Consider the following 144,179-nt stretch of genomic DNA (forward strand, 5'->3'; position numbering starts at 1 on the left):
TGCTTTTAGGTCAGCAAAATTATAAACTTTCTATTAGTGCCATTAGTTTTAGAAAAATTATAAATTTCTGTTAGTGCCATTAGTTTTCAAATTTGAATCGTTAAAATTTGAATTCTTTGAAATTTGTATTACGAGGAGCGAACCGGGATTAATGGTATTACGAGGGCCGAACCATAAGACATTAAAGCATTTGAAATGAATTCTGAAGAAGTTGAAAGTTTGCATGGTATCATAATTTCACCCACATAGCATGTGCATGTACAATACAGATAATGGTATCATACTCGTCTGTTACAAAGTTGGCATGGTATCATCATAATAGTTGCAGGAGAAAGCCTTCACTTTTTCTTCGCTTGTGTCATTTGCTTATTGCGCCGTAACCATGGATAATCTTCATCGTTTATCAGGATGCTGGGGTCAGCCTTTACTTTGAAGGGAGGAATTTCATGAAACTTTTCATAATCTTCAGACATGTCTGTCTTGCCCTCCACTCCCACGATGTCCCTTTTTCCTGAAAGAACTATGTGGCGCTTTGGCTCATCGTATGATGTATTCGCTTCCTTATCTTTTCTTTTTCTCGGTCTGGTAGACATGTCCTTCACATAGATAACCTATGCCACATCATTGACTAGGACGAACGGTTCGTCAGTGTACCCAAGATTTTTAAGATCCACTGTTGTCATTCCATACTGCGGGTCTACCTGTACCCCGCCTCCTGACAGATTGACCCATTTGCACTTAAACAAAGGGACCTTAAAATCATGTCTGTAGTCAAGTTCCCATATGTCCACTATGTAACCATAATATGTGTCCTTTCCCCTCTCGGTTGTTGCGTCAAAGCGGACACCGCTGTTTTGGTTGGTGCTCTTTTGATCTTTGTCAATCGTATAAAATGTATTCCCATTTATCTCTTATCCTTTCCAAATCATAACAGTCGAAGATGGTCCCTTGGACAACAAGTATATCTCATCACAAACAGTCTTGTCACCTCTGAGACGTATTTCCAACCAACTGCTGAAAGTCCTGATGTGTTCACATGTAATCCAGTCGTCGCACTGCTCCGGGTGTTTGGAGCGCAGACTGTTCTTGTGTTCATCGACATACGAGGTCACCAAGGTAGAGTTCTGTAGAACTGTGTAGTGTGCTTGAGACCAAGAATATCCGTCCCTGCATATTATTGAGTCCCTTCCAAGCGTGCCTTTTCCAGTCAGTCTCCCCTCATACCGCGATTTAGGGAGACCTATCTTCTTAAGGCCAGGAATGAAGTCAACACAAAACCCGATGACATCCTCTTTTTGATGGCCCATGGAGATGCTTCCTTCTGGCCTAGCACGGTTACGGACATATTTCTTTAGGACTCCCACGAACCTCTCAAAGGGGAACATATTGTGTAGAAATACGGGCCCCAGAATGACAATCTCGTCGACTAGATGAACTAGGACATGCGTCATGATATTGAAGAAGGATGGTGGGAACACCAACTCAAAACTGACAAGACATTGTGCCACATCACTCCTTAGCCTTGGTACGATTTCTGGATCGATCACCTTCTGAGAGATTGCATTGAGGAATGCACATAGCTTCACAATGGCTAATCGGACGTTTTCCGGTAGAAGCCCCCTCAATGCAACCGGAAGCAGTTGCGTCATAATCACGTGGCAGTTATGCGCCGGGACCCTTTACAAAGATTACGTGTAAATCATTGACCATAGAAAGTACGTGATCACCGGTACACATGGCGGGCTTCTTCCGGTGATCTGCCTCGCCTTTGAAATGCTTGCCTTTCTTTCGACATTGATGGTTGGTCGGAAGAAATCAACGATGGCCCAGGTACACATTCTTCCTGCAGCTTCCCAGGTATATACTATCGGTGTCAAGTAAACAGTGCGTGCATCCGTGGTATCCCTTGTTTGTCTGTCCTGAAAGGTTACTGAGAGCGGGCCAATCGTTGATGGTCACGAACAGCAACGCCTTTAGGTCAAATTCTTCATGTTTGTGCTCATCCCACGTACGTACACCGTTTCCATTCCACAGCTATAAAAGTTCTTCAACTAATGGCCTTAGGTACACATCAATGTCGTTGCCGGGTTGCTTAGGGCCTTGGATGAGAACTGGCATCATAATGAACTTCCGCTTCATGCACATCCAAGGAGGAAGGTTATACATACATAGAGTCATGGGCCAGGTGCTGTGATTGCTGCTCTGCTCCCCGAAAGGATTAATGCCATCCGCGCTTAAAGCAAACCATACGTTCCTTGGGTCACTTGCAAACTCATCCCAGTACTTTCTCTCGATTTTTCTCCACTGCGACCCGTCATCGGGTCCTCTCAACTTCCCGTCTTTCTTACGGTCCTCACTGTGCCATCGCATCGACTTGGCATGCTCTCCGTTTCTGAATAGACGTTTCAACCGTGGTATTATAGGAGCATACCACATCACCTTCGCAGGAACCCTCTTCCTGGGGGGCTCGCCATCAACATCACCAGGGTCATCTCGTCTGATCTTATACCGTAATGCACTGCATACCGGGCATGCGTTCAGATCCTTGTACGCACCGCGGTAGAGGATGCAGTCATTAGGGCATGCATGTATCTTCTACACCTCCAATCCTAGAGGGCATACGACCTTCTTTGTTGCGTATGTACTGTCAGGCAATTCGTTATCCTTTGGAAGCTTCTTCATCAATATTTTCAGTAGTTTCTCAAATCCTTTGTCAAGCACAGCATTCTCTGCCTTCCACTATAGCAATGCCAGTACGGTACCGAGCTTTGTGTTACCATCTTCGCAATTGGGGTACAACCCTTTTTTGTGATCCTCTAACATGTGATCGAACTTCAGCTTCTCCTTTTGACTTTCGCATTGCGTCCTTGCATCGACAATGACCCGGCAGAGATCATCATCATCGGGCACATCATATGGTTCCTCTTGATCTTCAGCAGCTTCGCCCGTTGCAGCATCATTGTGCACATCGTCTGGTTCCTCTTGATGTTCAGTAGCATCACCGTATTCAGGGGGTACATAGTTGTCATCGTACTCTTCTTCTTCGCCATCTTCCATCATAACCCCTATTTCTCCGTGCCTCGTCCAAACATTATAGTGTGGCATGAAACCCGTGTAAAGCAGGTGGGTGTGAAGGATTTTCCGGTCAGAGTAAGACTTCGTATTCCCACATATAGGGCATGGACAACACATAAAATCATTCTGCTTGTTTGCATCAGCCACTTCGAGAAAATCATGCACACCCTTAATGTACTCGGAGGTGTGTTCTTTCACGGTACATCCATTGCCGGTTCATCTGCGTGCATTATATATAATTAAGTGTGTCAAAAATCATTACAGAACATCATGAATAGATAATTAAGTGACCAAATTAATAGAAGTTCATCATCACATTAAAACCAAAGTACATACATAGTTCTCATCTAACAACATAAAGCTCTGCAGAGTATCTAAATTAATTAAACCATACATTGAAACTATGTAAAATATTTCAATGCGAAAACAAATGCGATCATAATCGCAACCAAGGTAACAACTGATCCAACGGCATAATGATACCAAGCCTCGGTATGAATGGCATGTTTTCTAATCTTTCTAATCTTCAAGCGTATTACATCCATCTTGATCTTGTGATCATCGACGACATCCGCAACATGCAACTCCAATATCATCTTCTCCTCCTCAATTTTTATTATTTTTCCTTCAAGAAATTGTTTTCTTCTTCAACTAAATTTAATCTCTCGACAATAGGGTCGGTTGGAATTTCCGGTTCAACAACCTCCTAGATAAATAAAATCTATGTCACGTTGGTTGGCATAATTTTCATAAACAATAAATGAACTAATAGTTATGAAAAGATAATATATACCACATCCGAATCATAGACAGGATAAGGGCCGACGGGGGCGGATACCAAAACCATCGCACTATATAAAATGCAATAATAAAAGTAAGAAAATTATACAAGTATCTATTTAAACATACAAGTAACAATTAGGCTCACCAAGGTGGTGCCGGCGATGAGATCGGCGCGGGCGATCGACAGCGGTGAAGACGGGGACGAGATGTGACAGACCGCTAAACCTAGACAAATATTGAAAATGGAGCTTGGAGGTCGAGCTTGGAGAGGAGAAAGCTTAACTAGTGTGGCTCGGACATTCCATTGAACACCTCGTGTGCATAGGAGGTGAGCTAGAGCACCACAAAGCTCTCCCCTCGCCGGCCAGGAAAAACAGAGCAGTGGGAGTGCTCTGCTCGCAGGCGAGGGATATATATAGGCAACTCATTGGTCCCGGTTCGTGGCACGAACCGGGACTAAAGGGCAGCCTTTGGTCCTGGTTCAAGCCACCAACCGGGACCAATGGTGGTGGGATAGGAGCGAGGCCCATTGGTCCTGGTTCGTCCCACCAACCGGTACCAAAAGGCCCAGATGAACCGGGACCAATGGCCCACGTGGCCCAGCCGGCCCCCGGGGCTCACGAACCGGGTCCAATGCCTCCATCGGTCCCGGTTCTGGACTGAACCAGGACTAATGGGCTGACCCAGCCTGGACCATTGTCCCCTTTTCTACTAGTGAACTAGGAGGGAACCCGAGGAGCTTTACACAAATGGCAGCTTTTCATGATTGTTTCTCCGACTGCGGGCTAGCTGACTTGGGTTTCTCAGGATACCCATATACCTGGGACAATAAACATGATGATGAGAACAACATTCAGTGTCGGCTGGATAGGGCTACATGCAATAACGGTTTCTTGGCTCTATTCCCAAAGACCACCGTGGAACATGTCTTAACGGAGGAGTCTAACCATGTAGTGTTGGTTATTCGTGCTATGGAGACAGCTCCAGCCACAACAAGTAGGGGGATACGGCCCTTCAAGTTTGAAGAAATGTGGATCAAGCACAATGGCTATGATGAGATGGTGCAGAATGCTTGGGTAGGAGATGGTGGCCGAGGAACCAATATTGTGGCTGTCTGTGAGAAACTCCAGGGTGTTTCGAGGGACTTGCAGCAATGGGTCCAGCGCGTTTTTGGACCAGTGAGAAGGCAGATTTAGAAACTAAAGGAGCAGCTAAAGGATGTGAAGGAAAGGGCGCTTGGCACTGACCAAACTGCCGAACTCAGAGAAATAGAGGATCGGTTACGAGTTGTTTATGAGCGGGAGGAGATTATGTACAAGCATCGATCCAGAGTAGGATGGCTCAAAGAGGGTGACCAAAACACACAATATTTTCATAATCGAGCAAATCACCGCAAGAGGAAAAACACAGTTCGGGCCCTGAGGAGAGAGGATGGGTCCAAGTGCAGTAGAAATGATGAGATGAGTGAGATGGCTACAACTTTCTATCAGAAATTATTCACATCGGAGGGGTCCACCCATGCAGATAACATCCTCCAACTTTTTTAGGGCATGATATCTGACGGTATGAACGAGATGCTCACGGTTGCAACATCGGAGAGGGAAATAGAGACAACTCTATTCCAAATTGGCCCGACGAAAGCTCCTGGCCCTGATGGACTTCCGACGCTATTTTATCAACGCCACTGGGCGCTGGTTCGGGAGGACGTCTGCACTGCGGTGCGGGACTTCCTTCAGGGGGTGGCGACGCCAGATGCTTTTAATGTTACGATAATTGTCATGATCCCCAAAGTACTCACTAGAGTTATTAACACAATTCTATCCAATCAGCTTATGCAATGTGTTGTACAAGATTGCTGCTGAGGTTCTAGCAAATAGATTGAAGGTGATCCTGCCAGTGCTTATCTCAGAAGAACATTGTGCATTTGTGCCGGGGAGATTGATCACCGACAATTTCCTTGAGGCTTATGAGTGTGTACATGCGATCAGGACAAGGAAGTGTAAAAACCCTTTATGCGATGTCAAGCTCGATATGATGAAGGCATATGATAGGGTGGAGTGGATTTTTCTCGAGCAAGTGTTGAGGAAGCTTGGTTTCGCGTAGAACTGGATAGCTATGGTTATGAGGTGCGTGACTTCTACACGGTTTGCTGTCAAGCTGAATGGGCGAGTTTCTCGGAGTTTTTTTGCCTTCTAGGGGTCTACGGCAGGGCAATCCGCTTTCCCCATATCTCTTTTTGTTTTGTGTTGAAGGTTACTTCGCACTTCTGAAGGATGCACAGCTAGAGAATAAGATCAAAGGGGTGTCATTTGGGAGCATTGTCCCCCATGTAACACACCTGCTTTTTGCTGATGACAGTACAAGTCTTCTAGAAGGAACTCAAACAACTTTAAAAACTCTGAGGGATATATTGGCATACTATGAGATGGCCTCGGGCCAGAAAGTAAACCTTCAGAAATCATCTATTTTCTTTGGGAAATGGTGCAAATTAAGGACTGTATAATCGCATCTAATCCCTGCCCTCACAGCAATTTGGGATTTTGGCCGTCCGTTTTATTGATGTGAACGTTTTTGGCCGTCGGATTTCTGTGTACAGACATCTCTTCCGCGCTGGCCCAGCTGTCCTATAGGGCTGCTACTCCAGAAGAAATTTCCGTGCACTCTGGTTAACTGGGCCGTGCCCAGCCCAATTAGCTCATCCCCGCAAAAAGCCCGCCCCATCGGTAGCAAATCCTGCCGAAGAAAAAAATTAGCGACAGAGAGGCTGGACCGGGTTGGTCGCTGTGATTTCCAGAGATTGGTCACTGCGATCTGAAGGGGATTCGATGCGAGAGGAGGGCGGTACGCATGAACCGCGCGAGAGATCGAGAAGGGGAAGGGGATGGCTCGGTCGCTCGGAGGGAGGACCATGACTCTTCGTCATCGATCGGGCGCTGCTCCGCTGCGATTTGAAGACACAATAAAGCTTCAGTTTCTCTGCACACAATGATGGTGAGTAATGTGCCCATCCTTTCCGCTGCCTCTTGGCACAGTTAGGTGTATATAAGTTTCGTCCCCTGCCATTCTTCACTCACCCTTTCCACCCTGGAAGCATAACATCCTTCAGCATGATGCTTGGCTAGGTTTCCCTATATTTCTTTTCAGTTCATGTACGAATGTATGGCTCATTCTTCCACCAAGCAATTACATTGTCCTAATTTCGTCTCATTCCAAAAAATACATAAATGTGTTGTTCATGCTTGATGTGGTCGACTGATTTGGGCAGATCATGGAGACTGTACTAACAATTTTTCTACTTCAGCAGCTCATGATCTTTTATAGCATTTGGACAGGTAACCCACCTTTGTGGAAATATATCTGCATCTTAAAGTTGCATGTTAACATGAGGCTATCCAATTCTGATTTACTCCCTTCTCAACAGAAAGAAGTAAAAGAATTCAGTGAGTTGGTTTTCAGGCCAATTTGTTTTTATCAGATCTGAACCAATCCTCTGGGCATGTCACCGTGCTTGCACGCGTAGCTCTTGTATGGGATTTCTACAAGGAGAATGAATTTACGCATCTTGACATCGTCTTTGTTGATGAACATGCCTACTAAATACTTATTACATGTATCCTCTCTTACATAATGTATTGTCCCTGTGTTTAATACTGATCTTCTATATAGGGAAACGAGATGTGTGTCAAGATGCATGTGATGCATGCAGAAATATTTGGGGAAAACTAAAGAAGGGCAATGTTTTCCTCATCAAGAACTTCTTTGTGAAATCAGCAAAGAACATGTATAAGTCTGTGGAAGGCAGTTCTATGAAAATAACTCTATGGTCAAAAGTTTAGGCGTAGCGTGATGTACCTATCAATTATCCTGACTATGCATATTCACTCGCAAATTTTATACCTCTACCCTCTGGTTGGAAAGACATACTCCTTTATAGGCAAGGAAATTCTACTTTTGTGCATGCATAATTATTCCTTTCCTTCCTCCACTTTGCTGCTTTACTATCAGTAATTTCAGATCTCTTGAAGGTTGACTGCCTGCTCGAGCCCAGGATTTTGACGAGAGGAACCTCGAGATGACAGATATTGAGTAACCTTTCTCATCTAAATTTTTAGAGAATATCTATTAGCTTCTAACTATCATAAGAGTTACCAGACTAACTATTATCCGTTGAACTATCATTATAGTCGCTGAATCGCTATATGTAGTGCAACGATATGATGCAGTCTCACATTGCCGAGTCATTACCATGATTGTTGGCAGTTAATTACTACACCTAAAAGTAACTATATTTGTGACCTCTGTACTTTTGCAATGACAGGCGAACACTTGGACTGACGACACTGATAGCACCAACAGAACTGATAATACGTTGATCTGTTGTGCAATTGATCACGTACTTATTACAGAAGTATAGTCATCTCTCAAGTTATAAAAGTACCTTATATGTTTCTTCAATGCATGACTATTTTTCTCGATTTTTCTGGGCAAAAAATACCACTGGCTTCCAGCCAACAGACACCGGATGATCCAAATGCACCTGTCACAAATGCTTCCAGTAGCACAAACAAGAAAAACGCAAAAAGTTAAGTAGCCACATTGTACTTTGACTCCCTTTGCAAGGTTATATTTTTCAACGTACATATATAATAATAGCTATCTTCACAATTTACAGGGTTGCAGCTGACACAAGTAAGACTGTTGCTTCAAAAAATAAATTGTACCTTCCCTGAACAAAGATTGGCTCATTAACTTCGGAAGCTAATAAATAAATGGAGATGTTTTGCGTGTGACCAACCTTTCTGGACGTTTTACTTATTATGTTGTCTTCGTGCGACAGCTATCACCCAGTTTGATAGACTTTGTGCTTGTTAGTTTCGGCTTATCTGTGCTGTGTTTCCCGAGAACCATTGCTCCTATCTGAACTGAACTATCCAAGACTTGGATCTCTACAAATCACCCTTATTATCCTCCTAAGCGATGTTTCTGGTCTTTACTACATTATGATCCTACTTCTCTATTTCCATTACTGTCGTAAATCTGGACCCTATTTCTAGAGATGTCCAATTATTCTACTGCTTTCTTATCCATGTATATACATGTGTTTCCTTTTAAGTTATTGAGACAATTGCCCTATTATCGGCCCTTTTTCTTTGTATGGGTGAGCAGCTGCTACCTCTTTTCATCATAAATGTCCCTTGTATTATACTTTTGCATTGTGCGCATCCTGTGTTTTCCCCTTCTGTATTTTCATGTTTGACATGCTACAAAAATAATACCACCAATAGTACTAATGGGAATACTTTCTTGAATCTGTCACAAGGTCATGTTGATAGCTCTGTAGGTTTATATTGCACATGTATTATCCCATTCAGGTTGATTATTCCCTGCTCAGGCTCATTTTGTTTCATAAAGAAAACCATGTTGAAGTGACTTTAGTAGTTGTCTGTAAGAGCAAAGCTGAATATGAAGCTCACTTGGTGCTCGGTACATAGTAGGTTTTTTTTTGGGTTTCTTTTCTTGCACTAAGATCAATGCTGGAATGTAATTCACTATGCAACCGACTTTAACACTTAAACTCTTCCTAGACTTGTGTGTGTGCGCACACACAATCTTGTAACTCATTTCGGTTACACAAAAAGTTTTTTAGTGGAAAAGGGATCCCACGCAGCTCCATTTTATTAGTAGAAGGAAGCCACAGTGAAGTTTTATGATGCATGCGGAGGAAACCAGCTGAAAGCACTGTCTCGGCAACAAAAGGGAAAATAGTCTGAAACTGAAAAATAACTACAAACTAAGGCAACATAAAGACACAGTCTGAATGCGCTACAGTTATCAAGCTCACTCCATTCTAATGTTCTACCAAAATTTGTAAGCCTTTCTTCGTTCTAAAAACCTTTGTAAAGTTGTATCATACAACATTCCAAATAGACGGGCGCATCAACGCGCACCATCAACGATCTAGTATGAGGATAAGGTGGGACTCAAGCAAGCTATTGGGATCAACTCTGAGGCGTTGAGTGAACGGTACCTTGGGCTTCCAACACTGGTTGGCAAAAGAGGGCACGTTCAAATACATTAGGGAAAGCTCGACTAGCAAAGTCTCGGGATGGAAGGGTCAAGGACTCTCTAATGTGGCAAGAGAGGTCCTGGTTAAATCGGTGCTTCAGTCTACTCCAACATACACCATGAGTTGTTTTCAACTCACAAAGAAGATGTGCGGGAACCTGAAATTGATCTCTTCGAAATTCTAGTGGGGTGCAGCGAATGGTGAGAGGAAAGTACACTAGATATCATGGGATAAAGTGTGCTATGCCAAGAGGGAAGGGGTATGGGCTTTCGTGACCTAGAGGCTTTTAACCAAGCTTTGCTGGCTAAACAAGCCTAGACGATTTTGCAGACCCCTTCCTCCTTATGCGCCCGGGTGCTTAAAGCACGTTACTTCCCAGAGGGGTCCATCTTGTCAGCCATGTTCCCAAGTGGGGGCTCCTTCACCTTCCGAAGCATATTATATGGTAGGGACTTGTTGCGAGAAGGGCTTGTTTGGAGGATTGGTGATGGCACTTCTATCAACGTGCACCACGACAACTGGATTTCGAGGCAAGGAAGTCTTAAGCCACTAGGATAGACCTATATCCAGGGCATCACAAAGGTGGCTGATCTGCCTGTTGCACAAGGAGATCAATGGGGCGAACAAAAGGTACATGAAATGTTCACACCTGACGACGCATGCGATATCAAACAGATTGTTGTTGGAGTACCGGACACGACCGACTACCTAGCTTGGAATTTCACCAAGAACGGGCCGTTTACGGTCAAATCTGCATACCACCTGTGAATGAGCATCAATGGTGCTAAATCCGGACAGCCGGGATCATCATCATCAATCCAGAAGCACCGTACATGGCTAGCGCTGTGGGGCACGAATTCTACGAGCAAAGCGATAATTCACACGTGGCGGTTAATGCACAATGGGCTTGCTGTAGGGGCTGAACTGCACCAGAGAAGGATCAAGGGAGGGGTGTTTTGTGCCGTGTGCGGTAGGGAGGAGACCATTTTCCATTGCTTTTGGGGCTGGCCCCACACCAAATTTTTTGGCAGCTGATGCGAGAAGATATGGATACCCCTATTATCACACTGCCGGAGATGGATGATTCCTTCACCGCTATTTTAGCATGGACGCAACAATGGATAGCTGTGGCGAGTGATGATGAACGAGAGATGATGACCCAGGCACTGTATGGACTATGGTTGGCGCAAAACGAGGCGAGAGATGGGAAGCGAGTCACGGAGGCAAGATTAGTGGCGGAGAGGGTGGTCGCTCACATGAAGGAGTGGAAGGAGGTGCATCGTATACCTTCCACATATGGAGTCCCGAAGGTGGTTAGGTGTGGAAGCCACCTGACACAGGATGGATAAAAGCCAATGTTGATGAAGCTACAACAAAGACAGGTAATAATGGGGGTGGAGGCGTGGTCCTACGGGATCACGATGGTGCATACAAAGGAGGGCCGACGACATTTCTCCCAGGCATCTCTGCTCCTCAACTACTAGAAGTGATGGTCAATAGGCAGGCGGTGCGATTTGCAATCCAGCAAGGTTTTTAGAGGATGCACCTCGAGTTGGATAGCAAGGAGGTGGTGGCAATGATCAATGCAGAAAGCAAGAACCTCTCTGCCATCGGGCCGCTAGTGGAGGAAGTGAAGGCACTCCTTCGGTCTACACAGGAGCACAAAGTGAGCTGGGTGAGAAGAACTGCTAATGGTGCAGCACGTCGACTTGTAAAAGAGGGGATTAGCATTGAGATGAATAACGTGTGGCTTAATGAGCCACTAGATTCTATTCTGCAGATTGTTGCAGCTAAGATTCCGGGTTTTGTTTAATTTTCTTTGCTTCCAGTTTTGCAGCCGAGACTGGTTTTAGGTTTTGTGAACTTGTGGACCTGTTTTTTTATCTTTTGAATAAATGCTTTACCCCTCAAAAAAAGCAATGAGCACCGGAGCAAAATCAGGGCCAAGAAACAGAGCAATCAACTAGCAGAGCAGATCTCTGTATAGCCAAAATTCGCACAATTTATGTACTATGAAAAAATTAAGCCCAACCATTCACTCCTGGAACCAGGCCTAGCTCGTTTCTCCCCCTTTTTTGGCATGTTTATAGTTTAGCCCGAAATGGATTGCTTCCAGCTGGCCCAAGGTGGCAAGAAGTTGGGCTTCACCGTCCCAGTTAGGCTGCCAGCTCACCCAGGCGCTGGGGAGAAGCTGCCTCGCTCGGTCGCTCTAGAACAGTTTGCTGCACTCCACATGAAGTGAGAAGTCAGGTTAGAAGCTGGATATGAGAAGTTTTTGAGAAGCTAGCAAGTCTCCGAACAGGCCCTTAGGGTGTGTTTGGTAGAGTGCATGAGGGCAAAAGTTTCCAATCCGACCCAATTTTGCTTGTTTGGTAGGGTGCATGGGCTCACCTGGGCAATGCCCAACTGGTGCAAAAAAGGTCTCTCAGCCATGCCCATCTCATGCACCCTGCATGGAGGCAGCCATGCTGGCCCCGACACTCGTCCCCACCCATCAGACCACGTCCACATATGTCTAAATTTTCAAAAAATGTTCATAATTTCAAATTTTGTTTAAATTTTCAAAAAAAATCAAATTTTTTAAATTTGTTTAAATTTTAAAAAAAGTCCAGAATTTCAATTTTTTTTGAAAATGTTCAGAATTCGAATTGTTTTAAATTTTGAAAAAAATAGAATGTCAAAATTTGATTAAATTTTTCGAAAATTTCAGGATTTCAAATTTGTTTAAATTTTTGAAAATGTTTAGAATTTTAAATTATTTAAATTTTTAAAAATGTGAAGAATTTGAAATTTTGCTAAAATTTTAAAAAATAGTTTTTTTAAATTTTTTAAAATATGTTCAGAATTTCAATTTTTTTAATTTTAAAAAACAAGTAAAATTTTGTTTAAATTTTTAAAAACTTCATATTTTCAAAATATGTTTAAATTTTTGTTCACGTTTTTTCAAATTTGTTCACCATTCAAAAAAAATATTCGGAATTTTTCAGCTTGTCTAAACACATGTAGGTTGCCAAACAAAGTCTCAGCTCAGCATGTCTCGACGCATACACCGCTGCCAAACAACAACAAACGCATGGACTCAGCATGTATCAGAGGAGAAACAACTAGGCTAGGGCCATGCATGTCTACAGACCCTTAGTCACATGAAACACACACAGTTACTCACTACAGTACTACACATTCTCTAAAACTAATGGTGGCCTCTCCTGCTTCTCATACAATAAGGAAAGGTTTGCCCGTGGATGGTTGCCATGCACTCTGGCTTTGCCGTGGGAAGAAATGCGATGTATTCCAAACTTTGAAGGAGCACAATAAAGGTTCATACATGTTCCAAACTTCAAACTCAACCCCCGAAACAAAGTTACAACACACGTAATCTACTCAATGTGAGAAGGTGCGCCACAACATCTGTCATCGATGGTCTTTGATCCACATCAAGGCTAAGACATTCCATGGTGGTTCCTGCCATAGTGTCAAAAAGTTGCAAATTTCCTGCTCCTGCAATTTCCTAATCAAACAACTTGGTTGCTTTCTTCCCTTCTTTGTGGGACTCGAGAAAACTCGACACTAAGTTGTTATTGTCAAAATGAGTGGCCTTCTTCCTGCTAATGACCTCTAAGATGACAACTCCAAAACTATAGACACCACTTTTATCAGTCAAGAGGCATGTTTGTAGGTATACTGGATCCATATAACTCATGTCACCAATTACGTTGGCAGTGTGTTCCTTGTCTACTGCAATCAACCTCGATATGCCGAAGTCTAAGATCTTCGGCACAAAGTTGTCATCCAAGAGTATGTTTGCTGGTTTAACATCACCGTGCAGGATTGTGGTATGGGCTTGTGAATGCATATAAGCTAGACCATGTGCCGATTCTGAGACAATGGTTAGACGCACATCCAAGTTGAGAGGCTCCCTTAACTCGTGAAGAATGTCATGCATGCTTCCTTTGGAAATGAACTCGTACACTAGCAGGGGGTTGCCCACTTCTAGGAAACAACCAATGAGCCTAACGATGTTCTTGTGGATGACTTGAGACTGGATGATGACTTCATCTGAAAATTGCTTGTTCTCGTGCACATTACGACCAATCGGTTTCTTTACTGCGAAAAGTACATTATCAAGAACCCCCTTATAAACTTCACCAAAGCCACCTTTTCTAATTAAATTCCTGCTCTTTAAAATTGGCTTGAGCTCCTCCACTTTGAAAATCTTAATGACTTTAGCCTTCTCCAAGGTAAGACCACCATTTTTCTCATATAACTCCCTCGTCTTCTGCTTCTCTTTTTGAATAATAATGACGAACGCCACAAATGCACTACTAGGGAAAACCTTATACGCAGCATCTTAGCAGTAGCGCTGGACAAAATAGGGCGCTACTGCTACTTAGTAGTAGCGTGTTTAAATAGACCGCGCTACTGCTACTACTTTTGATTCTTCAATGTGATCGAGGCCATGAGCTATATATAATAAAGATTAGTGTTGAGTCAAGGGCTTGGCTATCTTACTATGATCTTGAGGGAATAAAAGAAAAAGAAAGAATAGAAAGAAATAAAGAGATCATATTGATATTATGGAGAGTAATGACTTCACATATAAAGAGTATGATCAATAAAAGTTTTTAAGAGTTGACAAACATAGTTTTGGTCATAATTGCAATTAATAGGAAGTAATAAAGAAAGAGATTCACATATAAATATACTATCTTGGACATCTTTTATGATTGTGATCACTCATTAAAATATGACATGCTAAAGAGTTGATGTTGGACAAGGAAGACAACGTAATGGGTTATGTTTTCTTATATCCGAAATAAAGTATATTGTCATGGATCATTCAAACATGTTGAGCTTGCCTTTCCCCCTCATGCTAGCCAAAAACTCCTTGCACCAAGTAGAGATACTACTTGTGCTTCGAAATATCCTTAAACCTGGTTTTGCCATGAGAGTCCACCATACCTACCTATGGATTGAGTAAGATCCTTCAAGTAAGTTGTCATTGTTGTATGCAATAAAAATTGCTCTCTAAATATGTATGACTTATTAGTGTGGAGAAAATAAGCTTTATATGATCTTGTGATATGGAAGCAATAAAAGCGACGGACTGCAATAAAGGTCCATATCACAAGTGGCAATATAAAGTGACGTTCTTTTGCATTAAGATTTCGTGCATCCAACCATAAAAGCACATGACAACCTCTGCTTCCCTCTGCGAAGGGCCTATCTTTTATTTTTGTCTTATACATTATGCAAGAGTCATGGTGATCTTCACCTTTTCTTTTTATATTTTATCCTTTGGCAAGAACCTTGTGTCGGAAAGATCCTGCTATATATATATCCAATTGGATGTAAGTTAGCATAAACTATTATTGTTGACATTACCTTTGAGGTAAAAGGTTGGGAGGCAACACTATAAGCCTCTATCTTTCTCTGTGTCCGATTAAAACTCCATACCCATAAGTATTGCGTGAGTGTTAGCAATTGTGAAAGACTAAATGATAGTTGAGTATGTGGACTTGCTGAAAAGCTCTTATATTGACTCTTTGTGATGTTATGATAAATTGCAATTGCTTCAATGACCGAGATTATAGTTGTTAGTTTTCAATGAAGTTTCTGATTCATACTTGACATTGTGGATAGATTATTACTTGAGCATAAGAAATCATATGACAATATATATATATATATGTTGTTGTTATAAGAATGATCATGATGCCCTCATGTTTGTATTTTATTTTATCGACACCTCTATCTCTAAACATGTGGACATATTTTTGATTTCGGCTTCCGCTTGAGGATAAGCGAGGTCTAAGCTTGGGGGAGTTGATACGTCCATTTTGCATCATGCTTTGATATTGATATTATTGCATTATGGGTTGTTATTACACGTTTTGTCACAATACTTATGCCTATTCTCTCTTATTTTACAAGGTTTACACGAAGAGGGAGAATGCCGGCAGCTGGAATTTTGGGCTGGAAAAGGAGCAAATATTAGAGACCTGTTCTGCACAACTCCAAAAGTCTTGAAACTCCACGGAAGTTATTTTTGGAATTAATAAAAAATATTGAGCGAAGAAAATACCAGAGGGGGGCCACCCACCGTCCACCAGGGTGGGGGTGCGCCCTACCCCCTAGGTGCGCCCCCTGCCTCGTGGGCCACCTGGCAGGCCTCCGGTGCCCATATTTGGCTATATGAAGTATTTCACCCTGGAAAAAATCATAAGCATGCTTTCGGGACGAGACACCGCCGCCACGAGGCGGAACCTTGGCGGAACCAATCTAGGGCTCCGGCATAGCTGTTCTGCTGGGGAAACATCCCTCTAGGAGGGGGAAATCATCACCATCGTCATCACCATCGATCCTCTCATCGGGAGGGGGTCAATCTCCATCAACATCTTCACCAGCACCATGTCCTCTCAAACCCTAGTTCATCTCTTGTATCCAATCTTTGTCCAAAACCTCAGATTGGTACCTGTGGGTTGCTAGTAGTGTAGATTACTCCTTGTAGTTGATGCTAGTTAGTTTATTCGGTGGAAGATCACATGTTCAGATCCTATATGCATATTAATACCCCTCTGATTATGAACATGAATATGATTTGTGAGTAGTTGCATTTTTTCTTGAGGACATGGGAGAAGTCTTGCTATAAGTAGTCATGTGAATTTGGTATTCGTTCGATATTTTGATGAGATGTATGTTGTCTTTCCTCTAGTGGTGTTATGTGAATGTCGACTACATGACACTTCACCATTGTTTGGGCCTAGAGGAAGGCATTGGGAAGTAATAAGTAGATGATGGGTTGCTAGAGTGACAAAAGCTTAAACCCTACTTTATGAGTTGCTTCGTAAGGGGCTGATTTGGATCCATATGTTTCATGCTATGGTTAGGTTTACGTTAATACTTCTTTTGTAGTTGCGGATGCTTGCAATAGGGGTTAATCATAAGTGGGATGCTTGTCCAAGAAAGGGCAGTACCCAAGCACCGGTCCACCCACATGTCAAATTATCAAAGCAACGAACGCGAATCATATGAGCGTGATAAAAACTAGCTTGACGATAATTCCCATGTGTCCTCATGAGCACTTTTCTCTTTATAAGAATTCGTCCAGGCTTGTCATTTGCTACAAAAAGGATTGTGCCACCTTGCTGCACCTTATTTACTTTTATCACTTGTTACGCATTACAAATTACCTTAACACAAAACTATCTATTACCGATAATTTCAGTGCTTGCAGAGAATACCTTACTGAAAATCGCTTGTCATTTCCTTCTGCTCCTCGTTGGGTTCGACACTCTTACTTCTCGAAAGGACTATGATAGATCCCCTACACATGTGGGTCATCAGAGACCTCAGCCGCCACTCTGTGTCCCCACCAAGAAAACTCTTCGGATCCCCTGTCAGATCCCATCTAGGGGTCAACACCAACACCCACCTCGGCCTTAGATTCGGGGCGGGTCTCATCGTCCGAAGACGGGAACATAAGCCCCGCCGGACTTGTTGCCCTTACGAAACTTCCTACCGAAGACCGAGATGCAGGCTTAGACTTGGCCCTGGGCAACCATTCCGAACTGCCGAGGTCTGCACTTAGCAGGTCTGATCTGGTGCTCCATGCCGATCACAGCCCGGCAGACCCGCAGTTTCCGGTCCCACTCCCGCTCTTAGATGAAGTGTTGGGTTTGATGCAATCTCTCGCCATCACGGAGGCTTTACCTCTGAACTGTACCCAGCTCAGACTGGGGGCTGAGAGAGGGGAATTTTGCGCCCCACCCACTGCTACGTCTTGAGCTTGCATTGGTTTTCCTTGAAGAGGAAAGGGTGATGCAGCAATAGTAGCGTAAGTATTTCCCTCAGTTTTTGAGAACCAAGGTATCAATCCAGTAGGAAGCTCCTCAAAAGTCCCACGCACCTACACAAACAAACAAAGAACTCGCAACCACCTCGATAAAGGGGTGTCAATCCCTTCACGGCCACTTGCGAAAGTGAGATCTGATAGAGATAATATGATAAGGTAAATATATTTTTGGTATTTTATGATATAGATTGGAAAGCTTATATGATAAAGGATAGACCGGGGGCCATAGGTTTCACTAGAGGCTTCTCTCAAGATAGCATAAGTATTACGGTGGGTGAACAAATTACTGTCGAGAAATTGATAGAAAATCGAATAATTATGAGATTATCTAGGCATGATCATGTATATAGGCATCACGTCCGTGACAAGTAGACCGACTCCTGCCCGCATCTACTACTATTACTCCACACATCAATCGCTATCCAGCATGCATCTAGAGTATTAAGTTCATAAGAATAGAGTAATGCTTTAAGAAAGATGACATGATGTAGAGGGATAAACTCATGCAATATGATATAAACCTCATCTTTTTATCCTCGATGGCAACAATACAATACGTGCCTTGCTGCCCCTGCTGTCACTGGGAAAGGACACCGCAAGATTGAACCCAAAGCTAAGCACTTCTCCCACGCCAAGAAAGATCAATCTAGTAGGCCAAACCAAACCGATAATTTGAAGAGACTTGCAAAGATAACTCAATCATACATAAAAGAATTCAGAGGAGATTCAAATATTTCTGATAGATAAACTTGATCATAAACCCAAAATTCATCGGATCTCGACAAACACACCGCAAAAAGAGTTACATCGAATAGATCTCCACAAGAGATGGGGAGAACATGGTATTGAGATCCAAAAAGAGAGAAGAAGCCATCTAGCTAATAACTATTGACCCGAAGGTCAATGGTAAACTACTCACAACTCATCGGAAGGGCTATGGTGTTGATGTAGAAGCCCTCCGTGGTCGATTCCCCCTCCGGCGGAGCGCCGACGAAGGCTCCAAGATGGGATCTCGCAGATACAGAAGGTTACAGTGGCGGAAATATTTCTTCGGTGGCTCCCTGGATGTTTTCGAGGTACATGGTAATATATAGGAGGAAGAAGTATGTCGGTGGCCGCCCGAGGGGCCCACGAGATAGGGGGACGTGCCCTGTAGGGGTGGGCCCACCCTCCACCCTTGTGGCCGCCTCGGCTGCTTCTTGGCTTGCACTCCAAGTCCTTTGGATCACGTTTGTTCCAAAAGTCATGCTCCCAAAGGTTTCATTCCGTTTGGACTCCGTTTGATATTCCTTTTCTTCGAAATACTGAAATAGGCAAAAAAACAGCAATACGGGTTGGGCCTCCGGTTAGTAGGTTAGTCCCAAAAATGATATAAATGTGTAAAATAAAGCCCATAAACATCCAAAACAGGTAATATAATAGCATGGAACAATCAAAAATTATAGATACATTTGAGACGTATCACCCACCACCCACTTGATAGGCACTCGCAAGGACTTGACCGACATGCTAGATTATGCGTCTGAAGACATCAACGGCATGGATGACGATGCCGACGCTGAACCAAGCCAAGTCCCACCCATCATGGGACGTTGGACGGCCACCTCAACCTACGATGTGTACATGGTGGACACCCCAAAGAATGACGAGGAGAACCCGAGCCCGGACGAGGACAACCCCGTTGATAAACCACCAAAGCATCGATGTGAGCGGCGCCGCTCACGATCGCGTCGGGCAAAGTATAGTAATACCAGCACCAGAGACAACGAGACTCTGGATGGTGCCGAAGATCCAGAATACCCTATCGATCCCACATCCGAACATGACGAGCGGGAAGAGGGTGAACATAGTCCCGAACGCGCTGACAACGAAGATGAGGAGGACAACAACTATATGCCAGAATCTAAAGAGGAGGCCAGCCTTAGTGACGAGGACTTCATTGTCCCAGAGGAACCCCTCGACAAAGAACGCTTTAAGCGACAACTAATTGCTACAACCCGGAGCCTGAAGAGGAAGCAGCAACAGGTCAAATAAGAGCAAGACACGCTGAATGAAAGGTGGACTAAGGTCCTGGCCGCTGAGGAATACGGCCAAGAGTGACCTGTCAAAAGTTACCCTAGGCGCAAGCTACTGCCTCAATTTGATGACGAGGTCCTTGAACCAATACCGTCGAAATACAATCAGGCAGATCAACCAGACCAACGACCACATGGATGGGATAGAGCGTCATATCAAGCCGAACACCAACCCGCACCCTCTCGCCGAAGAGGCGGGAAGACTGCAGCCGCGGGATATACATGTGACTTGCAATGTGACCTAGCCAATAAAGCTTGTCAAACCAGGTCGATCTACCAATCAAGGGGCCGCGCCCTGATACGTCTCCAACGTATCTATAATTTTTTATTGTTCCATGCTATTATATTACCTGTTTTGGATGTCTATGGGCTTTATTTTACACAATTATATCATTTTTGGGACGAACCTACTAACCGGAGGCCCAACCCGTATTGCTGTTTTTTTGCCTATTTCAGTATTTCGAAGAAAAGGAATATCAAACGGAGTCCAAACGGAATGAAACCCTCGGGAGCGTGATTTTTGGAACGAACATGATCCAGAGGACTTGGAGTGCAAGTCAAGAAGCAGCCGAGGCAGCCACGAGGGTGGGCGGCGCGCCCACCCCTACAGGGCGCGCCCCCTGTCTCGTGGGCCCCTTGGGCAGCCACCGATGTACTTCTTCCTCCTACATAAGCCTACATACCCCAAAAACATCCAGGGAGCCACCGAAGAAATATTTCCACCACTGTAACCTTCTGTATCCGTGAGATCCCATCTTGGAGCCGTCGCCGGCGTTCTGCCGGAGGGGGAATCCACCATGGAGGGCTTCTACATCAACACCGTAGCCCCTTCGATGAGTTGTGAGTAGTTTACCACATACCTTCGGATCGATAGTTATTATCTAGTTGGCTTCTTCTCTCTTTTTGGATCTCAATACAATGTTCTCCCCCTCTCTTGTGGAGATCTATTCGATGTAATCTCTTTTTGCGGTGTGTTTGTCGAGATCCGATGAATTGCAGGTTTATGATCAAGTTTATCTATGAATAATATTTGAATCTTCTCTGAATTCTTTTATGTATGATTGAGTTATCTTTGCAAGTCTCTTCGAATTATCGGTTTGGTTTGGCCTACTAGATTGATCTGTCTTGCCATGGGAGAAGTGCTTAGCTTTGGGTGCAATCTTGCGGTGTTCTTACCCAGTGACAGAAAGGGTTGCAAGACACGTATTGTATTGTTGCCATCGAGGATAAAAAGATGGGGTTTATATCATATTGCTTGAGTTTATCCCTCTACATCATGTCATCTTTATTAATGTGTTACTCTGTTCTTATGAACTTAATACTCTAGATGCATGTTGGATAGCGGTCGATGTGTGGAGTAATAGTAGTAGATGCAGGCAGGAGTCGGTCTACTTGTCACGTACGTGATGCCTATATACATGATCATGCCTAGATAGTCTCATAATTATTCGCTTTTCTATCAATTGCTCGAGAGTAATTTGTTCACTCACCGTAATACTTATGCTATCTTGAGAGAAGCCACTAGTGAAACCTATGGCCCCCGGGTCTATCTTTTATCATATAAGTTTCCAATCTACTTTTATTTGCATCTTCATTTTCTGCATCTATATTATAAAATACCAAAAATATATTTATATTATCATATTATCTCTATCAGATGTCACTTTCACAAGTGGCCGTGAAGGGATTGAGAACCCCTTTATCGCGTTGGTTGCGAGTTCTTTGTTTGTTTGTGTAGTTTCGTGGGACTTGTGAGGAGCCTCCTACTGGATTCATACCTTGGTTCACAAAAACTGAGGGAAATACTTACGCGACTGTGCTATATCACCCTTTCCTCTTCAAGGAAAACCAATGCAAGCTCAAGACGTAGCATGCCCTGGTGCGAGGTAATGGCTACGAAGCCCGGCGCGACGACCGTTACTAGGCTCGGGATTCGAACAGAACTCAGATGTCAGCCGATCTCTGCCACGACATTGCGCGATATAGAGGGGCCGCACACCCCCTATGCTTCACTGACGAGGTCATGGAACATTAGTTTCCGAAAGGGTTTAAACCCGTAAACATCGAATAGTACGATGGAACGACGGATCCGGCCGTCTGGATTGATGATTTTCTTCTCCACATTCACATGGCTCGAGGAGATGATTTCCTTGACATTAAATAGCTCCCTCTAAATCTGAAAGGACCAGCACGGCACTGGCTAAACAGCCTCCCAGAAAACTCTATTTGTACCTGGGAAGACTTGGAAGATGCTTTTAGGGCTAACTTCCAGGGCACCTTGAAGGAAATATGCCCTAGAGGCAATAATAAAGTTATTATTTATTTCCTTATTTCATGATAAATGTTTATTATTCATGCTAGAATTGTATTAACCGGAAACATAATACATGTGTGAATACATAGACAAACATAGTGTCACTAGTATGCCTCTACTTGACTAGCTCGTTAATCAAAGATGGTTAAGTTTCCTAACTATCGTGGATTTGTCACGGCAGATGTCCTAGCGAAAGGACTTAGTCGTGGAGCCATCGCTACGAGTTTACTTGAAGGGGTTAAAGCAGACACAAAGACACGAGGATTTTATACTAGTTCGGCCCCTTCGATGAAGGTAAAAGCCTACGTCTAGTTGTGATGGAATTGATATGATCTCGATGGCTAGGGAGCAAACAAGCTTCGCCTAGGCTCGAGTTGTGGTTGTCTGTCTTGAACCGCCATCGGGTCGTCCCCTTATATACACGGGTGACACCCGTCGGTCCATAGAGTCCTAACCGGTTCATACTCGTATTCCGGTTGGTATCTCTCTATTCCTTACTTACAATACAAGTCATACATCAGGCCGGTTTACGGCTACATGTTCTAACCGACTACAGGCCTTGGGCCTTCATCTGTTTACGCCACTAATGAAGTTAACCCGGCCCAAGTAGGCCGGTTTACGCCTAGTGGTAATATCCCCAACATTAGGCCCCAGATTGATTTGAACTGGTTCATGTCAATCCTTCACACCATCTTGCGTCTTGGATATCTTTTGTTAATTGGAAAATCTCCATGTTGTCATCATTTTTGGTTGCTATAAACCGGCATGACGTCATCAGTTTTGGTTACTATAAACCGGCATGACATCATTATGAAATTCATAACTCCCTCTTAATGACAGCTTCTGGATTCGCGCGTTTGACCTAGCTCGGTTGCCTTATAAATAAGACCGAAGGGTCATTTCCTTTCTCTTCCCCTTCGTCCCTTCTTCTTCTTCTTCCTCGCGTCGCCGGCTTTGGAGCTCCGCCACCACCGTCGACCTCTGCCTCGTCTCGGGCCGCTGCATCAACCTGAACGTACCAGAGTGTTGCGGCGTCTTTCCGCATCTTCTCCGTTCCCGGTAAGTCCTCTCTCCTTCTTAACCTAGATATGTTCTTAGGGTTCCATGTTCTTGCTATGTTCATTGCGCGTTCATAGCTGTTCTCTGACCTTGAATGCATCTGTGAACTCTTGCTGTGCTTAGTAGCGATCCCTTTAGCATCCGCCTGCTATTTCTCATCCAAGCGCATAGATCTCCCGCACATATTCGCTCAATGGTTCACTTCTGTTTCCGCCTTAGTCTTCGAAATATTTCCTGTTTTTGTGAGCTTGCTGTAGATCCACGGCTGTAACACAATTTTGTGAAATTTGTTTCTGCATAACTAGTTATCCATAGTTTCAACTGCTTCCGATGCTTAGGCCAGGCGGTTTAACTTCACCATAGAGAAAAAATTGCTAAACCGGTATATATGTCATTAGTCCCCTGGTTGAACCGCCAGAATCCATCTGATGCCGCGTTGTAGAAGACCGGTTTATGGGTACTGCCTCCGGTTTACCGTATTTAGATCAACACCTTTTTATCCGGCATGTCCTTGAACCAGATCACCTATTTCTTGTAGATCTCGTCATGGCCAAACAAGTGTACGAGTGCAACTGGGTTCCCTCCCGTGTCACAGAAGCACAGCTGGACGATCTAGTCCTGATCGGCACTTTGGATAGCAAAGATACGATTCACTGGAGGGTTCCTGGAGATGAATGTCCTCCCATGCCCCAGGAAGGAGAGGTCGTGGTCTTCGCAGATCACATGGCCCGGGGCTTCAAACCGCCCGGCTCTAAATTTTATCGGGATGTGTTAGCCAACTTTCAACTCCGTCCACAGGATACTGGCCCCAACTCCGTCACCAATCTATGTCACTTTCAAGTACTTTCTGAGGCATACCTTCAAGAGGAGCCTTCAGTCGAGTTATTTAGAGATCTCTTTCATCTAAACCGCCGTACTGAATTCACCGACGGCCCTAATACCGAACTGGGCGGTATGGCCATTCAGAAGAGGAAGGAAATCACCTATCCAAACGTCAAACTCCATACTCACCCCAAGGAGTGGAACGCAACTTGGTTTTATTGCAAGGATACCTCCCCTGACAATGAAAATCCCTTGCCTGGCTTCCGTCCGGAACGGCTCAGCAACACTCACCCTTTTCCACAAAGGCTAAGCGCCAAGGAGAGAATTAAATATGCCCCTCAACTGTCCAAGCTCCGGGCCTTCATGGCAAATGGTTTAACAGGAATAGACCTTGCACGCTGCTGGATATCATGGAGCATTCTGCCTCTAAGCCGGCGCCCTGGTTTGATGTGCGAATACACTGGCAGTGTCGATGACCCACTCCGACATATCAAAATCCAGGTCTCTGACGACGAAGTCACAGAATCTGTAAAGAAGATGTTGAATGAACCGGAGCACCTCTGTGCTCAAACCGGCCTGCTTCCTTACTGCACCACCAACGAACCGCCAGCGGTAAGATTTTTCTTGCTTTATTATTGAACCTGTTACTGCTTTATCTGTCTGACCTTTAATTATTGTTGATCCAGAGTGATAATCCATTTTGGAGCAAGAAGCTTTCACAAGATAAAACGGAGAAGGCAGGGCGGCCAACCCGGCCCAAGACCAAGGCTATCAAGAAACCAGCTCGTAAAAGAAAGACCACCGCTTCATCTGACCCAGCCATTGATGATGATGTGGGTAATCCGGATCTTGAGGTAGAACTTGATTCACTTGGTTTACTTTTTACCCGCCTTATTGATGATGATGCTTGTCAGGATGATGCTGAGGCCAACAATGCGGGCTTCATTGAGGTAACTATTCTCTCTTCTGATTCAGAAATCTTGCCTTTGCCAAAATCTCGCCGGACAAACCGAAAAGTTAAATTTTCTCATCCTCTTGCTTATTTGGATCCCAACTTTCTTATGAAGACCCAGCAACACGAAGCTCGCCGCACAACCCGGCATAGCGGCCAGGTAGTTACTTCTGCCGGTTTACCGAACAGTCCGGTTCGAAAACGCCGCTCCGAGGTCTCCGACCTTTTTATTGAATTAATCCTAAAGCGGGTTTCTTCCGTCAACCTCTTAATCCATCCGACTCCGATTACCAGGTCACTTCTCATTCATCGTCTGGTGAATCGTCGGCCACCCAGCTACCACCTTTGAAAACAGTTGCTGGGTAAGTTAAACCGAACATATGCTTCCAGTATACTGCGCAATGGCTTACGCTTTTCCTTGACTTTTTATTCTTCTTTCAGGGCTAAACCGAAACCAAGCAAGAAAGCCCGCCTGGATAGAGCGGCTGAAGAAGATGTGGCCCCAGAACATGACCAAGCACCGGATCATGAAGTGTTTACTTGTGAAGATATCCCCAATGATCCTCCTCTGCAAGACGACGTTATCCCTGAAGAAGGTCTTATTCATACTCCAGCCTCTGCTGATCCGCCTGCCAGCTCTGTCCAGATTGAGAAATCCCACACTCCTGCTTACAAACCGGCCGCGCCAATCCAAACCGGCGAGTCAAAAGATGATGATGTTGTGATTACCGGCGTAGGCCGCTCTGAACCCGGGAATCCTGTCACCCTTACCAGGCATACCATCAAAGAGGATTCTTCCCCTTTGAACAAAGGAAAATGGGATGTTGAATTAGAGACATACGCCGCTCTGAATGCTTAAGATCTTCACTCTGGCTATTTAAACCGGCTTTACACTAGCCGTGACTGTGAAGCTGGCCTGGTCAAAATGATGAGGGATAAATTTGAGGTAAATTCCTTCTCTCCTTTCTGCCATTGCATTCATCCTTGTAGCCCCCAAGGGCCGGTTTGTGACCTTGGTCAAACCGGGACTTGATCCTGAACATTTTTGAAATTCGTCGGCATAACCCTCAAGGGCCGGTCTAACTTAGCATAAGTAAACCGGGGCTCAAAAATAAAAAGCTGTCCTTAGAACATAACTTGATCAAATAGCTATTAGCTCCCAAGTGCCAAGTTGAATACTTGTATTGAGCTTGGGACTTTGTAATCTAGCAATATACAAAAAATTGAAGGTGCATTAGCCCCCAAGTATCAGGCATATAACTTTGTTATGTGGTTGATACTTCCATTTCTTGGATCACCTGTGCAAAGCTTAAAATGCCATCTGAATGCAGGCTGAGGTGAAAATCAAGGAGGACCAAATTGCTGATTTGCAGGAGGCCCTGAAGACCCAATAGGCTGAAACAGATAAGGCCAAGCAAGAATTAACCAGCGCTTTGAGCACTGCTGAACGGCTGAAAGAAGGCTTCAAGAAAGAGCGGGCTGACTGGGCCACTGAGAAGGCCGGTTTAACCAAAAGAGCGGAAAATGCTGAAGCGGCCCTTAAACCGGTGGTGGATGAACTGACGGCCGTACAGCGGCAAATACACTCCATGACTGCTGCAATCTTTGGTAAGCTCCTTGTAATTTCTGTGATAAATTTGAATCTGCTGTATCGTAAATCCGGTTTGAGACCATTCCAATCTTGTTGTAGGCACACGTATTTGGCATTTAGGAAATGATGTGCGGAAGAAATTAGAAGCTGCCTACACCTTGGTGGAACAATTGTATACCGGAGCCCAACGGATCATCACCACAGCTTCTCACAACAACCCGACGCCCTCTTTAATCCAGGACACTCTTAGCAAGTTGTCAATGCTTCCAGCCCGGATTGAGGAGCTGAAAAAATCCGTTGCCCGAACCAGAGCCATCAATGCCTTAATCCGGGCAAAGGCATGGGTGCCCGACTTTGATCCTGTGGAAGCAGCTCAAGGCTATCCCAGTCTGAAAGAAGATGGCTCTGAATTCAACGAAGAAGATTTAAGGGCCATAAACCGTGCAGTGCGCCCTCTGGCTTGCCAGCTAGCTGAAGAGGCAGATTTGATGCATTATCAAGCGCAATATAATAATCAAAACAAGCGAGTGCCTGCCCCAACTGTTGAAGCGGAGAATCTGATTCCTCCAATCCGTAAGCACACTTACGCCCCTGATATTGAACCATCTTCCCTGATCCATGAAGAGGCTGTTTTCCAAGCTTTAATGGGAATCGACTGGACCACTATTGATTTCCAGCCAATGGGTAGAGACGAGGAAGCTGAATCGGCGGAGGATGAGGAGCAGGCTTGAACCGGAAGCCGGTTTGAAGAGCTATTTGCAACATCCTTCCACAAAAACAATGATTTTGTTTGAGCACCATGCTGCCTTGTAATAGGATAGTTAAAACTTCTGCCTGGAATATGCCTTCGTGCATAAGTACTGAAGCTTTTGCTTGAAAAACTTTAATTCATATTTCCTGCAATCAGAAAAATTTGAACTTCGGTGGCGGTTATACCGTCAGCCGGATTATGATCTTGATATGTGTATCAGTAATATAACAAATAGATGATACATAAATACCTGCCATGTTTGAGCATAAAGCTGGCTTTAGCCAAGCCTGAAGCGGTGGTTTTATAAACCATTACCGTCAAAAAGGGAGAAAGTAGCTCCCGTACAAACCGTACTGACTTAATACGAGCCCCCTGGTTACTCCATGATGTTAACAGGGAAAAGGTAAACCAGGCAGACTCCTCCGGATTTAAAGGAGGATCAAAAATCATTGGCTGAACCGGAAAAAATATGCTTGTTGACATAAAAGAAATCCAACAAAAGCAAAGAACGAACAAACCATGGAAACAACATGGAAGCAAAGGCAATGATAAAAACCATTTGCAAAACTATGCTATACTGAGCTGTTCAGATGGTATTACCATGGTCGGACAGGATCAAGGCCCCCAATAGGAGTGACAATGATTCAAGTTAGCCAGGTCCCCAAATGACTCGTGGCATATATACCAGATCAAGAGGCGTGACAATGGTTCGGGTTTGACCATGCCCCCAAGTGATTTTGTGGCCTTAGGCCGACCAAGAGGCGTGACTGGTTCAGACTTGACCATGTCCCCAAATGATCTCGTGGCCGCCTATCAAAGGGTGTTCGTTGGTTCGGATATGACCAAGGCCCCCAGTGATATATAAAAAACAAATGTCAAGGGGTAAACCGGAGGTCGCTTTAAACAGAACCACTCCGTGTAACCTCGCATGATGAGAAAGACAGAGACCCCACTTTAGCTGAGGCTCCGGTTTGATATATCAAAGATAATATATACATTGTCATGATATGTACATAGATAGAGCCGATGGCTCAAGTATAGTAAGGCCGAAGATGAGCTATATTCCACGGCCTGTTGGTCTCCTCCTCTGATGTACGTGAGTCTTGATGCCCTCGAATATCAATCAGATAGTACGACCCGTTGTGCAAATTCTTGCTGACCACGAAAGGTCCCTCCCAAGGTGGGGATACCTTGTGCATATCCGTTTGATCTTGGATGAGTCGAAGCACCAAATCTCCTTCTTGAAAAGTTCTGGTTCTAACCCGGCGACTGTGATAGCGACGAAGATCTTGCTGGTAAATCGCCGAACGGGCAGCCGCTATATCACGCTCCTCGTCCAATAGGTCCAAAGCGTCTTGCCGTGCTGTCTCATTGTCTGCTTCAACATAAGCTGCCACACGAGGCAAATCGTGTCGGATGTCACTAGGGAGAACTGCCTCTGCTCCATAGACCATGAAAATTGCGTGTATCCTGTGGACCGGTTTGGCGTAGTATTGATACTCCATAATACAGATGGTAGCTCTTCAACCCAACATCCTGGTGTTCTTTGCAATGGGACCATAAGCCGGGGTTTGATGCCTCGCAAGATTTCCTGATTAGCTCGTTCTGCCTGTCCATTGGACTGGGGGTGTGCCACTGACGACACGTCAAGTCGGATGTGCTCACGTTCACAGAACTCCTTCATAGCGCCCTTGGATAAATTGGTACCATTGTCAGTAATGATACTGTGTGGAAAACCAAACCGGAAAATCACCTTCTTGATGAACTGCACCGCTGTTGCTGCATCACACTTGCTGACAGGCTCCGCTTCAACCCACTTGGTAAATTTGTCAACTGCCACCAAAAGGTGGGTTTTCTTATCCTTAGATCTTTTAAAAGGCCCAACCATATCCAGCCCCCAAGTTGCAAACGGCCATGTTATTGGGATCATTCTCAATTCTTGAGCTGGCACATGAGCACGCCTTGAAAATTTCTGACATCCATCACACCGTTTAACCAAGTCCTCCGCGTCAGCATGCACTGTCAACCAGTAGAACCCGTGACGAAACGCCTTTGCCACCAGAGACTTTGAACCGGCGTGGTGTCCACAATCCCCTTCATGGATTTCTCTTAAGATTTCACAGCCTTCCTCAGGAGAAACACAACGTTGAAACGCCCCTGATACACTGCAATGATGTAATTCACCATTGACAATCGTCATAGACTTGGATCGCCGGACTATCTGCCTGGCCAGAATCTCATCCTCTGGTAACTCCCCCCGGTTCATGTACGCAAGATAAGGAACTGTCCAATCCGGAATAACATGCAGGGCTGCCACCAATTGAGCCTCCGGATCAGGGATAGCCAAATCCACCTCACCTGGGAGCTTGACTGACGGGTTGTGCAACACGTCCAAAAAGACGTTAGGCGGGACCGGTTTACGCTGAGAGCCCAACCGGCTTAAAGCATCCGCCGCTTCATTCTTCCGACGGTCCACATGATCCACTTGATAACCCTTGAAATAACCTGCAATATTATCCACTTCCCGACGATATGCAGCCATGAGCGGGTCCTTAGAATCCCAAGTGCCAGACACCTGTTGAGCCACTAGGTCCGAGTCACCAAAGCACTTAACCCGGCTTCAATTCATCTCTTTAGCCATCCGGAGACCATGGAGCAAGGCTTTGTACTCAGCTGCATTATTAGTACAAGGGAACATTAAGCGGAGAACATAACAAAACTTATCACCTCGTGGGGAAGTTAATACGACTCCAGCCCCCGAGCCTTCCAATTGCCTGGATCCGTCAAAATGAATAGTCCAATATGTGTGATCCGGCTTCTCCTCTGGTGCTTGTAACTCCGTCCAGTCATTGATGAAATCAACAAGTGCTTGAGACTTCACTGCCGTCCGAGGCACGTACTTCAGTCCGTGTGGCCCAAGCTCTATAGCCCACTTGGCAATCCGGCCAGTCGCCTCCCGATTCTGTATAATATCACCCAAGGGAGCGGAACTGACCACTGTGATGGGGTGCCCTTGAAAATACTGCTTCAACTTCCAACTGGCCATAAAAACACCATAGACCAGCTTCTGCCAATGCGGATACCTTTGCTTGGATTCAATAAGCACCTCGCTGATATAATAAACCGGCTGCTGAACCGGATATTCCTTGCCTGCCTCTTTGCGTTCCACCACAATAGCCACGCTAACTGCCCGAGCATTGGCCGCTACGTATAATAATAGTGGCTCCTTGTCGACCGGAGCTGCAAGAACAGGCGGATTGGCTAACTGCCGCTTCAGGTCCTCAAATGCCTCATCAGCAGCCGGACTCCAGACGAAATTGTCTGTCTTCCTCAGCATTTGGTACAAAGGGATAGCCTTCTCCCCGAGGCGGCTGATAAACCGGCTTAGCGCAGCGATTCGGCCCGCCAAACGCTGAACATCGTTGATACACTTCGGTTTAGCTAGGGATGTAATAGCCGTAATCTTCTCCGGATTAGCCTCAATTCCTCTGTTAGACACCAGGAAACCCAGTAACTTGCCTGCCGGAACACCAAAAACACACTTGGCCGGATTAAGCATCATCTTGTAAGCTCGCAAGTTGCCAAAGGTCTCCTTCAAATCATCCACCAGCGTCTCCTTCTGTCTTGATTTTACTACAATATCATCCACATAGGCGTGCACATTGCGGCCGATCTGCTCATGCAGGCAATTCTGTACACACCGTTGATAGGTGGCTTGGGCACTCTTGAGCCCGAAGGGCATAGATACATAGCAGAAGGCTCCAAAGGGAGTAATAAATGCTGTTTTCTCCTGGTCTTTAACCGCCATCTTGATCTGATGATATCCAGAGTATGCATCCAAAAAACTCAAACGCTCACAACCCGCCGTGGCATCAATGATCTGGTCAATACGGGGGAGGGCAAAAGGATCTGCCGGACAGGCTTTGTTAAGATCTGTGTAATCCACACACATACGCCAAGTGCCGTTTTTCTTAAGAACCAGCACCGGATTAGCAAGCCACTCTGGATGGAACACCTCAATAATAAAACCAGCTGCTAAAAGCCTGGCCACTTCCTCTCCAATGGCTTTGCGTCTTTTTTCGTTAAACCGGCGGAGGAACTGTTTCACCGGTTTATACTTAGGATCCACATTAAGAGTGTGCTCAGCGAGTTCCCTCGGTACACCTGGCATGTCAGACGGCTTCCATGCAAAAATGTCCCGATTCTCACGGATGAACTCGATGAGCGCACTTTCCTATTTGGGATCCAGGTTGGCGCTGATAGTGAACTGCTTGGACGAATCGCCGGGCACGAAGTCAACAAGCTTGGTCTCAGCTGCCGATTTGAACTTCAGATCTGAATCATGCTCTATAGTTGGCTTCTTTAAAGGGGTCATATCCGCCGGATCAACATTGTCCTTATAATACTTCAACTCCTCCGTGGCACAGACTGACTCTGCATAAGCCGCATCACCTTCCTCACATTCCAAAGCGACCCTACGGCTCCCATGAACCGTTATGGTCCCCTTGTAACCCGGCATCTTGAGCTGCATGTAGATATAACAAGGCCGCGCCATGAACTTGGCGTAAGCCGGCCGGCCAAACAAGGCATGATACGGGCTCCGGATCTTCACCACCTCAAATGTTAGTTTTTCCGACCGGGAGTCGTGCTCGTCCCCAAAGGCCACATCCAGGGCTTTCTTACCAACAGGATATGCAGATTTGCCAGGCACCACACCATGGAACACCGTATTCGACGGTCTGAGATCTTTGTCTGTTAAACCCATGCAGCGAAATGTCTCATAGTACAATATGTTAATACTGCTTCCTCCATCCATGAGTACCTTGGTGAATTTATAACCCCCCACCTGAGGGTCTACCACTAATGCTAGCTGGCCCGGATTATCAATCCGGGGCGGGTGATCCTCTCTGCTCCACACGATAGGCTGCTCCGACCAGCGCAAGTAATGTGGTAAGGCTGGTTCAACAGAATTCACCGCTCGCCTGTGGAGCTTTCGGTCGCGTTTATCCAAACTAGTTGTGGAAACATGATATTGCCCATTGCTCAACTGCTTTGGCTGGCTCTGATAACTTGACTGCTGCTGCTGCTGCTGGCCGTTCTGATTATTCTGGCTATTGTGACCGCCCTGATTGAAACCTGAACCGGAAGCTCCATCGTGACCCGGACCGTGTAAACCGGATCCTGAACCGCCACCTGACCCATGGTCATACCGGAAGGCATTAGAGTTTTTAAACTCCTGCATGATATAACAATCTTTCCAAAGATGGTTAGCCGGCGCCTCCTTCGTCCCGTGCTTCGGGCAAGGCTGATTCAACAAATAGTTCAAACGGCTTGCGTTAGGATTGGGAGACCCATTACGATTTGCCGCTTTACCTCTGTGCCGCTGCCCCCTGTCCTGTGCATTAGTATTGGCCACAAAGTCCACGCCGCCATCCACTTTGCGCTTGCCTCCGTTTCCATGACCCGCTAGTTTGTACTGCTGCTGTTTGGAGTTGCTGTTCTTCTTTCCCTTCCCTGCTTCATCATCATTAGGCTCGGGATCCTTGGTATTGTCCGAATCGGCATACTTCACTAAAGTGGCCATGAGGGTTCCCATGTCATTACAGAACCGCTTCATGCGTCCCAACTTCAATTTTAGAGGCTCAAACCGGTAGTTGCCCTCCAGAGTTAAGATCGCAGAGTCGGCATTAATCCTGTCAGACGAGTGCAAAATTTACGAAACGCGGCGCACCCAACGGGTCGTTGATTCTCCTTCCTCCTGGACACAAGCCGCCAGATCTACTATGGACTTGGGCTGCTTACAGGTATCCTTAAAATTCTGTATAAACCGGGCCCGCAACTGGGCCCATGAGCTGATAGAATTGGGTGGTAGGCTCTTTAACCAAGTACGAGCCGTGCCCTCAAGCATCATGGTGAAGTATTTTGCACATGCGGCCTCATCCACGTCCAGCATTTCCATGGCCATCTCATAACTCTCTACCCATGCTTCAGGGGGTAAATCAGCGGTGTAATTCGGCACCTTGCGTGGACCCTTGAAATCTTTGGGCAGGCGCACATTACGTAAAGCTGGGATTAAGCAAGGCACTCCCAAAGCGGATGTGATTCCTGGTCCGGCAAAGGTTGTAGAACGAACCGGCGTAAGTTGGCCCGCATTATCCTGTGCTGCTAACTCGGCCTCCCTTTGTGCCCGGGCCCGGTCCACCACATCCCGACCATCGCCAACACCACCTGCCGGGTCATTACCACAGGCCGCTTCACGGCCTCACGCATTGCTTGATATGGCCGGTTCATCCATGCGCCTGCTATAGCTCCGGCTCGGACGGGGCGTAGAATGAATCCGATCACGGCTGTATGAGTATGCCTCCTGCTGAATCAGCGCAGTCCGGAGAAGCTCCTTAACCCGGCGCGTCTCTATCGCTTGCGGAGAATCCCCTTCGACTGGGATGGCCTCTAACCGTGCAGCGGCCGCAACAAGGTTGTCCATAGGATTCGAATAATGACCCGGGGGCGTCTGGACCGGCGGAGGAACCGCAATGTTTTGGTGAGGAGGTTCCATCAGGCGAGGTTGGACCGTCGCCCCTGGCCCTGGTGCCTCAATCCGGTTTGTCTACGGGTACTGCGGCGGATTACTGGGTCCAGCTTCTGGAGTGTGAAAGAGATTTCGGGGGTCAAACCCTAACGGCAGGCGTGATCTGTGCTTCCGCTTCAAAACCTCCTGTGATGCGTTCTGGTCAAGCATGAGTTTATAGGCCTGGGCATCCAAAGCGGCCCGCTCTGCAGCCATCCGGTCTTTTTCTGCTGCCAGATCCGCTTTGGCTTGCACGATCTGCTCTCTCACCTTCGCAATTTCTGCATTATGGGCCTCCTGATCCGCCGGATTGTCCTCTGCCATAAGCGCGGCTAGTGCATCAAACAGCTCAGATAGAACTTGAACCGGCGGGTGCATAAGGCCTCCTGACCCTGCTGCTGCTGCCGCTACTGATCCGGAGAGCATTGCTGCGGCGGTCGAAGAGTGATTCGCCGCCTGCGTGCCGGCCATGAATATTCCAACCCGGTTGACCTGGCCCGGGGGGTCCGGAATACTGTCGCCATAGGAACAGCCCCTAATCTGGTCGTCTTGCAACTGGTATAGCGATTCGGTCTCTCCGGTCGAGGACTCGTCATCAGAATAGACGACGGTCTCACTACCGTGTTCTGATTCGTCCTCATGCTCTCCTTCGTGGACGACTCCAACGAAGACACGCTTCACGGCCGGTTTAGCCCAGGTAGATCTCGCACGCTGAGCCGTCTCGATGAGGTTGGTGCAGATGTTCGGCTCAGGCCCAGGCTCACCGATTTTGCCAATGAAAACGTGTATGCCACCAAAGGGGACCCGGTACCCGTACTCGATCGAATCGGCCTCGGGACCCCATCCTGCGTCGTCGATGTAGATCCTGCCCCGACGACTCTTGGTCATCCGGCCCACAACATAGCCTTCGAGTCCCTTGAGCTTGCCCTCCAAGATCGTCAAACCATCGTGCGATAGCCCCACGGTGGGCGCCAACTGTTGTGGATTTGTCACGGCAGATGTCCTAGCGAAAGGACTTAGTCGTGGAGCCATCGCTACGAGTTTACTTGAAGGGGTTAAAGCGGACACAAAGACACGAGGATTCTATACTAGTTCGGCCCCTTCGATGAAGGTAAAAGCCTACGTCTAGTTGTGATAGAATTGATATGATCTTGATGGCTAGGGAGAAAACAAGCTTCGCCTAGGCTCGAGTTGTGGTTGTCTGTCTTGAACCGCCATCGGGTCGTCCCCTTATATACACGGGTTACGCCCGTCGGTCCATAGAGTCCTAACCGGTTCATACTCGTATTCCGGTTGGTATCTCTCTATTCCTTACTTACAATACAAGTCATACATCAGGCCGGTTTACGGCTACATGTTCTAACCGACTACAGGCCTTGGGCCTTCATCTGTTTACGCCACTAATGAAGTTAACCCGGCCCAAGTAGGCCGGTTTACGCCTAGTGGTTATATCCCCAACACTAACCATATACATGAGTTGTCATTTGATTAACGGGATCACATCATTAGGAGAATGATGTGATTGACTTGACCCATTCCGTTAGCTTAGCACTTGATCGTTTAGTATGTTGCTATTGCTTTCTTCATGACTTATACATGTTCCTATGACTCTGAGATTATGCAACTCCCGTTTACCGGAAGAACACTTTGTGTGCTACCAAACGTCACAACATAACTGGGTGATTATAAAGGAGCTCTACTTGTGTCTCCAAAGGTACTTGTTGAGTTGGCGTATTTCGAGATTAGGATTTGTCACTCCGATTGTCAGAGTGGTATCTTTGGGCCCTCTTGGTAATGCACATCACTATAAGCCTTGCAAGCAATGTAAATATTGAGTTAGTTACGGAATGATGCATTACATAATGAGTAAAGAGACTTGTCGGTAATGAGATTGAACTAGGTATTGGGATACCGACGATCGAATCTCGGGCAAGTAACATACTGATGACAAAGGGAACAACGTATGTTGTTATGCGGTTTGACCGATAAATATCTTCGTAGAATATGTGGGAGCCAATATGAGCATCCAGGTTTCACTATTGGTTATTGACCGGAAACGTGTTTCGGTCATGTCTACATAGTTCTCGAACCCGTAGGGTCCACATGCTTAAGATTTTGATGACAATTTTATTATGAGTTTATGAGTTTTGATGTACCGAAGGAGTTCGGAGTCCCGGATGAGATCGGGGACATGACGAGGAGTCTCGAAATGGTCGCGACGTAAAGATTGATATATTGGACGACTATATTCGGACATCGGAAATGTTCCGAGTGGTTCGGGTATTTTTCGGAGTACTTGGGAGTTACGGGAATACGGGGGAAGAAGTATATGGGCCTTATTGGGTGAGGGAGTCCTGGATAAGGGGGTATCCGGACAGCCGGACTATATACATCCTCCAGACTATAGAAGCGTCAAGATACAAGACTCGAGACTTCGGCTCGTATCCGAATGGGACTCTCCTTTGCGTGGAAGACAAGCTTGGTGATCCGGATATTATGTTTCCTTCCTTGTAACCGACTCCATGTAAACCCTAGCTCACCGGTGCCTATATAAACCGGAGAGGATGGTCCTTAGAAGGACGATCACATTTACAATCATACCATCATAGGCTAGCTCTTAGGGTTTGGCCTCTACGATCTCGTGGTAGATCTACTCTTGTATTCCACATATCTTCAATGTTAATCAAGCAGGAAGTAGGGTTTTACGTCCATCAAGAGGGCCCGAACCTGGGTAAACATTGTGTCCCTTGCTTCCTGTTACCATCAGCCTAAGACGCACAGACCGGGACCCCCTATCCGAGAACCGCCGGTTTTGACACCGACATTGGTGCTTTCATTGAGAGTTCCTCCGTGTCGTTGCTTCGAGGCTTGATGGCGTCTTCAATCGTCAACAATGCAGTTCAGGGTGAGATTTTTCTTCCCAGACAGATCTTTGTGTTCGGCGGCTTTGCACTGCGGGCCAATTTGTTTGGCCAGTTGGAGCAGATCGATAGCTTCGCCCCTGGCCGCCAGATCAGGTTTGGAAACTTGAACTTAGGGATGAAAACGGAGCGGAAACGGACGAAACTGAGTGCTACCATATTTGTTTTCACATTTTTTTGCAGAAGTGGAAACGAATACAGAAACCCCGGAAATGAATACGGAAACAGATACTGCCGAAAACAGACCTGGAGCGAATACAAAGCGGATACGGAAACAGAAATAGGCATTGATCGGAACTTAAAAACCCCTTGAATCATAGAGAAATACACACAAAAACAAAAATTTAGTGAGTTGTTATCATGGCTACAAAATAATATCATTATGTTAGCAACTTAGCGTAGTATTGTAGTAGTACCGGACAATTGCGTATAGGGTCAAGCTGAGTATATGTGTGGTAGTAGAAGCTGGGCCTCATATCCATTCTACTAATTGTGTCATTGTGTTCTCTTTGATGGTTGGGCTACAAAGCAACTATAGGTCTATAGTAAAAACAGAAAGTCCATATTCACGGAAACGGAAACTTCCATTTCCATGCATGTTCCACCGGAAAACACCGTTCCGTTTTTGTTTCCGTTTCCGCATAAAAAATTCCATTTCCACTTCCGTTTTGCAAATTTCCGTTTCCGTTTTCATATTTCCTCTCCGTTTTCATTTTTCCTCCGGAAAAACGGAAAGTTTCCACTCCATTTTCATCCCTACTTGAACTACATGGCAGATACTCACGGAGACTTGATCTTCGGCGGATTCGAGCCTGCGCCAGGAACGCCGGACAGTCACGACGAGCACGGCCTAGACCTACAGTTAGACAATACTTGGGACATCATCCCCGAAGCAGCCCTGGATCTACATCCAGGGCAGGTTGTGTTGCCTATGGACGGAGGGCTGGACCCTGCCCCGCAGGCCGCACACTCATCGGCGGTGGAGCCGAACACAGGTCCCAGCTTGGAGGAGGCCTGTTACCCTGGGCCCCCAGACTCATATCCGGCTATTGGTCCCGGTCCGCTCGCTCTTGAGCTAGCCGGGCCAAGTTGGGCTTCGGTAATGGAGTTTGCACCTGCGGACATCTTTCAGCACTCGCCCTTTGGCAACATGCTGAACTTAGTAAGGTCTCTCTCTTTGTCAGGAGACTCGGGGCCGAACTATGCCCGGCCCGAGTGGGAAGCAGGCGACGAATGAATTTGATGCCCACCCACCACCCACTTCATTGCCACAATCAAAGATTTAACCGACGTGCATGACTTCGACTCCGAAGACATCGACGGTATAGACGACGATGCAGGAGACGCTCCAGAATCCCTGGGGCGCGGGACTACTACCTTGTCACACGATATATGCATGGTAGATACACCCAATAAGGACGGCAGTGATAATCCAGACGATAAAACGCCCGGGCAAAAGCCAAAAAGGCAGTGCAGACGCCGCTCAAAGTCCAGCAATGGAAAAAACAGCGACAAGAGCCCAAGAAGGGTTGATATGCCTGCAAACTACGAAAGTAATAATGACCACATGGACCCAGCGATGGAGCAGGACGAGCCAGGTCATGCCAAATCAAGTTCGGAACAAATACCCGATCACAATGATCCGGAGGGACGAGCTCATGATGCCGCCACAGAACAGAAAGATAGCCCGGACGACGATGCATTCATCATCCCGGACGAACAAGTGGAACGAGACAACCTCCACAGAAAGCTTATGGCCACCGCAAGAAGTCTAAAAACGTAGAAGCAACGGCTCAAGGCCGCACAGGAAAAGCTCAGCCGAAGATGGAATAAAGTGCTAGACACTGAAGAAAGATATGGCGATGACCGCCATACAAAAAGCTATCCAAAGCGCAAACTACTGCTAGAATTCGACGACGCGGCCGTTCCACCAAAAGAAAATTCGAGCAAGAAACCAGACGTACCGCTTCACAAACATAACAGAGCGGCTGCGGACACCGCGCACGACCCACGCGAGCATCCGATAAGAAGGCCGGGGCAGCTAGGTCCATATATGGATCTAGAAGGCCCACCCCAGCAAGGGACTTTGGTCACCCAAATGCTCATACAAGCCAGATACCAGTTCGGAGTCAACCCCGGACACAACAACAGTCGACTACATGCCACAATGCACCTAGATACAGAGGGGCTGCTCACCCCCTATGCTTCACCGAAGAAGTACTGGACCACGAATTCCCACAAGGCTTTAAACCTGTGAACATAGAGGCATACGACGGCACGACAGACTCAGGGGTCTAGATAGAGGATTTTATCCTGCATATTCACATGGCTCGTGGGGATGACCTCCATGCCATCAAATACCTTCCCCTCAAGTTGAAGGGACCAGCTCGACACTGGTTGAAAAGCCTCCCCGAAAATTCAATTTGGAGTTGGGAGGAGCTAGAAGACGCTTTCAGGGCCAACTTCCAAGGGACTTATGTCCGGACTCCGGATGCAGATGATCTAAGTCACATAATACAACAACCCGGAGAGTCCGCCCGCAAGCTTTGGAACAGATTCCTCACTAAGAAGAATCAAATTGTCGACTGTCCGGACGCCGAAGCCTTAGCGGCTTTCAAACACAGCATCCGTGATGAATGGCTTGCCCGACACCTCGGCCAAGAAAAGCCAAGGACAATGGCAGCCTTAACAAGCCTTATGACCCGCTTTTGCACGGGTGAGGACAGCTGGCTGGCCCGTAAAGGCACCAGCGACCCCAGCACATCCGAAATAAGGGATGGTAACGGGAAGCCACGGCGTAATAAAAAAAACGCCAAAACAAGGAAGAGAGCCTGGACAACACGACGGTCAACGCCGGATTCAGGGGCTCTCGACCTGATCAGCAAAAGAAGCCATTCAAAGGCAGTAAAGATGGACCGTCTGGTCTGAACAGAGTCCTGGACAGACTATGCCAAATTCATGGCACCCCGGATAAACCTGCGAACCACACCCATAGAGAGTGATGGGTCTTCAAGCAGACCGGCAAGTTAAATGCCGAACACAAGGGAAGGGACACACCAAGCGAAGACGAGGATGAACCTCACCAGCCGAACACTAAGGGATAGAAAAAATTCCCGCCAGAGGTTAAAACAGTAAACATGATCCACGCGACTCACACATCCACGAGAAGGCATGAACGCACGCCCATAGAAGCGCACGATGTAGAGCCCGTCATACCCACGTCTCACTACTGGATGTCCCGTCCGATATCTTTCGATCACATGGACGGCCGAACGGCAGTTCGGCAAGGAGGATCACATGCCTTTGTGCTTGACCCAATAATCGACGGATACCGTCTCACCCGTGTCCTTATGGACGGCGGTAGTGGTCTCTATTTAATATACGAAGACACTGTCCGCAGAATGGGGATAGACCCATCCAGAATTAAACAAAGCAACACCACTTTTGAAGGGGTGATACCACGCGTTGTAGCCTGCGCCAGGGGCTCCGTCGTGCTGGAAGTAACTTTCGGCTCCCCAGGCAACTCCAGAAGTGAAGAGCTTCTCTTCACTGTCACACCCTACCGAAGCAGCTACCGCGCATTGCTAGGAAGAACGGCCTTCGCCCGCTTCAACGCATTGCCACACTATGGCCACCTTACAATCAAGATGCCCGGGCCCCGTGGCGTCATAACCGTTAGCGGAATCATGGAGCGCCCTTCACGCATAGAGGAATACGCGACGGCCATGGCGGCCGGACTATAAGCGGCCTCCAGTATTAGAAAACATGATTGGTCTTTACGACCATAGACACGGTTAGACGAGTCCGGCAGCCTGGATAAAATTCAAACATGGAACCGTATATGTAATCCCATAATGGAAACCAAGGGTTGTACATATTTAATACAGCCCCACGCTCGGCTCGACCTTATTGGCAGGCCAATAGCTTACACTTTTTTTACTAATCGCATACTTACGTTGCACCCTCCTACAAGTTTTTCTTTTTACAGACAGTGTTCGCGCGATACCCTTCCAGGATACGGCACAACGGAGACAAAGGCGCAGATGGGCAGCAGGGCCCCGTGCAACATGTTTCTTTTTAGATTAAGCCCCTGTGTAAACCTTTTCTACTGCCTCTTGTTGTTTAAACCATCCCATGGGTTCTATACCCACAGAGGATAATGCCGTTTTTGGCATTTGGCCATGGTAGACTAAATTGCACGTACCTAGGAATAAAGGGCTTACAATAGGCTCTTGTTAGCCTATGTTATTTTACAAAAGACCGAATACCCTCGGGAGTATTCGGCGTCACGAGTTTGGTCGTATATGCATCAGCTCCGAATCATGTCTTTGGTCAAATGTTGGGTTTGCCCAGCTCCTGGGTTTGCCGCCTTACGTTCCGCTATCATCCGGCTAAGGCAGGCTAAAGGAGAACTACTACGATTGTGCCCTGGTTATTCTGCATGAGCACCTCAGTAGAGAAAGCGGAAAACTGACCGTCATGATACAACGAGAGACTGTTCAACCACTCAAAGACTCACTGGAATCCCTAAAGATTCCTCCGCATTAACGAAGGGCCGTTTCCCGGCCATGTACACGCGTGCCCGTATTCGGATGCACGCTAAGGTACCAGGGGCTACATAGTAGCCCCACCATTATACTACCATGGCTGAGCGAAAGTGTTACAGCTATATAGTCTGGTTGCCTAGTTCGACGTGCGATCACCTCCTTCATGGACCAAGACGTTGGATCAAGTGTGATTAAAGCATATTTTTTCGCGAACACCCCCGCATTACATGCGTGGGGGCTGAAGCCAACGACTGCTATCTTTCGGACTACTTATACATATAAGAATGGCCACATAGGGGGGACAATCATACTTTCGGGCAAAAGTATAAACATAGCCTCGTAATTAAACTAAACATTGTTCTCTACAACGATTCGACTTACCACTCGAATGAAACATTCTTCGAGCACTGCGCCTCTATTAGGCGGGCACCTCCCATGACTTGCGCCAAGTAGTGCTCGACCGGATACTGGCCCCCCGCCGGATCCTGGGTCGCTATTACAGTGGCCTCCATCTCCGTCCAATAGGCTTTAACACGGGCCAGTGCCATCCGCGCACGCTCTATGCACGCCGACCTCCTCACAGCGTCAATCCGAGACACGGCTCCAAGGAACTGCTGCACCAAACCAAAATAGCTGTCCAGCTTAGGCCCCTTCGGCCAAAGATGGTCTATTACAGACTGCATTGCCAGCCCAGACAGCCTGTGGAGCTCCGCCATAGCAGCCATCTTCTCATTCAGCGGCAGTGGGCGAGTGGAAGCATTGAACTGCGACCAGAAAAGCTTCTCCACTTCTTCATCGCCTTGACCCTCGAAGAACTTGACAGCGTCAGCTGTACTATTCGCCAAGTCCGCATATGCGTCTGCCGGACTCAAGCGCCCCGCCAAGGGAGCATACTTGGGATCCAAGAACTTCATCCGCAGCAAGTATGGGCTCCCAGCCATGATTTTGTCGGCCTGTTGGAGCTCTTCCCGCATACTGCGGATCTCGGTCCGCATCTCCTTGGCGGCATTAAGTGCCTTGTCCATCTCGGCCGAACTAGCCTTACTCTCCTTTTCGAGGAGTGTGTACCGGTCGGTGGCATTCTTTAACTCCCCAGCCATTTCGGCTATCTTTTCTTCGCTTCGGTGATGAGCAGCCTGTTCGGCTCTCAATTCTTCGGTCGCCTTTAGGGCAGCCGTATTGCTAGCCCGAGCTTGTTCCTTGGCTTGAGCAAGCTCCGCCCTCAGGGCCTCCACGACAGCAGCACCTTCTGCAGTACAACCACATGGCATTAATATTCTGCCCCTCTTACATTTCCCTATACATCATAATAAGGGAAGCCGAGCACATACACTATGACTCCTCCAGCCGCTTATTCACCAGCGTGATATCGGCATCAATTGATCCGATCTGCCTTCTTAGTTCGACAGTTTCAAAAGACTGGTCGGCTACCGAATCCTTGTATACCTGCGCACATGCACGGCGTAGCTATTAGTATATGATCCCCCGTTTGCCGCCTACGGCGGGTAACCAGAGTCTCAGGGGCTACTATCTATAGGGAGCACACCTAGTGCGTGCTTCATAACCAAAAAGTTGTGCATTTTTTACTACATACCTCAAAGCCTTTGAGCAGGCTTGTAAATGCCTCATTCAAGCCGCTGGTAGCGGATGAAATCTTCATGAGCACCGTGCTCATTAAGGAGTGGTGCTCCTCTGAGAGCGCGGCTCGCTCCAAACGACCCGTCAGTACGTCCGCCCGGACACTAAACTGCGCCGGACCCTTCTCATCGCCCCCCGTGGGAGCCAAACGCTCTGGGCTCAGGGCAGCTGACGTATTAGCCTCCGGCTTCGACAGATCCGGACTCCTCCGTGACGACACCTCCGTGTTGCCCGCTTCATGAGGCGGAGAGGTGGGTGGAGTCTCACTCTCCATCATCTCCGAACGAAGGTCCCCCGAAGACGAACTCTGTCGAGAAGAGCTGCTCGCCGGACTACAAAAGACAAAGTCCTGGTTATGGATCTTGGAGTAACATCACACTTTTTAATTAATGAATAACTTATAGCTCGTTGGAGGGCTGGCCCCCTGGTGGGCATGACGCGGTGAGGATGCCTGTCACGGCAAAGCCCTCAGGCGATGTTTTCTTCCCTTGCTTGGGCGTCCCCGCCTCCAAATCTTCGAAGGCGGCCCTCTTCTTCCCGCGTGGGGAGGAGGCTTTGACCTCCCCTTTCCGGCTATCCTCCATAGGAGAGGTAGCGATTTCCCCGGTCTAGATGCGTAGCGCGTGAAGTTCGGCTTCACTGCCCTTTCCTTCACCTTTCCCTGAAGGGATTTTGCTGAGCGCCCGGCCCAGCATCTTCGCAACAGTGGGACCAGGCGAGCCTTTAGGAAGTGGCGTCGGACACCTGATTCTCTCTGCCTTGTTAAGCCATTCCTGGCCACGGCAGAGTTTTCAGAATAATGGTTATGATAAATATAAACAAAGTGTCCAGTTTTGAGGTTACTTACTTGGGCATCCAGGCGATTGCAGCTTAGGCCCGCATCCTCGGTGGTATCCAGACACTTTAGTTGAGGCCCAAAGAATAATTTGCACATTCCTTCGAGCTTCAAACCGAAGAAGTGCTTAATAGTCCGCGGACCCTCGGATTAAATTCCCACATCCGGAGAGGCCGACGTTTGCACGACAACATCCCCCGGATTAGCATCACTTGCATTATGTTGACAAGATTTATGTCCCTCTCAATAAGCTCCCAGATGCGATTCTGCAGTTCTGGTACATCGCCAGCAGGCCCATAGTTCCGTCCCACATTGTTCCAAGACGCCAACTGTGACGGAGGGCCTGAGCAGAACTCGGGGGCGGCTACCGACTTTGTGCCTCTGGGAGCAATGACATAGACCCATCTCCGTTGCCATACGTCGGATACTTCCTGAAAAGAACCCGCTGGCCATGGGGCATCAGCGTTTTTGCTTATTATAGTGCCTCCGCACTCTGCATGTCGCCCCTCGATCATCTTCGGCTTCACATTAAAGGTCTTCAGCCATAAGCTGAAGTGTGGGTTAACATGGAGAAAGGCCTCGCACACGATAATGAAGGACGAGATGTGGAGGATGGCGTCTGGAGCTAGATCGTGGAAATCCAACCCGTAGTAGAACATGAGCCCCCTCACGAAGGGGTCGAGGGTGAGGCCTAGGCGTCGGAGGAAGTGAGGGATAAACACGACGCTCTCATTGTGCTCCGGCGTGGGGATAACTTGCCCCGGAGTAGGAAGCCCGTGCTGGATATCGGCGGTCAGGTATCCGACCTCCCTAAGCTTCGCAATGTCCTCCTATTAAATTGAGGAGGCCACCCACCGGCCTGTTGCGTCGGATCCGAACATGTCGGAGGATCTGGGGTGCTGGAGCTTGGGTTTTGAGTGCTAGAGCTCGAGGGGCAAGGAGGAGCAGGGGAGGTGATAAAAGGCGTAGGCCTTGACCCCTTTATAAACGGGATGAATACCAAGAGTCCTCAGCGTGACCGCTTGAGACTTATCTGAAAATACACGGAATCATACCAACGGTTGCCGTGGGGTCACATATGCCCATATTGATAAAGGAGCCCGTATTAAGGGGGACACGATCTCTGCTTTGGCAGGACGTGCCAATAAAACCGCCTCGTGACGCGAGGAGACGCCGATTCATGTTGGACCGGGCCACGATGCAAGGGCACGACATGCAAAAATTGCCAGCAGGATGGATTTATACTAGGGTATGTGAAGAACATCTTGCAGAGGCGGACACGGTCTACGTGTTCAATAATCATCTTGGAGTATTCAGATGAGGAACCCGCCTTGCAATGCCGAAGACAAGACTGCGCGTCGGACTCATCATCATTGAAGCCTGGTTTAGGGGTTACTGAGGGAGTCCTGGATAAGGGGGTATCCGGACAGCCGAACTATATACATCGTCCGGACTATAAAAGCGTCAAGATACAAGACTCAAGACTTCGGCTCGTATCCGGATGGGACTCTCCTTTGCGTGGAAGACAAGCTTGGCGATCCGGATATTATGTTTCCTTCCTTGTAACCGAATCCATGTAAACCCTAGCTCTCCGGTGCCTATATAAACCAGAGAGGATGGTCCTTAGAAGGCCGATCACATTTACAATCATACCATCATAGGCTAGCTCTTAGGGTTTAGCCTCTACGATCTTGTGGTAGATCTACTCTTGTATTCCACATATCTTCAATATTAATCAAGCAGGAAGTAGGGTTTTACCTCCATCGAGAGGGCCCGAACCTGGGTAAACATTGTGTCCCTTGCTTCATGTTACCATCAGCCTAAGACGCACAGACCGGGACCCCCTACCCGAGATCTGCCAGTTTTGACACCGACATTGGGCTTTAGGGGAGAAGAGAGAGGCAGGCCACGCGCCCACCCAATGACTAGTCCGAATTGGACTAGGGGAAGGGGCGGCGCCCCTCCTTCCTTCTCTTCCCTCTTCCCCTTCCTTGTCTCCTTCTCCTACTACATGGAAGGGGAGGAATCCTACTCCCTGTGGGAGTAGGACTCCTCCAGGGCGCACCATAGGGGCTGGCTCTCTCCCCCTCCTCCACTCCTTTATATACGGGGGCAGGGGGCACCTCTAGACAGAACAACAATTGATCCTTGAGATCTATTAGCCGTATGCAGTGCCCCCCTCCACCATATTCCACCTCGATAATATTTTAGCGGTGCTTAGGCGAAGCCCTGCGTCGGTAGAACATCATCATCGTCACCACGCCGTCGTGCTGACGGAACTCTCCCTCAAAGCTCGGCTGGATCGGAGTTCGAGGGACGTCATCAAGTTGAACGTGTGCAGAACTCGGAGGTGCCGTGCATTCGGTACTTGGATCGGTCCGATCATGAAAACGTACGACTACATCAACCGCGTTGTCCTAACGCTTCCGCTTTCGGTCTACGAGGGTGCGTGGACACACTCTCCCTGCTCGTTGCTCTGCATCACCATGATCTTGCGTGTGCGTAGGAATTTTTTTGAAATTACTACGTTCCCCAACAGTGGCATCCGAGCCTAGGTTTTATGCGTAGATGTTATATGCACGAGTAGAACACAAGTGAGTTGTGGGCGATACAAGTCATACTGCTTACCAGCATGTCATACTTTGGTTCGGCGATATTGTTGGATGAAGCGGCCCGGACCGACATTCCGCGTACGCTTACGCGAGACTGGTTCTACCGACGTGCTTTGCACATAGGTGGCTGGCGGGTGTCAGTTTCTCCAACTTTAGTTGAACCGAGTGTGGCTACGCCCGGTCCTTGAGAAGGTTAAAATAGCACTAACTTGACCAACTATCCTTGTGGTTTTGATGCGTAGGTAAGAACGGTTCTTGCTCAGCCCGTAGTAGCCATGTAAAACTTGCAACAACAAAGTAGAGGATGTCTAACTTGTTTTTGCAGGGCATGTTGTGATGTGGTATGGTCAACACGTGATGAGATATAAGTTGTTGTATGAGATGATCATGTTTTGTTGAAGTTATCGGCAACTGGCAGAAACCCTATGGTTGTCTCTTTTGTTGCATAAGATGCAAGTGCCAAATAATTGCTTTACTTTATCGCTATGCGATAGCAATAGTTGCAAGAGCAATAGTTGGCGAGACGACCATGTGACGACACATTGATATAGATCAAGATGATGAAGATCATGGTGTCGTGCCGGCGACGATAGAGATCATGATAGTACTTTGGAGATGGAGATCAAAGGCGCAAGATGATCATGGCCATATCATGTCAGATATTTTGATTGCATATGATGTTTATCTTTTATACATCTTATTTTGCTTAGTTCGACGGTAGCTTTATAAGATGATATCTCACTAAATTTCAAGGTATAAGTGTTCTCCCTGAGTATGCACCGTTGCGAAAGTTCTTCGTGCTGAGACACCACGTGATGATCGGGTGTGATAGGCTCTACGTTCAAATGCAATGGGTGCAAAATAGTTGCACACGCGGAATACTCAGGTTAAACTTGATGAGCCTAGCATATACAGATATGGCCTCGGAACACAGAGAGCGAAAGGTCGAGCATGAATCATATAGTAGATATGATCAACATAGTGATGTTCACCATTGAAAACTACCCCATCTCACGTGATGATCGGACATGGTTTAGTTGATTTGGATCACGTGATCACTTAGATGATTAGAGGGATGTCTATCTAAGTGGGAGTTCTTAAGTAATATGATTAATTGAACTTTAATTTATCATGAACTTAGTCCTGGTAGTATTTTTGCAAATTATGTTGTAGATCAATAGCTCGCGTTGTTGCTTCCCTATGTTTTATATGTGTTCCTAGAGAAAACTAAGTTGAAAGATGTTATTAGCAATGATGCGGACTTGGTCCATGATCTGAGGTTTATCCTCATTGCTGCACAGAAGAATTATGTCCTTTATGCACCGCTAGGTGACAGACCTATTGCAGGAGCAGATGCAGACGTTATGAACGTTTGGCTAGCTCAATATGATGACTACTTGATAGTTTTGTGCACAATGCTTTATGGCTTATAACCGGGACTACAAAAACTTTTTTGAAACATCATGGAACATATAAAATGTTTCAAGAGATGAAATTGGTATTTCTGACTCATGCCCGTGTCAACAGGTATGAGACCTTTGACAAATACTTCGCCTAAAAGATGGAGGAGAATTGCTCAACTAGTGAGCAAGTACATAGATTGTATGGGTACTACAATCGCTTGAATCAAGTGGGAGTTAATCTTCCAGACAATATAGTGATTGGCAGAGTTCTCTAGTCACCATCACCAAGTTACTGTAACTTCGTGATGAACTATAATGCAAGGGATGACGAAAACGATTCCCGAGCTCTTCGTGATGCTGAAATCGACGAAGGTAGAAATCAAGAAAGAGCATCAAGTGTTGATGATTGACAAGATCACTAGTGTCAAGAAAAGGGCAAAGGGAAAGAAAGGGAACTTCAAGTAGAATGACAAGCAAGTTGTCACTCCCGTGAAGAAGCCCAAAGCTGGACCAAAGCCTGAAACTAAGTGCTTACACTACAAAGGAAATGGTCACTGGAAGCGGAAATGCCCTGAATATTTGGTGGATAAGAAGGATGGCAAAGTGAACAAGGGTATATTTGATATACATGTTATTGATGTGTACCTTACTAGTGTTTATAGTAGCCCCTGAGTATTTGATACTTGTTTGGTTGCTAAAAGTTAGTAACTCGAAACAGGAGTTACAGAATAAACAGAGACTAGTTGAGGGTGAAGTGATGATGTGTGTTGGAAGTGGTTCCAAGATTGATATGATCATCACTGCACACTCCCTATACTTTCGGGATTAGTGTTAAACCTAAATAAATGTTATTTGGCGTTTGCGTTGAGCATGAATATGATTTGATCATTTTTATTGCAATACGGTTATTCATTTAAAGTCAGAGAATAATTGTTGTTCTGTTTACATGAATAAAACCTTCAATGGTCATACACCCAATGAAAATAGTTTGTTGGATCTCGATCGTAGTGATACACATATTCATAATATCGACGCCAAAAGATGCAAAGTTGATAATGATAGTGCAACATATTTGTGGCACTGCCGTTTGGGTCATATCGGTGTAAAGTGCATGAAGAAACTCCATAAAATGGATTTTTGGAATCACTTGATTATGAATCATTTGATGCTTGCGAACCGTGCGTTATGGGCAAGATGACTAAAACTACGTTCTCCAAAACAATGGAACAAGCTAGTGACTTATTGGAAATAATACATACCGATGTATACGGTCCAATGAGTGTTGATGCTCGTGGCGAGTATCGTTATTTTCTGACCTTCACAAGACGATTTGAGCAGATATGAGTATATCTACTTAATGAAACACAAGTCTGAAACATTTGAAAAGTTCAAAGAATTTCAGAGTGAAGTGGAGAATCATCGTAACAAGAAAATAAAGTTTCTACAATCTGATCGTAGAGAAGAATATTTTAGTTACGAGTTTGGCCTTCATATAAAAACAATGTGGAATAGTTTCACAGTTCACACCACCTGGAACACTATAGCGTTATGGTGTGTCCGAACATCGTAACCGCACTTTATTGGATATTGTGCGATCTATTTACCACTATCATTTTGGGGTTATGCATTAGAGACAGTTGCATTCACTTTAAAAAGGGCGCCATCAAAATCCGTTAAGACGACGCCTTATGAACTGTGGTTTGGCAAGAAACCAAAGTTGTCGTTTCTTAAAGTTTGGGGCTGTGATGCTTATGTGAAAAGCTTACAACATGATAAGCTCAAACCCAAATTGGAGAAGTGCGTCTTCAGACAATACCCAAAGGAAATTGTTGGGTACACCTTCTATCACAGATCCGAAGGCAAGATATTCGTTGCTAAGATGGATCCTTTCTAGAGAAGGAGTTTCTCTTGAAAGAAGTGAGTGGGAGGAAAGTAGAACTTGATGAGGTAATTGTACCTGCTCCCTTATTGGAAAGTAGTTCATCATAGAAATCAGTTCCTGTGATTCCTACACCAATTAGTGAGGAAGCTAATGATGATGATCATGAAACTTCAAATCAAGTTACTACAGAACCTTGTAGGTTTTCCAGAGTACGGTCTGCACCAGTGTGGTACGGTAATCCTATTCTGGAAGTCATGTTACTAGACCATGATAAACCTACGAACTATGAGGAAGCGATGATGAGCCCAGATTCCGCAAAATGGCTGGAGGCCATGAAATCTGAGATAGGATCCATGTATGAGAACAAAGTGTGGACTTTGGTGGACTTGCCCGATGATCGGCAAGCCATAGAAAATAAATGGATCTTCAAGAGGAAGACAGACGCTGATAGTAGTGTTACTATCTACAAAGCTCGACTTGTTGCGAAAGGTTTTTCGACAAGTTCAAAGTGTTGAATATGATGAGATTTTCTCACTCGTATCGATGCTTAAGTCTGTCCGAATCATGTTAGCAATTGCCACATTTTATGAAATTTTGCAAATGGATGAAAAAACTACATTCCTTAATGGATTTCTTAAAGAAGAGTTGTATATGATGCAACAAGAATGTTTTGTTAATCGTAAAGATGCTAAACAAAATGTGCAAGCTCCAACGATCCATCAATGGAATATTGCAAGCATCTCGGAGTTGGAATATATGCTTTGATGAGTTGATCAAAGCATATGGTTTTATACAGACTTTTGGAAAAGCCTGTATTTACAATAAAGTGAGTGGGAGCACTACAGCCTTTCTGATAAGTATATGTGAGTGACATATTGTTGATCAGAAATGATGTAGAATTTTTCTAGAAAGCATAAAGAAGTGTTTGAAAGGAGTTCTTTAAAAGAAAGACCTCAGTAAAGCTACTTACATATTGAGCATCAAGATCTATTGAGATAGATCAAGACGCTTGATAAGATTTTTAATGAGTACATACCTTGACAAGATTTTGAAGTAGTTCAAAATGGAACAGTCAAAGAAAGAGTTCTTGCCTATGTTGCAAAGGTATGAAATTGAGTAAGACTCAAATCCCGACCACGACAGAAAATAGAAAGAGAATGAAAGTCATTCCCTATGCATCAGCCATAGGTTCTATAAAAGTATGCCATGCTATGGACCAGACCTATTGTATACTCTGCCCTGGTTTGGCAAGGGAGTACAATAGTGATCTAAGAGTAGATCACTGGACAGCGGTCAAGAATATCCTTAGTGAGCACTAAGGAAATATTTCTCGATTATGGAGATGATAAAAGAGCCCGTCATAAAGAGTTACATCGGTGCGAGCTTTTACACCGATCCAGATGACTCTAAGTCTCTATCTGGATACATATTCAAAGTGGGAGCAATTAGCTAGAGTAGCTCCGTGCAGAGCATTGTAGACATAGAATATTTGCAAAATACATACGGCTTTGTATGTGACAGACCCGTTGACTAAACTTCTCTCACGAGCAAAACATGATCATACCTTAGTACTCTTTGTGTGTTAATCACATATCAATGTGAACTAGATTATTGACTCTAGTAAACCCTTTGGGCGCTGGTCACATGACGATGTGAACTATGGGTGTTAATCACATGCAGATGTGAATATTAGTGTTAAATCACATGGTGATGTGAACTAGATTATTGACTCTAGTGTAAGTGGGAGACTGAAGGAAATATGCTCTAGAGGCAATAATAAAGTTATTATTTATTTCCTTATTTCATGATAAATGTTTATTATTCATGCTAGAATTGTATTAACAGGAAACATAATACATGTGTGAATACATAGGCAAATATAGTGTCACTAGTATGCCTCTACTTGACTAGCTCGTTAATCAAACAAGGTTAAGTTTCCTAACCATAGACATGAGTTGTCATTTGATTAACGGGATCACATCATTAGGAGAATGATGTGATTGACTTGACTCATTCCGTTAGCTTAGCACTTGATCGTTTAGTATGTTGCTATTGCTTTCTTCATGACTTATACATGTTCCTATGACTATGAGATTATGCAACTCCCGTTTACCGGAGGAACACTTTGTGTGCTACCAAACGTCACAACGTAACTGGGTGATTATAAATAAGCTCTACAGGTGTCTCTGAAGGTACTTGTTGAGTTGGCGTATTTCGAGATTAGGATTTGTCGCTCCGATTGTCGGAGAGGTATCTCTGGGCCCTCTCGGTAAAGCACATCACTATAAGCCTTGCAAGCAATGTAGCTAATGAGTTAGTTACGGAATGATGCATTACATAACGAGTAAAGAGACTTGCCGGTAACGAGATTGAACTAGGTATTGGGATACCGACGATCGAATCTCGGGCAAGTAACATACCGATGACAAAGGGAACAACGCATGTTGTTATGCAGTTTGACCGATAAAGATCTTCGTAGAATATGTGGGAGCCAATATAAGCATGCAGGTTCTGCTATTGGTTATTGACCGGAAACGTCTTTCGGTCATGTCTACATAGTTCTCGAACCCGTAGGGTCCGCACGCTTAAGGTTTCGATGACAGTTTTATTATGAGTTTATGAGTTTTGATGTACCGAAGGAGTTTGGAGTTCCGTATGAGATCGGGGACATGACGAGGAGTCTCGAAATGGTTGAGACGTAAAGATCGATGTATTGGATGACTATATTCGGACATCAGAAAGGTTCCGAGTGGTTCGGGTATTTTTTGGAGTACATGGGAGTTACGGGAATACGGGGGAAGAAGTATATGGGCCTTATTGGGCTTTAGGGGAGAGAGAGAGGCAGGCCGCGCGCCCCCCCGATGACTAGTCCGAATTGGACTAGGGGGAGGGGCGGTGCCCCCTCCTTCCTTCTCTTCCCTCTTCCCCTTCCTTGTCTCCTACTCCTAGTACATGGAAGGGGAGGAATCCTACTGCCGGTGGGAGTAGGACTCCTCCAGGGCGCGCCATAGGGGCCGGCCCTCTCCCCCTCCTCCACTCCTTTATATACGGGGGCAGGGGGGCACCTCTAGACAGAACAACAATTGATCCTTGAGATCTATTAGCCGTGTGCGGTGCCCCCCTCCACCATATTCCACCTCGATAATATCGTAGTGGTGCTTAGGCGAAGCCCTGTGTCGGTAGAACATCATCATCGTCACCACACCATCGTCGGAAGTCTCCCTCAAAGCTCGGCTGGATCGGAGTTCGAGGGACATCATCGAGCTGAACGTGTGTAGAACTCGGAAGTGTCGTGTGTTCGGTACTTGGATCGGTCCGATCGTGAAGATGTACGACTACATCAACCGCGTTGTTCTAACGCTTCGCTTTCGGTCTACGAGGGTACGTGGACACACTCTCCCTGCTTGTTGCTATGCATCACCATGATCTTGCGTGTGCGTAGGAATTTTTTTGAAATTACTACGTTCCCCAACACACCTATGTCCGGCCATCAGATGCTGACGACTTGAGTCATATAATCCAGCAGCCAGGCGAATCAGCCTGCATGCTTTGGAATCGGTTCTTAACTAAAAGGAACCATATCGTAGATTGTCCGTACATCGAAGCCTTAGTGGCCTTTAAGCATAGCATCCGCGACGAATGGCTCGCCCGACACCTTGGGTAGGAAAAGTCGAAGACCATGGCAGCCTTAGCGGCACTCATAACCCACTTTTGTGCGGGCGAAGACAGCTGGTTAGCTCGTAGAAGCAACAGCTCAGGCGACCCCGGCACCTCTGAGGTGCGGGACGGCAATGGTAAACCTCGCTGCAATAAAAAACAAACGTCAGAATAACAACAACAACGACGCAGACGATATGGCAGTCAATGCCGGATTTAGCGGTCCTAAGTCCGGTGAGCGGAAGAAACCTTTTAAAGGCAACAAGGATGGGCCATCCAGCTTAGACAAAATCCTCAAGAGGCCCTGCCAGATTCACGGCACACTCGGTAAGCCTGCAAATCATACCAACATGACTGTTGGGTTTTCAAACAGATCAGTAAGTTAAATACCGAACATAAGGGAAAAGGGACCCCAAGCGAAGATGATGATGAGCCCCCTTGATGTAGGGCGGAACCCTAGGGGCCGATCTTTCATGTTTGGAGAGGATCCCTACGAGGAGCACGAAGAACACGAGGAGGGGAACGAGAGAAAAACACACAAGAGCACTCAACCAACAAGAACAAAGTCACACATGCGCTAGATCATCGAAACACAAAAGGATACAAGATCCAAATCCAACAAGGGACGATACAAAGGGTAACCGGTTCTTCTCCATGAGGAGGTCTTGATGATGGTCTTCTCCGGATGGAGGTCTTGAATCTAGGTGGATCTTCTCCGAAGAGGCCGCGGTCTCTCACGAGGAGGAGATCCGTATGGATGAGCAAATCTCTATCTCAAATGAGCTAAACCAATGCTAACCCTAACTAGAATGAGGTGGGGGAGTATATATAGTCTAAGGGGCGAAGGGGTACATGGGCCTCGTCCCAGATGTGCTGCACGCACACAGGGGTGCCGGATGTCCGGGCCTTCCCGAGACACTGGATGTCCGGGCTAGTGGGCCGGATGTCCGGGCTGGTGGAGTCGGTCTTAGTGCTCTTTGGATAGCCTACGCCGGAATTCGGGGCAGGTGCCGGATGTCCTGCCCCGCGGGGCGCTGGATGTCCGGGGATCGGCCGGATGTCCGGCCACTGTAGAGTCGCCTGGCGTCTGTCTCTCTCTGGTCTTCTTCTGGTTGGTGGCGCCGGATGTTCGGGCTCCTACCGGATGTCCGGCCGCTGTAGCTCCGCAGCGACTCCACTTGAGGCACTTCTTGATCCGCTTCCGTGTGGACTTGTCCTATGCTTCGAGCATCTCCATGGTTGTCTCCTCGGTTCCTGAGCATACATAGTGTCTTTGCATTAGGTAGCAACCATGTCTCGTACAAGTGTAAAGGGGAAGCATTTAGGAACGGGTTCACCTTGTGTCTAATGGCGTATGTTAGAGGTCTCGTCATATGTCCTCTTGGGGCTCGGAGAGTACTCGGAGTGTACATGGGGATGAGCGTGGGATGCTCCGCATCATATCCCCCCCCCTTGGGAAAGATCCGACCTCGGATTGAAAACCTCATCACCATGGAAATGGTTGTCGTGGATGAACTTGTGGTTCGATGGAGTTGAAGAAATGGCACAATCCAAGTACTCCAAGGTGTCGCCGGAGTGGTATACATGCAAGAAGAGAAAACACAAACGACACTCGAAAATATAATGGTTAGCGCACACAAAGTGTCCATCATGTAAGAATGAGTCCGTGTGGCAAGATTGTGCGTGGCAAGACACATGATGCTTAGACAAATGATATAAAATGATATGCAAAGTATTCATGGGTGCATGGTGCACAAAGCTATACATGCTACCATTGTGCAAAATGATGTCATAATGGGATGGTTTATCAATAGCATGAACATGGTAATTGGTGCTCAATGTGATTATGTTGTCATGCAATTGATGATGGGCAATATGATCATGATGTATGAATATGCCATCAAGGAAGATCACAACAAATTTTCTAAGGAAGTGAACAAGCTCATATATCATGGGTGACATGGGAATACAAGATGCAACAACGCAATCATAATGTGAGTCAATCCATGCATAGGGTGCAAACTTGTGGTGAGTATGATATGTCCATCGAGCATGACATGAGGAAGCACAATCAACAAATATGGAGGTGGTGGTGTACCAATGCTCGATGTCGTGGCATGAGTGGAGATCCGAAGGTGCATCCAATAAGTGTGAGCGTTCCTCAATGTGAAGGTCCATAGAGCCAATCGTCAATGTCAGTCCTCCCTCCAATAGATGTATCATGTAGACAAGAAGAAGGAGACAACAATGAAATAATGACTCATCCAATATGTGTAATTGAGGATGGCTCAAAGGGAAGGAGTTCACCTTTATGAGAATGTCGAAAATGTTGGTATCGCACATCGTGTATGCCTTCACATGACCAAGTTGTCTCATCATGGTACCGCCTTGTGAATCCTTCAAAACGAAAGAACATGGCAAACACTCGGAAAAACAAATGAGGTTAGTGCAAATGCAACCCCTATCATTCGTGAGGTAAGATACCCAACAAGTGTATGCATCATGCTCATCATAAGAAAGGACAAGGGAGCATTCCATAGTATGGAGGCATATGATGCGAGAACAGCCAAATACAATAGGCTCAATCAAACAAGCATGCATCACAAGTAAAGTGTCCAAGTCTCCAAGAGCACTAAGCATAGTATGGTTGCACTCAATATAAGTGGATATGAGAGAGGCAACTAATGGACACAAGCGACAATGATCAAGATATATCATGTGAGAGGCATGAGCATATATGTCATCAACCCAAGAAAGCGAGTAAGAGTGGAACATGGGTGATGCAACATAGCAAGCAATCATAGTGGTTAAGGCAAGCAAGCTAGTAGTGCAAAGATGCAACATACTAGAAGGAATAATGGCAAGCATGTCATGTGTGCAAATAGTGGGCATGAATAATTCACATGTCATAGCACAAGCATGAAAGCAAGATATGAATAGAATAGCATGAATGTATTGGTGAGAAGCCATGTGTAAATAGCAATGGGACATCATGACTCTCCCAACACAACAATCATCAATAGCATGGGGCACAAAGAAATCATGGCAATAGCTATAAGTATCTCCACCAAGCATGCAAATACACATAGAAGTAGCATAATGGTGAATCATGGGTAGATGCAACAAGGGTCACAATTGCATGGCAAAGGCATAGGAGCAAAAATAACATGCAAAGTGAACATGCTAAGATGAGCATAAGGTGACAAGTGATATATAGCCCATAGCCGTGTGAGAGCCGAGTAGAAGAGATGCATGTAGTCCTTGCGCAAAGGGAACGGTGGTAAGGATAGTCCACGTGATCTCAAACCGTCATTGCTCTCAAGAGCTCGTTTCGTCAACTCTTGGGATTGAGAGGTTGACGAGTATACATGAGTACCTACACAAAACAAAGGCAAATGGAAAATTGTGTGTGCGTGGTATATGTACACATCATCCATCATGATGCGCATGTGCATGTGTAGGTTAGCACAAAATATCAAATGCTCAAATAAATGAGATGCATGATATAGAAACATGTCATCCATCATGAGAGGTTTGTTATTATGTATGACATAATGGAGACTCCAAGGATGTAATGCATCATGAGAAATATCTAGAGCATTGTTATTCATGGAATGCATATGGTGTACACTATCATGGGAATCATGCAAAGTATGGAATGCATCAAAATCTCCTAATATGTATGAGGAAATGATAACCCACAAGTATAGGGGATCACAACAGTTTTCGAGGGTAGAGTATTCAACCCAAATTTATTGATTCGACACAAGGGGAGCCAAAGAATATTCTCAAGTATTAGCAGTTGAGTTGTCAATTCAACCACACCTGGATAACTTAGTATCTGCAGCAAAGTATTTAGTAGCAAAGTGGTATGATAGTAATGGTAACAGTGGCAAAAGTAATTATAGCAGTTTTGTAGTAATTGTAACAGTAGCAACAGAAAAGTAAATAAGAAAAGCACAGTATGTGAAAAGCTCGTAGACATTGGATATGTGATGGATAATTATGTCGGATGCAATTCATCATGTAATAGTTATAACATAGGGTGACACAGAACTAGCTCCAGTTCATCAATGTAATGTAGGCATGTATTCTGAATATAGTCATACGTGCTTATGGAAAAGAACTTGCATGACATGTTTGTCCTAACCTCCCGTGGCAGCGGGGTCCTAATGGAAACTAAGGAATATTAAGGCCTCCTTTTAATAGAGTACCAAACCGAAGCATTAACACATAGTGAATACATGAATTCCTCAAACTATGGTCATCATCGAGAAGTATCCTGATTATTGTCACTTCGGGGTTGTCGGATCATAACACATAATAGGTGACAATAGACTTGCAAGATAGGATCAAGAACTCACATATATTCATGAAAACATAATAGGTTCAGATCTGAAATCATGGCACTCGGGCCCTAGTGACAAGCATTAAGCATAGCAAAGTCATAACAACATCAATCTCAGAACATAGTGGATACTAGGGATCAAACCCTAACAAAACTAACTTGATTACATGGTAAATCTCATCCAACCCATCATCGTCCAGCAAGCCTACGATGGAATTACTCACGCATGGCGGTGAGCATCATGAAATTGGTGATGGACGATGGTTGATGATGACGACGGTGATGAATCACCCTCTCCGGAGCCCCGAACGGACTCCAGATAGGCCCTCCCGAGAGGTTTTAGGGATTGGCAGCGGCTCCGTATTGTAAAACACGATGAAACTTTCTCTCTGATTTTTTCTCCGTGAAACGGAATATATGGAGTTGGAGTTGAGGTCGGTGGATCGTCAGGGGTCCCACGAGACAAGGGGCCACACCCAGGGGGAGGGGGCACACCCAGGGGAGGGGGGCGCCCCCACCCTCGTGGACAGGGTGTGAGCCCCCTGACCTTGATTCTTTCGCCAATAATTTTTATATTTTCCAAAAGTTATCTCCGTGGATTTGCATGTCATTCCAAGAAATTTTGTTTCTGCACAAAAATAACACCATGGCAGTTCTGCTGAAAACAGCGTCAGTCCGGGTTAGTTCCATTCAAATCATGCAAATTAGAGTCCAAAACAAGGGCAAAAGTGTTTGGAAAAGTAGATACGTTGGAGACGTATCAACTCCCCCAAGCTTAAACCTTTGTTTGTCCTCAAGCAGTTCAGTTGATAAACTGAAAGTGATAAAGAAAAACTTTTACAAACTCTATTTCTCTTGTTGTTGTAAATATGTAAAGCCAGCATTCAAGTTTTTAGCAAAGATTATGAACTAACCATATTCACAATAACACTTAGGTCTCATGCTTACTCATATCAATGGCATAATCAGCTAGTGAGCAATAATAATAAAACTCGAATGACAACACTTTCTCAAAACAATCATAATATGATATAACAAGATGGTATCTCGCTAGCCCTTTCTGAAACCGCAAAACATAAATGCAGAGCACCTTTAAAGATCAAGGACTGACTAAACATTGTAATTCATGGTAAAAGAGATCCAATCAAGTCATACCCGATATAAACTAATAGTAATGCATGCAAATGACAGTGTGCTCTCCAGCGGGTGCTTTTTAATAAGAGGGTGATGACTCAACATAAAAGTAAATAGATAGGCCCTTCGCAGAGGGAAGCAGGGATTTGTAGAGGTGCCAAAGCTCGATTTTAAAATAGAGAGGAATAACATTTTGAGCGATATACTTTCACTGTCAACGTGACATCTATGAGATCTCGATATCTTCCATGCTACATACATTATAGGCGGTTCCCAAACAGAATGGTAAAGTTTATACTCCCCCACCACCAACAAGCATCAATCTATGGCTTGCTCAAAACAATGAGTGCCTCCAACTAACAACAATCTTGGGGGAGTTTTGTTTAATTATTTTGATTTGCTTTGATCTTTTTGATCATGGGACTGGGCATCCCGGTTACCAGTCATTTTCTCGTGAATGAGGAGCGGAGTCCACTCCCCTTGAGAATAACCCACCTAGCATGGAAGATACAGACAGCCGTAGTTGATACATGAGCTGCTCGAGTATACAAAATAGAATTTCATTTGAAGGTTTGGAGTTTGGCACATACAGATTTACTTGGAACGGCTGGTAAATACCGCATATAGGAAGGTATGGTGGACTCATATGGAATAACTTTGGGGTTCATGGAGTTTGGATGCACAAGTAGTATTCCTGCTTAGTACAAATGAAGGATAGCAAAAGATTGGGAAGCGACCAACTGAGAGAGCGACAACAGTCATGAACATGCATTAAAATTAATCAACACCGAGTGCAAGCATGAGTAGGATATAATCAACCATGAACATAAATATCGTGAAGGCTATGTTGATTTTTGTTTCAACTACATGCGTGAACATGTGCCAAGTCGAGTCACTTAATTCATTCAAAGGAGGATGCCACCCTATCATACCACATCACAACCATTTTAATAGCATGTTGGCACGCAAGGTAAACCATTATAAGCTCCCAGCTAATTAAGCATGGCATAAGCAACTATAATCTCTAACTGTCATTGCAAACATGTTTATTCATAATAGGCTGAATCAGGAACGATGAACTCATCATATTTATAAAAACAAGAGAGGTCGAGTTCATACCAGCTTCTCTCATCCCAATCATTTCATCATATATCATCATTATTGCCTTTCACTTGCATGACCAAACGATGTGTATAATAATAAGAGTGCTTGTGCATTGGACTAAGCTGGAATCTGCAAGCATTCAACTCAAGAGAGAAGACAAGGTAATATGGGCTCTTGGTTAAATCAACAATCATGCATATAAGATCCACTAAACATTTTCATTATAGTCTTCTACTCTTGACCCCAAAGGAAAGAAAAGAAATAAAACTATTTACACGGGAAAGCTCCCAACAAGCAAAAGAAGAACGAGAAATCTTTTTGAGTTTTCTTTTAATTATTTCTACTACAGGCATGGAAATTAAACTAACTATTTTTTGGGTTTTCTTTCTTTAAGGTTTATCAAACACACAAGAAGAAAACTTGAAAAAGGAATTAAACTAGCATATGGATAGTACAATGAAAGAGTATGAGCACCGACACTAGAATGAGTGTGTGAACATGAATGTAAAGTCGGTGAGGAATACGTACTCCCCCAAGCTTAGGCTTTTGGCCTAAGTTGGTCTATGGCCAGGGGTAGCCTGACTGATATCCGTAGTCGTAACTGGGGTCGTACTGAGATGCAGCAGCCATTGCCTCCTCAGCTGCAGCCTGGGGGCGGGCTGCCTCCGCTCTTCTCTCGTACTCGTTTGCCTCCTCCCTGGTGACAACATATCTTTGTTTTGCCTGATAATCAAAAAGGGTAGGAGCAGGGAGAGTAATATGGACAGCACGACGTCTGTCAAAGATTAGTCGATATTGGAGGAATTGTTCATTCCTCTCAAGAAAATGATGACTAACCATGGCATTATGATCTAAATAAGCAGGAAGCAACTCCGTATCATTTTCATGTATAGGTATATCAAGATAATTAGCCACACGGGTTGCATAAATTCCTCCAAAAAAGTCTCCAACTAAACCATTATGATGCAACCTACGTGCAACAATTGCCCCCAAGTTGTATTGTTTATCACCTAATATAGCACTCTTGAGAACACAAAGATCAGGAACACACATGTGACATGCTTCATCTTTACCATTAATGCATCTACCAATGAAGAGAGCAACATAATGTATAGCAGGAAAATGAATGCTCCCTATGGTAGCTTGTGCTATTTCCCTAGATTCTCCCACTGTGGTATTAGCAAGAAAGTCTTTATATTCAGATTTACTAGGTTCATTAACACTTCCCCACTGCGGGAGTTTGCAAGCGGTAGTAAAATCTTCTAGGTCCATGGTATGATTTATCATAAATATCAAATAGGACACTTTGAGAATTGCGCGAGGATGTAAATTTAAACCTTCTCACAAATGAATCAGTTAAATATCGGTATTGCGGCCACTTATCTTGCATGAATTCCTCAAGGTCAGCATTACACACATACTCATCGAATTCATCCTTGATACCCGTTGCTACCATAAACGACTCTGACGGCCATTCACAAGGCCGTACGTCAGATTCCCTAGGTGGTTTGTCATCCAGCTCACGTATCGCGAGCCTAGGTCCTTTCTTTCTTGAAGAACCACCTTGATACATTTTTCCTAAACATATTTATTTTTCTGAAATTTTTAGTGACTCAAAATAAAAGTGAATCAAAATAAACAAGATTGATAGCAACTACTCCCACAAGTGCCTAGAGCCTATATCATGCATTAGAATTACTTGGGCCCTCATAAATTTAACATGCAAGCTCAAGAACAGGGTCACCAAGGCAGCAAGAATTTGCAATGAATAAAGCACTAGAACAAAAACTAATTGGATCATTGGAGGAGTCACATACCAAGCAACAATCTCCCAAAGCAGTTTTCTGAATGGAGCTTTGAGCAAGGAGATCAAAAATCGTAGCAAAACGAGCTGGAACTCGTGCTTGAGCTGGATGGGGATTTTTTGGGAGGAAGATGGAGTGTATGGGTGCAGGAATAAGTGGAGGGGGGACACCATGGGCCCACGAGGCAGGGGGCATGCCCTGGACCCTCGTGGCCAGGTGCTTGCTACCCCTACTGTGTTCTGAGTGCCAAATATTCTCAAATATTCCAGAAAAAATCATATTAAATTGGCATGGCATTTGGAGAACTATTATTTTCGAGATATTTTTTTATTGCATATATAATTCAGAAAACAGACAGATAATACTATTTTTACTTTATTTATTCTAAATAATAGTAAGTAAAGAGAGGTTACAGAAGGTTGTGCCTTCTAGTTTCATCCATCTCATGATCATCAAAAGGAATCCACTAACAAGGTTGATCAAGTCTTGTTAACAAACTCATTCCGAATCACATGAAACCGGAGAAATTTCGAAGTGGCACTATGTTACCTCAACGGGGATATGAACATCCCCAATAACAAGAATATCATACTTTTTCTTTGTAGTAGGAAGTGGAAATTCAAAACCTCCAATAATTATTCATGGAGTTTACCCAATAGAATTTATGCTGTGAACTTGAGGTTGTTTCCTCGGAAAGTGTACCGTGTGCTCATTTCCATTAACATGAAAGGTGACATTGCCTTTGTTGCAATCAATGACAACACCTGCATTATTTAAAAAGGGTCTACCAAGGATAATCGACATACTGTCGTCCTCAGGAATATCAAGAATGACAAAGTCTGTTAAAATAGTAACATTCGCAACAACAACAGGCACGTCCTCACAAATGCCGACAGGTATAGCAGTTGATTTATCATCCATTTTCAAAGATATCTCAGTAGGTGTCAACTTACTTAATTCAAGTCTACGGTATAACCATATAATGAAAGAGGCATAACACTAACACCGGCTCCTAAATCACATAAGGCAGTTTTAATATAATTTCTTTTGATGGAGCATGGTATAGTGGGTACTCCGGGGTCACCAAGTTTCTTAGGTATTCGACCCTTAAAGGTATAGTTAGCAAGCATGGTGGAGATTTCAGCTTCAGGTATTTTCATTTTATTAGTAATTATATCTTTCATGTATTTAGCATAAGGGTTTGTTTTAAGTACATTAGTTAAGCGCATACGTAAGAAAATAGGTCTAATCATTTCAGCAAAGAGCTCAAAGTCCTCATCATCCTTTTTCTTGGATGGTTTAGGAGGAAAATGCATGGGTTTCTGAACCCATAGTTCTCTTTCCCTACCATGCTTCCTAGCAAAAAAGTCTCTCTTATCATAACGTTGATTTCTTGATTGTGGGTTATCAAGATCAACAGCAGGTTCAATTTCTATATCATTGTCATTACTAGGTTGAGCATCTATATGAACATCATTATTAGCATTACCATTGGGTTCATGTTCATCTCCGGATTGTGTTTCAGCATCAGAGATAGAAATATCATTAGGATTCACAGGTGTTTCTACATTAGGTTCACTAGAAGCATGCAAAGTCCTATCATCTTTCTTTTTCTTCTTTTTAGAAGAACTAGGAGCATCTAAATTATTTTTCTGAGAATCTTGCTCAATTCTCTTAGGGTGTCCTTCAGGATACAAAGGTTCGTGAGTCATTTTACTAGTTATAGTAGCCACTCTAACAGAAAAATCATGTTTATTATTTAATTCATCTAGCAATTCATTCTGAGCCTTAAGTACTTGCTCAGCTTGAGTGGTGACCATAGAAACATGTTTACTAGTGAGTTTAAGTTCACCCTTAACTCTAGACGTATAATCACTCAAGCGCCCAATCATATAAGCATTATTTTTCAATTGTCTACTAATATGATCATTGAAATTTGCTTGTTTATCCATAAAATCATCAAATTCATCTAAGCACTGGCTAGCAAATTTAGTAGATGGGATTTCAACTTTATCATATCTGTAGAGAGAATTTACCTTCACTACCTGTGTCGGGTTATCAAGACAATGTGTTTCTTCAACAGGCGGTATATTAAGACCATGTATTTCTTCAATAGGAGGTAAATTCTTAACATCTTCAGCTTTAATACGTTTTTCTTTCATTGATTTCTTTGCCTCTTGCATATCTTTGGGACTGAGAAATAGAACACCCCTCTTCTTCGGAGTTGGTTTAGGAATAGGCTCAAGAGTTGGCTCAATTGGCTCAGGAATTGGCTCAGGAAGACTCCAATTATTTTCATTAGTCAACATATGATTTAATAGCAATTCAGCTTGGTCAATTGTTCTTTCCCTGAAAACACAACCAGCACAACTATCCAAGTGGTCCTTGGAAGCATCAGTTAGTCTGTTATAAAAGATATCAAGTATTTCATTTTTCTTAAGAGGATGATCAGGCAAAGCATTAAGTAATCGGAGAAGCCTCCCCCCAAGCTTGTCGGAGACTCTCTTCTTTGATTTTCAAAAAATTATATATTTCCCGCAAGGCAGCTTGTTTCTTATGAGCAAGGAAATATTTAGGAGAGAAGTAATAGATCATATCCTGGGGACTACGCACACAGCCAGGATCAAGAGAATTAAACCAAGTTTTAGCATCACCCTTTAATGAGAAAGGAAATATTTTAAGGATATAATAATAGTGAGATTTCTCATCATTAGTAAAAAAGGGTGGCTATATCATGTAACTTAGTGAGATGTGCTACTAGAGTTTCAGATTCATTGCCATAGAAAGGATCAGATTCAACTAAAGTAATAATCTCAGGATCAACAGAGAATTCATAATCCTTATCAGTAACAAAGATAGGTGAAGTGGCAAAAGCAGGGTCATATTTCATTCTGGCATTCAGAGTTTTCTATTTCAGCTTAGCTAGTAATTTCTTAAGATCTGATCTATCATTGCAAGCAAGAAAATCTCTAGCAGTTTCTTCATCCATCACATAACCCTCAGGAACAACAGGCAATTCATACTTAGGGGGAGAACCTTCATCATCACTATCATCAATATTATTAGTTTCAATAATTTCATTCTCCCTAGCCCTAGCAAGTTGTTCATCAAGAAATTCACCTAATGGCACAGTAGTATCAAGCATAGAACTAGTTTCATCATAAGTATCATGCATAGCAGAAGTGGAATCATCAATAACATGCGATACATCAGAATTCATAGAAGTAGCAGGTTTAGGTGTCGCAAGCTTACTCATAACGGAAGGAGAATCAAGTGCAGAGCTAGATGGAAGTTCTTTACCTCCCCTCGTAGTTGAAGGATAAATTTTAGTTCTTTGATCTTTCAAGTTCTTCATAGTGATCAGCAGATATAAATCCCAAGTGACTCAAAGAATAGAGCTATGCTCCCCAGCAACGGCACCAGAAAAAAGTCTTGATAACCCACAAGTATGGGGGATCGCAACAGTTTTCGAGGGTAGAGTATTCAACCCAAATTTATTGATTCGACACCAGGTGAGCCAAAGAATATTCTCAAGTATTAGCAGTTGAGTTGTCAATTCAACCACACCTAGATAACTTAGTATCTGCAGCAAAGTATTTAGTAGAAAAGTAGTATGATAGTAATGGTAACCATGGCAAAAGTAACGATAGCAGTTTTGTAGTAATTGTAACAGTAGCAACAGAAAAGTAAATAAGCAAAGCGCAATATGTGAAAAGCTCGTAGGCATTGGATCAGTGATGGATAATTATGTCGGATGTAATTCATCATGTAATAGTTATAACATAGGGTGATACAGAACTAGCTCCAGTTCATCAATGTAATGTAGGCATGTATTCCGAATATAGTCATACATGCTTATGGAAAAGAACTTGCATGACATCTTTTGTCCTACCCTCCCATGGCAGTGGGGTCCTAATGGAAACTAAGGAATATTAAGGCCTCCTTTTAATAGACTACCAGACCAAAGCATTAACACATAGTGAATACATGAACTCCTCAAACTACGGTCATCACCGAGAAGTATCCCGATTATTGTCACTTCGGGGTTGTCGGATCATAACACATAACAGGTGACTATAGACTTGCAAGATAGGATCAAGAACTAACATATATTCATGAAAACATAATAGGTTCAGATCTGAAATCATGGCACTCGGGCCCTAGTGGCAAGCATTAAGCATAGCAAAGTCATAGCAACTTCAATCTCAGAACATAGTGGATACTAGGGATCAAACCCTAACAAAACTAACTTGATTACATGGTAAATCTCATCCAACCCATCACCGTCCAGCAAGCCTACGATGGAATTACTCACGCACGGCGGTGAGCATCATGAAATTGGTGATGGAGGATGGTTGACGATGATGACGGCAATGAATCCCCCTCTCCGGAGCCCCGAGCGGACTCCAGATCAGCCCTCAAGAGGTTTTAGGGCTTGGCGGTGGCTCTGTATCGTAAAATGCGATGAAACTTCCTCTTTGATTTTTTTCCATGAAACGGAGGAGTTGAGGTCGGTGGAGCATCAGGGGGCCCAGGAGATAGGGGCGCGCCCAGGGGGAGGGGGTGCGCCCCCCACCCTCGTGGACAGGGTGTGGGCCTCCTGACCTTGATTCTTTCGCCAATATTTTTTATATTTTCCAAAAGTTATCTCCTATTGACAACATCCAAAACAAAGCATATTCAAAACAATGTGATCATGGCATGACATAGTAGATGAATTGCACAAATCATGTAAAGGAAGCATGGCAATATCATCACAAGGGAAGCAAAAGCCAAAGACCATCATCTCTTCATCTATGCCATAAGTGCAAATAGGATATATTTTAATGGGGCATGCATAGTTACTATGTTGAGATTGAAATGATGCAATATGGGAGATCTCACTCATAGCATATGACAAGTTCAATGGTTTGTCAAACATGATGTGACCAAAAGAATTTTCACATGATATTCTATGGAGCATAGCATCACAACTAGGCAACTCAACATGCTCAGCATCATATTCATCATAAATGGGTAAGTCAAGGCATGAAGAAGTCTCACTAGCATGAAGCATGGGAATAGGTGGATCAACATCATGCAAGCAATCATTGGTAAGAGAGTCCACTAGTGGGACAAGAGAAGCACCGTCACCTATGTTACCTTTGGAGCATCACTCATGTGTTGTAGGTGAGGTGTTGAAGACCAAGTCATGGTCATCGTCATCTTGATGGAACCATGTGGGGGGTCCATCATCATCCACCATGGCCATCGTTGTCTCCATTGGAGGGATGGACTCGTCGAGGGTAGGCATGTTGTCATGTAAGAGACCTAGCACCAAAGAAAACACACTCGGAGTAGAGGTTAAGTCGTTAGAAATCATAGTGGCCTCACGTGCCCTCTCAACTACCTCAGTCTCTAAGTGTTGTGGCTCACTCACTCGCTCCAAGACGCACTCACTCATACGGTTGGTGGAGTCACTCAAACGGCGCTCAACCTCACATAGGATGTGTGGCATACTCTCATGTGTGAGGCTAGTGGTGGTCACACTCATCCTCTCATAGGAAATGCTCTCAATGTCACGTATAGTGAAGTCACTCATCGCACTCATGGGGTGGTGGCTCTCCTCACATGACAAATCGGGCATCTCGACATATGTGGGTGTCGGAGAGATGTAGGTGCAAATGTTGTTGGAAATAAGCCCTAGAGGCAATAATAAACAAGTTATTATTATATTTCCTTGTTCATGATAATCGTTTATTATCCCTGCTATAATTGTATTGATAGGAAACTCAGATACATGTGTGGGTACATAGACAACACCATGTCCCTAGTAAGCCTCTAGTTGACTAGCTTGTTGATCAATAGATGGTTACGGTTTCCTGACCATGGACATTGGATGTCATTGATAACGGGATCACATCATTAGGAGAATGATGTGATGGACAAGACCCAATCCTAAGCCTAGCACAAAGATCGTGTAGTTCGTATGCTAAAGCTTTTCTAATGTCAAGTATCATTTCCTTAGACCATGAGATTGTGCAACTCCCGGATACCGTAGGAATGCTTTGGGTGTACCAAACGTCACAACGTAACTGGGTGACTATAAAGGTGCACTACAGGTATCTCCGAAAGTGTCTATTGGGTTGGCACGCATCGAGACTGGGATTTGTCACTCCGTGTGACGGAGAGGTATCTCTGGGCCCACTCGGTAGGACATCATCATAATGTGCACAATGTGACCAAGGGGTTGATCACGGGATGATGTGTTACGGAACGAGTAAAGATACTTGTCGCTAACGAGATTGAACAAGGTATCGACATACCGACGATCGAATCTCGGGCAAGTACAATACCGCCAGACAAAGGGAATTGTATACGGGATCGATTGAGTCCTTGACATCGTGGTTCATCCGATGAGATCATCGTGGAACATGTGGGAGCCAACATGGGTATACAGATCACGCTGTTGGTTATTGACCAGAGAACGTCTCGGTCATGTCTGCATGATTCCCGAACCCGTAGGGTCTACACACTTAAGGTTCGATGACGCTAGGGTTATAAAGGAAGTTTTGTATGTGGTTACCGAATGTTGTTCGGAGTCCCGGATGAGATCCCAGACGTCACGAGGAGTTCCGGAATGGTCCGGAGGTAAAGAATAATATATAGGAAGTGAGGTTTTGGCCATCGGAAGTGTTTCGGGGGTCACCGGTAATGTATCGGGACCACCGGAAGGGTTCCGGGGTCCACCGGGAGGGGCCACCAGCCCCGGAGGCTTGCATGGGCCTAGTGTCGAAAGGGACCATCCCCAGAGTGGGCTGGTGCGCCTCCCACCCTTGCCCAAGGCGCAGCTAGGAGGGGAGAGGGGAAACCCTAGGCGCAGATGGGCCTATAGGCCCACCCTAGGGCGCGCCCCCTCTCTCCCCCTCTTGGCCGCCCCCTCCAAGTCCCATCTAGGGCTACCGCACCCCTAGGGTGGGAACCCTAGATGGGGGCGCAGCCACCTCCCCTCCTCCTATAAATAGTGGGGGTTTTGGGACTGCCAGAGACACGAGAACCTCTCCCTCTTGGCGCAGCCCTACCTCTCTTACTCCTCCTCTCCCGCGGTGCTTGGCGAAGCCCTGCAGGATTGCCACTCTCCTCCACCACCACCACGCCGTTGTGCTGCTGCTGGATGGAGTCTTCCTCAACCTCTCTCTCTGTCCTTGCTGGATCAAGGCATGGGAGACGTCACCGGGCTGTACGTGTGTTGAACGCGGAGGTGCCGTCCGTTCGGCACTAGGATCTCCGGTGATTTGGATCACGACGAGTACGACTCCTTCAACCCCGTTCTCTTGAATGCTTCCGCTTAGCGATCTACAAGGGTATGTAGATGCACTCTCCTTCCCTTCATTGCTGGTTTCTCCATAGATAGATCTTGGTGACACGTAGGAAAATTTTGAATTTCTGCTACGTTCCCCAACAGTGGCATCATGAGCTAGGTCTATTGCGTAGATTCTTTGCACGAGTAGAACACAAAGTAGTTGTGGGCGTTGATTTTGTTCAATATGCTTACCGTTACTAGTCCAATCTTGTTTCGACGGTATTGTGGGATGAAGCGGCCCGGACCGACCTTACACGTACACTTACGTGAGAAAGGTTCCACCGACTGACATGCACTTGGTGCATAAGGTGGCTAGCGGGTGCCAGTCTCTCCCACTTTAGTCGAAACGGATTCGATGAAAAGGGTCCTTATGAAGGGTAAATAGCAATTGGCATATCACGTTGTGGTTTTGCGTAGGTAAGAAACGTTCTTGCTAGAAACCCATAGCAGCCACGTAAAACATGCAAACAACAATTAGAGGACGTCTAACTTGTTTTTGCAGGGTATGCTATGTGATGTGATATGGCCAAGAAGAATGTGATGAATGATATGTGATGTATGAGATTGATCATGTTCTTGTAATAGGAATCACAACTTGCATGTCGATGAGTATGACAACCGGCAGGAGCCATAGGAGTTGTCTTAATTTATTGTATGACCTGCGTGTCATTGAACAACGCCATGTAATTACTTTACTTTATTGCTAACCGGTAGCCATAGTAGTAGAAGTAATAGTTGGCGAGACAACTTCATGAAGACACGATGATGGAGATCATGGTGTCATGCTGGTGACGATGATGATCATGGAGCCCCGAAGATGGAGATCAAAAGGAGAAAAATGATATTGGCCATATCATGTCACTATTTGATTGCATGTGATGTTTATCATGTTTATGCATCTTGTTTGCTTAGAACGACGGTAGTAAATAAGATGATCCCTCATTAAAATTTCAAGAAAGTGTTCCCCCTAACTGTGCACCGTTGCGAAAGTTCGTCGTTTCGAAGCACCACGTGATGATCGGGTGTGATAGATTCTTACGTTCACATACAACGGGTGTAAGCCAGATTTACACACGCGAAACACTTAGGTTAACTTGACGAGCCTAGCATGTACAGACATGGCCTCGGAACACAAGAGACCGAAAGGTCGAGCATGAGTCGTATAGTAGATACGATCAACATGAAGATGTTCACCAATGATGACTAGTCCGTCTCACGTGATGATTGGACACGGCCTAGTTGACTCGGATCATGTAATCACTTAGATGACTAGAGGGATGTCTATCTGAGTGGGAGTTCATGAGATGAACTTAGATATCCTGGACATAGTCAAAAGATCTTTGCAAATTATGTCATAAGCTCACGTTTTAGTTCCACTGTTTAGATATGTTCCTAGAGAAAATATAGTTGAAAGTTGACAGTAGCGATTATGCGGAGATGTAGAAAGCTTATGTCCTTAATGCACCGCCCAATGTGCTAAACCCCAAACATTGTCTGTGGATGTTGCGAACATCGGACATACACGTTTTGATAACTACGTGATAGTTCAGTTAAACGGTTTAGAATTGAGGCACCAAAGACGTTTTCGAAATGTCGCGGAACATATGAGATGTTTCGAGGGCTGAAATTGGGATTTTAGGCTCGTGCCCACGTCAAGAGGTATAAGACCTCCGACGATTTTCTTAGCCTCCAAACTAAGGGAGAAAATCTCAATCGTTGAGCTTGTGCTCAGATTGTCTGAGTGCAACAATCACTTGAATCGAGTGGGAGTTGATCTTCCAGATGAGATAGTGATGTTTCTCCAAAGTCATTGCCACCAAGCTGCTAGAGCTTCGTGATGAACTATAACATATCAGGGATAGATGATCCTTGAGGTATTCACGATGTTTGACACCGCGAAAGTAGAAATCAAGAAGGAGCATCAATTGTTGATGGTTGGTGAAACCACTAGTTTCAAGAAGGGCAAGGGCAAGAAGGGACACTTCATGAAACGGCAAATCAGTTGCTTCTCCAGTGAAGAAACCCAAGGTTGAACCCAAACCCGAGACTAAGTGCTTCTGTAATAAGGGGAACAACCACTGGAGCAGAATTACCCTAGATACTTGGTAGATAAGAAGGCTGGCAAGGTCGATAGAAGTATATTGGATATACATTATGTTAATGTGTACTTTACTAGTACTCCTAGTAGCACCAGGGTATTAGATACCGGTTCAGTTGCTAAGTGTTAGTAACTCGAAATAAAAGCTATGGAATAAACGGAGACTAGCTAAAGGAGAGCTGACGATACGTGTTGGAAGTGTTTCCAAGGTTGATGTGATCAAGCATCGCATGCTCCCTCTACCATCGAGATTGGTGTTAAACCTAAATAATTGTTATTGGTGTTTGCATTGAGCATAGACATGATTGGATTATGTCTGTCGCAATAAGGTTATTCATTTAAGGAGAATAATGGTTACTATGTTTATTTGAATAATACCTTCAATGGTCTAGCACCTAAAAGGAATGGTTTATTGAATCTCGATCGTAGTGATACACATTTTCATGCCAAAAAGGATATAAGATAGTAATGATAGTACCACTTACTTGTGGCACTGCCATGTAAGTCATATTGGTGTAAAACGCATGATGAAGCTCCATGTTGATGGATCTTTGGACTCACTCGTTTTTGAAAAGTTTGAGACATGCAAAACATGTCTATTGGTGTATACGCATGAAGAAACTCCATGCAGATGGATCGTTTGGACTCACTTGATTTTGAATCACTTGAGATATGCAAATCATACCACATAGGCAAGATGACTGAAAAGCCTCGGTTTCAGTAAGATGGAACAAGATAGCAACTTGTTGGAAGTAACACACTTTGATGTGTGTAGTTCAATGAGTGTTGAGGCATGCAGTGAATGTCGTTATGTTCTTACTTCACAGATGATTCGAGTAGATGTTGAGCATATTTACTTGATGGAACACAAGTCTGAATTATTGAATGGTTCAAGTAATTTCAGAGAGAAGTTGAAGGTCATTGTGACAAGAGGATAAAATGTCTATGATATGATCATAGAGATGAGTATCTGAGTTACGAACTTTGGCACACAATTAAGACATTGTGGAAATTGTTTCACAATTAATACCGCCTAGAACACCATAGTGTGATGGTGTGTCCGAACATCATAGTTGCACCCTATTGGAATGGTGCGTACCATGATATCTCTTATCGAATTACCACTATCGTTCATGGGTTAGGCATTAGAGACAAGCGCACTCACTTTAATAGGGCACCACATAATTCCGTTGAGACGACACCGAACTATGGTTTGGGGAAACCTAAGTTGTTGTTTCTTAAAAGGTTGGGGCTGCGACGCTTATGTGAAAAAGTTTCAGGTTGATAAGCTCGAACCCAAAGCGGATAAAATGCATCTTCATAGGACACCCAAAACAGTTGGGTATACCTCCTAATTCAGATCCGAAAGCAATAGGGATTGTTTCTTGAATCGGGTCCTTTCTCGAGGAAAGGTTTGTCTCGAGAATTGAGTGGGAGGATGGTGGAGACTTGATGAGGTTATTGAACCATCACTTCAACTAGTGTGTAGCAGGGCACAGGAAGTTGTTCCCATGACGCCTACACCAATTGAAGTAGAAGCTTATGATAGTGATCATGAAGTTTAGGATCAAGTCACTACCGAACCTCGGAGGACGACAAGGACGCGTACTGCTTCGGAGTGGTACGGTGATCCTGTCTTGAAAGTCATGTTGCTAGACAACAATGAACCTACGAGCTATGGAGAAGCAATGGTGGGCCCAAATTCCGACAAATGGTTAGGAGCCATGAAATCCGAGATAGGATCCATGTATCAGAACAAAGCATGGACTTTGGTGGACTTGCCCGATGATCGGCAAACCATTGAGACAAATGGATCTTTAAGAAGAAGACGGATGTGGACGGTAATGTCACCGTCTATGAAGCTCGACTTGTGGCGAAGAGTTTTTCACAAGTTCAAGGAGTTGACTACGATGAGACTTTCTCATCTATAGCGATGCTTAAGTCCGTCGGAATCATGTTAGCATTAGCTGCATTTATGAAATCTAGCAGATGGATGTCAAAACGAGTTTCCTTACCAGTTTTCGTAAGGAAAGGTTGTATGTGATACAATCAGAAGGTTTTTGTCGATCCTAAGGATGCTAAAAGGTATGCTAGCTCCAGTGATCCTTCCATGGACTGGAGTAAGCATCTCGGAGTTGGAATATGCACTTTGATAAGATGATCAAAGATTTTGGGTTTATACAAAGTTTATGAGAAACTTGTATTTCCAAAGAAGTGAGTGGGAGCACTATAGAATTTCTGATGAGTATATGTTGTCGACATATTGTTGATCAGAAATGATGAGTATATGTTGTCGACATATTGTTGATCTGGAAAGCATATAGGGTTATTTGAAAGGGGTTTTTCAATAGAAAACCTGGATTAAGCTACTTGAACAGTGAGCATCAAGATCTATGAAGATGGATCAAAACGCTTAATGGTACTTTCAAAATGAGCACATACCTTGACATGATCTTGAAGGTGTTCAAGATGGATCAGTCAAAGAAGGAGTTCTTGCCTGAGTTGTAAGGTATGAAGTTAAGAGTTAAAGCTCGACCACGGCAGAAGAGAGGGAAAATACGAATGTCGTCCCCTATGCTTCAGACGTAGGCTCTATAGTATGGTATGCTGTGTACCGCACCGGAAGTGTGCCTTGCCATGAGTTAGTCAAGGGGTACAAGAATGATCCAGGAATGGATCATTGGACAGCGGTCAAAATTGTCCTTGGAGTAAATAAGGACACGTTTCTCGATTATGGAGGTGATAAAGAGTTCGGCGTAAAGGGTTACGTCGATGCAAGCTTTAACACCTATCCGAATGACTCTGAGTAGCAAACCGGATACGTATAGTGGAGCAACCAGTTGGAATAGCTTCAAGTGGAGCATAGAAGTAGCATTTACAATATGACATAGAGAATTGTGAAGTACATACGGATTTGAATACGGCACACCCGTTGACTAAAACTTCTCTCACAAGGAAAACATGATCAAACCCCAGAACTCATTGAGTCTTAATCACATGGTTATGTGAACTAGTTTAGTGACACTAGTAAACTCTTTGGATGTTGGTCACATGGCGATGTGACTTATCAGTGTTAATCACATAGCAATGTGAACTAGATTATTGACTCTAGTGCAAGTGGGAGACTGTTGGAAATATGCCCTAGAGGCAATAATAAATAAGTTATTATTATATTTCCTTGTTCATGATAATCGTTTATTATCCATGCTATAATTGTATTGACAGGAAACTCAGATACATGTGTGGGTACATAGACAACACCATGTCCCTAGTAAGCCTCTAGTTGACTAGCTCGTTGTTTAATAGATGGTTATGGTTTCCTGACCGTGGACATTGGATGTCATTGATAACGGGATCACATCATTAGGAGAATGATGTGATGGACAAGACCCAATCCCAAGCCTAGCACAAAGATCGTGTAGTTCGTATGCTAAAGCTTTTCTAATGTCAAGTATCATTTCCTTAGACCATGAGATTGCGCAACTCCCGGATACCGTAGGAATGCTTTGGGTGTACCAAACGTCACAACGTAACTGGGTGACTATAAAGGTGCACTACAGGTATCTCCGAAAGTGTCTGTTGGGTTGGCACGAATCGAGACTGGGATTTGTCACTCCGTGTGACGGAGAGGTATCTCTGGGCCCACTCGGTAGGACATCATCATAATTTGCACAATGTGACCAAGGGGTTGATCACGGGATGATGTGTTACGGAACGAGTAAAGAGACTTTCCGGTAACGAGATTGAACAAGGTATCGGCATACCGACGATCGAATCTCGGGCAAGTACAATACCGCCAGACAAAGGGAATTGTATACGAGATCGATTGAGTCCTTGATATCGTGGTGCATCCGATGAGATCATCGTGGAACATGTGGGAGCCAACATGGGTATCCAGATCCCGCTGTTGGTTATTGACCAGAGAACGTCTCGGTCATGTCTGCATGATTCCCGAACCCGTATGGTCTACACACTTAAGGTTCGATGACGCTAGGGTTATAAAGGAAGTTTTGTATGTGGTTACCGAATGTTGTTCGGAGTCCTGGATGAGATCCCGGACGTCACGAGGAGTTCCGGAATGGTCCGGAGGTAAAGAATAATATATAGGAAGTGAGGTTTTGGCCACCGGAAGTGTTTCGGGGGTCACCGGTAATGTATCGGGACCACCGGAAGGGTTCTGGGGTCCACCGGGAGGGGCCACCAGCCCCGGAGGCTTGCATGGGCCTAGTGTGGAAAGGGACCATCCCCAGAGTGGGCTGGTGCACCTCCCACCCTTGCCCAAGGCGCATCTAGGAGGGGAGAGGGGAAACCCTAGGCGCAGATGGGCCTATAGGCCCACCCTAGGGCGCGCCCCCTCTCTCCCCCTCTTGGCCGCCCCCTCCAAGTCCCATCTAGGGCTGCCGCACCCCTAGGGTGGGAACCCTAGATGGGGGCGCAGCCACCTCCCCTCCTCCTATAAATAGTGGGGGTTTTGGTGGTTCCAGAGACATGAGAACCTCTCCCTCTTGGCGCAGCCCTACCTCTCTTACTCCTCCTCTCCCGCGGTGCTTGGCGAAGCCCTGCAGGATTGCCACACTCCTCCACCACCACCACGCCGTTGTGCTACTGCTGGATGGAGTCTTCCTCAACCTCTCCCTCTGTCCTTGCTGGATCAAGGCATGGGAGATGTCGCCGGGTTGTACGTGTGTTGAACGCGGAGGTGTCGTCCGTTCGGCACTAGGATCTCCGGTGATTTGGATCACGACGAGTACGACTCCTTCAACCTTGTTCTCTTGAACGCTTCCGCTTAGCGATCTACAAGGGTATGTAGATGCACTCTCCTTCCCTTCGTTGCTGGTTTCTCCATAGATAGATCTTGGTGACACGTAGGAAAATTTTGAATTTCTGCTACGTTCTCCAACAAATGTCTCCATGCACGATCGTGTAGCTTGACTCGGAGTATGAGTCCAATATGGGCGTCATCTTCATGTTGTTAAAGAGGTTCGCGCTTGTCGCCGTGGTCGAAGGGGATGTCCCTTGCTCGACATTCTTGTCACCGTCTTGTTGTTGGAGGTCCATATGATGTGGCACCTCGTAGCTTGTCTCCATGACCGAAGGGAATTTCCTATGCTCGGCCATCTTCCTTGAGGGGCTTCCGAAGATGGAAGTGACGCCCTCGCTCATAGGTGGTCGCCTTGGAATTGAGGAAGTCGTTATAGGCGTACCCGTGGGAAGTAGGCGAAGATGTCGTACGTCCAAAGGCGAAGATGCCTTGAGAACACTTGGAGAAGATGCCTGAAGTGGTTGGTGTAGCCATCGCTCCGTCTTGGTGGTGCTCGTCTCGCGGTCTTCTCTTGTGCTCATGAAGCTTGGACTTGGCGTGAAGTAGGCCTTGTTGTGACTTGTGCATTTGCGCTTGTGGAGCATCTTCATGATGATGATGTCGTTGTCATGCTTGAGCTCGTAGGCGTTCATCGTTGTCGTGCACATGATGCTTGGAGGTGACTTGCCCTTCATGACGATGTTGATCACGAACGTGATGGTGGTCGCCATGGAGATGTGGACGTGGACGAATTGCGCTTGTATCATTTTCGCGCTCCGAAGACTTGTGGCTTGAACGTCGCCGCTTTGAGGATGATGAAGGGGAAGTAGACTTGATCAAGGCCCGAATCTCCTCCATCCTTGCATCTTTCTCCTCTTTATGTGTGGAAAGCTTCTTGTCGATGTAGTCCCTTTTCCTTGCTTCGGAGTGACGAATGTCGATGGAGATGTTCTCGATGCGCTCTCGCAATCTTGATTGTGCGCCTTGCATTTGTCGTTGTAGATCGAAGATGGACGCTTTGGTGATGTAGTTGTTCACGCCGTCGTTGTTGTCGTAGACCGGAGATGAAATGCCTTGCCTATCCATCACAAGACTAGAGCAAGTATGAGTGGGAGAAAGAGAAGAACTAGACCAAATGTACCTTGACCAATGTTGAAGATGGATCAATGATCACTCAAATGTGTAACAAGGAAATTGCACAATTGGTACCAATTCTTGTCGATTCTCACACCTACACAAGTAAAGCTTATGGTGGAGCTCGGTGAGGATAGTGGCACAAACATTTGATGCAAAATGTTAGCAAGAGTCAATAATGTTGAAAAAGATTCACAAATTTGCAAGCGAAACAAGTAGACCAATAGCAATGAAAGGTACAGGGAAACACACACACAGATAGATAAATGGGGTCGTGCAACCAAGGAATGAGCACAAAATGTGGAATCCACGGAAAACGCTCGTGTTGCACAACTCAAGAGAGACGCTAGCACGATTGCTCTATAGGCGGATACGACACTTGTGCACAACCTATAAGATGCAAAATATATGGACTGTTATCCCAAGTATGCTATGTATGTATTGTTCTGGTGTTTAACAAGATGATCCAAGATGATCGGATATGACAATCTTATATGCAATGTGGTATGATGCTATGGCACTTGCTTACAAGTTTCTTTGCTCTCTTTCTTTTTGCTTAAAAGCTTTATTTCTTTCTTTTTTTATGGCCACTTTTGCACAATGCACAAACCAAGATAGCAATAGTGTATATGCGGGAACAAACTTGTGACACAAGATATGATACCACTATATGCACCACGATGATATGGTATGTATGCTATGGGAAATATGATCACTAATGTGCACAAGTAATGTTGCCGGCAATACACAAATGGCTAGTCTCGATAGGCAAGTAACGCAAAATGGGCTAGGGGTTAACAGTGCAATGGCAAGGGGAATATACAATGGAGGGATACCACGATACCGAGATGATGTGGAGGTTACCGTTTGTGGCGATGATGAGTGGCGGTGTTCTTGATGTAGAAACCAAGATAATGGAGACTCGTCCCTAAGTAGCTGAAACACCTTAGGAAACGGAAAAACCACGAGCTCAAAATCTCAAACGTCAAATGTCAAAATGGTGGTAGCGGAAAGCGGTGGTGGTTTGCACTTGGCAATGCGGAAGTGAAATGATGGGCTATACATGTGTCGGAGTTGAAGTTGTCGTCCTTAAGTAGCCGAAACACCTTAGGAGACACAAGCCACAACTCAAACAAGCTCAAACAAAATTGCGTTAAGTTGGGGTGGCGGAAGTGTATGTTGGGCAAGCCTATGTGGAAATTATGATGGTGGTGGTTGAAGAAGAAGCAACTGTCCCTATGTAGCCAAAACACCTTAGGAGACTCGAATCACTACTCAAGCAACCACTAATGCTATGGGGAACGAAATGGGTTAGGTTGCGGAAGTCGGTGGTGGTAATGTGGATGATATGGTGGAGGGCCTAGGCAAACTTGCCAAATTTTCAAACAATTTATGGAGTCAAATGGTGTTGCAACCTATCTAGATGGAAGGGGGTGTCAATAGCTACTCAATGAGCTAAATAACACGAAAATCGAACTCCGGATGTGAAAGTTATGGGCAAAACGGTGAAACGGGAAAGGCTGAAATGCCAGGGGCCGGACATCCGGGGCTCGGGCCGGATTTCCGGGACCTGATGTCCAGAACCGCGTGCAAAAATGCGCTCCAGGAGCCGGATGTCCGGGCTAATGGGTCGATGTCCGGGGGTCGGGCCAGATGTCCGGGCTCCAAATCCGAGGATGAACTCGAGGAACTCAATTTTGGGGCGGAAATTGATGATTTAGGGGGCAAAAATTGGAGAGATTTCGTGGATGGGAAGTGGGGAAACTTGGGGAGATGCTAGATCCACTTGAACCCAAGCAAATCCATCGATCTTAAATCAACAAAACATCATCAAACCAACAAATCACAAAAAATTTGGGGGCTATTTTTGGTGGGGATTTTCGGATTTAGGACGAAATCAACAAAATCAAGCTAGAAAACAAAAGGTAGGGGCTCCAAAAACATGATCAACGTGGCTCATGATACCAAGATGTTGTAGGGCGGAACCCTAGGGGCCAATCTTTCACGTTTGGAGAGGATCCCTACGAGGATCATGAAGAACACGAGGAGGGGAACGAGACAAAACACATGAGAACACTCAACCAACAAGAACAAAGTCACACATGCGCTAGATCATCGAAACACAAAAGGATACAAGATCCAAATCCAACAAGGGACGATACAAAGTGTAACCAGTTCTTCTCTGTGAGGAGGTCTTGATGATGGTCTTCTCCGGATGGAGGTCTTCAATCCAGGTGGATCTTCTCCGAAGAGGCCGCGGTCTCTCACGAGGAGGAGATCCGTATGGATGAGCAAAGCTCTATCTCAAATGAGCTAAACCAATGCTAACCCTAACTAGGATGAGGTGGGGGGGTATATATAGTCTAAGGGGCAAAGGGGTACATGGGCCTCGGCCCAGATGCACTGCACGCACGCAGGGGTGCCGGATGTCCGGGCCTTCTTGAGGCGTCGGATGTCCGGGCTAGTGGGCCGGATGTCCGGACTGGTGGAGTCAGTTTCAGTGCTCTCTGGATAGCCTGCGCCAGAATTCCGGGCAGGTGCCGGATGTTCGGCCCCGCGGGGCGCCGGATGTCTGGGGATCGGCCGGATGTCCAGCCGTTGTAGAGTTGCGTGGCGTCCGTCTCTCTCTGGTCTTCTTCTGGTTGGTGGCGCCGGATGTCTGGGCTCCTGCCGGATGTCCGGCCGCTATAGCTCCGTGACGACTCCACTTGAGGCACTTCTTGATCCGCTTCCGTGTGGACTTGTCCTATGCTTCGAGCATCTCCATGGTTGACTCCTCGGTTCCTGAGCATACATAGTGTCTTTGCATTAGGTAGCAACCATTTCTCGTACAACTGTAAAGGGGAAGCATTTAGGAACGGGTTCACCTTGTGTCCAATGGCGTATGTTAGAGGTCTCGTCATATGTCCTCTTGGGGCTCGGAGAGTAGTCAGAGTGTACATGGGGATGAGCATGGGATGCTCCGCATCATCCGTCAGTCAAACACCAGGGGTTAGAAACAATCCCCCCCCTGACGTGAAGACAGTGAACATGATATATGTCACTCACATCCCCAAAAGGAAGCACAAAGGCGCATTACGGGACATCTATGCCGTAGAGCCTATCGCCCCCAAGTTTAACCCATGGTCAGCATGTCCGATCACTTTTGATCGCAGGGACCACCCAACTAGTATCCATCACGGGGGTTCCGCCACCTTGGTTCTTGATCCAATCATCGACAGATACCACCTCACTAGAATCCTTATGGATGGAGGAAGCAGTCTCAACTTGATCTATCAAGATACTATCCGTAAGATGGTAATTGACCCATCACGAATCAAGCCTAGTAACACTACCTTTAAAGGTGTGATACCAGGAGTGGAGGACCGTTGTACGGGCGCAATTACACTGGAGGTAGTATTTGTCTCCCTAGATAACTTTCGCAGCGAAGAGTTAATCTTCGACATCGTCCCTTTCCGCAGTGGTTAGCATGCGCTGCTCGGACAAACTACCTCCGCCCGCTTTAACGCAGTCTCGCATTATGCTTACTTGAAGCTCAAAATGCCCGGACCTCGGGGCGTTATTATAGTCAATGGTAATATGGAGAGCTCACTCTGTACTGAAGAACACACAGTGGCCCTTGCAGCCGAAGTGTATAACAGCCTTATCAAGCCGAGCAGTTCACAGGCCGCTAAAGCCAATGACGTATCCAAACGAGACCGGTCCGCGCATAAATCAGTGGGTCCAGACACTGGTTAGCAGTTCGGCCTCCGCCGATCGCCCCACCAGGTTGCGGCTCATGTACCACGCATACATAATTATGCACTAAAAATACCCTGGGCGACGCCGGAGGCACGCTGCGGAATAGGTCCATTACATGGCTTGACCATAAATGGACCGCATACACCCTTTTCCTTTTAACGCAGGTTCATCGAGAGCCCTACTTACAAGATGATTGTCGCAGGAGATCCTTTTAAGGCTAGCACGTCCCAATCATCAAATGCTCCTCTCAAAGGACTCACTACTAAGAAGGAAAGGCACAGACGTGCGGCAGGGCATCATTGGAGTTTCTTTTCCGAACTTTGGGTTTTTAGACCATGTGCTAGATTTTCCCTTATGTAAAATTTTCTCTTTCGGGCATGTAATATGACCTTAGTATTGAACAACAGTGTCTGTCATCGAAATATCAATAAAGATATAAAGGGCATAGATGATTACCACCTTGTTGGTTGGGTGATAGATTTTTTCCTTGTCATCTGCGCTATTCCTTACGTTCTACTAACACACATGGTTCGACACGGTCTTCATACTAGGGGCTGTATTCGGCCCCGCTAAATTCTTAAGTCCAAACACTTATAGGGAACTCTTCGGCGTCTCGGATATTGCATTATATGCATCCGCTCTGAATCATGTCTTTGGTCTATAGTTGGGTTGACTGGCTACTGTGTTTGCCACCTTACGTTCTGCAAGTTTGGCTAAGGTAGTAAAGGGAGACCTACTGCGATTGTATTTCCGGTTCGTCCGGTCAAGTACCTCAGTAGAGAAAGTTGAAAACTGACTGTCATGATAAGCGAGAGCGGGCAGCGATCCGGTGACTCAGTGTTATACTATGAATCATTCGCAATTTATGCCATGTTATACGAGGGGATGGGTTCTTTTGACCAGCCGGGTTGCAAAGGTGCCGCACTCCAGATTGCCGATCATGCAACAAGGGGCTAGTACCTAGCACCACCAATGGACTCTTATGGCTAAAGTGAAAGTACTAAAACCACATAGTCTGATTGCCTGGTTCCCTTTGCAATACACCTCCTACATCGGACCAAGATGTTGGATAAAGTGTGGTCACGCGGTCCCGAACACCCCTGTAGTATCTACGTGGAGGCTGAAGCCGACGACTGGTAAACTTTCATATATATATATATATATATATATATATATAAACAACAAAATAGGAGGATAAACTGATAATAAAGCATAATCATAACTACCATACATTGCGAGTTTATTACATAACTCTTACAACCGGACACAACTACTCAAAGATTATGTCCTTGGAGCACTGGCCTTCTACAATACAAGCTCCCTCGAGGACCTCGTCGAAGTACCTCTCTAGCCGTCGGTGCTCCTTGCCCTCAGGTGGTCCTGCGGTGGCAATCTCGGTGGCTTTCATCTTCGCCCACTGAACCTTCACACGGGCAAAGGCCATCCGAGCACCCTCAATACAGGATGACCGCGTAAGGGCATCAATCCGAGGAAGTGCCTCCACCAACCTCTTCACGAGCCCAAAATGGCTGCTGGGTACGGCTTCGGCTGGCCACAGACGGACTATTACGTCCTTCATGGCCAGGCCGGCTACCCTATGTAGTTCGAAAAGCTGCTTCATCTGGTCGGTCAGGGGCACTAGAAGCTCTCGTGTAAGGTACTGTGACCAGAATAGCTTCTCTGTTGAGCTGCCCTCTTCGGCTTGGAACAATGCGGTGGACTCCGCAATGATCCTTGGCAGGTCGGCAAAGGCGCCTAAAGAACTCCGAACTAGGGTTAGTAAAATATATCTTCTACTGGCATACCTACTCTACATAATAAAGGCCTTACCAGCCGCAATCCGCCTCGCCTCTTGGATATCTTGTTGAGCGTCTTGGGCATCAGCCCAAGCTTCCTTCAGGCTCTCATAGGCTTTGTTGAGCTCGAAGGCTTGCTCCAAACTCATATGTTCCAAGGACTCGCATCTAGCAATGGCGTCCTTGAGCTCTTTCTTAACCTCACTCACCCGCGCCTCATGTTGTTGGCAGGTTGTCTGCTCCTCCTCTAAGCTTTTGGCCGCCTTGTCCGTGGCCACCTTGCTCGCCTCTACCTCCCTCTTGGCTTCGGCGAGGGCGCTTTTGAGGGACTCGACCTCATCGGTGCCAACTGCGAGCATAGTTAAAACATGTTTTAGTCTGTTTCAAACAACTAACACATATACAATTGGAGATATATACTCAATGCACGCATACCTTGCGTCTCCTCAAACCGCTTGTTGATGCTGATTACTTCTTCATCAGCCAGCCGCAGATTCCGAGTGAGCTTAGAAACTTCGGCGGCCTGGGCGCTCGCCACCAGCAGGGAAGCCTGTTGCACAATAGAGTAAAATGTCACCTCATCCGAACACTATGTGATCCTCTGTCCGGCTTTGCCAGAACTGGACAGAGTCTCAGGGGCTATGATACGTCTCCAACGTATCTATAATTTTTGATTGCTCCATGCTACTTTATCTACTGTTTTGGACTATATTGGACTTTATTTTACACTTCTATATTATTTTTGGGACTAACCTATTAACCGGAGGCCCAGCCCAGAATTGCTGTTTTTTTGCCTATTTCAGTGTTTCGAAGAAACGGAATATCAAACGGAGTCCAAACGGAATGAAACCTTCGGGAATGTGATTTTCTCACCGAACGTGATCTAGGAGACCTGGACCCTGCTCCAAGAAGTAACCGAGGAAGTCACGAGGGTGGGGGGGCCCTGGGTGTGCCCTCCTACCTCGTGGGCCCTCTGTTGCTCCACCGACGTACTCCTTCCTCTTATATATACCTATGTACCCCCGACAGATCATAAACGTAGCCAAAAACCTAATTCCATCACCGCAACTTTCTGTATCCACGAGATCCCATCTTGTGGCCTGTTCCGGAGCTCCGCCGGAGGGGGCATCTACCACGGAGGGCTTCTATATCAACACCATAGCCTCTCCGATGAAGTGTGAGTAGTTTACTTCAGACCTTCGGGTCTAGCTAGTAGCTAGATGGCTTCTTCTCTCTTTTTGGATCTCAATACAATGTTCTCCCCCTCTCTTGTGGAGATCTATTCGATGTAATCTTCTTTTTGCGGTGTGTTTGTTGAGACCGATGAATTGTGGGTTTATGATCCAGTATTATCTATGGAAAATAGTTGAATCTTCTCTGAATTCTTTTATGTATGATTGAGTTATCTTTGCAAGTCTCTTTGAATTATCCGTTTGGTTTGGCCAACTAGATTGGTAGTTCTTGCAATGGGAGAAGTGCTTAGCTTTGGGTTCAATCTTGCGGTGTCCTTACCCAGTGACAGAAAGGGTTGCAAGGCACGTATTGTATTGTTGCCATCGAGGATAACAAGATGGGGTTTTTATCATATTGCATGAATTTATCCCTCTACATCATGTCATCTTGCTTAAGGCGTTACTCTGTTTTTAACTTAATACTCTAGATGCATGCTGGATGGCGGTCGATGAGTGGAGTAATAGTAGTAGATGTAGAATCGCTTCGATCTACTTGTGTCGGACGTGATGCCTATATACATGATCATTACCTAGATATGCTCATAACTATGCTCAGTTCTGTCAATTGCTCAACAGTAATTTGTTCACCCACCGTAGAATACTTATGCTCTTGAGAGAAGCCACTAGTGAAACCTATGGCCCCCGAGTCTATTCTCATCATATCAATCTCTATCGCTTTATTTACTTGCTTTGTTTTTACTTTGCCTTTTACTTTTCACTTTGCATCTATCTATCAAAAATACCAAAAATATTATTTATCATCTCTATCAGATCTCACTCTCGTAAGTGACCATGAAGGGATTGACAACCCCTAATCGCGTTGGTTGCGAGTAGCTATCGTTTTGTGTAGGTACGAGGGACTTGTGCATGGTCTCCTACTGGATTGATACCTTGGTTCTCAAAAACTGAGGGAAATACTTACGCTACTTTACTGCATCATCCTCTCCTCTTTGGGGAAAACTAACACAGTGCTCAAGAGGTAGCAAGAAGAATTTCTGGCGCCGTTCCGGGGAGGCTCACGCAAGCAAGTCAACCATACCAAGTACCCATCACAATCCCTATCTCTCGCATTACATTATTTGCCTCTCGTTTTCCTCTCCCGCACTTCACCCTTGCCGTTTTATTCGCCCTCTCTTTTTCGTTCGCCTTCTTCCCGTATGTATCTTTGTTTGTGTTTCCTTGTGCCTTCTATATGCTTGCATCTTTGCTTGCTAAAAATCTATTGATATGGATCCACTTAAAGTGTTCTACTTGGATCATCTTCTATCCTTACGCGCTCGTGCTGAAACCCCAACTAGCCTAGTTGATGGGAAATCTTTAGTTGAGCATGCTCATTTTGTGTGTCATCGTTTGTCTGAAAAAGGGAGACTCTTACGGTATCATATAAATAGTTTGCTATGATATGCGTGGAATCTTTGTGAAATGTGTGATTTTACTTGTTGCTCTAAGAACCCTAAAAAACACCTTCCCTACCTATGTGAGTTCAATGATAATGAAATATTATCTTCTTGTGCAAAGGGTGTTTATAGTTACTATGATATCGAACAAATTAAAGAATTTGTCGCTTTTAAGGGTGCTCATGAAGTTGCTTCTTTGATTGAAAAGTATGATTTTACTCTCAACAAATCTGAAAATTCCGTCATACTTAAATATTGCAATGAAAACCTTGCTCATAATGTCTATGTCCAAGAATTTATTGAAAGAATGACCGTTGCTTTGGAAGAAACTGTGATATGCATGAATCTATACAAAATGATGATTCCGATGATTTGATTGAAATATCCCTTGATGAACATGATGCTTGCTATTCTTGTGGCCATGAAGCCAATATTTATGAAGACGAATTTGCTATAGTTCCTTATGTTAAAAATGAGATCGTTGCTATTACACCCATGCTTGATAGCTCCCTCAACGAAAAGCATGATTTAAATGATTTTACTATAAATTCTCTTGATGTCAATTGTGCTGATAATATGCAAAACCCTAAGCTTGGGGATGCAAGTTTTTCTATGTCTACTACTTGTTGCAATGATCATGATTGGGGTGATTCTTCTTATGATCTTGAAAATTTATTTAATCCCCATGATGAATATGAGATTGATAATATTGTTTGCAATAATATTGAAAGTGGGTTTGGAAGAGTGTCAACTCTAGATCCCACATATTTGGAGAATATTCAATCTTATGAAATTTTTGATAAAAGTGGGTTTGGAGAGGTCATGACTTTAGTTAATGTTAATCCCAATATTCCGGAAGAGTGTCAACTTTGCATGCATGTGGATCGTGTTGAAAATATTTTATGTGATAGCTATTTTGTTGAATTTTCTTATGATCCCACATGTAATTATTATGAGATAGTAAAATATGGTCGTAGAAATTTTCATGATAATAAATTACCTCTCGTTATGTTGAGACTGCTATTGTTTCTTTCCGCCTCCTTGCATATGCTAGTTTTTGCTTGCCTTGATAATTTGTTTGCCTATAAGATGCCTATGCATAGGAAGTATGTTAGACTTAGATGTGTTTATCACGTGTTTTATGATGCTCTCTTTGTGCTTCAATTCTTGTCTTTCTTGTGAGCATCATTGACATATCTATGCCTAGCTAGGGGCGTTAAACGATAGCACTTGTTGGGAGGCAACCCAATTTTATTTTTGTTTTTTGTTTTTGCTTGCGTTTAGTAATAAATAATCCATCTAGCATCTGTTTGGATGTGGTTTTATGTTTTAATTAGTGTTTGTGCCAAGTAGAACCTATAGGATAACATACAATGATAGTTGATTTGATTCTGCTGAAAAACAGAAACTTTGCATGCACAAATATAATTTTGTTAAATCACGGGAACGTGCTTTTGCATTGATTCTTTTTGATGCTATTCAATAGAAAAAATTTCTGGGACTTCCTATTTTGGTAGAAGTTTTAGTGTTCCAGAAGTTTGCGTTAGTTACAGATTGCTACATACTGTTTTGTTTTTGACAGATTCTGTTTTGCGTGTGTTGTTTGCTTATTTTGATGAATCTATGGCTAGTAAAATAGTTTCTAATCCATAGAGAAGGTGGAATACAGTAGGTTTAACACCAATATAAATAAAGAATGAGTTCATTACAGTACCTTGAAGTAGTCTTTTGTTTTCTTTCACTAACGGAGCTCACGAGATTTCTATTGAGTTTTGTGTTGTGAAGTTTTCAAGTTTTGGGTGAATTCTTTTGACGGATTATGGAACAAGGAGTGGCAAGAGCCTAAGCTTGGGGATGCCCATGGCACCCCCAAGATAATCCAAGGACACCAAAAAGTCAAAGCTTGGGGATGCCCCGGAAGGCATCCCCTCTTTCTTCTACTTCCATCGGTAATTTACTTGGAGCTATATTTTTATTCACCACATGTTATGTGTTTTGCTTGGAGTGTCTTGTATCATTTGTGTCTTTGCTTGTTAGTTTACCACAATCATCCTTGCTGTACACACCTTTTGAGAGAGCCATACATGAATTGGAATTTGCTAGAATACTCTATGTGCTTCACTTATATCTTTTGAGCTTGATAGTTTTGCTCATAGTGCTTCACTTATATCTTTGAGCGTGATATTTTTTTTCTCTAGTACTTCACTTAGATCTTTTAGAGCATGGTGGTGGATTTGTTTTAAAGAAACTATTGATCTCTCATGCTTCACTTAGATTATTTTGAGAGTCATTATTAGCATGGTAATTTGCTTAATGATAATATACTTGGTATTCAAGATATGTGAAACTTTCTTTTGAGTGCGTTGAATACTAAGATAACTTTGATGCTTGATACTTGTTTTGAGATATGGAGGTGATAATATCAAAGTAATTCTAGTTGGGTGATTATGAATTTAAAGAATGCTTGTGTTGAAGTTTGTGATTCCCGTAGCATGCATGTATGGTGAACCGCTTTGTGATGAAGTTGGAGCACAATTTTATTTATTGATTGTCTTCCTTATGAGTGGCGGTCGGGGACGAGCGATGGTCTTTTCCTACCAATCTATCCCCTAGGAGCATACGCGTAGTGCTTTGGTTTTTGATGACTTCTAAATTGTTGCAACAAGTGCATGAGTTCTTATGACTAATGTTGAGTCCATGGATTATACGCACTCTCACCCTTCCGCCTTTGCTAGCCTCTCTAATACCGCGCACTTTTCGCCGGTATCATACACCCACCATATACCTTCCTCAAAACAGCCACCATACCTACCTATTATGGCATTTCCATAGCCATTCCGAGATATATTGCCATGCAACTTTCCACCGTTCCGTTTATTATGACACGCTCCATCATTGTCATATTGCTTTTTGCATGAACATGTAGTTGACATTGTATTTGTGGCAAGGCCACCTTCATAATTTTCATACATGTCGCTCTTGATTCATTGCATATCCCGGTACACCGCCGGAGGCATTCATATAGAGTCATAATTTGTTCTAAGTATCGAGTTGTAATTGTTGAGTTGTAAGAAAAATAAAAGTGTGATGATCATCATTATTAGAGCATTGTCCCAGTGAGGAAAGGATGATGGAGACTATGATTCCCCCATAAGTCGGGATGAGACTCCGGACGAAAAAAAAGAGGCCATAAAAAAAAGGCCCAAACAAAAAAAACAAAAAAAATGAGAGAAAAAGAGAGAAGGGACAACGCTACTATCCTTTTACCACACTTGTGCTTCAAAGTAGCACCATAATCTTCATAATAAGAGAGTCTCATATGTTGTCACTTTCATATACTAGTGGGATTTTTTCATTATAGAACTTTGCTTGTATGTTCCAATGATGGGCTTCCTCAAAAGTGCCCTAGGTCTTCGTGAGAAAGCAAGTTGGATGCACACCCACTTAGTTTCTTTTGTTGAGCTTTCATATACTTATAGCTCTAGTGCATCCGTTGCATGGCAATCCCTACTCACTCACATTGATATCTATTGATGGGCATCTCCATAGCCCGTTGATACGCCTAGTTGATGTGAGACTATCTTCTCCTTTTTTGTCTTCTCCACAACCACCATTCTATTCCACCTATAGTGCTATGTCCATGGCTCATGCTCATGTATTGCGTGAAAGTTGAAAGAGTTTTGAGATTACTAAAGTATGAAATAATTGCTTGTCTTGTCATCGGGGTTGTGCATGATTAAATACTTTGTGTGATGAAGATAGAGCAACAGCCAAACTATATGATTTTGTAGGGATAACTTTCTTTAGCCATGTTATTTTGAGAAGACATAATTGCTTTGATTAGTATGCTTGAAGTATTATTACTTTTATGTCAATATGAACTTTTGTCTTGAATCTTTCAGATCTGAATATTCATGCCACAATTAAAAAGATTTACATTGAAATTATGCCAAAGTATCACTCCGCATCAAAAATTCTTTTTTATCATTTACCTACTCGAGGACGAGCAGGAATTAAGCTTGGGGATGGTTGATACGTCTCCAACGTATCTATAATTTTTTATTGCTCCATGCTACTTTATCTACTGTTTTGGACTATATTGGGCTTTATTTTACACTTTTATATTATTTTTGGGACTAACCTATTAACCGGAGGCCCAGCCCAGAATTGCTGTTTTTTGCCTATTTCAGTGTTTCGAAGAAACGGAATATCAAACGGAGTCCAAACGGAATGAAACCTTCGGGAACGTGATTTTCTCACCGAACGTGATCCAGGAGACTTGGACCCTACTCCAAGAAGTAGCCGAGGAGGTCACGAGGGTGGGGGCGCCCCCCCCCCCCCACCCCTAGGCGCGCCCCCTACCTCGTGGGCCCTCTGTTGCTCCACCGACGTACTCCTTCCTCCTATATATACCTACGTACCCCCGACAGATCAGAAACGGAGCCAAAAACCTAATTCCACCGCCGCAACTTTTTGTATCCATGAGATCCCATCTTGGGGCCTGTTCCGGAGCTCCGCCGGAGGGGGCATCTACCATGGAGGGCTTCTACATCAACACCATAGCCTCTTCGATGAAGTGTGAGTAGTTAACTTCAGACCTTCGGGTCCATAGCTAGTAGCTAGATGGCTTCTTCTCTCTTTTTGGATCTCAATACAATGTTCCCCCCCTCTCTTGTGGAGATCTATTCGATGTAATCTTATTTTTGCGGTGTGTTTGTTGAGACCGATGAATTGTGGGTTTATGATCCAGTATTATCTATGGAAAATATTTGAATCTTCTCTGAATTCTTTTATGTATGATTGAGTTATCTTTGCAAGTCTCTTCGAATTATCCGTTTGGTTTGGCCAACTAGATTGGTAGTTCTTGCAATGGGAGAAGTGCTTAGCTTTGGGTTCAAACTTGCGGTGTCCTTACCCAGTGACAGAAAGGGTTGCAAGGCATGTATTGTATTGTTGCCATCGAGGATAACAAGATGGGGTTTTTATCATATTGCATGAATTTATCCCTCTACATCATGTCATCTTGCTTAAGGCGTTACTCTGTTTTTAACTTAGTACTCTAGATGCATGCTGGATGGCTGTCGATGAGTGGAGTAATAGTAGTAGATGCAGAATTGTTTCAATCTACTTGTCTCAGACGTGATGCCTATATACATGATCATTACCTAGATATGCTCATAACTATGCTCAGTTCTGTCAATTGCTCAACAGTAATTTGTTCACCCACCATAGAATACTTATGCTCTTGAGAGAAGCCACTAGTGAAACCTATGGCCCCCGGGTCTATTCTCATCATATCAATCTCTATCGCTTTATTTACTTGCTTTGTTTTTACTTTGCCTTTTACTTTTCACTTTGCATCTATCTATCAAATATACCAAAAATATTATTTATCATCTCTATCAGATCTCACTCTCGTAAGTGACCATGAAGGGATTGACAACCCCTAATCGCGTTGGTTGCGAGTAGCTATCGTTTTGTGTAGGTACGAGGGACTTGTGCGTGGTCTCCTACTGGATTGATACCTTGGTTCTCAAAAACTGAGGGAAATACTTACGCTACTTTACTGCATCATCCTCTCCTCTTCGGGGAAAACCAACGCAGTGCTCAAGAGGTAGCAGGCTACTATCTATATATAGACATATTCCTTTATTAAAATCAGTTAGAGATATTACATCACATACCTCGAAGCCTGTTAATAGGTTGGTAAAAGCTTCATTCAGCCCGCTCTTGGCGGACTGAATCTTCTCAACCACCATACCCATCAGGGTACAGTGCTCCTCCACGACGGAAGCGCGGCAAATTGCTTCCGCCAAAGTATCCAGCGCCTCTGGATTGATGAGGGTCGCCATTGACGCTCCCCCTCCTTCAAAGGGTGTCGCTTACCCGATTCCAGAGCCATATGGGTCTCCGGAACAGTGTTCGGCTGGGGGCCAGATTGGTCATGGCCCCCGTCATCAGTCTCCATGGGGGTTGGTCCCGCCATGTCTTCGGCAGCCGAGGTGCTACCCTCTGGCGCCATGTTGACGGCCTCCCGCGTCTCTCCATGGCCTGGAGAGGCTCTTTGAGATGAGGCCTTGGTGTTATCCATAGCAGTTGGCAGAGAAGCCCGTTGAGGCATCTCGCTCTCCACCATCCCCGGCTCTAGCGAGTTCCCCGGAGATGATAGTTGGGGGAGATCGCGGGTCGGACTAAAGCATACAATATAAATATATTAAAAGCCACAATCATAAACTACGATATATGTAGGGCATCCTTGGATACTTATGAATCAGCCAGGGGCTTCCACCTGGGGCGCTGCTCGGGGATGACTTCGGCGTTCGAATCCGAGTCGTCCGAGAGGGATATCTTCCCCTCTTGGACGCCTATGCCTCTGGGTCTTCGGAGGCTGCTCTTTTCTTCCTCCTCCACTTAGGGGAAGAGTCGCTCTCGTCTTCCTCCTCTTTTTCATCTTCATCTCCCTCGTGGGAGGAGAAGGCTTCGGAATCCCCGGACATAGCGTCTGGGGGACCTTTACGGCGGGGGCCGCTTTCTGCCTCCTTGCCCTTCTTCTTGGCTTTCTTCTCTGGCGCCTGGTACCGCGCCGGAGCCAGCATCCTCGTCAGCAGAGGATCAGTTGGGTCTTCGGGCAGCGGAGCCGGACACTTTATCCGCTCCACCTTCTTCATCCAGCCCTGGATAAAGGATGAAAGTCTTAATACACCCATGTGATTTCTGAACTAAGTTATGTTCGGAAACTGAAAAACTTACCGGGGAGGCTGGGTGAGCACAGTCGAGGCCGATGTCGTTGGTCGTCTCCGGCCACGACTTCTGGGCCTTGAAAAACAGCCTCCAGATATCTTCGTGCGTCGTGCCAAAGAATCGCTGTAGGGTCCACGGCCCTTCCAGATTGAACTCCCACATATGGAGAGGCTGGCGCTAGCAAGGAAGGGTCTGGCAGAATAGCATCACCAGCTGGACTACATCGGTATGGGTGGTGTTCTTTTATATAATATTTTTGATGCGCTTTTACAGCATCAACACCTCATCGGTTGACCCCCAGTCTGGACCCTTGTTGATCCATGATGCAAGTTGCATTGGGGGTCTGGATCTAAACTCAGGAATGGCCGCCCAGTTGGCGCCGCGAGGTTCGGTGATGTAGAACCACTCCTGCTGCCATATCTTCATAGTCTCCACGAAGGCCCCTTTGGGCCAGGTGACGTTGGGGAGTTTGCTCACCATTGCACCTCCGCAGTCCGCATGCTGCCCATCCACCACCTTGGGCTTCACGTTGAAGACTTTGAGCCAAAAGCCGAAGAGGGGGGGGGGGATGCAGAGGAGCGCCTCGCACACGATGATAAACGTCGAGATGTGGAGGAAGGAGTTTGGGGCTACATCATCGAAATCTAGCCCATAATAGAACATGAGGCTGCGGACAAAAGGGTGAAGTGGAAACCCTAGTCCATGGAGGAAGTGGGGGAAGAATACCACCCTTTTGTCGGGCTCTGGAGTGGGGATGACCTGCTTCTTGGCAGGGATCCTGTATGCAATATCCGTACTTAGGTACCCGCCTCCTGGATCTCCTTGATGTCCTTCTCCTTCACGGAGGAGGCCACCCACTTGCCTTGAGAGCCGGATCTGAACATGACTGGAGAGGTTGGTGGCGGTGGGGAAAATCAAAGCTCGGGCGCTGGAGCTCGAAGATGGGAAGGCTGAGGAAGGAAGAAGGCATGGGATAGAAAAGGTGGATCTTTATCCGCTTATATAGGCCGTGAATACCGAGCGCCCGCTCCCCTAGCCTTAAAACCTCGCCTGTTCCCAATGAGGGTATGCACCATGGTTTGTTGAGTTACCCAAATACCATTGATATGCAATCCCGTATTAAGTCGGCACGATCTCTGATTGATTGGACGTGCCAATGAGGTGTGGCCTCGAAACACTAAACGTGGGGGTGTGAAAACGGTTCAAAATGCCGGAGGGTCAAGTCTGACGCTCCGTCAAAAAAGTTGTCAGTCAAAGGCACTATTCTTATTTTTTATATATTCTGCCTTCGCGGCTAAGGATTGTATTTATTATGAAAAGTTGGATACAATTCTTTTACAGAGGAAAGCCGATGCATATTCTTTAAGGAACCCGCCTTGCAATGACGAAGACAATCTGAGCACCGAATATATCATCATTGAAGACAGGTTCATGGGCTACTGTGAAGTCTTGGACTCGGGGGTCCTCGGGCGTCCGGTCTATTGATGTGGGCCGGACTGATGGGCCGTCAAGATACAAGACAGAAGATTATCTCTCGTGTCCGGTGGGGACTCTCACATGGGTGGATGGCAAGTATAGGTGTCCTGATATTTTATTCCTTTCTGTAAAACTGACTTCAACCCTAAGCCCCTCCGGTGTCTATATAAACTGGAGGGTTAGATCGGAGGTAGGATCACAACATTGTTAGGCTAGCTAGCTAGGGTTAGCCGAATCGATCTCGAGGTAGATCAACTCTTGTAACCCCTATCCCCTCAAATATAATCAAGCAGGATTAGGGTTTTACCTCCATTAAGAGGGCCTGAACCTGGGTAAATACTGTGCCCCTTCTCCATTGTTACCATTGATCTTCAAATGCAGAACTTGGGCCCCCCTACCCAAGATCTGCCGGTTTTGGCACCGGAACTTTCCTCATCGGCCTTGTAGAGGATCATGTACATCGACTGCCTAGCGTACATAGACAGACATGATTAGTTGAGGATGAATAGGCGACTGGCATGTACACTCAAATGATTTACACATGGGTATAGATACAATAAGGATGCTAACCATGAATAAGAATTAATGCAATGACTTAGTTGAGGACAATGGATACAGATCTCCCAAATTCACCAAAACAAGATAGAACAAAAAATAACAAAAGTAATAGGTATTTAGCGAATAGCAGTCTCAAGGTGTTCTTGTGACATGTGGTTGCCGTATATGGAGTCATAATATACTCATGGATATTAAGATTAATAATCTACAACAGGAAGTGTTTTTTCAGCATGACAACATTGATCAATCAGGAACTAAATATAACATCTCCACAATCACCAAATGTTTGGGAAAATGATAACTTAAGAAGAAAATAGGAACTCAATCAGGAGTGCCCAAACATCCAATCACCAATCATATAACCACTGTTAGCAAGCTAGTTCAGTTTCAGAAATGTACCCCATTCATGAGACCAGCAGCAAAGGATGCAACCCAACCAACAAAGCACTTGGGATAGCCTCGGTTCACCCCGGGCTCGAGAACTTGGCGGGAACACCAACGGAAAGTCTTCGCTCCATTCGTGCTTGCACAGGTACGCCTGGCCAAGGGAGTAGTCCAGCACTCGTTCCACAGGGACTGCCACCACACTGCTGATACGCCTCCAACGTATCTATAATTTTTTATTGTTCCATGCTATTATATTATCCATCTTGGATGTTTTATATGCATTTATATGCTATTTTGTATGATTTTTGGGACTAACCCAATAACCTAGAGCCTAGTGCCAGTTTCTGTTTTTCCTTGTTTTTGAGTTTTACAAAAAAGGAATATCAAACAAAGTCCAAACGAGCTGAAAATTTACGGTGATTTTTTTATGGACCAGAAGAAGCCCTCGAAGCAAAAGAGTTGGGCCAGAAGAGTCCCGAGTCAACCACGAGGGTGGAGGGCACGCCCTACCCCTATGGGCGCACCCCCTACCTCGTGGCTGACTCAGCGACCCCCCCTGACGTGAAACCAACGCCAAAAATTCCTATAAGTACAGAAACCCCGAAAAGAAACCAAGATCGGGAGTTCCACTGCCGCAAGCCTCTGTAGCCACGAAAGACCAATCGGGGCCCTGTTCCGGCACCCTGCCGGAGGGGGGGTCCATCACCGGTGGCCATCTTCATCATCCTAGCGGTCTCGATGATGAGGAGGGAGTAGTTCACCCTTGGGGCTGAGGGTATGTACCAGTAGCTATGTGTTTGATCTCTCTCTCTCTCTCTCTTTCTCTCTCTCGTGTTCTTGATATGGCACGATCTTGATGTACCGTGAGCTTTGCTATTATAGTTGGATTTCATGACGTTTCTCCCCCTCTACCTTCTTGTAATGGATTGAGTTTTCCCTTTGAAGTTATTCTTATCGGATTGAGTCTTTAAGGATTTGAGAACACTTGATGTATGTCTTGCATGTGCTTATCTGTGGTGACAATGGGATATTCACGTGATCCACTTGATTTATGTTTTCGTGATCAACTTGCGGTTTCTGTGACCTTGTGAACTTATGCATAGGGGTTGGCATGCATTTTTGTCTTGAATCTCCGGTAGAAACTTTGGGGCACTCAATAAAGTTCTTTGTGTTGGTTTGTATAGATAAATCTGAGATTGTGTGATGCATATCGTATAATCAAACCCGCGGATACTTGTGGTGACATTGGAGTATCTAGGTGACATTAGGGTTTTGGTTGATGCGTGTCTTAAGGTGTTATTTTACTACGAACTCTAGGGCTGTTTGTGACACTTATAGGAATAGCCCAATGGATTGATCGGAAAGAATAACTTTGAGGTGGTTTCGTGCCCTACAATAATCTCTTCGTTTGTTCTCCACTATTAGTGACTCTGGAGTGACACTTTGTTGAATCTTTAGGGATTGTTATATGATCCAATTATGTTATCATTGTTGAGAGAACTTGCACTAGTGAAAGTATGAAGCCTAGGCCTTGTTTCGAAGCATTGCAATACTGTTTTCGCTCACTTTTATCGCTTGCTACCTTACTGTTTTTATATTTTCATATTACAAAAACATATATCTACTGTCCATACTACACTTGTATCACCATCTCTTCGCCGAACTAGTGCACCTATACAAATTACCATTATATTGGGTGTGTTGCAGACACAAGAGACTCTTTGTTATTTGGTTGCAGGGTTGTTTGAGAGAGACCATCTTCATCCTACGCCTCCCATCACTAAAAAAAAGAAACATCCGTGACATTTTGGGCCGAACAAAAAAAAATTATGTCATGCTTATGACACTTTTATGATCATAATTGTGACAAAACCCGGTATCATCATAGATGTGGTGGGCTCCTACTTCTATGAAAAAAATCATGATAGTAAATGGGCTTTTCGTCTTGGGCGGGCCGGAGACGCAGCTGCATGACATTCTTTGGGCCGTCCATGACGGAAAAAACCGTGGTAGCAGCAAGGGCGAGGGCGAGGAAAACTGTGGTGACATACGAGAATGCAATTTTTTATGTGCTAGCAGTATCTGTATACTACAACAGGACAAACCCAAGCTGGCACAACCACTGCAAGTCAGCATTGACCGGTCGGAAGAGAACATGTCATTTTTTATCGTATTCTATATGTTTTTTGTGTGTTATTATTAGTGACCCGTCAGCAGGGTGTGATGCTAAGTTATCACTGATCGAGCAACTAAGCCTATTCATGATGATGAAATCATCACTAACCAGGAGACACCCATTATGATTAATGGGTGGCTTCGAGATTTCTTATGGGCACAGGCATCGCAACATGTCAGTGATGATATATTTTGGGCGGTGTTAATCGCGCATGCATTAGTGTATCATCATTTACCTTTACCATAGCCCCTATATGTTCCTCCTTGACTTTGATGACAAGTAAAAAAAGGGTGATGATGAACCTTAGAGCAGAATATGGGGAGGACAAGAAAAAGAATCAAGCAACGAAGAGAAAGCTCATGGCAGATTAAAGAGGCTTGTGAACGGTTTGCCACTTGTTGGTTCGTTTTCCTACATGTTCTAATTCCCGATGCGCAAAGAATGTAAAGTGCATTTTTTTTAAAAAAAAAGGGGTCAAACTTTCTATATTTGACAAAACTTATATAACAAAAATATGAAAATCTACAACTGCAAGGAAATAAAACATGAAATACATTGATCCCTCCGATCCATATTACTTGTCACTCAAGCGGATGTATCTAGCACTAAAATACATCTAGATACATCTATTTGAGCGACAATTAATAGGGATCGGAGGGAGTACATGATGGGTTTTTTTTTGAATTTTGCACATGATGGATAATAAAGATGCCAATTTGGTATTGCAGATATTTATATATTTTTTCCTAGAAAGTTGGTCAAATCGAGTTGAAAAGTTTGACTCACCTTACATTTTGGAATTTATTTAGGGAGCACTGTGTTTTTAGGGCGAACGGAAGAAGTGTTGTTTTCCAGAAAAGAGAGGATTCACGAGTAATTGACCACCTTGCTGGGCTTATTTGGCCCGGGCCTAGGGCTGCAGCGCTAGGGTGGATATCGACGGTAGATGGGAGACTTTGTTTGCTGGGAGCTCCTATGCGCCGCTCGCTGCGGCGAATTATCGAGCGAACGCACAGGGCCGACTCCAGCTGGGCCGGCCCATTAGCGAAACACAGTAAAAATGCAAAAAATACTAAGACTGCTGGAGGAGGTAAGGAATCGAACCTGGCACCTCCTGTAACTTACGCACGAGCCTAGACAGCTGGGCCGGTCCATAAGCTTTCTGGTTTTACTATGGCGCGTGCAGCTAAAGCTAATGCAGATGCTGTATTTTTTTAATGTGAACACTTTTCAAATTTGAGAAGAAAAACTAAAAAAATATAATCAGAATTTACAGAGCCAACACGAGTTTTAAAAAAATCAATAAACACAGAAAAGTTTTTCGAAAATCTGAACAAGTATTTAATAGCGATTTTTTCAAAAACATGAATATTTTGGAAAGGAGAACAAATTTTGAATTGTGAACAAAAACAATTTGTAGACATGATTTTTTTTGTAAACATGAACTTTTTAGAATTGTTGAACAAAATTTTGAAATGGGAACAATTTTTAAAATAACAAACAAATTTTGAATTTTTAGAACAAATTGTACAATGGAGAACAATTTTGAAAATCCCAAACAAATTTTAAATGTGAACACTTTTTTAATAAGTGAACAAAAATATGAAAAATAAGAACTTTTTTTGAAATTTGTGAACAATTTTTTAATACAGGCATTTTTTGAAATCCATGTCATTATTTTCAAATTTCTCAAAAAATGAAAAAAAAAGTAATTCGAACAATTTTTTTAAAAACAGGAACATTTTCTGAAAATTCAAAACAAAAATTTTGAAACCAGAAACATTTTTTGAATTTATGAACAAATTTTGTACAATGGGAACATTTTTCGAATTTTTGAACAAAATCTGAAAAACAGGAACATTTTTTGAAATTCAGATGTTTTTTGAAAATAAACTTCAAAAGGAAAAAAAAGAAACAGAAAAAAGAAAAAAGAAAAAAAGAAACAGAAAAAGAAAATAAAAAAGAAAAAGAAGATAAATAGAAAAAAGAAAAATGAAAAAGAAACTGAAAAAGAAAAGGTCTGTTCAGGAACCTTCTAGAAGGTTCCCAAAACCGGAAAAAACCTGCTGGAAACATCATAGAAGGTTCCCAAAACCTAGTCTGCTGTAACGCTAAAACGGGCCGGCCCACTGGTTCGCTCGCTCGCACCTCCTCTGTGCGAAGCGTCGACAGCTTGCCGCAACGAGCGGCAAGTACGATTTTCCTTGTTTGCTTGCCCTAGTAGGGTTGTGATTCGCCAGCCCCAGCCCCAGCCGCCCGCCGCTAGTAGAGAGGTAAGAGAGCTCATATGCACCTGCGCTGACGAAAAAAATCACAACAAATACTAGAAAAATCAAAAAATCCAAAAATAAATTGTGCCATAGACAATTTGATGCGTGAGGTTTGCTTCAATGCTCAAATCATTTGGACATCTGAGGAGCTCTCAGCAAAAAAGACAAAATGAGGGTCTGTAAAAAGTTAAGTGTTTATGTACTGTTTTGGCCCGATTTATCTTTTTGCTGAGAGCCGCTCAGATACCCATATGACTTAAAATTTGGAGCAGGCCTCGGGCATCAAATTATCTACCGCACAAATTTTTTCTGGAATTGTTTGATTTTTTTGGAAGTTTTTACGATTTTTTTTCTAACTGGGTGCAGATGAGCCTGGGCACCAAAACGCCCTACCCGTGTTTATGTTTTTTTCTTATTTTCTATGTGCCAATAATGTGAGGTGCATTTAAAAATTTGAAACTCTCTATGTTTGACAAAAATTTATATAAGAAAAATATGAAAATCTTCAATAGCAAATAAATAAAACATGAAAATACATTACATGACGGATAATAAAGATGACAATTTGGTATTGCAGATATTTACGCTTTTTCTAGAAAGTTGGTCAAATCGAGTTGACATTTTTGACTCACCTTACATTTTGGAATTTATTTAGGGATCACTGTGTTTTCTAGAAAAGAGAGGATTCACGGGTTAATTGACCACCTTGGTGGGCTTATTTGGCTTGTGCATAGCAGGGCTGCGGCTAGGGTAGAGATCGACGGTGGATTGGAGACTTGTTTGCTTCGCTTGCCCTAGTAGAGACGTAAGAGAGTGATGTGCCGCCCGCCGCCAGCTGAGCACTTCTTCTTCTTCCCCCCTTCGGATTCTTCTCCGTTTCCACCTCCAATTGCTACCTCCCCCGTCCTTAAGAATCCACCCGCCGCCCGTCCAGGAAAGCCAATTAAACGGAAGGAACGCCGGCCGGACGAGCGGATATGGGCAAATTCAAGCGCGGCTCGCTGAATCCGGCTGCCCAACCCCCCGCCGTCGTCGACGGCGGGGCCAATCCTCCTCCAGCGTCATGCCTCATCGACCGCGTGGCCTACATCGCCGACGTCACCAACGCGAGCACCGCCATGTGCAACACCACGGACAACACCGACAATCACGGCGTCACCATCCAGGTCACCTTCGTCGTCGGCGACCCGCCGCTCGTCTCCTACCTGTGCGCCCACTGCATCGGATCGCAGTTTGCTTATGACCCCGTCATCGTCGCCACGGAGGGCAGGCTCGCCCTCCTCGCCATTGACATCGGACGGTCTTGTTCAGGCCGCGGGCGCAAACACTACATCTATTATGCCGGCGACACCAGCAGAGGCATGGACCCGTCGCTCAAGCGGCTTCCCGACCCGGATCCCGCCCCACAGTCCCTGCACCGCTTCTACGACGGCTATCATCTCGGCCTCCTCCGGCGGCCTCGTCCCCAGTCCCAGCCCCAACTCCAAGGCGGGGGTTTTCTGCGCCCACCTTGCAATTACCGCGCCCAGGAGGAGGAGCATGTCTCCTACGTCGTCGCTGGGCTCTTCCTCAAACACAAACCATCAGCACCCGGTCACCTGTTCGACCTTTACCTCTACAGCTCCGATACCAACAAGTGGTCCATCCAGGACCAGGAGCCCCCCTTATTGCTGCTCCAACATCAGCAACAGCGAGCCGGCGGCGGCGGCTTTGATTTTGTCACAAACAAGGCCATCTCCATCGGCGGAGAACACGGTGGTTCCACCACCATGTGCTTCGTCGACCTGCAGCAGGGCATCCTTCAATGCAACGTGCTCGACAGCATCCCAGGGCTCCGCTACTGTCCGATGCCGCCGCCCCTTGAACCCAACCCTGTCACCATGGTCCAGTCTTACCCACAGGCTTTCCGTGATGTAGCCATCATCGACGGTGGCCGCCGCATCAAGTGCGCCCAGCTGCATCTGGATGTCACCTTAAACTGCGAGGATAGCAACTGGGTGGACTGGACTGTTCCCTCCTACCATGGCTGGAAGGCAGCCACATGGAGCATGGACGCTGCCTATCCTTCTTCTGGCTGGCGCCAGGACAGCGAGGTAGTTCATGCGTCTGAGATTGGCAGCACCATAGACCCGCCGCTTCTCCAATTGCCGCCGTATGAGTTCGACGGCGACCAAGGCCCTCCTCTTCCGCTGACCTTTGAGAAGCTCCACACAAGCCTGCCTGTGATCAGCTTGCATGACGACGGCAAAGACGTCGTCTACTTCATGACCAAGGTCCATTCTTATCATAAGGCCGCATTGGTGATTGCGGTTGACATGTCCAACAAGACAACACAACAAGTCATACAGTTCCTCCCAGGGAAATTTATGGAGCGCGCCTTTGTACACAGCAGGATCTCCAAATTTCTCAGTATGGCTCCAGGCTCCAGCTCCAGGCTCGGGCACAAGAGGAAACATGAAACGACCAGGGATGGTGACACTAATGACATGTTCGTACTGATGAGTGATACTGTTATGATGGAACCAAACAATCCCCATCCAGCTGAAACATAATGAAAATATAAGAAAATTCTAATGTAAAATCAGGCATGTGGTACCGAAGGAAGAATGGTTGTCTATGACTGTAACACCATCCCGGTTTGCTTCTGCTTTCTGTAAAGCCATCCCGGTTTCGAATGTCAAGACCAACACATTTTGCCCGGAGAAGGTCTGCTAGAATGACTAATGTCAACAATATGAACTGTACATTGACAGCGAATGGAAGTTATCTCAGGACCTGACACATGAGTGCCTTCATCACTTATTGGTGTAATGCCTAAGGATTTCACAATGAATGGAAATGCTACAGCTGGAGACATGGGCGATTTTGCCACCTCTATGAACATGTGACCTCTAGATAATGCAGAGGAAACTCACCCATATATCTTCTTTTAAATGAAGCTCGCATCAATTCGTTCCGCTGCCGATTAATTGTATACTTTTAGCAGTCTTATCATCAAGCTACATATTTTTTTCCACAACTTTTACCATGCACCCTACTTAACTAGTACTAGAGATAGAACCTTGTCCTCAAGGTTCAAATGAAAACTGGAAAACTCCCACGTTGCTTCTTCTAGAAACAGATTTTTGCAAATGTATTAGCCACTGGATGACGGCCACATCATTGCAAATGATCGCTCTCATGTTCAATAACTCCAATGGTTCAGTAGTTTTTACTCTTCACTGGTATGTGGAATCGGTAGGAAAGGTCCTCGTGCTCGTCCCTGAGGTGAGTAGGCGGTTCGTGGAACTATGCAGGTACAAATTTACTCATCTGCAACCTAGTCCTGGGCTAGGCAATATGAGGCAAATACTAACTTGTTGGCAAGGTGGTATTTTCACAGTTGTTCACATCATTTAGAGATGGCAATAAAAAACATGTCATGCAAGGTACTCCCTCCGTTCCTAAATGTAAGCCTTTGTAGAGATTTCACTATAAACCACATACGGATGTATATAGATGCATATTAATTGTAGATTCATTCATTTTGCCCGTATGTAGTCCACCTAGTTAAATCTTTATAAAGACTTATATTTAGGAACGGAGGGAGTAATTATTTAGAGCTATCTCTAGTGAGCAATTCTTGCATGCCAAAAGAATTGTGTCCTAATTAAATTTTAGTTATAAAACGACTAAGGGAGAATTTATGGCGTACTATGGGAAAACATCTTTGTACTAACGCTAATTGGTTAAAAGAAGACAATTTTTGTTCACTCTATGTTATTATTCTATTTAACTTCACTAAAAGAAGACAAACAAATACTAGAATGTCTATGTGAAACCATCCTCAGTTTTCAAAAGTCACGGGCCAAGCACATTTTACCCAGAGAAGGTCTATTAGAATAACTAGATAGGTATGTTAGAATGACTAGGCAAACACCACAGGAGTTATTAAATGAACTATTTTCTTTAACGAACATCCAATATCTCCGCTAGCAAACTTCACTGAGAGTTTGCATTCGCCAGTGTGCCACCATTCCTTATACATACTGTACTTTACTTCTTCATGCTTCAAGCATTCCGCAATCGCTCATCGTGGAAAAAGGTAGTTACTCGTGTATCTCAACGTAAATGAATGAAGTCACTTAAGTCTTGGTACAGTTATAAGTGATGAAGGCACCAAATTACTTTCAGTGGCATTTATTGCTGTTTGTACTAAATGTGATTATTATTTCAGATTTGGATGGGTGCTTTGTAAAGCTGAGCACATGACAACAAATTTTAGCTGCCACCGCAAGGGATGGTAATAACAACACCTATCCTCCTGCCTCCTCATACAAAGCCCAAAGTTTTGTCAGTGAATTCTTCAGTGCACAAGGCCATTCGTTGTTCACCCATTCCACAACACCACAACTGTCACCCTCATGCAACCAATTAGTTTTCTTTGTCTCAGCATTATAATTAACACGAAAGTGCATTTAATTACAGATTATAGCATTTACAGAGAAGATAATATAATTACAGTTCTACAACATAATTATGAAATCAAAACGAAGCATTGCAATTCAGATTATAGCATTTACAAAGCATTGCAATTATGAACTTTATCAAAACACAATTATTTAAACATAGCATTACTGACTCTAGCACTTACAGAGCATTGCATTTTACCTAATCCAAAAAATCTTGTTTGCTACTAACCTTGTCGGCGCAACCATAAAACCAATTAGTTCGATTATTGGTGTAACCTGACCTTGTTGTACGCGGGCTGAGCACCCCCTTTCTCTGCTCAAAGCAACCTCATAAGCGCCTACCAGTGTACGCTTCATGAGGTCCACCACTGTTTATTCACTGCTCCCCTTCTATCAATGGAATGATACGCTCCGCGCGTATTCGCGGAAAAAAAACGACGGCCAGTGTTGAGCCCTTCGAACACAACAAGCCTCTCAGGAAACTTGCCATGCTTGCAAAAGTGCTTTCCAATGCCATCGATCAATGCCCAACCAATCCATGTCCTCTGTTGTTGCTGGGCTAAGCAGAGAAACAACAAAAATTCAAATTAAATCAAAGCTCAAATCGAAAAATCCCAAATCACAAACCCTAACCCTGGTCAGAGAGGTCACGCTAATTACATACGACACGTCGGCGTGCTTGTGTGGTAGTAGCGACACGGAATCCGAACTCGTCTTGCCGTCATTCCATAAAACCATGGCTGCGGCGGGTGGCGGCTAGTGAACTAAGGTGCCAGTGGCGGCGGCGGGCGGCGGCTAGTGAACTCAGGTGCCGGCGAGGGCACGCGCCAGATTAGATAGGGGGTGCTAGTCGGGTTGGGTCGAATCAGGTTAATACGACCGGCGCTAACGGTCGTAGGAAACGTGCCGTCTGCCCCTTGCCATGTGGCCTAACTGGCGGGCCCGACAGTTCACGTTTTCTGTCAAGACGTGGTTATTCGACCAGTTAGTGCTTTCTGCAATGAAATTACTGAAACAAGTGTTTTCAACAAACTTTTATGAAAACGGTGGTTTTTAGCACCAAGCGAAGCAATTGTGGTGGTTTTGGCAATTTACTCCATAATGGAGGAAAATGATCTTGTACTAATGTTGATTGGTTAAAAGAAGACATTTTTTCTTTATTCTACATTTTTCTTTTTTCTACATGATTATCCTATTTATCTTCACTAAAAGAAGACAAACAATACTGGCATCATCATGGGTTCTGCCGTATTCACTTTCTGTAAGTTGGCAAAAATGCATTGGTAAGTTTTTAAAATTCTAAACAAACAAGCACATATGTATTGAGTTGAAACTTTCCCATAAACAATTTCGTAAAATAATATGACCATTTAAAACATGCATGAAAATAAGAAAACGAGAATGCTAGAGTTTAACTTTCAAAACTTAAAGTGGAGCATCCTCATGTTCACATATACCCCCACGTCACATATGGACAAATTATTTCATGAAAATATACCTGTGTAAATTTCTAGCCAATACCTATATATGCGTTGGATTTTTTTTTGAATTTTTCAAAGTTACATACTATTTTTTGAAATTTTGTGAAGTGAGTTTTGGTGTACCCAGTGTTGTAAATATGAGCAATTTACCGAATGATTTTATTAACAGAAATGGTAGATAAAGCATGACTAATATAGCAGAGATAAAACAAGTCATGCAATCTAACAGAGAGAAGGTAAATAGCATCTGATATGAACTGTATCCAAACATATCTAGAGCAGATAGTAGAGCAAGTTGCATATATGAAGTAAAACCTAACATATCTAGGGCAAACACTAGAACAAGAAACTATGGCAAGACCTCGAACAGAAAGAAGAAGAACACATACGGGACAACAACAGTAGTAGCACTGGACTTGGGGTCGGTGTCCTCGCCAGCCATGTCGTCGAGGAGGTTGTCGACGTCGGGGAAGAAGTCGTCGTCAGGGAAGTAGTCATTGGAGTCCCGGGCGTCCGTGACGAAGAAGTCAGTAGTCGCATGGAGCGCTCCCCAAAAACCTTATCACCCTTCTCCCGTACAAGACTCAAAGAGGTGCGGTTTCGAAGGCCTACTGTCCCGACTCGTGGTGCACGCCGCAAGCCGGGATGAGGAAGACAGCAGCAGCACATAGATTGGAACCGATGGCGAGAGGAAGAAGAAGATCTGGTGCGTCTCTCTGAGAGGAGTGACCTCCCTTATATAGGCGCAAGAGAAGGAGGCGAGAGGCCAGCGACGGAGGGTGAAACGAAGAGACGGAGATGAAGCGAACAGCCAGCAGCCGACACATTCAAACTCCAGTATCGCAAAAATCTTTTCAGTGTCCGTATGACCTTTTGTATACCCGTCGTGCGTGGCAAAAATTTAGACATTGGCTCGGCTCATTCCCGCGGCGCAGCGTGGGGCGTCTGACGAGGCGAGGCGAGGCGAGGCGTGGTGTGGCGAGGCGGGCGGCGGAGGAGGAGCGCGCGCGGATGTCCCTCTTGTTCTCATGCACATACAAGTGGGGAAAGAACCTCCCTTATAAGGAGGTCCAACTCCAACTAAACTAGCAATGTGGGACTAAACTTTAGTAGTATCCCTTACCTTGCACGAATGGGCTAAGTAGGCCTCTTGGATTTATTAGGAATTTCTGAAATAGTTATTGGGTTGTCCCAAAATAGACTAAATTCCAGCAATCCCCCACCAGATCCCAGAGGCACACAAGAATTGCCTTTGGCTCCAGAACACTGATTTATATAACGGTACTGCAGTGGAGACTGTTAAGTTGAACTTCCACCTAGAACTCTATGCTACACTAGTAAGCAACTTGAACAATGGACTGGGCCTTGTACTGCAAGTTTTCTGCGAATCTAGCTTCACACAAAGCCTTGACCGATACTGGGCTACTGCGGGTCTTCCCCGCGGGTGGAGCTTATGCGTCATTCTCCAAGAACTTTCATGAGTTTACAAGAGAGAACCCTACTCTCATAGTTTGCGATGTTTAACAATCAGGCTCATATAGGTGTGTTCTTCAAAAGATGTTCTGCAGGACAACATCTCTGCTTAAAAGAGCCACTTAGAACACATTAAGATATACATCAACCTGCCATGCAGATTAGGAGAGTATTGCATCTTCATGGAGTAGTATTGTTAATAGTAAGGATACTCTCCTCTCAATTGACCAACAACTTGTCTTCCACATCTAATTCACGGGATCTCCGATCATAAAGAATAGGTTACTGATGACCCACAAGTATAGGGGATCTATCATAGTCCTTTCGATAAGTAAGAGTGTCGAACCCAACGAGGAGCAAAAGGAAATGACAAGCGGTTTTCAGTAAGGTATTCTCTGTAAGCACTGAAATTGTAGGTAACAGATAGTTTTGTGATAAGATAATTTGTAACGGGTAACAAGAAATGAAAGTAAATAAGGTGCAGCAAGGTGGCCCAATCCTTTTTGTAGCAAAGGACAAGCCTGGACAATTTCTTATAAGGAGAAAAGCGCTCCCGAGGACACATGGGAATCGTCAAGCTAGTTTCATCATGCTCATATGATTCGCGTTCGTTACTTTGATAATTTGATATGTGGGTGGACCGGTGCTTGGGTACTGCCCTTTCTTGGACAAGCATCCCACTTATGATTAACCCCTATTGTAAGCATCCGCAACTACAAAAGAAGTATTAAGGTAAACCTAACCATGGCATGAAACTAATGGATCCAAATCAGCCCCTTACGAGGTTTAAGCTTCTGTCACTCTAGCAACCCATCATCTACTTATTACTTCCCAATGCCTTCTGCTAGGGCCAAATAATGGTGAAGTGTCATGTAGTCGACGTTCACATAACACCACTAGAGGAGAGACAACATACATCTCATCAAAATATCGAACGAATACCAAATTCACATGACTACTAATAGCAAGACTTCACCCATGTCCTCAGGAACAAACGAAACTACTCACAAAGCATATTCATGTTCATAATTAAAGGAGTATTAATATGCATTAAGGATCTGAACATATGATCTTCCACCAACTAAACCAATTAGCATCAACTACAAGGAGTAATCAACACTACTAGCAACCCACAGGTACCAATTTGTGGTTTTGGATACAAGATTAGATACAAGAGATGAACTAGGGTTTGAGAGGAGATGGTGCTGGTGAAGATGTTGATGGAGATTGACCCCCTCCCGATGAGACGATCGTTGGTGATGACGATGGTGATGATTTCCCCCTCCCGGAGGGAAGTTTCCCTGGCAGAACAGCTCCGTCGGAGCCCTAGATTGGTTCCACCAAGGTTCCGCCTCGTGGCGGCGGAGTTTCGTCTCGTAAGCTTGCTTATGATTTTTTCCAGGGTAAAAGCCTTCATATAGCAGAAGATGGGCATCTGAGGGCCACCAGGGGGCCCATGAGACAGGGGCGCGCCCCCACCCTCGTGGCCAGGGTGTGGCCCCCCTCTGGTACTTTCTTTACTGGATAATTCTTATTAATTCAAAAAATGACTTTTGTGGAGTTTCAGGACTTTTGGAGCTGTGCAGAATAGGTTTCCGATACTTGCTCCTTTTCCAGCCAGAATCCCAGCTGCCGGCATTCTTCCTCTTCATGATAAACCTTGTAAAATAAGAGAGAATAGCCATAAGTATTGTGACATAACGTGTAATAACAACCCATAATGCAATAAATATCGATATAAAAGCATGATGCAAAATGGACGTATCAACTCCCCCAAGCTTAGACCTCGCTTGTCCTCAAGCGGAAACCGATATCGAGAAATATGTCCACATGTTTAGAGATAGAGGTGTCGATAAAAATGAAATATAGACATGAGGGCATCATGATCATTCTTATAACAGCAACATATATAGATTTTGTCATGTGATTTCTTATTCTCACGTAAAAATCTATTCACAATGTCAAGTATGGTACAGAAAATTCACTGAAAACTAACAAACTATAATCTCAGTCATTGAAGCAATTGCAATTTATCATAACATCAGAAAGAGTCAAGAATAGAGCTTTTCAGCAAGTCCACATACTCAACTATCACATAGTCTTCTACAATTGCTAACACTCACGCAATACTTATGGTTATGGAGTTTTAACCGGACACTGAGAAAGATAGGGGCTTATAATTTCGCCTTCCAACGTATTCACCTTTGGGTGATGTCAACAATAATAATCCATGCTAACTTACATCCAATTGGATATATATATATATATCAGGATCTTTCCAACACGAGGTGCTTGCCAAAGGATAAAATGAAAAAGGGAAAGGTGAAGATCACCTTGACTCTTGCATAAAGTAAAGGGACAATTCCATTTCTCCCCCTAACTTGAACCCACACCTGGCATTTACCCCTAAATTTCGAGTATGCTCAAAAATACCCCTCTTCCGTCAAAGCTTCTTATAGAAATACCCTTCCGTGCCATTTCCGTGTGGTCAAAAGCGTTTGACCGACTGCGGTACATTTTCTGGCCAGTTTTACCCCTCTACATGTATGACACTTACAGGTGGGACCTACCCTAGAAAAAAGAAAAGGAAAAATCTCTCTCTATCTCTATCTCACCCCCTCTCTCACTTACAGGTGGACCTGCCAAAAAAATAAAAGGAAAAAGAAAAACTTTATTCTCTCTTACCTCTCTGTGTCTCTCTCTCGCTCACTTCCGGCGGCGGCCAACAGCAGACGACGGTGGCCAGGATTAGGCTCGCCGGCGTGGTCCCGCTGCGCTCAGTGCCGCATAATCATCCATCGATTGACCACTGTTTGGCGTGAGGACAGACACCAGAACCAGCACCCTAACGGAACCCGCACACGGTTTATGTCGTCGCCGCATCGTCTCACGCACGCGTGACCAACGACAACCTCAAGCCTCTGTAGCATGCCCATTAGATCGAGCACTTCCCGATTTGTTTTCCAGCGGGACGAATCAGACCGAGGCACCCGAAATCGATGGCTCACTCGTTGTCTTCCCCAACTCCGGTGGAGTGCGGCCGCTGCCCGAGCTCCTCTACCCATGAATCTAGGAGAATTCCCCAAAGTTACTTAGCCCCAAGACAACCTCCCGAATGTCCTGGTGAGTCCTCGAGCTTCCCTGCATCCCCGAAAACCTCCCCCCATGAGCGCCGCCCGTCGCAGCCGCTCAAGCTCACCGTTGCCCATCCCCCAGCCACCCCACAGTCTCGGGCCACCACTACAAAAAAAAGACACATCCGTGACATTTTGGACCGACCGATTTTTTATTCTGTCATACATATGACACTTCTATGACGATAATTGTGACAAAACCCGGTATCATCATAGATGTGGTGGGCTCCTACTTCTATGATAAAAAATCATGACAGAAAATGGCCTTTTCATCCTGGGCGGGTCGGAGACGCAACTGCATGACATTCTTTGGGTCGTCCATGACGGAAGAAACCGTGGTAGAAGCGAGGGGGAGGAAAATTTCGAGGAGTTGCCGGTTACGGTGGGAGGTCGGGGGCCAAGCGATGCGCGTTTCTCTCGTACATGTACACGCGTGTGTGCGAGGCGTTGGCTCTAACTGAACCCGAGCGAGGCGTTGGGCTCTAACTGAACCCGAGCGATTGCACTGCAGGCTATGCGTTACTGAACCCGAGCAATCGATCAATGGCTATTAACTGAACCCGATGGAGCGATTCCTTTGCTACTGCTGCTAATTGAAGCCGATCGATTGGATGAACAGTGAGCGTTGCGGGGGGGTGGATGAACAGTGAGCGGTGGCGTTGCCTCTGGATGAACAGGACCCCGTGGTGTGGAGGGCTTGATGAACAGTAGACGGTGGAGGGGTGGTTGAACAGGACCCCGTGGTGTGGTGGAGGGCTGGATGAACAGTAGATGATGGAGGGGTGCCTGTGGAGGGGTGGTTGAATAGTAGCGGTGAAGTAGCGCATGGTGGAGGCTGGATGAACAGGAGCCCGTGGAGGCTGGAGGAGGTCGACGGTAGCCCGTGGAGGCTAGAGGAGGTCAACGGTGGAGATGAACAGTATCCCGTGGAGTCCCGTTTTGCGGTACGCCACACCCCTCCAATGAACAGGACCCCTGTTTCGACCGTAAGAGGTCGGTTTCGTCCGTTTTGCGGTACGCCACACCCCTCCCGATCAACAGGAGCCCCGTTTCGACCGTAGCGCTCCAACACAAGTCTGTTTCGTCCGTTTTATGGTACGCCACACCCCTCCCGATCAACAGGACCCCCGTTTCGACCGTAGCGCTCCAACACAAGTCCGTTTCATCCGTTTTGCGGTACGCCACACCCCTCCCGATCAACAGGACCCCCGCTTCGACCGTAGGAGGTCTGTTTCCTCCGTTTTGCGGTACGCCACACCCCTCCCGATCAACAGGACCCCATTCCGAACGTAGGAGGTTCGTTTCCTTACGCCAGGCCTCGTTTCCATCGCTTGTTCCGTCCAAGCCCTCCCGATGAACATGACCACGTATTCCGTTCCGACCCAGCCAGTTGGCTCTCCATGAACACGACGACGACGTTGTTTCTCCGTTCCGACCCAGCCATGTACGTATGCGCGAGTAGGCATTCGTGACCTTGCCCGTATGTACGTACGTGGCCGTGTTTTCTTTCTTGCACCCTCATCGATGTACGTACGTGTACATGCTACGTGCGCGTCTCTACTACGACACGTGCGCGCCTCTACAACGACCAGTATGTACGTACACATTCGCGACCAGAATGACAACCCTACGTACGCTTCGACCAGGTGGGTCCCGACTGTCAGGCACTTCCTTGCGTGCGAAGATGTAGCTGGTGGGTCCCAGCAGTCAGGCGGGCGAATCGTTTTTTTTACCCGGACGCACTTTCTTGCGTGCGAAGATGTAGCTGGTGGGTCCCAGCAGTCAGGGGGAAACCTTTTTTTCGCGAAATACGGTGGCCCGTCCGGTGGATCCCCGCTGTCAAGTGGAGGAATAATTATTTTGCGCGTAATAAGGACGCACTTCCTTGCTGCGGCCGTGGACCCAGCTATCAGCCTCTCCACATACAGTCCACGTCCGATGGAAGCCATTCCTTGACCATGTTGACCACGCCGCGCCGAGAGCACCAGGGCGGTGGACGACGGTGAGGCCTAGGAAGGGGACGACACGGAGCCGAGGAAGATGCGGCAGTGGATGCCCATGTGCAGAGGAGTACGAGGGTTCACTGGTTCGCTGCGGTGTGAGGCTGTCGTCGCCGCAGAATAACAGGGGGTGCAGGTGAGTAGAGGGATGGCCTGGCCAGCGGTGGGAGTAGTAGGGGGCGGTGTGGCCTCCGCCGCATCGCAGCCGGCCACGGGAGGCAGGAGCACGAGGCACGACCGACGCTGGTTTGGGCGGCTGAAGCAAGAAGACCAGAGGTTGAAGAAGCACTACGGCCGTTGGATGGACATCGTACGGTCACTAGAGCTAGAATCGTGCATATTGACTAAGTTGACAAAGCCCTCCGTCACCGTCAACTTAGTAGGCCCACAAGTCAGCCTGCCACTATACTAGGTCCCAGCTAACAGGGGGAGTATTCATTTTTTTGTGCGTAATAAGGAGGCACTTCCTGGCATGCGAAGATATAGCTGGTGGGTCTGAGCTGTCAGCGGCGGTAACGTTTTTTCATGAAATACATAGGCCCTTTCGGTGGGTCCCTGATCTCAGGTGGAGGAATCATTATTTTGCGCGTAATAAGGAGGCATTTCCTTGCGTGCGGCCGTGGACCCTGCCGTCGGCCTCTCCACATACAATCCACTTCAGATGCATGTTGGTCGTTGACCACGTTGACTAGGCCGCGCCGAGAGCACCAGGGCGGTGGACGATGGTGAGGCCTAGGAAGGGAACGTGGAGGCAGGGAAGACTCGGCAGTTGTTTCCCACGCGGAGGGGAGTACGACTGTACGAGGGTTTACTAGTTCGTCTGCCGTCGCCGGAGAATAACAGCAGGTGTGGATGAGTAGAGGGATGGCTAGGCCAGCGATGGGAGTACGATGGGGCGGTGAGGCCTGTGCGGCAGCACAGCCGGCCGCCGGGAGGAAGGAGCAGGCAGTCCCGCCGGCGCTTGTTTGAGCGGCTGGAGCAGGAAGAGCAGAGATTGAAGAAGCACGACGGCCGTTGGATGGACATCCAACAGTCACTGCTTGTGCCTCAACCTTTTGTTAGGAAAGCCTCAAATCTATGGAAAACAGCATACAACCCATCTGCCATTATTTCTAATAATTTACAACCCATTTGCTAATTCTTAAGGTTTTTTTGAGCCAGTATTTTTTTTTTAGCATTACAGGCCATATTGTGGCCATGGTTAAAAAATTATACGAAATTTTACATATTTTGGTGCGGTCCAAACTGTTTTTAATCCTGAAATTTCGACTCACATTCAAACTGATTTTAAAAATAAATGTATATCAATATAAAATCCAACAAATTCTCCACGCATAAAAATTAATGTAATTTAAAATCTCGAAATGAAAAAAAGATATTTGACACTAATTGTCGGTTTGATGTGTTTTAAAAATGTACAACCCATTTCCCATTACTGATAGGCCATTTTCTCGGCCAGCCGAATGAAGCTCTCCTCGTCTTGAAGGATTTGCAGCCCAACAGGCCTGACAAAGCGACTTACTTGGCAAATCACAAAAAAACTGGGCTGTGGCCTTGGACCCAGCTGTCAGCCTCTCCACGTACAGTACTCTTCCGATGGAAGTCGGTCATTGACCACATTTACCACGCCGCGTCGAGAGCACCAAGGCGGTGGACGACGGTGAGGCTTAGGAAGGGGACGACACGGAGCCGGGGAAGACGCGGCAGTGGATGCCCACGAGGAGAGGAGTACGAGGGTTCACTGGTTCGGCGGCGGCGTGAGGCTGCTGTTGTCGCAGAATAACAGGGGGTGTGGGTGAGTAGAGGGATACCCTGGGCCAGCGATGGGAGTAGTAGGGGGCGGTGAGGCCTCCGCGGTATCACAGCCGGCCACGAGAGGCAGGAGCACGCGGAATGACCGGCGCTGCTTTGGGCGGCTGGAGCAAGAAGACCAGAGGTTGAAGAAGCACTATGGCCGTTGGATGGACATTGTACGGTCACTGGAGCTAGAATCGTTCATATTGACTAAGTTGGCAAAGCCCTCCGTCCTCGTCAACTTAGTAGGCCCACAAGTCAGCCACCCACTATGGTGGGTCCCAGCTAGCAGGGGGTATTCATTTTTTGGTGCGTAATAAGGAGGCACTTCCTTGCGTGAGAAGATATAGCTGGTGGGTCCAACCTGTCAGCGGGGGAACATCGTGAAATATAGAAGCCCTTCCCACGTACAGTGCATGTACATTGTGTAATAAGGAGGAACTTTCCTTGCGTGTGACCATGGACCTCGTGGGTCCCAGCCGTCAGGCTCTCCACGTACAGTCCTCTTCCGATGACTCTCGTATGTTGACCACGCCGCGCCGAGCGCACCGAGGCGGTGGACGACGGGAAGGCCCCAGACTGGAACGACCCGGAGATGAGGAAGACGCGGCAGTGAAGTCGCAGACGGAGAGGAGCGGGAAACTTGACTGGTTTGGGTGCGGGGTGGGCCTACACTCGGCAGAGAATAATAGGAGGTGCGGAGTGGAGGGATGGCTTTGCCGTCGGTGGGGTAGCATTTTGCTGAGGAGCGCAAAACAACGCCGCTGGACGCCGAAGGCTGGAGCAGGCGGTTCCGGCAGCGCTAGGGGAAGAAGACGAGAGATTGAAGAAGAATGTCGGCCGTTGGATGTAAATCCAATGCCTTCTTAGGCTTCGACCTACTGGCCCACATGTCAGCCAGCCCATTTGTTTTTTTAGTCCATTTGATGGGCTGGGTGAAACAATGATGTAGAATCTATGCAGCCCGTTTAAACCCTATTTGTATTTTTCTCGAAATCCGCGGACTTGCTGGGCTGGGTGAAAATATCATGTTGGTCTAGACGGAGAAATGTTATAAAAACATAAACACATGATTGCACGTTAGTAAAATCTTTGCAAGCTTACGTACGCAATCACTAGGAGTTAACTTGGCAAGTTATATATAAACAATTATTATTATTATTTTGTAAGAACTTTCAACTTACGAAATAAAAATATCATTTTAATTTGATGAGTTAATAGTACGTGGGGTGTTATTATTTTTTAGGGTAGACGTGGGACAGTTGAGTTGGTTCTAGGGGAAAGTACTGGGAGAAAACTCAGTTTACATCGAAAAAGAAAGTGGGAGAAAATTCAGAGACCTGCTGGGTCCACGTGAGGAGAGGAATATGTTGGGAGGAAGGAGATTCAAAGCACGGCAGCCGAGTGAACTAGTTTTTTTTACGGACAAGTGAACTAGTTTACATACATAAGCAAATAGCCAAAAAAAAGCAATCAGGTTAATGGGTTCTTAAAAAAAATATTTTGGACAAAACAGATAATTACGACACATAGGCTAATGCATGAAACACTCAGATGATAAAGGTGCTTATAAACAGATAAAGTACAACATCTAGACCTTCCTGGCACGCTTGATCATGACGTTGTGGCTGTCCATGTACTCGTCGGTTACGGGAAGCAGACACGCCCTCGTGTCCAAGATCTGCCTGTACATGTCGTAGCATGCATATGCGTCCTTGGCCGCGTCGGTTATGTAAGCTAGATTCAGATGTACCTCCCACGTGTTTAGGTTGTTTTCTTTCATGTTGGCGTATCAGGGGTCGATGATGGTCTCAGCGAGGTCAACCACGGAGTCCTTCTCCTGCCCGTTGTTGATGATCTTGTATTGCTTCTGGATGTCGACAAGCTTGTTGCACCAGATGGCCGAATCGTCGCGTTCTTCCTTCTCTCCACCATAGCGAAGGTGTAGTCGGCGCTGCCGATGAAACGGGCGAATGCTCCAGAACCTTGTGCAGCCATAGGACTGAGGCGAGGCAGAGCTTCACCGAGTCCGTATCGTTGGTGTACATCACATTCAACTTGGTGCAGCCATAGGACTGAACAGCGAACTAACTCCTTGCTGAAGTCCATATCCAGCAGGGTCACCCCTCGGATCGCCATTGGAGTCTTTTGGAGTGAACGAGTGTGTAGGCGGCGGCAGCAGTTCGTTTTTCAGCTCTTGGGGAACTGGATTCAACAGTAAGCTGAGTGTGTACAGGCGACAACAGTTACTACCCCTCCCTCGTTCGCTACACGCCCGACAGAAGATGCACCCTCAGCACATTCAAACGCCTCCATTAAGAAACCTACTCCGGCCACACGTCGGTTCACGAGCGAGTCTGTATTGGTACTCTAATAACAGGAGTTAGTGGTCACTTTACTTAAATTTAATTAGCTTTAATATAAATTTATACTTAAAACAAGCAATGCATTGACTCGTTCTATCAGTGCCACGGGATCAACATGCACAACAATTAGAATTATTATTCTCAGGACGCACACGATCAGCACATTTGTCGCACTTTCACAAAGATAATACTACCAAGTTTGAACTGTTTATTATGGTTGCTGTCCTCTGCATCATCATGCCATGTTTCCGAGCTTGCAAGATTCAGAACCAACAAATAAGATCCAAATAATAAGTACAACAAAGATGCCTACACATCTCATTGATTCCCAGCTTGCAAGATTCAGAACCAACGAATAAGATCCAAATAATAAGTACAACAAAGATGCCTACACATCTCATTGATTCCCAGCTTGCAAGATTCAGAACCAACAAATAAGATTCAAATAATAAGTACAACAAAGATGCCTACACATCTCATTGATTCCCAGCTTGCAAGATTCAGAACCAACCCATTAGAGCCTTTTGATAAAGTGAATATCGGGATTAAATCCATCTTGGCTAGCCATGTCATACAATCGAAGAACTTGGCAAATGCTCTTGACCGTCACAACATCTGTAGTTGAGTATTCCCGTTTGCACAGCATGTTTGCACAACACAAACAAGGAGACAGGAAAGCATGATTTCACTTTAATAGCGGCCTCCTTGAACTCAACCTCCAGGTCCACTAGGATGAGGTCTGCCTGGAGTTCCATGATTCAATTCATGCGCCTTTTTCTGCGGTTCACCTGAAATGAAGCAAAGATTGCATCATTCAGCTAGCAAGAAGTACTTGCTCTTGTGAGCTGGCAGGTTCTTCTTTAGTAGTTGCACTAAAACTGAGGAACATTAAGGTTGGTTGTCCGGCTCATGTAAGGTGCAACTATAATTTTTTTATCCTTTTATGCAGTTCCACTAAAATAAAGTGTCATTGTGGTGACAGTGACGGCTCCATCTTGCAAAGGCTAATAAAATGTTGCACGAGATTACCCGCATAACCTGACAGAGATTTTGGAAACTCCAATCACCATTTTGTGCAGTTCCACCAAAATTGAGAGATGTTGCCCACGTGACATTTTAGTTGAACTGCACAAGACACTCATTCCAAAAAAAAGTGTTTTGTGCAGTTCACCAAAGGGTCACAATAGCAACAAGGTGAAATGGATATCCCTATCTACACAAAATGGTAGAAAGTAAACAGTTGCTGGTCAATAAGAATATACGAAACATATACAAAATGAAAAGAAGCATCTTAATTATGTTCATGGCAATCACGCAAGGACAGTAGAAATTTTAAAACGTCAGCAATGCTTCATGTTACCAGAAGCATTACGATCAACAATGAGATTCCTCAGATATGGGATTACTTTAATGGTGGCATTGCTTGTTTACTAGACACAGTAAATCAACAACAGCTAAAGAGTTGGTTTAAGGGCATGGGACCGTGGGAACACCAGGACACTCAGCAGCGTAAAGGAGCAACTTACTCATCATACTGGGGAAAACAACAGGAGTGCCATTTGTAACACAGTTTAATTGCATCTTATCACTGGAGGCATTAGATTAACAATAACACTGGTTAGACATGTCCCTAAGGTAACAGTGTGATCGCTTCATTTTACATGCGCCCTTACATTAACAACGACAAAAGGTTGGTATAAGGACATGCGACAATGGACGCATCAGCACAATGTACCTACAAGGAGGCATAAAGTGGTGATACCGAGCTTGTTCACGCTATGTGAGGGCAGCAAACCAAATCCTGGAGACCTTTTACTATGTGAGGGCAGAAAATCTAATCCTGGAGACCTTTTACTATGTGAGGGCAGCAAATCTAATCCTGAGACCTTTTACTATGTGAGGGCAGCAAATCTAATCATGAGACCTTTTACTATGTGAGGGCAGCAAATCTAATCCTGAGACCTTTTACTATGTGAGGGCAGCAAATCTAATCCTGAGACCTATTACTATGTGAGGGCAGCAAATCTAATCCTGGAGACCTTTTATTATATGATGGCAGCAAATCTAATTCTGGACATACTTTGTTGACTTGTCCACCAGCTATCACTTTCTATCCTTTTTTCAACCAATAATAGATTTGTTCCTTATCCAGTTTGTACTGCGTTTTTCCCATTATTTCCCTTTTCAACCAAGAGACCGGTTGGGTATCCTATCTCTACTACTTTCATCATATTATTTCCTCTTTGAATCAAGTCCTAGATTCATGCTACAATTTTCCCCTTTCTTCATTGTTTGAACAAAGCCCTAGATTCGAATGCATGAAGTAGCTTTACCTCTAATAATACTAAAAATTTAGGTGGCTTTGGAAGAGCTGATGGGAGTAGAAAAAGATGCACATGCAGACACGTGGGGAGCTGGGGCAGTAGAGCAAGGCCGCTTTCGAAGAACTTATACCTGAGGGTCGCCGAGATGTTGGCGGCGGCAGGTCGGACCTGCGAACAATACGACAGGGAGGAAGAAGGGTCGGAGGACCTCCCGAGCCAATGCTATGTCGGAGAGAACGGCACGGGCATAGGATCGGGCCCCTCCGGCAGCTGTGGGTTTCCTCCCTCGACGGCGATGACCGTGTGAACGATGCACCTTTTAGTCCTCTACACACACCGGCCCAAGGGATCCGGCCGGATCTGTGACCAGCGGTGAGCAGAGAGAAAATGTCGCTACCGATGTCTTGTTTATATCTGGAGAGGATGAGAGAATGAAGAGAGCAACCCTAATAAAGCAAGCGCTCAGGCCCCTGCGTCCATATATAATGGAGTGATTATCTTTTTTCTCTCCACAACAAGCGTTTCAATTTTTGTACGTGGCATTAAAGAAAAGAAACTCTCTATTTAAGGTGACTGCTCTACGACTCTTACTTACTACTACAGTATTGTTCACTTGTGCTCCCCGCCCCTCCATTCATTGAACAACCCCACGGGTGAATAAACATACAGTAAGTACTGTATTTATATAGGACGCATTGATGATTGCGGTTGACATGTCCAACAAGACAGCACAACAAGTCATACAGTTCCTCCCAGGGAAATTTATGGAGCGCGCCTTTGCACACAGCAGGATCTCCAAATTTCTCAGTATGGCTCCAGGCTCCAGCTCCAGACTCGGGCACAAGAGGAAACATGAAACGACCAGGGATGGTGACACTAATGACATGTTCGTATTGATGAGTGATACTGTTATGATGGAACCAAACAATCCCCATCCAGCTGAAACATAATGAAAATATAAGAAAATTCTAATGTAAAATCAGGCATGTGGTACCGAAGGAAGAATGGTTGTCTATGACTGTAACACCATCCCGGTTTGCTTCTGCTTTCTGTAAAGCCATCCCGGTTTCGAATGTCAAGACCAACACATTTTGCCCGGAGAAGGTCTGCTAGAATGACTAATGTCAACAATATGAACTGTACATTGACAGCGAATGGAAGTTATCTCAGGACCTGACACATGAGTGCCTTCATCACTTATTGGTGTAATGCCTAAGGATTTCACAATGAATGGAAATGCTACAGCTGGAGACATGGGCGATTTTGCCACCTCTATGAACATGTGACCTCTAGATAATGCAGAGGAAACTCACCCATATATCTTCTTTTAAATGAAGCTCGCATCAATTCGTTCCGCTGCCGATTAATTGTATACTTTTAGCAGTCTTATCATCAAGCTACATATTTTTTTCCACAACTTTTACCATGCACCCTACTTAACTAGTACTAGAGATAGAACCTTGTCCTCAAGGTTCAAATGAAAACTGGAAAACTCCCACGTTGCTTCTTCTAGAAACAGATTTTTGCAAATGTATTAGCCACTGGATGACGGCCACATCATTGCAAATGATCGCTCTCATGTTCAATAACTCCAATGGTTCAGTAGTTTTCACTCTTCACTGGTATGTGGAATCGGTAGGAAAGGTCCTCGTGCTCGTCCCTGAGGTGAGTAGGCGGTTCGTGGAACTATGCAGGTACAAACTTACTCATCTGCAACCCAGCCCTAGGCTAGGCAATATGAGGCAATTAACTTGTTGGCAAGGTGGTATTTTCACAGTTGCTCACATCATTTAGAGATAGTATGCAAGGTAATTATTTAGAGCTATCTCTAGCTAGCAATTCTTGCATGCCAAAATAATTGTGTCCTAATTAAATTTTAATTATAAAATGTGACTAAGGGAGAATTTATGGCATACTATGGAAAAACATCAAGAAGACAATTTTTGCTCACTCTATGTTATTATTCTTTTTTTTTTGAACGGGGAAAGGCGCCCTCAGCGCCAACTTCATTCAACTCAAAAACAGTGTACAACATGGAGTACAAACCCCTGTAAAATTTAAGGTAGGAAGAGTAGAAATGACAGGGCATATTCTGTTCCTGTGAGCTGACCCGAAACAACTATAGACAGGTTCCAAAGAGCGACTAAGAACCTATGAGCTACATTGTGCGCAATCCCATTTATTTCTCTAGATATATGGAACACCTACGGCTGTAGATGTTGGGTAGTCCTGTAGAAATCAGCAAGAGATTCTCTAATCACCCAAGGAGTGGAATTTGTTGTTACATTCCTGTTCGCCGCCGCCTTGGCAAGAGAAAGATTGTCGGTGAGAAACGTCGGCTGCTCGACTTATAAGATATGCGCTGCTTTGGTAACAAGAAGAAGAGTTTGTGCTTCTGCTTGTAGAGGTGATGAAGTTAGTGGTGCGGATGCTTGAATCTGAACTTGGATACTTCTATTGTCCTGCAAAAAAATAAAAAAAACTCCAATGCTCGTAGCTGCGTCTCCATTTGATAAACCTGGAATTTTTGAACATTTGAAAGAAGCGTCGGAGAATATTTTGGCTCCTGAGATTAGAAGATCAGACCTAATGGTGCAGCCCTGTTGTAGCACCAAACTGTTTTCCCTATTAATATGAGCATGGAGAGCAGAATTAGGATTGTCAGGAGGAGCCTCTTGGACAGTGTTGCATTCAGCCATGGCCAGCGCAGCAAGATGTACCTGATGAGGGAAAGTACATTTCCTAGCAAAAAGACAATCATTTCTTGATTTCCAAATGCACTATAAGAAGTTGAAAATGTTTGGGATCGATGCATAAGGGTGATTCATATTGAGCAAAGCATAAATAATATTTTGCATAGAATGATGATTCTCTGTAAGAAGATCTGTCCTAAGATACCAAGGATGAGCATACCAAGCTACTCTCACAAACGGACATAGGGAAAAAAGATGCATTTCATCCTCATCTTGTGAACAACGACAACATGCTTTAGTAATATGCCTAGAAAAATGGCTAGCTCTGCAACCTGTAGGAAGGGCTTTTCTAAGAAATCTCTATGCAAATGTGTGGACCCTTGGCACCATATGCTTTTGCTTCCAGACTTGATTAAGCAAATCTTTGACAAGGTGAGAAATCTTTGTAGGCTGATTTCTTGGTTGGCTTTGAATGTCCTGCAAGAACAGCTTGTAAGTACTTTTGGTGTTACACTTACCATTAGGCGTGATATCCCAACAAAGAATATCATCACAATCATCTTGAATGATCTTGGTTTGGGTAATAACAGAGGGTGTGGGTTCTTGAAAAAGAGAATAGATGAGAGCATTGTTCCAGGCTTTCTGTTATTGGAGCCAAAGATCTTTGACTTGAGTAGGATAAGTAAAGTTGTAGGTTGGATAATGAGATAATTGTAGATATCAGTCCAAGCTGGACACCGGGGAGTACTCCAAATGGAAATTTTCCTTGAGTGATCTGATAGAAGGAGTGAGCTTTGATTTTAGGGAGCATCTTGAGAATGGAGGACCAGAAGGTCGATTTTGGAGCGCTAGAGGTGATAGTCCAAAAAGAAGAGTCCCAAAAATATTTGGACTTAAGAACAAGATGCAGATGGGAGCTAGGAGAGTTGGCAATTCTCCAAGCAGAGGCTAGCATAAGACCTTGATTCATGGCTTGAAGGTTTCTTATACCCAAGCCACCCTCTTTTTTCGACGTGCAGATGTCCTTCCAGGCCCTGAGACAAAGACTTCTTGTAGGATTATCTTCTCTGATTCCTATCCACCAAAAGGTTCTAAGGATAGCAAAAAGTTTGGCAATAAATTTCTTGGTGAACAAAATATTAGACATATAATAAACCAGAATGGCCGAAAAAACAGATCTAATGAGCTCCAATCTAGCCGCATGAGAAAGGATATTAGCCTTATAACAAGGAAGCTTAGCCATAAGTCCAGAACAAAATTGTAAGCAATAGTCCTATTCTTGGCAGGGAGAATCAAAGGGTGTCCCAGGTGGGTGAAGTTCTCATCCATGGCAGGAACATGAAATATGCTTTTAACATCCAAGACAACACACTGGTTAACCTGAGCACTAAAAAGTATAGAAGACTTGGACTAGTTTGGAGTATGATCTGAAGAAGCACAAAAATGGTGAATGATATGAGCCATGGTACGTACGAGCTTCCTGCAAGCTAGATTTCCACACACCAGTAGATCATCTACAAAAAGTAAGGAGTGCACTAGAGGGTAATTTGGTCCAAGCACGATGCCTTCAAGGTTGTTAGCAGCCATAGCATCATTAAGAGCAAGAGAAAGTTCATTGATGGCAAGCACAAAAAGATAGCGAGAAAGAGGACAGCCCTGTCTTATACCCCTATCACTTTTGAATCTCTGAGTGGCTTGGCCGTTAATGATGACAGAAAAATTGGAGTAGAAATGCACGCATAGATAAGATTAATGAAGTGAGCATGCAACCCTTTACATGACAGAGCCAAAACAATGAAATTCCATTCAATACGATCAAAAGCTTTAGCAAGATCAATTTTAAGCATGAAGCCCTGGTGTTTCCAAGAATTAAGGGCAAATGAACGAGTGATTTCTTGTGCAAGTATAATGTTATCACTAATTCTACGCCCTTCGATAAAAGCTTGCTGAGAGGTATCAATATAATCAGGCAAGTGAGGTTTGAGCCTATTAGCCAAAGATTTAGCAATAATTTTATAGACGACATTACAAAGGCTAATGGGTCTTTAGTCACTAGGAACTTGATGAACCAGCTTTTTAGGAATGAGAGCAATATTCGTGCCACTAATATGTGGGGGTAAGATACTTGTACGATAGAACATGGTAACCAAGGCAGCAACATCATCCCCAATCCAATCCCAGGTTGAAACATAAAACTCCACATTGAAACCATCAGGGCCACGTGATGCATTTAGCTTCATATCCTTCAGAATCTGCAAGATTTCCTGCTTATCCTTCAGAATCTGCAAGATTTCCTGCTTATCTGGTATGGAATAAGTGAAATCATCTGATTGTATTAGAGGCTGAGTTGCAAGAAAAGACCTGCCCATATTGATGTTAGGAGAAGAAAAGATGTATCTGAAATAGTTCACAAAAGTGTTAGCAATTTGACTTGGCTTAAAATGTATAACATCATTTTCATCCTTGGAAACAATAGTGTTCTTTTTTCTTCTCTTAAGAACAGATTGATGGAAAAATCTGGTATTTCTATCTCCATCCTTAGCCCAAGGTTTCTTTGCTCTTTGTTTATAAAACTGATTTAGCTTAGAGAGATTCTGCTCATACATGATTGTTGTTATTATTCTATTTAACTTCACTAAAAGAAGATAAGCAAATACTAGAATGTCTATGTGAAACCATCCTTAGTTTTCAAATGTCACAGGCCAAGCACATTTTTCCCAGAGAAGGTTTGTTAGAATGACTAGAAGGTATGTTAGAATGACTGGGCAAACACCACGGAAGTTATTAAATGAACTCTTTTCTTTTATCAAACAACCCAATATCTCCGCTAGCAAACTTCACTGAGAGTTTGCATTCGCCAGTGTGCCACCATTCCTTATTCATATTGTACTTTACTTCTTCATGCTTCAGACATTCCGCAATCGCTCATCACGGAAAAAGGTAGTTACTCGTGTATCTCAACGTAAATGAACGAAGTCACTTATGTCTTGGTACAATTATAAGTGATGAAGGCACCAAATTACTTTCAGTGGCCATTTATCGCTGTTTCTACAAAATGTGATTATTATTTCAGATTTGGATGGGTGCTTTGTAAAGCTGAGCACATGACAACAAATTCTAGCTGCCAGTGCAAGGGATGGTAATAACAACACCTATCCTCTTGCCTCCTCATACAAAGCCCAAAGTTTTGTTAGTGAATTCTTCAGTGCACAAGGGCATCCATTGTCCACCCATTCCACAACACCACAACTGTCACCCCCTGCAACCAATTAGTTTTATTTGTCTCAGCAGTATGTATAATTAACACGGAAGTGCATTTAATTATAGATTATAGCATTTACAGAGAATTGCAATTCTACAATACAATTATGAAATTTATCAAAACAAAGTAATGCAATTCAGATTATAGCATTTACAAAGCATTGCAATTCTGAAATTTAACAAAACACATTATTTAAACATAGAATTACATACTCTAGCATTTTCAGAGCATTGCATTTTACCTAATGCAAAAAATCTTGTTTGCTACTAACCTTGTCGGCGCAATCCATAAAACCGACGGCCAGTGTTGAGCCCTTCGAACACAACAAGCCTCTCAGGAAACTTGCCATGCTTGCAAAAGTGCTTTCCAGTCCCAACGATCAATGCCTGACCAATCCCTATCCTCTGTTGTTGCTGGGTGCTAAGTAGGGAAACGACAAAAAATCAAATTAAATCAAAGCTCAAATAAAAAAATACCAAATCCCAAACCCTAACCCTAGTCAGAGAGGTCACGCTAGTCACATACGGCTCGTCGTCGTGCTTGTGTGGCAGCAGCGACACGGAATCTGAACTCGTCTCGCCGTCATTCCATGAAGCCATGGCTGCGGCGGGCGGCGGCTAGTGAACTCAGGTGCCAGCGGCGGCGGCGGCGGCAGAAGTAGGGAACAACTAGGGCACGAGCCAGATTAGATGGGGGGGTGTTGGTCGGGTTCGGTCGAACCAGGTCAATACGACCGACGTTAACGGTCGTCCAAAACGCGTCGTCTGCCCCTTGCCACGTGGCCTAACTGGTGGGCCCGACAGGTCAAGTTTTCTGTCAAGACGTGGTCAATTGACCAGTTAGTGCTTTCTGCAATGAAATTACCAAAACAAGTGTTTTTGGCAAACTTTTGTGAAAACGGTGGTTTTTGGCACCAAGCAACGCAATTGTGGTGGTTTTTGGCAATTTACTCCATAATGGAGGAAAATGATCTTGTACTAATGCTGATTGGTTAAAAGAAGACATTTTTTTCTTTATTCTACATGATTATTCTATTTATCTTCACTAAAAGAAGACAAACAATACTGGCATGATCATGGGTTCTGGCGTATTCACTTTTTGTAAGTTGGCAAAAATGCATTGGTAAGTTTTAAAATTTCTAAACAAACAAGCACATATGTATTGAGTTGAAACTTCCGCATAAAAAATTTCGTAAAATAATATGACCATTTAAAACATGCATGAAAATAAGAAAATGAGAATGCTAGAGTTTAACTTCCAAAACTTAAAGTGGAGCATCCGCATGTTCACATATACCCCCACGTAACATATGGAAACATTATTTCATGAAAACATACCTGTGTAAATTTCTAGCCAATACCTATATATGTGTTGGATTTTGTTTTGTAATTTTTCAAAGTTACAAATACTATTTTTTGAAATTTTGTGAAGTGGGTTTCGGTGTACCCAGATTCCAAAGATCCGATCTATAAAACAAGACTGATGTTACACCGTCAGACACACCCTAAGGACTCTTTATCTGGTTCCTTCATCTACAAGCACCCGACCACATATCGACGGACGGGTGCGTGCCTATCAGTATCGTACGAGGCAATCTGGCTTGTACATTTGTAGCATAATATATTATTCCAAAATCAGTGTGTGGATACAACAATATCGTGCTAGATTGTGTTGTGTTCGAGAGGATTAACCAGAGATTGCATGTATTCCTTATTGTAATACTAGTAGAGAAGTATGTTAGACAAGTGTCCTTGCAAAAAAAAAAAAACAGATGCATAAATTTGGTAACTTGATGAATTCACAAATTTATAATATTGTTAGTAGAATGTTTTAGAAAGGAAATAATCAATTCCACAAATATATGTGGAGATATATTGCTAAAAATTGGTGCCGGTCGATATATGGATCAATTTTTGTGCAAAGGAAATTTTTAGATGATATTTTATATCAGTAGGGACAAGCCACACATGTTCAGATATGGGTCATATCAGCCTATATTAGAAGCTCGGTTCCAAGCTAATTTGAGAAGCGTTAAGTTGCTTGTATCTGCTGGTTGGGTACATAATTTAGACATCTTACATCAGTTGCTTGTGTACAAAAATATACATAATTAAACAAGCAACACTACAACATGAATAAGTTTGTATTCAAAATATGCATGTGTGTTACAAGCGGTGTCACGGTGGTCTCAATACCAAGTATCGCAATGCATGTGAAGAAGGAACTATGTTGACCAAGAAATCAACAATATCAACAAGCGAGAGTGGCAGAGGGGATTCCAGGAGAAATTACTTGTTGTCACCTCATACACTAGAGAATTATTTATTTCACACCGAAACAAGGTAGTTCTATACTCTAGAAACCTCTCAGAATCATTTGTAAGATTCATAAATCTAACACTCTCAACCAAGTTGTATAGATATTTAAGAACGAACATATAAGTGCACTATGAATACTAGGAGCATCAACTAATTTGTGCGGTTAACTTGATCATTTGACCTGCTTATGTATTAATATGATAATAAAGATTTTTCCTATATGTCAAACTAATTAAAAATATAAAATAATATTGACTTAATAATTTATGAAAATATGCACTGTAATATGGTGAGATTGTTGTGTTGTTATAATTAATTATAATTGAAAATAACATTTAAAGTAGTATCTGAAGAGTGTATTAATAGGAGGCGCCATAAGTTTAGTGATAATATAAATGATTAAGTAAAAATGTTTAGTACAAAAACTAGGATTATCCATCAACTGCATCCACTACTGGAGAAACCATCATTAACGATGACGGAAAAAAACTTTTGGTCGTTAAAAGAACTAAGTAAACCCTGCGCGATAAAATCAGGGTATCAAATACTCGTAACAACCACTGAACTATTAGTAGCTTAAAAATCTCACAGGTGTGATCGTGATTGACTCAATCACATCTCCTTTAATTATATCTCCTTTATACGTGACCTTCTCTCGTTTCATCTCCCACATGACCCGCCGCCTCTCTCTCTCGCTTCCTCTTCCATGCAGACTGCCGCCAAGAGCATGACCTCCACCTTCCCTGTTGTGTCTCGTCCACCCATCTCCATCTAGATGCGGCGCATCCATGTCCTCCCCCATCCACGACCATCGGGAGAGCAGGAGAGGTAATGACTAACCCTCGACCGGCCTTCTGCATGGTGTAGGGGTTGATGTCAGGAGGATGGAGAGGCGGCGGGTGCAGGGCCGAGTGATCTTCCATCTGCACGGGGAGGAGGATGAGCATGTTTCGCCGTAGCACGAAGGAAGTCCCCACCCTGAAGATGTTCCTTGGTGGAGATTTATGTGTGATAGATGAGAATTAGCGAGAGTGGTGAGTACAAGGTCTTCCTGGCATGTTTTTCTTTTATGATATTTCCCCAGTTAAGGTATTTTAGGAAGGTAGAAATTGCTTAAGTTGTTTTCTTCAAAGAAGATAGTTCCGCATTGGCCTGCTTGCTCTTGAATCAGTTCCAACAAATATGGTGCTGATTTTGTTCCTTTTGTTTCTACAGGTTCAAATACTACTGTCGGGGAAATCTATTTGAGAATCTCAGTTTTTGCTGGTCTCCAAAAATGTATTAAGTTCACTCTGAACTTTATCTTCAGAGAAAATGGTGTTTGTTTCCTGCATATCATCATGCCAATGAGCGAGGTATCATTATGGCCAAGTTGGTTTATTGGATACATAAGATAGTATGGTGATCCATGAAAAGGTTAAGTTTACATTGTCGGGTGTAGGCAATAGAATGTATTTATTATATACAAATGCATTATACATAAAGGAAAAAAGGAACTCGGAAATTCAATTCGGCTCTTGGGAGCATATGCTCCTGTCCACGAAAAATATATTTTTTCAAATGTAATTTTTTTTTTGAAAAAAATATATATGTGATCATTGTCACACCAAAACGCTACCTCCAAATTTTTAGGAGGAAAGCTTAAGTATTTTGATCTGTGCAAAAAAGGTAAGTCGAGCTCCAAATGTTACACTTACTTTTGTTTTTACCACCGACGAATCACCGTCATTCCGTTTCGCATGAAAATTGGCAAGCACTTTTATTACACTAACAAGAACACCTACGAAAAAATTCAGAATTTTTAAATTTTATTTACTATTTATTTTCAATTTACTGTTCATTAGGGAGCATATGCTCCCAAGAGCCAAAACGGCCCTCTCGCTCTATCTATACATCACAGAATACGTGAATCTTGGCGAAGATCAATGGCACAAGATCCACGTGCCACCGGATCTGCGTACCCTAAATCTTCTCCCTTGTTGTTGCGTCCATACGTTGCTTGTTGCTTGTGTGCGTGTGCGCGCACACACGCGCGTGTGTGTGCACTGAATTTCTTCTTCTTTTTTCCCTGATGATCTTTCATCCAGGCGAGCAATGCCACAGGTCCTTCGTGGAGCAAAAACGCCATAGGTCTCAAGTTCAGAAAATGGGTTGAACTCTCTCCTCATGGCTCGAGTACACGCCGATCGTTTGCACAGGAAGAAGCTTGATGACTGAGTTGCATCTTGCAGCATGCATGCTTGGCAGAAATCCCAAAAACTGGCCAGAGACCACATCTTCTTGCACTCGAGAACCAGCTGCTATTCGAAATGTTCGAATCGGTCTTTGCTATACTGAAGATCACCTACGTATAAGGTACACGTGTACATGATGCCCCGCAAAGAAAAGGTCGAGGTGTAATGTAGGGTTGTAATGCTAATTCAAGTGTTAACAATATCTGTTGATCATATCTAAGAAACAGATCTTTACATCCACAAACAGAAGTAGAAGTGCTTATGAAAAACCACCACAACGACAAATGGAGCATAAGAAAAGACAATGTAATCTTACATATACTGAACTTAAACAAGGTAGTAAGCTGGTAACATTTTAGGTTAATAGAAAAACCTGGCATCCCAACGAAATAAAAAGTTTAAGTTTCTTGGCCTGGACACACATTATAACACCGACTAACATAGTAATTTACAAGGTGGTTCAGCATATAAAACAGGGATTGGTCCTGCTGGCATACAGAAAAGAAGACGTCATTCACTACACAGAAGATTCTTGAGCTGGAAGTTTTGAGTAGCATGGTACATAGACATGGTATTGAAACCGCTCAAAGTGGTCTCGTATCTCATTGAGTTCCCTGGTGCTGATGTTGTAAGAAAGAAGCTTATTTGTCTTCTGGTCAGAGAGGAAAACAAGGTCTCTCTCCAAATCGAGAGCAAGAATCCAGTAATCACAGTTCCAAAACCAGTGGAGGTCACCACCATCGCCACCATTGTCATAGTAAACAAAGTCATCCCTTCCAAATGCATCTGTCATACTAGTATGACACTTCACATACCAATCATGAGCATATTCATCTAGAGTCCAAATCACGATTGAGTGACCACTCACATCTGGCATCGCATAGTGTAAGTTCCCTAAAGATTTGCCAAAGCAACCATGGGTAAAAGTACCCACATAAAAAGTGTCAGATGGCTTCTCAATGATCTGATGATAGGGAAGTTTGCCATCACGCATTAACTTCAAGGCTCCAAACACCAAAACGTCTTGTCCAGTAGTCTCCGCATACAACACTCCATCAAGAAATAAGTGAGATCTCCAACAAACACTTACATAAGAATCCCATTTATCATCCACAAGCCACATGGACCCATCAGAAAAGATCTCAAGTTTGCTCATCGGACTGTGGTAATGCTGATTAAAGTTGAAGACATAGAAGTGTGGTGACCATGAAGGATCAAATGCCAAAATAGTTGCATCACGACGGCTATCAGTTCCAACATGAGTGTCAGGAAGTATCCTCCACTCTCGTGTTGCTGGGTTGCACACAACAAAGCGACAAATGCCTGGAGAGGTATAGCTGCTCCTGTACTTACAGAGAACAAGACCATTGCAGCAGTCAAGAAATTCTAAATGCTCATATTGTGGCACGTCAGAAAGAATTCCATCGATTTCTCCATCATCTTGGGACAGGCTAACAAGCGGGATTGCAGACTTATTGTGGCCTTGGTACAAAAGGCCAGTGGTTACTTTTTTGGGCAGCTTCTTGCAGTAGTCTGGATCAGCAGAGAAGGCGGACCAGGCCTTATAGGCACATTTGCAGCGGCAGAAAGACTTGTACGTCAGCCGAGAGAGGATATCGACTACTAGATCATCGGTTAACCTAGCAGCAGTGACTTCCTTGTCAAGGTCCATGTCTTTATGTTAACTTACTGCCACTGAAAGGAAAAAAGGAAACAAAGACACTTAAAAAGACAAAATAGTTTAGCTACACAAACTTATTTTGCAAAAGAATAAGATGCAGCTTAGTAGTTTTAACAGTTTTAACCTAAACTCATAGGGAACACATAGAATAAAATTTACTGAAGTTTTTTTAGCAAATTATTTGGACAAGGTACTCATAAGATATTTAGTCGTTTCTTATGGGGAAGAAAATATCACACCTGCAGGCAGGACTGCGGTCTAGTGATCTGCACTAGGAGAAGGCAGTTGCTACATGGCGGGAGAGGTCTAGCGGGGAGGAGGAAATAAGCTCAGATCTGAAATAAAGAATATGGCAAGGCCTTGAGCACAACCATACGTAGGAGCGTAGGAGAATAACGAGGGCCGGGTAGAGGAGGCGCAGGACGGAGGACTCACAGCGCAGCTTGTTTCCCGTCGGCGGTGAAGGAGATGGCTCGCCGCCGGCGAACGAGGGTCGCCGCCTGTGAAGGACCAGAGAAGGGGAAGAGGAAGAGGTCAGAGCTGTGTGCGAGAAGGTGTACGAGTAGTTGTGGGCTACTGGGCTACCTACTGGGCTATTGGGCTACTGGCCAGATCTGGCTCAAAGGAATATTTTTCCGAAATTCAACTTCAACTTTTCCAAACTTTCAAATTCATGAAATTTAAACTTACAAAAAAATAGATGGACTATTCTACTAATTTATTATGAAAGGGGTTTAAATACATATATAGAAGTAAACATAAAACACAGGGTTTAAGTCACCTGGAAGCCGCTTTAGTGCTTTAGGTATTGATGTTGGGCGTGCATAAGCGAGAGAGTCCGCCATGTTCCCCGGCTCCCCTCCACTTCTCCACTCTCCCTTTTTGACCAAGAGAACGAGACCATCGACCACCTCCTCTCTGGATGTGTCACCTCTCGCATTGTCTGGCACGAGATCTCCTCTTGGTGCTGCCTCACCATTGCACCACCCGATGGCACCACTGGTTTTTTTGGCCGGTGGACTACTGTCTGTCACGCATCACCGGCCAGCATGCGGAAGTGTGTGTGCTCTCTCATCGCACCTTCCGGCTTGGACCATCTAGAAACACTGAACAATTGTGTCTGAAACAATTGTATCTTCGAGAGCGTCCAACCATCTCACTCTCTCATCGTCGATCAGATCAAAGCCCCTCATTATTCTTGTCCATACAGTCCCTCATTAAAACAAATAAATGGAAAATAAAAGTGCTTGAGCACAAAAAAAGTGATTCCATGTGTTTTGACTAGCTCTGATCTGGAAAGAAAGAAAAAAACATGCAATCCTTAATGTAATATTAGAATTAGACAAGTGTCCTTACAAAATAAACATGCATAAATTTGATAGCTTGATGAACTCATAAATGTATAATATCATTTACAATGTTTTAGAAAGAAAAGAGTCAATTCCATTTACATATATGTGGAGATATCGTGTCAAACAAGAGCAATGTCGGTCGATACATGGGATTGATTTCTGTGAAAATGAACTTTTGAAATGATAATGTTCAGATTTTGGGTCATATCAGCCTATATTAGAAGCTCGGTTCCAAGCTAATTTGAGAGGGGTTAACTTGCTTGTATCTCCGCACTGGGTACATAATTTAGACAACTTACATTAGTTGTTTTGTGCACAAAAATATACATAATTAAACAAGCAACATGACAACATGAATAAGTTTATGTTCAGAATACACATGCGTGTTACAAGCGATATTGCGGGGCTCTCAATACCAACTACTTGATGCATGTGAAGAAAGAACTATGTTGACCAAGAAACCAACACACTATCAACAAGCGAGAGTGGCAGAGAGAGTTCGAGGAGAAATTGCTTGTTGTCACCTCATACAGTAAGAGTTATTTATTTCACACCAAAATAAGGTAGTTCTATACTCTAGAAACCTCTCAGAATCATTTGTAAGATTCATAAATCTAACACTCTTGACCAAGTTGTGTAGATATTTAAGAACACTATATGAGAGTACACATATAAGTGCACTAAAAATACTAGAAGCATCAACTAATTTTCGGGGTTAACTTGAATGTTTTGACATGCTCATATATTAATGTGGTGAGCAACGATTTCTCCTATATTGAAGGAAATATGCCCTAGAGGCAATAATAAAGTTATTATTTATTTCCTCATATCATGATAAATGTTTATTATTCATGCTAGAATTGTATTACGCGGAAACATAATACATGTGTGAATACATAGAAAAACATAGTGTCACTAGTATGCCTCTACTTGACTAGCTCATTGATCAAAGATGGTTGAGTTTCTAACCATGGATATGAGTTATCATTTGATCAGTGGGATCACATCATTAGGAGAATGATGTGATTGACTTGACCCATTTCGTTAGCTTAGCACTTGATCGTTTAGTATGTTGTTATTGCTTTCTTCATGACTTATACATGTTTCTATAACTATGAGATTATGTAACTCCCGCTTACCGGAGTAACACTTTGTGTGCTATCAAACGTCACAACGTAACTGGGTGATATAAAGGTGCTCTACAGGTGTCTCCGAAGGTACTTGTTGAGTTGACATATTTCGAGATTAGGATTTGTCACTCCGATTGTCGGAGAGGTATCTCTGGGCCCTCTCGGTAATGCACATCACTATAAGCCTTGCAAGCAATGTGACTAATGAGTTAGTTACGGGATGATGCATTACATAACGAGTAAAGAGACTTGCCGGTAATGAGATTGAACTAGGTATTGAGATACCGACGATCGAATCTCAGGCAAGTAACATACCGATGACAAAGGGAACAACGTATGTTGTTATGCGGTTTGACCGATAAAGATCTTCGAAGAATATGTGGGAGCCAATATGATCATCCAGGTTCCGCTATTGGTTATTGACCGGAGACGTGTCTCGGTCATGTCTACATAGTTCTCGAACCCATAGGGTCCGCATGCTTAAAGTCCGATGACGGTTATATTATGAGTTTATGTGTTTTGATGTACCGAAGGTAGTTCGGAGTCCCAGATGTGATCACGGACATGACGACGAGTCTCAAAATGGTCGAGACATAAAGATTGATATATTGGACGACAATGTCCGGACCCCGGAATGGTTTCGGGGAGTATCGGGCATATACCGGAGTACCGGGGGGTTACCGGAACCCCCCGGGAGACTAATGGGCCTATTGGGCCCTAGTGGAGAAGAGGAGGGGCGGCCAAGGGCAGCCGCTTGCCCCCTTCCCCCCAGTCTGAATTGGACAAGGAGGGGGGCGGCGCCCCCCTTTCCTTTCCCCCTCTCTCTTCTTCCCTTTCCTCTCCTACTCCCACTTGGAAGGGAGTAGTCCTACTCCCGGTGGGAGTAGGACTCCTCATGGGGTGCGCCTAGGGTGGCCGTCCCCCTCCCCCTCCTCCACTTCTTTACATACGGGGAGGGAGGCACCCCTTGGAGACACAACAATTGATCCCTTGGATCTCTTAGCCGTGTGCGGTGCCCCCCTCCACCATAATCCACCTCGATAATATCATAGCGGTGCTTAGGTGAAGCCCTCCGTCGGTAGAACATCATCATCGTCACCACGCCGTCATGCTCATGGAACTCTCCCTCAAAGCTCGGCTGGATCAGAGTTCGAGGGACGTCATCGAGCTGAACGTGTGCTAAACTCGGAGGTGCCGTGTGTTCGGTACTTGATCGGTCGGATCATGAAGACGTATGACTACATCAACCACGTTGTGCTAACGCTTCCGCTTTCAGTCTACGAGGGTACGTGGACACACTCCCCCCTCTCGTTGCTATGCATCACCATGATCTTGCATGTGCGTAGGAATTTTTTTGAAATTACTACGTTCCCCAACAGTGGCATCCGAGCCAGGTTTTATGCGTAGATGTTATATGCACGAGTAGAACACAAGTGAGTTGTGGGCGATACAAGTCATACTGCTTACCAGCATGTCATACTTTGGTTCGGTGGTATTGTTGGATGAAGCGGCCCGGACCGACATTACGTGTACGCTCATGCGAGACTGGTTTTACCACCGTGCTTTGCACACAGGTTACTAGCAGGTGTCAGTTTCTCTAACTTTAGTTGAACCGAGTGTGGCTACACCCGGTCCTTGAGAAGGTTAAAATAGCACTAACTTGAAGAACTATCGTTGTGGTTTTGATGCGTAGGTAAGAACGGTTTTTGCTCAGCCCATAGCAGCCACGTAAAACTTGCAACAACAAAGTAGAGGACGTCTAACTTGTTTTTGCAGGGCATGTTGTGATGTGATATGGTCAAGGCATGATGCTATATTTTATTGTATGAGATGATCATGTTTTGTAACCAAATTATCGGCAACTGGCAGGGGCCATATGGTTGTCGCTTTATTGTATGCAATGCAATCGCCCTATAATTGCTTTACTTTATCACTAAGCGGTAGCGATAGTCGTACAAGCAATAGTTGGCGAGACGACAACGATGCTACGATGGAGATCAAGGTGTCGCGTCGGTGACGATGGTGATCATGGCGGTGCTTCGGAGATGGAGATCACAAGCACAAGATCATGATGGCCATATCATATCACTTATATTGATTGCATGTGATGTTTATCTTTTATGCATCTTATCTTGCTTTGGTTGATGGTAGCATTATAAGATGATCTCTCACTAAATTTCAAGATAAAAGTGTTCTCCCTGAGTATGCACCGTTGCCAAAGTTCGTCGTGCCCAGACACCACGTGATGATCGGGTGTGATAAGCTCTACGTCCATCTACAACGGGTGCAAACCAGTTTTGCACATGCAGAATACTCAGGTTAAACTTGACGAGCCTAGCATATGCAGATATGGCCTCGGAACACTGAGACCGAAAGGTCGAGAGTGAATCATATAGTAGATATGATCAACATAGTGATGTTCATCATTGAAAACTACTCCATTTCACGTGATGATCGGTTATGGTTTAGTTGCTTTGGATCACGTGATCACTTAGATGATTAGAGGGATGTCTATCTAAGTGGGAGTTCTTAAGTAATATGATTAATTGAATTTAAATTTATCATGAACTTAGTACCTGATAGTATTTTTGCATGTCTATGTTGTTGTAGATAGATGGCTCGTGTTGTTGTTCCATTGAATTTTAATGCGTTCCTGGAGAAAGCAAAGTTTAAAGATGATGGTAGAAATTACACGGACTGGGTCCGTAACTTGAGGATTATCCTCATTGCTGCACAGAAGAATTACGTCCTGGAAGCACCGCTGGGTGCCAGGCCTGCTGCAGATGTAACTGACGACGTTAAGAATGTCTGGCAGAGCAAAGCTGATGACTACTCTATAGTTCAGTGTGCCATGCTTTACGGCTTAGAACCGGAACTTCAACGATGTTTTGAACGTCATGGAGCATATGAGATGTTTCAGGAGTTGAAGTTAATATTTCAAGTAAATGCCCGGATTGAGAGATATGAAGTCTCCAATAAGTTCTATAGCTGCAAGATGGAGGTCAATGAATATATACTCAAAATGTCTGGGTATAACAATTACTTGATTCAACTGGGAGTTAACCCGGATGATAGTGTCATCGACAGAATTATTCAATCACTGCCACCAAGCTACAAGAGCTTCGTGATGAACTATAATATGCAAGGAATAAACAAGACAATTCCGAGCTCTTCGCAATGCTAAAGGTTGCGGACGTAGAAATCAAGAAGGAGCATCAAGTGTTGATGGTCAACAAGACCACCAGTTTCAAGAAAAAGGGTAAAGGGAAGAAGAAGGGGAACTTCAAGAAGAACGGCAAATAAGTTGCTACTCAAGAGAAGAAACCCAAGTCTGGACTTAAGCCTGAGACTGGGTGCTTCTACTGCAAGCAGACTGGTCATTGGAAGCGGAACTGCCCCAAGTATTTGGCGGATAAGAAGGATGGTAAGGTGAACAAAGGTATATGTGATATACATGTTATTGATGTGTACCTTACCAGAGCTCGCAGTAGCACCTGGGTATTTGATACTGGTTCTGTTGCTAATATTTGCAACTCAAAATAGGGACTACGGATTAAGCGAACACTGGCTAAGGACGAGGTGATGATGTGCGTCGAAAATGGTTCCAAAGTCGATGTGATCACCGTCGGCACGCTACCTCTACATCTACCTTCGGGATTAGTTTTAGACCTGGATAATTGTTATTTGGTGCCAGCATTGAGCATGAACATTATATCTGGATCTTGTTTGATGCGAGACGGTTATTCATTTAAATCTGAGAATAATGGTTGTTCTATTTATATGAGTAATATCTTTTGTGGTCATGCACCCTTGAAAAGTGGTCTATTTTTGATGAATCTCGATAGTAGTGATACACATATTCATAATGTTGAAGCCAAAAGATGCAGAGTTGATAATGATAGTGCAACTTATTTCTGGCACTGCCGTTTGGGTCATATTGGTGTAAAGCGCATGAAGAAACTCCATACTGATGGACTTTTGAATCACTTGATTATGAATCACTTGGTACTTGCAAACCATGCCTCATGGGCAAGATGACTAAAACACCATTCTCTGGAACTATGGAGCGACCAACTGATTTGCTGGAGATCATACATACTGATGTATGTGGTCCAATGAATGTTGAGGCTCGTGGCGGGTATCGTTATTTTCTCACCTTCATAGATGATTTAAGCAGATATGGGTATATCTACTTAATGAAACATAAGTCTGAAACATTTGAAAAGTTCAAAGAATTTCAGAGTGAAGTTGAAAATCATCGTAACAAGAAAATAAAGTTTCTACAATCTGATCGTGGAGGAGAATATTTGAGTTACGAGTTTGGTCTATATTTGAAACAATGCGGAATAGTTTCGCAACTCACGCCACCCGGAACACCATAGCGTAATGGTGTATCCGAACGTCGTAATCGTACTTTACTAGATATGGTGCGATCTATGATGTCTCTTACTGATTTATCGCTATCATTTTGGGGTTATGCTTTAGAGACAGTTGCATTCACGTTAAATAGGGCACCATCAAAATCCGTTGAGACGACGCCTTATGAACTGTGGTTTAGCAAGAAACCAAAGTTGTCGTTTCTTAAAGTTTGGGGTTGTGATTCTTATGTGAAAAAGCTTCAACCTGATAAGCTCGAACCCAAATCGGAGAAATGTGTCTTCATAGGATACCCAAAGGAAATTGTTGGGTACACCTTCTATCACAGATCCGAAGGCAAGACATTCGTTCCAAGAATGGATCCTTTCTAGAGAAGGAGTTTCTCTCGAAAGAAGTGAGTGGGAGGAAAGTAGAACTTGATGAGGTAACTGTACATGCTCCCTTATTGGAAAATAGTTCATCACAGAAACCGGTTCCTGTCACGACTACACCAATTAGTGAGGAAGCTAATGATATTGATCATGAAACTTCAGATCAAGTTACTACCAAACCTCGTAGGTCAACTAGAGTAAGATCCGCACCAGAGTGGTATGGTAATCCTATTCTGGAGGTCATGTTACTTGACCATGGCGAACCTACGAACTATGAGGAAGCGATGACGAGCCCAGATTCCGCAAAATGGCTTGAGGCCATGAAATATGAGATGGGATCCATGTATGAGAACAAAGTATGGACTTTGGTTGACTTGCCCGATGATCGGCAAGCCATCGAGAATAAATGGATCTTCAAGAAGAAGACTGACGCTGATGGTAATGTTACTATCTACAAAGCTCGACTTGTTGCGAAAGGTTTTCGACAGGTTCAAGTGGTTAACTACGATGAGACTTTCTCACCTGTAGCGATGCTTAAGTCTATCCGATCATGTTAGCAATTGCCGTTTATGGACTGGTGCAAGCCTCTCGGAGTTGGAATAAACGCTTTGATAGTGTGATCAAAGCATATGGTTTTATACAGACTTTTGGAGAAGCATGTATTTACAAGAAAGTGAGTGGGAGCTCTGTAGCATTTCTAATATTATATGTGGACGACATATTGTTGATTAGAAATGATATAGAATTTCTGGATAGCATAAAAGGATACTTGAATAAAAAAATCAATGAAAGACCTCGGTGAAGCTGCTTATATATTGGGCATCAAGATCTATAGAGATAGATTAAGACGCTTAATTGGACTTTCACAAAGTACATACCTTGATAAAGTTTTGAAGAAGTTCAAAATGGATCAAGCAATGAAAGGGTTCATGCATGTAATACAAGGTGTGAAATTGAGTCAGACTCAATGCCCGACCACTGCAGAAGATAGAGAGAAAATTAAAGTTGTTCCCTATGCTTCATCCATAGGCTCTGTCATGTATGCAATGTTGTGTACCAGACCTGATGTGTGTCTTGCTATTAGTTTAGAAGGGAGGTACCAAAGTAATCCAGGAGTGGATCACTAGACAGCGGTCAAGAACATCTTAAAATACCTGAAAAGGACTAAGGATATGTTTCTCGTTTATGGAGGTGACAAAGAGCTAGTCGTAAATGGTTACGTCGATGCAAGCTTGGACACTGATCCGGACGATTCTAAATCGCAAACCGGATACGTGTTTATATTGAACGGTGAGCTGTCAGTTGGTACAGTTCTAAACAAAGCGTCATGGCGGGATCTACATGTGAAGCGGAGTACATAGCTGCTTCGGAAGCATCAAATGAAGGAGTCTGGATGAAGGAGTTCATATCCGATCTAGGTGTCATACCTAGTGCATCAGGTCCAATGAAAATCTTTTGTGACAATACTGGTGCAATTGCCTTGGCAAAGGAATCCAGATTTCACAAGAGAACCAAGCACATCAAGAGACGCTTCAATTCCATCCAGGACCAAGTCCAGGTGGGTTACATAGAGATTTGCAAGATACATACGGATCTGAATGTTGCAGACCCGTTGACTAAGCCTCTTCCATGAGCAAAACATGATCAGCACCAAGGCTCCATGGGTGTTAGAATCATTACTGTGTAATCTAGATTATTGACTCTAGTGCAAGTGGGAGACTGAAGGAAATATGCCATAGAGGCAATAATAAAGTTATTATTTATTTCCTCACACTAGTAGAAAAAGGGTCAAACGTGAAGCACATTAGTGCCAGTTTGTATTTGAGCCGGCACAAATGTATACATTGGTGCCGGTTCCAACGGCTAGCCGGGCCACTCTCATTAGTACCGGTTCGTGGCTAACCTTTAGCACGGGTTCGTGCCACGAACCGGTACTAATGAGAGTGGTGGCAGGATGTTGTCAGTGTGGGCCCCCTCCAGCACCTTTAGTACCGGTTCTTGGTACGAACCGGTACTAAAGGTCGTCCTACATAAACCCTTCGTCCACCCGAGCTCGCTCTGTTCTTCCCCTTTCCCCTCTCCTCTCTGTTCTTTCCCTCTTCCTCTCGAGCTCATCACACATTTTGCCCAAAATTTGTCAAGATTTGAAGGCCCCCATCCATTCAAATGATCACAAAGGTTAGGAACTTTGTTCTTTCATCTCTCATTGCTAGATTAGCTCTTGCAATGCTTTATATAGTTATTAATTTGTGAGTTTAGTAATTTGGGAGGAAATATATATATATATATATATGTGCTAGTATTTGATTTATATGCAATTTGAGGTTAAAATAACACTTAGTTTGCATATGTAGGTGTGGTTTACTTAGTGCCTTCTAAATCTCCGTCGTAACCACCGTCGATCGCCCGCACCGTCCCGTCGCCGGCACCACCTTGTGGTGAGCCTCTTGTTCATGAAATTTTATATAAAAAATTTATGTTTGTGTGATTTGGATATATAGTTACTCGTATAATAATTATCTTACCCGTACGTTATTTTTTATACATAGTGCCATGGTTTTGATATCCGTCCCCGTCGGCCCTCGTCCTTGTTATGATTTGGATGTGGTATATTCTCTTTTAAAACTATTTGTTGCATTTCGTGTTTATGACAAATTATGCCCATCAAGTTGACATAGATATTTTTATCTAGGAGGTATGTGAACCGGAAATTCCAACCGACCTTATTGTCGAGAGGTTAAATTTAGTTGAAAGAGAAAACGAGTACTTGAAAGAAAAATTGAAAAGAATTGAGGGGGAGAAGATGGAATTGGAGTTGCATGTTGCCGATGTCGTCGATGATCACAAGATCAAGAAGGAGAAAATGCGCTTGAAGATTAGAAAGATTAGAAAATATGCCATCGATAGTGAGGCTTGGTATCATTATGCTGTTGGATCAATTGTTACCTTAGTTGCGATCTTGATCGCATTTGTTGTTGCATTTAAATGCTTTAGCTAGAGAGTTATTTGTTTGTTGCATTTAAGTGTTGTATGAACTTTATGTATGAACTTGTATTAATTTGGTCTATTCGGTGTTGTGTAATGAAGATGAGCCGACAATGGATGTACGATTACCGATGCTCTCCCCAGTTCGTTGAGGGCGTGCATACTTTTCTGCTTGCGGCTGAGGCAAACGAGCGGGCGGATGGTTTTATGCCTTGTCCATGTGCTGGCTGTAAGAATGGTCGCAATTACTCTACGTCAAGAACCATTCACGTCCACCTGTTTGAGTCCGGTTTCATGCCCCACTATAATGTTTGGACCAAGCACGGAGAAAGAGGGGTTATGATGGAAGACAATGAAGAAGAAGAGGACGACGACAGCTATCCTGGCCATGGGTTCCCTGAATATGATGATACAACAATGGGGGAAGAAGATGAGCCGGTAATGCGGGAAGAAGCTGAGCCGGCAATGCGGGAAGAAGCTGAAGAAGAGGCAGCCCGTTGATGATCTAGGTCGGGCCATTGCCGATGAAAAGAGAAACTGCGCAAGTGATTTGGAGAAGAAGAAGTTGCAGCGCATGTTAGAGGATCACAAAAAATTGTTGTACCCGAATTGCGTAGGTGACAAGAAAAAGCTGGGCACCACACTGGAATTGCTGCAATGGAAGGCAGAGAATGGTGTATCTGACAAGGGATTTGGGAAGTTGCTGGTAATGATAAAGGATATGCTTCCAAAGGACAACGAATTGCCCGAGAGTACGTACGAAGCAAAGAAGGCTGTCTGCCCTCTAGGGTTAGAGGTGCAGAAGATACATGCATCCCCTAATGATTGCATCCTCTACCGCGGTGAGTACGAGGATTTGAACGCTTGCCCGGTATGTGGTGCATTGCGCTATAAGATCAGCCGCGATGAGCATGGTGATGTCGAGGGCGAGCGCCCCAGGAAGAAGATTTCTGCCAAGGTGATGTGGTATTCTCCTATAATACCACGGTTGAAACGTTTGTTCCAAAACAAAGAGCATGCCAAGGCGATGCGATGGCACAGAGAAGACCGTAAGAAAGACGAAAAGTTGAGAGTACCCGCTGACGGGTCGCAGTGGAGAAAAATCGAAAGAAAGTACGGGAAGGAGTTTGCAGATGACGCAAGGAGCGTATGGTTTGGTCTAAGCGCAGATGGCATTAATCCTTTTGGGGAGCAGAGCAGCAACCATAGCACCTGGCCTGTGACTCTATGTTTGTATAACCTTCCTCCTTGGTTGTGCATGAAGCGGAAGTTCATTATGATGCCAGTGCTCATCCAAGGCCCTAAACAACCCGGCAACGACATTGATGTGTACCTAAGGCCATTAGTTGAAGAACTCTTACAACTGTGGAATGGAACAGGTGTACGTGCATGGGATGAGCACAAACAGGAAGAATTTGACCTAAAGGCATTGCTGTTCCTGACCATCAATGATTATCCTGCTCTCAGTAACCTTTCAGGACAGACAAACAAGGGATACCACGGATGCACACACTGTTTGGATGATATCGACAGTATATATTTGAATAGTTGTAAGAAGAATGTGTACCTGGGACATCGTCGATTTCTTCCGAGCAGGCATCCCGTAAGAAAGAAAGGCAAGCATTTCAAAGGTGAGGCGGATCACCGGACGAAGCCTCGCCACCGTACTGGTGCTGATGTACATGATATGGTCAAGGATTTGAAGGTGATATTTGGAAAGGGTCCTGGCGGACAACCTGTTCCAAAGGACGCTGACGGATGCGCACCCATGTGGAAGAAGAAATCTATATTTTGGGACCTGCCATATTGGAAAGACCTAGAGGTCCGCTCCGCAATCGACGTGATGCACGTGACGAAGAATCTTTGCGTGACCCTGCTTGGCTTCTTGGGCGTGTATGGGAAGACAAAAGATACACCTGAGGCACGGGAGGACCAGCAACGTATGCACGGAGAAGACGGCATACATCAGGGTCATGCAAGCTACGCTCTTACCAAAGAAGAGAAGGAAATCTTCTTTGAATGCCTGCTCAGTATTAAGGTACCGTCTGGCTTCTCGTCGAATATAAAGGGAATAATAAACATGGCAGAGAAAAAGTTCCAGAACCTAAAGTCTCATGACTGCCACGTGATTATGACGCAACTGCTTCCGGTTGCATTGAGGGGGCTTCTACCGGAAAATGTTCGATTAGCCATTGTGAAGCTATGTGCATTTCTCAATGCAATCTCTCAGAAGGTAATCGATCCAGAAATCATACCAAGGTTACAGAATGATTTGGTGCAATGTCTTGTCAGTTTCGAGTTGGTGTTCCCACCATCCTTCTTCAACATCATGACACACGTCCTAGTTCACCTGTGCGAAGAGATTAACGTTTTTGGTCCTGTATTTCTACACAATATGTTCCTCTTTGAGAGGTTCATGGGAGTCTTAAAGAAATATGTTCATAACCGTGCTAGGCCAGAAGGAAGCATCTCCAAGGTCCATCAAAATGAGGAGGTCATTGAGTTTTGTATTGACTTTATTCCTGACCTTAAGCCGATTGGTGTTCCTGAATCGCGGCATAAGGGCAGACTGGATGGAAAAGGCACGCTAGGAGGGGAACAAATAATATGTATGGACGGACATTCTCTCACTGAAGCACACTACACAGTTCTACAGAATTCCGCCTTGGTGGCTCCGTATATGGATGAACACAAGAATTTGCTACGCTCCAAACACCCGGAGCGGTCTGATGACTGGATTACACGTGAACAAACCAGGAGTTTCGCCAGCTGGTTGCAGACACGTACCATGCATTACACCTCTATTGAAGATGACCTGTACTTGCTGTCCCAGTTACCATCTTCGAATATAATGACTTTCAAAGGGTACGAGATAAATGGTAATACATTTTACACGATCGCCCAAGATAAGAAGAGCACCAACCAAAACAGTGGTGTCCGCTTTGATGCAGAAACCAAGACGGGAAAGGAAACATATTATGGTTATATACAGGACATATGGGAACTTGACTATCGACGTGGTTTAAAGGTCCCTTTGTTTCGGTGCAAATGGGTCAATATGACACGAGGCGGGGTAACGGAAGACCCGCAGTACGGAATGACAACAGTGAATCTCAACAATCTTGCGTATGCAGACGAACCATTCGTCCTAGCCAATGATGTGGCACAGGTTTTCTATGTGAAGGACATGTCTACCAAGCCAAGAAAAAGAAAAGATAAGGAAGCGAATGCATCGTACGATGAGCCAAAGCGGCACATAGTTCTTTCTGGGAAGAGAAACATTGTGGGAGTGGATGACAAGACAGACAAGCCAGAAGATTATGAAAAGTTTGATGAAATTGCTCCATTCACAGTGAATATTGACCCGAGCATCCCGTTAAATGATGAAGATTTCCATGGTTACGGTGCAAAGGGACACACGCGAAGAAAAAGTTTCACACCCAAATATCTGGGATGTGATCGGCTTCACTAGCTATCATCACTTTCTTCTGTGTTTCGCACCGAGAGGGGAATCTCTGTAATAGTTAGGGTAGTTATGTGTTTTGGCATTTGAAACGCGAAGAAATTTTATGTGCAAACAAATTCTTTCATGCCTTTACTAATTTTTAAAGTTAAGTTATTCACAAACTAGTGATTCACACTAATTTCAAATAATTCAAAATTTAAACTATTCAAATTTGAAAACTACGGGCACTAACAGAAAGTTTGTAATTTTTTGTACCTAAAACAAAAATGTTCACAAAGAAACTCTAAATACACAAAAAAACACAAAAATAAATAAAGCAAAAAATAATAATAAAAAAGCCCTA

At 44.6% G+C, this 144,179-nt stretch overlaps 1 protein-coding gene and 1 pseudogene across 2 annotated transcripts; both read right to left on the reverse strand.

The window, feature by feature from the left end:
• Positions 1–13,286: 13,286 nt before the first annotated feature.
• On the reverse strand, positions 13,287–91,188 carry LOC119350168 (annotated as a pseudogene).
• Positions 91,189–128,766: 37,578 nt separating this feature from the next.
• Positions 128,767–130,708, reverse strand: LOC119320199 (F-box protein At5g07610-like). Of its 2 annotated transcripts, XM_037594309.1 has the most exons (3): positions 130,591–130,708; positions 130,395–130,490; positions 128,767–130,169 (listed from the first exon to the last, which is right to left on the reverse strand). In XM_037594309.1, the coding sequence occupies exon 3, from the start codon at positions 130,144–130,146 to the stop codon at positions 128,992–128,994; it is 1,155 nt and encodes a 384-aa protein (XP_037450206.1). In that variant the 5' UTR covers positions 130,147–130,169; positions 130,395–130,490; positions 130,591–130,708; the 3' UTR covers positions 128,767–128,991. The 2 variants fall into 2 exon arrangements, with proteins under 2 accessions (XP_037450206.1, XP_037450210.1); XM_037594313.1 differs by lacking the exon at positions 130,395–130,490 and having other exon boundaries at positions 130,591–130,685.
• Between the last annotated feature and the right edge of the window lie 13,471 nt (positions 130,709–144,179).

The sequence above is a fragment of the Triticum dicoccoides genome, chromosome 1B, assembly GCF_002162155.2.
Source record: "Triticum dicoccoides isolate Atlit2015 ecotype Zavitan chromosome 1B, WEW_v2.0, whole genome shotgun sequence".
Classification (NCBI taxonomy): domain Eukaryota; kingdom Viridiplantae; phylum Streptophyta; class Magnoliopsida; order Poales; family Poaceae; genus Triticum; species Triticum dicoccoides.

Coding starts and splice junctions, on each gene's coding strand:
- LOC119320199 (XM_037594309.1), bottom strand. CDS start 130,146: ATGGACCTTGACAAGGAAGTCACTGCTGCTAGGTTAACCGATGATCTA.